Source organism: Strix uralensis, chromosome 14 (assembly GCF_047716275.1).
Source record: "Strix uralensis isolate ZFMK-TIS-50842 chromosome 14, bStrUra1, whole genome shotgun sequence".
NCBI lineage: Eukaryota > Metazoa > Chordata > Aves > Strigiformes > Strigidae > Strix > Strix uralensis.
The window spans coordinates 17,828,163-17,968,775 of NC_133985.1; the positions used below are offsets into that span (position 1 = coordinate 17,828,163).

At 47.2% G+C, this 140,613-nt stretch overlaps 3 protein-coding genes across 15 annotated transcripts in view; all 3 read left to right on the plus strand.

Annotated features, from left to right (window-relative positions):
- The first annotated feature begins 4,165 nt into the window (after positions 1 to 4,165).
- On the plus strand, positions 4,166 to 64,105 carry FLT4 (fms related receptor tyrosine kinase 4). Of its 6 annotated transcripts, none has more exons than XM_074883762.1 (30): positions 4,166 to 4,324; positions 26,262 to 26,358; positions 32,535 to 32,809; positions 36,938 to 37,050; positions 37,915 to 38,077; positions 38,325 to 38,464; positions 39,180 to 39,348; positions 40,104 to 40,221; positions 40,857 to 41,008; positions 41,752 to 41,914; positions 43,711 to 43,855; positions 46,487 to 46,595; positions 47,669 to 48,028; positions 48,278 to 48,424; positions 49,087 to 49,218; positions 49,503 to 49,609; positions 49,909 to 50,044; positions 50,848 to 50,952; positions 52,475 to 52,588; positions 52,827 to 52,915; positions 53,201 to 53,348; positions 53,890 to 53,984; positions 54,299 to 54,421; positions 54,848 to 54,959; positions 55,330 to 55,429; positions 55,914 to 56,019; positions 56,948 to 57,087; positions 57,758 to 57,878; positions 58,652 to 58,737; positions 60,129 to 64,105. In XM_074883762.1, the coding sequence occupies exons 1-30, from the start codon at positions 4,267 to 4,269 to the stop codon at positions 60,346 to 60,348; spliced, it is 4,143 nt and encodes a 1,380-aa protein (XP_074739863.1). In that variant the 5' UTR covers positions 4,166 to 4,266; the 3' UTR covers positions 60,349 to 64,105. The 6 variants fall into 6 exon arrangements, with proteins under 6 accessions (XP_074739863.1, XP_074739864.1, XP_074739866.1 ...); XM_074883763.1 differs by having other exon boundaries at positions 60,132 to 64,105; XM_074883765.1 differs by having other exon boundaries at positions 57,011 to 57,087.
- A 2,972-nt stretch (positions 64,106 to 67,077) lies between these two features.
- Positions 67,078 to 121,443, plus strand: RNF130 (ring finger protein 130). 5 transcript variants are annotated; one of them, XM_074883282.1, is made up of 9 exons: positions 67,078 to 67,663; positions 67,738 to 68,028; positions 77,250 to 77,444; positions 90,522 to 90,772; positions 94,242 to 94,313; positions 96,151 to 96,233; positions 102,688 to 102,784; positions 103,823 to 104,027; positions 114,730 to 121,443. In XM_074883282.1, the coding sequence occupies exons 1-9, from the start codon at positions 67,591 to 67,593 to the stop codon at positions 114,837 to 114,839; spliced, it is 1,377 nt and encodes a 458-aa protein (XP_074739383.1). In that variant the 5' UTR covers positions 67,078 to 67,590; the 3' UTR covers positions 114,840 to 121,443. The 5 variants fall into 5 exon arrangements, with proteins under 5 accessions (XP_074739383.1, XP_074739380.1, XP_074739381.1 ...); XM_074883279.1 differs by lacking the exon at positions 114,730 to 121,443 and adding exons at positions 106,033 to 106,126; positions 109,092 to 109,288 and having other exon boundaries at positions 67,630 to 68,028; XM_074883280.1 differs by having other exon boundaries at positions 67,630 to 68,028.
- Positions 121,444 to 122,955: 1,512 nt separating this feature from the next.
- Positions 122,956 to 140,613, plus strand: part of TBC1D9B (TBC1 domain family member 9B) — a 22,613-nt gene continuing 4,955 nt past the window's right edge. Inside the window, exons 1-19 of one of the 4 annotated variants that reach the window (XM_074884181.1) lie at positions 122,956 to 123,167; positions 125,719 to 125,829; positions 128,734 to 128,852; positions 129,897 to 130,125; positions 130,708 to 130,966; positions 131,508 to 131,715; positions 131,848 to 132,060; positions 132,200 to 132,361; positions 132,980 to 133,130; positions 133,534 to 133,748; positions 134,484 to 134,601; positions 135,328 to 135,613; positions 136,283 to 136,412; positions 137,582 to 137,680; positions 138,321 to 138,389; positions 139,164 to 139,404; positions 139,771 to 139,836; positions 139,991 to 140,062; positions 140,483 to 140,533. In XM_074884181.1, coding sequence (XP_074740282.1) covers positions 123,050 to 123,167; positions 125,719 to 125,829; positions 128,734 to 128,852; positions 129,897 to 130,125; positions 130,708 to 130,966; positions 131,508 to 131,715; positions 131,848 to 132,060; positions 132,200 to 132,361; positions 132,980 to 133,130; positions 133,534 to 133,748; positions 134,484 to 134,601; positions 135,328 to 135,613; positions 136,283 to 136,412; positions 137,582 to 137,680; positions 138,321 to 138,389; positions 139,164 to 139,404; positions 139,771 to 139,836; positions 139,991 to 140,062; positions 140,483 to 140,533 — 2,917 coding nt within the window. In that variant the 5' untranslated portion in view covers positions 122,956 to 123,049. Of the gene's footprint in view, positions 123,168 to 125,718; positions 125,830 to 128,733; positions 128,853 to 129,896; positions 130,126 to 130,707; positions 130,967 to 131,507; positions 131,716 to 131,847; positions 132,061 to 132,199; positions 132,362 to 132,979; positions 133,131 to 133,533; positions 133,749 to 134,483; positions 134,602 to 135,327; positions 135,614 to 136,282; positions 136,413 to 137,581; positions 137,681 to 138,320; positions 138,390 to 139,163; positions 139,405 to 139,770; positions 139,837 to 139,990; positions 140,063 to 140,482; positions 140,534 to 140,613 lie in introns of those variants that run through there. The other 3 variants (XM_074884182.1, XM_074884183.1, XM_074884184.1) reach the window with 3 other exon arrangements.

The following is a 140,613-nucleotide window of genomic DNA, read 5'->3' on the forward strand; positions in this document are numbered from 1 at the left end:
CTGGCCTTAGGCTCCGGGGTTTTAAGAGTTGGCCACCTCTGGGTCTTAAGGATTTGTATATGTGAAAAATGCAAAGTCCCATTTCAGGCCAGTTTCATGACAGCCCGGGCGGCCTTTCCTGTTGGGAGCAGACGGTCCCAGTGCTGCTCCTTGCCCGTTGGCCCCCCTGGCAGCACCATCCCTGCGGCAGGGTGGCCTGGGGATCCCGGGAGGGCAAGTCAAGTGGATTTGGCAGCTGCGGTTTGTTCCTGGGGGGGTGCTGGCCACGTCCCCACCTTGTTTACATGTCAGCAGGGTCAACTTGAGGCTGGGGTGGGTCCAAGCCTGGCTGGTGGGGGGGAGGGTGGCAGTGCCTGGGGTGGGTGGAATTGTCATGCTTACCCCACTCAAGTCCACTCCAGGGTGAAAGCAAAGGCCAGAGCTGTCCCAATCCTGCATAGCCCCTGGCTGCCGGCTGGAGCCTGCGAATTCCTGCTCTTCAGAGGCTCAACTTTCTGTGCTGTGGGAAGGGCCAGGCACAAGGGCTTTCCAGCTCCCACAGCTGGGCACAGGGACACTTGTCAAAGTGAGTCCTCCACTGGTCATCCCCTGCCCAGCGGGGACGGGACAGGGGGCCCTGTCCTCCCACAGTGCCACGTTCCCCCTTTCCGTGCACCACTGCTGCAGCGTGCTGGGGCTGGGCTCTGCTGTAGCACCTGGTTCTGGGGTTGCCTAATGCCTGTGCTGAGGCAGGGAAAGACTGTGGTCAGCGGGAGGGGAGGATGACCCCGGTGAGATGCAGGCAGACGTGCCCTCCAGTGCAGGAGCACTGAGCAGCCCAGGGCTCTGGAGGCGTGGGGTGGAGGTGGGTGTAGGGGAGACCCTGTTATTGGGAAGCTGCTGCTCGGGGAGTCGGGTGTGCTTGGAGGGGATGTCAGGCGTTTCTGCTCCCTCCCAGTCCCCAGCTGGGCTTTAGCTGGTGAGTCTGCTCCCTCCCTGCTGAGCCCCTGGGGTGGACTCAGCCTCCTCTCCCAGCTCCTGCCTCGTCCTCTTGCTGCCCCCCAGCCTCAGCTGAAATAAGAGTGGAGAAGAAAGAGCTTGTTGGCTTGGAAATGCTGCTGCGAGCAGGGCTGTCATCCCCCCCCCCCGCAAGGGCTGGGAGTCTCTGCGGGAAGGTGAGGCTGGTTTGATCGCAGCAGGGAGCTGCAGCTGGAGGGGGGGCGGGGGCTGAAACCCATCGCCTCCCTGACCTGCCCCAAAACCGCAGGCAAGTAAGGCTGGGCAGGAGCAGGCAGCAGCCCCCGAAGCACGAGGGGGAGCAGATCCCCCAGGCGCTGGCAGGCAGCGAGCACAGCCGGGCTTCGGCGGCTGCCAGCAGGGAGGAGGGCGGCCAGCAGCCCCCGCTGCCCACCGCTGCCGTGTGCCGCGTGGGCCGATGTGGCGGCACGGGCTGCGAGCAGCTCGCTGCGACGTGTGCCAGTGCCATCGCTGTCACCTCCTACACCTTCCCCTTGCCAAAGGCAGAGTTGGAGAGCAGCAAAAACTGCTTGTCCCAAATCCCTGGGCTGAGCAGGCTCCCGATGAAGCACATCCTTCCTCTTCCTCCTCCTCTTGCCGGGCTGCGTGTGGTGGCCGTGGTGTGCTACTCCTAGGCAGAGCCATGTTTCGGGGTATAATGTCTTCACCTGGCCTTGCTGCTGGAGAAGGGCTCTGGCAGGAAGGTTGGGGCAGGCAGAGCCCCTGCCCTGCCCGCAGCACGTACGGCGGCTCCTACGTGCAGGGAAAACGCTGCTCTGAGCTGCCGTACGTGCAGCGTTAGCCCGGCAAGGAAATACTGCCTGTCGTTAAATCCTGTCTGAGAAATGCATTTCACTGATAAACCGTAGCACCGTGGAGTAGAAACCACAGGCGTGGTGTGAATGCAGTGACCGGCTGGGCCTGGGTTCAGGCAGGAGGGGACAGGGTTGGCACAGTGGGCGCCATGGGGGCGAAACACCCTTCTCTGCTCCAGCATCCAGACTCTGTGCCTGCTCTTGCCATCTGCCCCCAGGACCAGGCTGTATTTTCTTCCCAGGTTACCTTGTCATTTTATCGCCGGGTGTCCTCAGAGCCACCCCAGTGTGCTTTTCCCACAGCCACGCCTGGGCTGGGCAGTGTCTGGCAGCTCCTGCGCCAACCCCCCGCTGCAACGTGTCTTTACCCTGTGCTTTGGGGAAGCCTTTGCTTCCTCGGGTCCCCCCACGTGCTGGAAGGGGGACAAGATTTTAAAATAAGATCATTTTGTTTCCCAGGGCAGCAACAATGGAAAGGTCCCATCGGTCCCACAGTCACCCTGTGTTTGTGATGGAAAATTCCTGTCGCGACGGGGTGAGCCCTCCCCGGCGTCCTGCCATTAGATGGCAGCATGGACGGGCTGGTCCTGGCCACCACCGCCCGCTCAGTGCCACATTTGGACTGCAATGGATGGAGGATGCCAAAATCCCTTGATTTTTGGGGTGCCAGAGTATCCCCTGCCCCCCCAACTCTAGGTCAGACCCTCTGCTCTTCTCGCATGCAGCCCTTCCATTGTGCATTTCCTCCGGCATCTCAGCAGGGCAATGTGAATCATCCCCCCATCACTGTCCACACCTCACCACCTCGCTGCTCAGCTCTCAGGTGCACGATGACCCGCCGATGCTCACAGGGGCCCCCAGCGTGGGTACACTGCTGTGGCAGGGAGCCCCGTGGCTGCCCCATCTCTGGCCACAGCCCCTGGCACCGGGGAAGGGTCTGATCCCGCAATCTCAGCTCTTTTCCCTGGGACAGTGGGCAGCTCTGCCCCTCTGTGCAGTCCCCAGCTCTGCCTCGTCACCCCGTCATCATGGCGAGTGTTAAAAATCTCTCTCCAGAAACTTGCAGGGGTTTGGGTGCCCACCTGGGACTTTGGGATCAAGGAGGGAGGTGGTCCAAGGTGAGTGCACTGAAGAGCGATGCTGTCGGTCCTCTCAGGGTTAAAAATCGGGCTAATTGGGCTGGGGGGAGTTGGGTAAAATAAACTCTGTGGCTTGGAGTCAATCTGAGGGCTCTGGGAGAGGGACAGGGTGATTTCTTCCACGGGTTTGGCACTGAGAGCAGTTGAGCGCACGAGAAGTTTTCATGCCTTTTCGAAGCCGTGAGCACATGGTTCTCATTCAGGCTCTTTCTTCGCCGTCTGCGAGCGCGCGTAATTAATAACCCTCCGAGGCGCCGCGTGGGGCTGTGTGAATTTCCCCATTCAGCGCTTGTTGGGTGCACAGGCAGCTGGCCAGGGCTGTGCCAACTGTGCCACCGCGCTGCCAAAGCTCTGCCACCGCCGCCGTCTGCAGCCGCTTCGCACCGAGCCGGAGCCTTGTCGCTGACGGTGGTGGCAGCGACGCGGGGGCAGCGGCACCGTCCTGCTGCCAACGTCACGGTGGTGCACGTGGGTTTCGGTGTCACCTGCCAGAGAGGGGTGCGTGTGCCACACATAAGGGTGCTGGGGGGGCAACGTGGCTGCCCCACGCTCCCGGCAGCGTGCACAGCTGGGCAGCATGAGTGGGGGACCCCTTGCGCACCCCCAAATGTGTGCACACAGGTGCGAGAGAGCGCGTGGGCATCTTTGTGTGCACCCCGGGCGTGCAGGGGAGGGGTGCAGGACTCTGTGCCTGGGGGTGACCGTGTGAGCTTCGGGGGGTGATGGAGGTGCGTGTGCAAGCAGCTGTGAGGTGTGTCTGTTCACGTGGGGCATGCGCACGCAGGTGGGAGGGGGTATTTGTGTGCACCCCCTCTGGTCCGAGAGGTCGGGGTGTGCACCCAGGCGCAGACAAGAAAGGCGACGGCGTGGGCATTTGGGGTGACACACGGACACGGGTGGGATCTACAGGGGTGCACAGCCGGGGCGTGTGTTTCGCGTGAATCTGCACACGGCGGGGGGGGGGAGGGTGTGCGCTCACGTGTACGCGGGGCAGGGGGATGCACACCCCCACCCCCCACGCACCCACCTGCGGGGGGCGAGACACGCACCCACGCAGGTGCGGGGGGTGCAGACACCCCGCCGGTGCCCGCAACCGCCCCGCCCCGCCCCGCGGGCTCGGCGGAGGGCGGCGGGCGGCCCGGGCGGGCGGAGGAAAAGGAAGCGGCACCGGTGCTCCCCCTCCACCCCACGCCCCCCCCCCCCCCCTTCGCCGCCGCGCGTTGCCGCAGCTGGGGCGCGGCGGGAGCAGAGCTCGGGCGCGGGGCGCTCCGCACCGCTCCGCACCGCTCCGCACGGACCTGCCCGCAGCCCCGGAGATGAAGAGAGTTTGCACGCTGCCCCTCTGGCTCTGGCTCGGCATTGTCTCGGAGGCAGGTGAGCGATGCGGGGCTGCCCGCCTGCCCTGTCCCGCACCTGCGGCCGCGCTGGGGATGGCGGGGGGGGGGGGGTGGGGGCTGTCCCGGTGGGACGGGACCTGGTGGTGCCCTCCGCATGTCCTCCAGACCCCGCATGGACCCGCGCTGCCTGCCGCGGTGTTCCTCATTCCGGACGGGGATGTGCCGTGACCCGGCGCTCTCCACCCCAGGGTCCCCCAGCCTCGACAGAGCCCGCCCTGGGGTCCCCCAGTCCCGACGGGGACCGACACAGCCTGCCCCGGGGTCACCTAGACCCGACACAGCCCGTCGTGGGTTCCCCCCCGCCCCTACACAGCCCGCTCGGAGGTCCCGAGGTCCCGACAGGGACCGACACAGCCCGCCCCGGGGTCCCTCAGCCCTGACACAGCCCGTCGTGGGTCCCCCAGCTCCGACGGGGACCAACACAGCCCGCCCCGAGGTCCCCCATCCCCGACGGGGACAGACACAGCCCGTCGTGGGGTCCCCCGGCCCCGACACAGCCCGCCCCAGGGTCCCCTAGCCCCAATGGGGATGTGCTGCGGTGCCCACCCCGGTGTCCCCGACGGCTGTGACAGCGTCCCCTTAGCAAGAGGAGGGGACGGGAGGACCCTGCTGCCGTCCCTGCGGGGTCTGGGGCCACGGAGTGAGCCCACGGGTGTGCTCGCTGCAAGCCCCGAGAAACCGCATCGGACTCTTGCGGGAGGGATTTCTCTGTGCGGGGAAGTGCCCGGTCGGGAGGGCAGACTGGAGGCCAGCTCCCTGCTCTGTTTATTTATTTTTTCATGCACAGAGTCATTAATTAGTGAGTGCTGGGCAGTACATTGGGGAGGAAGGCGCGAGGAGGCGGTGGTCCACGCGATGCCGTCCAGCCGGCCTCTCCCAGCCGACCGCTGGCAGCTCTGGTCTGCCTGGGAAGTCACCCAAGGCAGATCCTGGTGAAATGCTTTTCCTTTGCACAGCGCTTCTGGGGCAAAAGGCTGTTGGGCAGCGAGTCAAACCCCCTGGCTGTGGTTTGGGTCAGGTGGATGCGGGACCGTGTCAGAGATGGGGCTGCATCACCCTTCCAGAGAGCAGAGGCTGTGGGGCAGAGCCGGGTTGGGTGGGCACTGCCAGGGCAGCGGGGACGGGGCACCAGCCCCGCCAGCTTCCCCCAAGGAAGCTCCTGCTAGCACAGGTAAAGCATTTACAACCCGGATCAGAGCAAAACCAACAGAAAGTTAGTAATGCTGGAAGCTTGCAATGTGGGGAGGTGAATTTTGGGAGCATAAATAGAATTTTCTGTAGCCTCATCTCAGTGACTCACTGTCACCGGTGGCGTTTGCTGCCGTCAAAGTGAGCTCACGGGAGGGCTGCAGGTCTGGCCACAGAGGTGTGGTACGGACAGCGTCACCGGCAGCGGCACTGTCAACCTGCTCTGCCGAAAATCCTGCGATGGCTCTGGCGCCACGGGGCCAGAGGACCCACCGGGCTGCTGGAGCTCACGGGGGAGCTCCGGGACTCAGGGCAGAAAGGGACCTGCTGCTGGTGGCATCGCGGCAGGAGCTGCAGCTGTTCAAAGCTCTCTTGTTAGCAATTTGTAAAGCATCGTGTAGCTGCTCTCAGGTTCTTTCATCTCCTGGAGGTGCGGGGAGCGGTGCCTGGGAGGCTCTGGCCAGCACAGCTGCGTGATGTGTGGGCCTCGTCAGCACAGGGCTGTGCAGAGCTTTGAAGCTCTCCAGCACTGCCTGATTAGTGCAGCGACGAAGGGCGATGTGGAGCTCACCTGGGGGGTCGTACCCTGGGGATTTGCTTCCTCTTCTTCCCTTCTACCTGAGACCAATTTGTCAGCGCGTAAAGGACCCACAAATTCCTCATTAACTGTAGTCTCAACTGGGTGCGAATATTTGCTCCACTTGGAAGCAGGGATGGGGGTGTGAGACTGTTCCACCCGGGAAGAGTGAAATATTCATCTCAGGATCATGGAAGGTCTGTTCTGGCTCTGGATCCAGCTTGTCCCTGTGCCCCAGTACCTGGTTAAATGGGCCAGCGCTAGGAGTGGATGCCGTGTGTAAGAGCACACGGGCTCTCCCTCACATCCCAGCTCTGCAGTGCTCCCAGGATGGAGTGGAGTTGGGGAGCTGCCCTTTGCAGACAATGAGATGGCGGGGAGCAGGCAGAAGTTCAGCCCCCACATCCCAGGGCAACTCGGGGTAACCCTTTGTGGATGGCAATGACAGCATGGGCTCCCTGAGCCACCGTGCTCTGGGCGCAGAGCAGCACTGACCACCCCACAGCAAATAATCCCACTGGGGACTCTGGCTCGCTGCTTTCAAGAGCGTATGCCCTTTGCGTGAGGGAAGGGCCTGTGCTTGTGTAGGACCAGAGCCGATTTCGTTGGCTGTCACTGCCTGCCCTCCTCCAAGATCACGCAGACCTCCCCAGCCGGGTGCTCGGACAGCCCCGCACTGACCGTGCCAGCAGCAACATTCGCCTTCGCAGCTGGGATTTGAAGCAGTTGCTTTATTGTGAGTAATAAACATGGGCTGTTTCAGCAACACCCTTTCATGCAAAAACCCACGAGTGCACAACAAATCCCGCTCTGGCTTAACCCAGGCACTTGTTAGTGATGAAGCAGAGCCAGGGCCTCCAAGGAGGAGGTGGGTGATGGGAGGGGTGCAGCCCCTGGTCCCCGGGGGATGCCAGGGAGGAGGCAGCCACAGCCCCCGTGCCCCGCCGTCTGCTTAGGGACGATTTCGGATGAATGGGCTGTAACTACCACCCTGTGATTTGGCTTGGGCACGCCAGCCAGTGGCTCACTGCCTGCATAAACAGCCGCGAGGGTGTTTGCTGCTGAGCTCAATTTGATGTCTGGTCAGGGGGGACGCTCCCCCGGCAGCACAATGTCCCCAGCCAGTGCACATGGAGCAGGAGGGGGCTTCCTCCGGTGTGTCCCACCCCACCCCGGTCCACGCAGGATCGCTGTCCCCAGGGTGTCTCTTGGCCCTGCGTTGGTGCGGTGTTTTCCAGAGCAGGCGTGGGAAGGGCAGGTGCTCCTGGCCAGCCAGGAGGGAACAGGCTGTTCCCAGTGTCCCGGGGCAGTTCCTGGGGAGGGAAAGGGAGAGCGGGATCCCACGGGAACGGCAGCAGGATGGGGCAGCGGTTTCTCCAATGCTGTATGGGCCATCCACAGCGCTGGGGAGGTTGCTTTGCAGAGTGACTGCTGAGCAGGTGGGGGCTCTTCATGGGTCCCCAGGTCTCGGCAGCTTTGGGGAGCAACGTGAGCCCTGGAAATAGCACCCATTTCACCCACGTTCTCCCCAGTCGCTCAAGCTGGCGCAGCAGAGGCATTTCCAAATAAACATGGTGTCTTTGCATTCAGCCTGCTGGACTGAAACAGCCCCAAGCAATGGGGGCAAGGTGGGGGGGCTCCCTCCCCCCCAGTTGGGGGGGGGCTGTTTATTTAAACCCAGTGCGGGGTGGAAGGTGCAGTAAGCCTCGGGTGACAGGATCCTGCGGAGTCCTGCAGGTGTGGGGAGAAACAGAAAGCCCTGAGATGTCTGGACCCCCCAGGCTGCACTGCCCATGGAGGGTGGGGAGCCAGAGCGGAGCAGCAGCAGTCATGGTAGTTCTCGTGTGAGGAATGACGAAACATCACAAGGCTCTTCCGCTGGGAAATATGGGCTGGGCATTGTGATGGAGGGCTGCAAAATCACGGCTTGCCTGGAGAAGGCAGCTCCTGGCGGGTTCCTGTGCTGGGAGGATGTGGAGCATGGTGGGGGGCCGGTGGCTTGCTGCACACCGCTGTGCAGCAGCGGAGCTCATTGCCACAGGGCCTTGTGGGTGCTAGACATTTGCCTGGGTCCACGGGCAGTTGTGCATGGAAAAATACATGGGTTTGCAAGGAAAAAATCCACAGGTGGTTAGTTAAAGCTGAAAGCCCCCTTCCCGCCCCAGACTGTGAGCCAGAGGTGCCCAGTGCTGTGTTTTGCCTTGACCTGCCCCAGCTACCCCTGCGCAGGCAGCTGCTGCGAACCTCTACCTGGGCGAGGGGCAGCAGGGAGTTGGGCACACAGCCCCCAGAGGGTCCCACCCCGGCTGGGTGCCATGGGGGGGACCACGACATGCCAGTGTCTGTGGAGGGACCAGAGCTGAGCCTTGCCCTGGGCCAGGGCTGGAATTATCTTTTGTCCTTCATTAGGAAAAGAAATACTGCTGCAGCTGCACTGGCATCTAGTGACTGGTTAAATTAATTCCAGGGTTTTTATTGCCTCTGGCTATCCCAGACCTTTGTTTCTTGTTTCACGTTGTTAAAAGAGAGGGTTAGCTGGGTCTCAGGGGGGCTTTTTCTCTCTGGTCAAAATAGTTCTGATGTTTTCGGCACACGGTATTATTGCCCATCTGCGGTGCCTCATTGTTAACGCAAAATAGTGGAAGCGGAGATGGCTTATGGTCAAGTCGGCAAGGAGGCACGAGCCCTTGAGCCCAGCGTGAGCACTCGTTTTGTTGAGCGGCTGCAGGCAAATCGCTCCATCTCTAGGTGCAAGTTCAGCAGAAGGAGGGTGAAAACCTGGCCCTGCGGCAGCCAGTGGTAAAACTCCCACTAAGTTTTATAAGCTGAGGATATTAAGCGGGGAGTCTCTCCTGGAGTCATTTCCCTGCTGAGGTAGCAGAAACAGGTTTCAGCCAGTGACTTGTATTTCACCTTACAACTTCTCCCACGTGTGAATTGTTTTTCTTGCTGCATTTCTGCCCCCTCCTTCCAGGGCGAGGCTCTCCAGTGCAGGCTTTGCGGGCCAAACCTGGAGGTGCCATGGGACAGCCGTCATGTGCTAATGAGGGAGGATCGGTTTAGGGGGTCAGGAAAAGACTGCAAACTGGGGAAACACAGAGAACGGGGTGGTGGGGAAAGGCAAGAAATACTCTGAGCAAGTGCTGTGGTCTCCCCTTCTCTGAGCGTGTAATAACCAGGCAACTGCTGCTCCCCTGCCCTGCTTCTGTGCAGCAAGGACCCCAGGGCTATCCCCAGGAAGAACCAGGGCTGATGGATTGCAGGCCGTCCTGGTCCCCGTTACCGATGGGCAGAGCCCTCGAGTGAGCAGAAAGAGGAGATGAGATTTTTACCTGTCTGCAGCAGCCAGTCCAGAGCTGGTTACAACTCTCATCAGAGCCTGGAAAACCCGAGTTTGGTTGCAGAGGGATAAGCAAGAGAATAAGCTCAACCCTGCTCCCGGTCTCAGTGCATGCAAAGACAGAAGCGATCAGAGTAGCTCAATGATGCTTTCGGGACCCATTGCTGCCATACGAGGTGTAGCCACCCACCCGTGTGCAGGCGCAGAGGGGTTAAGCCTTCTCCCGGCTGTGGCTCCAGTTGGCTGGGCAAACGCCAGCCGGTGCACCGGGTCCGCCCGCCTCTGTCTGCAGTGTGAGCGCCAGTGACGCAGCGCCCATGCACCATCCCACCATGGCCACCCTGCACAGCGTGGCCAGGCCACCCGCCTGGGCAGGCTCCGGGGACCGGGGCATCCCCCCGGGGAAGGGTTAAGAGAAGACGAGCGGTGCCGATGCCAGGCTGGGTGTCCAGCTTCTCCCTTGGTGGAGGTCAGCGGTGGTTCATGGGAAAGGAAAAATTGGCAGCTGGGCCGGATGTCCCTGCATTTCCCCTCTTCCTGCAGCCGCCTGAACGACGTTCCTTATTTAGCTTTCCTGACGGACAGGAGGAATCTGATGGCGGAAACTGTCACTGCCTGATAACAGCTCAGGGACCCCTTTATGATGGGCGGCACGGCAGGGAACAGGGCAGCGCTCCTCCTCGCCGGGAGGGGAGAGCTGGGCAGCCGGGGCTGCCCTTTGCACCGGCTTTTCGGGGGCGGCTGCGGGTAGGGAGGGAAGGGCACTCACAGCCCTTCCCTTTGTGCTGGTTTGTGTACAACCCCCCCTCCGTGCTATTTAAAAGACTCTCAAGGCCAAAAAGTGATGGCGTATATATATTATATTGGCAGTTTTTTCTTCTTTTTGGTGAGGCCTGGTGGAAAGGGCCATGGATGGGGGAAAGGGGAGGCATTCAGCAAACTACCCTGCTAAGGGCTGAGAGCAGGTGAGGCTCTCTGCTCACTGGCAATGAGGATGTGAAGGGCAGCCAGGGCTGGGATGCTTCAGCAGGAGCTGGGAGTGATGACCAGTGCCGAGAGTTGAGCACACAAATCGGCACTGGGACCGCCTCGATACAAGGGTGCTCTGATCGAGCAGATAAACACTGCAAAGGAGATGTTCCTGCATGTTTTATTGTCCACAGCTTTCTCTCCATAGAAGATGGCATCTTGCTAGTGTCTGAGCTGTTCTCTCATATGTGCCCATGGTGACCAGCCCCAAAACCACAAAAGGTCCTGAAATGCAGCCTGTATTTCAATGTATCCATTGATTTTTATCTTGCATCTGTGGAGGCCACCAGCCTGCTCCCATACCAATAAGAACATTGTTTCCATGGCAATTAATGTATTTAAAAAGGGCAGAATGTACAGCGAGACTGAATGTTTTTAAGAGAGCAAGCCCTAAGCCAGGCAGCCCTTGCCGCTGGACTGCACGTTGGACTCTTAGGCTGTGCAGTGCACAGATTGGCGTCGCTGTGCTCTGCGTTGGGATCCAGGGCACAGTGAGCCAGCTCAGCTGGGCTGGGTAGCACAGGGCTCACACAGACCTTTGTAAAGGCCACGCTACATCCTTGCAGCCCTGAGATCACCGGTCCTCTGCTGCTCAGAGTTTTATGTTCCCTGGGGTGGACAGAACCGCGTGCTCCAAGGTGCGTGTCTGACCGTTTCAGTTTTAGCTGAGCACTATTAAAAATCTCCCTGCGGGACTGAAGACCTCAGCAGGAACTCACAGGATTTGTTTCTGTGCTCTCTGAGCAATCCGCTATATGACCAGGTCACCTGCCTGAGCATCCGTGAGTTGCAGGATTGAGGTTGGGTCATCAAATTGTGCTGGTACCTCAAGACCAAATGCTTCTCACTTCAGCTAAGCTCAGCTTCCTTTTGTGTTTGCTTTCTGTTCATCAGACAGGGACATTGGTGCGAAGGGAATTGCTGTATCAGTCCATCTGTGTTCATATATTGCTCTGTCAGTGCCACAGGTGTGTGCAAGGCTGGTAGACGTGGGAAGGAAGCAGGAGCTCCTGCCCCAAACCCCAGTGCGCGTTTTGGATGGCCATGCTGGGGGTGTGGTACCCATGGGGATAACAGGGCTTTGCATGCTCCAGGCTATTCAGAGGCAGAAAAAGCAGCAAAATTCATATTGCAAGTTATTTGTTTAAAATTACACATGTTTCTTATGGTGTCACTTCCTAGCGTGATGCATAGTTGCCATTGCAGTGAGATGAGTTAACTTCCTGCTATACCTTCCTGGGCAGGAGTCATCTCTCCCAGTCCCTGACACATAAAGGTTTAGTGTATAGCCTAAGACACTTGCTCCACAGTCAGTGGGGGGGAGAAAGGCTTTTTTGGAGGCACTCCATCCCATCCTCAAAGAGATGTTGAAGGAATTGCCTTTGGGGAGGTGATGACTGAGACTGCTCCCACCCTGCGTGGTGTCTGCACACATGCGTGTCCCCAGGACTGGCACTGCCACTCTGCCAGGTCGCATTTCACCCCACAATCCACTCTCTTCCTCGCCGACCACCCTGGCTCCCTGCACTTCAGCAGCTTGCAGCTGCACGAGGGGACAGGCACAGTCCAGCGGAGGGTAAAACGAAAGAGCAGCATCAACCAAAACAACTGATGGCCCCAGCCTCGGGAGACGTGGCCAGGAGGAGGCTGCGAGGTAGTGGGATCATGTGGAGAGAGCAGTAGACAAAGGAAGGAAGTTTTTATTACTGGGCCAAATCCTGAAGTCCTTCAGTTGTATTTAGGCCAATGCCTCAATGACTTCAGTGGAGTCTGATCTGAGTAAAGAGAGAAGAAAGGGCTTCAGGATCCGGCCCACGGGTAATTGTGTCATATGGGAAGCTTATAAAGAATTTGCAAGCTCATGATGGCTTTCCTGAGCGGCCAGCACTAGCCAGCAAGCAGAGCCTGGGGCAGCCAGGTCTCCCACCTGGGTTACCGTCCCCTCCCTCTCTGAGGATGCAAAGCAACCCAGCCAGGTTCCCCAAGTTGGGTAGTGGCTCCACAGGTTTGTGAAGGTCTGCCTGCATATTCACAAGACCCTGGAAACCCACAGAGGGTTTTGGGATTCTCCATCACCTTTGGGTTATGGAGGCACATGGGCTCTTCATGCAGCAGGAAAGCCTGTAAAAGGTTTACTGGTTTCATGTGTTGCCCCCCCCAAAAAGCTACAAAAAATGCAGGGCTGTGTAGCAGAGCCTGGAAAACCTTCCATTGGTTTCCCCACATGTGGAAGGTCCCGTGGTGGCTGGGGGAAGCATGGACGTGTCTACACAGACACATGCATGTGTGCTGACAGTGAGGTTTGGCTCTGGGCTTGGCTCCGTCTGTGACTTGTTTTCCCCATTTCTGAAATACTGGTGTCTGCTGAGATATATGTTAGATATAGTGACCTGAAAAAACAAATACTGACAAAAGTGAGGGTCAAGTCAGTAGTTGCCATGGACAACAGTAAATCTTGATATTTACTAAGGCAAGAAGGTCGGTCACGAATTGTGGTTTATACTCGGATTTGGGAACTGCCAGCTCAGAGTGATGGCAGCAAGCAAAATGGCATCCAGCAGAGGTGACGGCATTCAGTGCCCACAGAAATCCATCACTCACGCAGTGGGCTGTCCCAGCCCGAGCAGAGTCCCCAGTGAGGCGTTATTTGGTCTAAGTGGCCATCATCCCTTTACCACGCTGCAGTGCTTGGCCCTCGGGAAGCAAAGGGCAGAAGTTTAACGGCACATCCTGAAAGCGTGGCAGCCGGCTGTGGTGTGGGCTGCTCCCACGGGAGATGCACGCATTCACACCAAGAAAATCCCCGCGCCGCTGGGCAGGCAGTGGGATGGGATGAAACACGGGGGAAGCAACTACCTCGCCTGCAAAGCAATTTAGCTAATGTAGCGTGCATCTGGGCCTGATGACTCCTCATTTGGTTTGTTGGCTGTTGTCAAACTATCAGACTCAGCAGGTCCTGGGCTGCTGTCTGTAAGTGCTGGCTCTGGCAGTACCGCCGGTGCTGGAATGGGATCAGGGCATGCCCTGGTCTTCATCTCCTCTCTGGGCTGTGACATCTCAGTGCATAAGCGAAGGGGAGCCACAGCATATCCCATACTGCCCCGTTCTGGACAGACAGGCTCAGACCCAGTATGTGTCCCCTTAGGTGGGATTTTCCCACTTGGTCAGGTAGATCCACCACATTTGCTTGCTCATGTGCTATAAGGACTAACGGAGGCAACCAGAAGGCATGGGTGGTGGCAGTTTGAACACGAGGGTGGGTTTTGATGTTCCCCAAACCTCCTGTGTTGTAGGGAGGCAGGAACCTTTCCAGTGACATCAGTCCCACCAGAACTGCACCCAGCCCAAGATGCGATCCCCTCTGCGATGGTGCCTGTTTGCCCAACGTTGCCCCTCCACAACACTCGGCATTTCACAATATTTATGACTGCCTCTCACCCTTGGCTGCTTAGACAAATAAAGCCTTAATGCAGCCTGAGGCAGTTAATCCCTGGCTCTCCAACCTCCCAGCAATAACAAGGCCTGGGTGGCATTTCAAAGAATGCACTGGGGGAGAGGGGGAGCGCCAGGATCTATTTTTTATAAGGCAGTGGAAATACAAGCCTGCCTTCATTGAAGATAAGCGATGTTGGCCAGGCTGAGCTCCTGCTCAAAGGTTATAGCAGTGATGGAAGGCAGGAGACTCCGCACGGCGTTGGCCCTGCAGTAACCTTTGCCAAAAGAAAAACACTTCTTAATACAATAGTAGATTTAAAAAAAAAAAAAAAAAAAAGAAAAGAAAAATAAACAGGGCCCCATGTGAACTTGGGAAACCTGTGCTGGTGTGAAGAGAGGTGCGTGTGGTGAAATGGCCTCAATAGGTCCTGGAAGGGCTCTGGCCCCAAGACCCACACTGCTAGGAATAGGAAAGGGCCCGTGTCTATCCTTGGCCCCTTGGTCCAGTGTGGTACCAAAACGGCCTCGCTGCCAAACAGCTTCTCCTGCCTTTGTGGTCCAAGGCAACGTGTCTTCCTTCGTTCACGCCTTGGCTTTCCCATGGGGCTGGGAAGGCCATCCCCAGCCTCGCCTCAAGGCTCTGAGCACCAAGTACTTTGTGGTGACCAAATAGGGACAGCCGAGGAAGTGGCGTGTTGTCTCTTTAGCACAATTTCCCTGTTAGTACTTGTGCTCCTTTGCTGGAAGTCATTAGCATGTGTAAACGCTTCCTTCCCATTGCGTCGGCTTGCATGCTCTCCCCGCTGAGCTGCGTGGCAAGGGAAGCACCTTTGAACGGGAAAACAACAGCCAACCTCTGAGTATTAACAAGAGAGTAACTGGGTGTTTGTGAAACTTGGTAACCCTCTTGTAAGTTATTTTTAAAAAGCATCATAGGGTGTTTCAGCTTACTGGCCTTCAAATAGCACCAGAGTCCAATACTGCCATTTAGGCTGGGTGTTTCATCGTAAGAATTGTACTATGATATACAAAGTGTGACATTTCCAACTCAGCCTTTCTTGGAAGGGAATTAAATGAGTTTCAAAGCTGCGTGAGGGGTGTTATGTGGAGGTGGAGAGAGAAATCTGTGCAGATGTTAAACAGCCAGCTAATCTCAAGTGACGCGAATGCCCTGATACATTATCATCTCCTGCTGCAGCGGGTCCTGGCTTGTGGTCACAGCTCTGTGCCAAGAGAAACCAAGAGCTTGTGCATTTGTAACTTGCCATCGATGCCCCAGACGGCGCCGTGGGGCCAGCTTTCCTCCCAGTGCCCCACGTCTCTCCATCTTCAAGTCTCTTTGCCCGGCAGGGAGCAGATGGGATCACTGACCTGGGGGTGAGGAGCAACCCAGCAGAGCCCTAGGTGTGGGGAGAGCTTTGCTGCGCTCTCTGGAGCCCATCCCTCTTGGGGATCCTGCAGAGAGCAGAGTAAGATTTTTATTAACCACATCAGGGAAGGTTTGGCCAGCCCCAGCTGCTCTCAAGGATGGCAGAAAGCCAAGCTGTGCAGTGTTTTCCAGGAGGATTGAAATTTCTTATCTCCTACGTTGCTGTAGGTGCATTTACCTCAGGGAATTGCACCTCCTGTCCCGCTCATGCGGACACCAGGAGGGCTCTTAGATCTGCAGCGAGCGCTCAGAGCTCTTCAGCTCTCTCTGCTTGTGCACATCTGACCTCATACCTGAGGCTTCCTTCCTCTGCCGCTACCTCTGATGACTAATTCTCCTTTGAAGAGCTTGTGTCTGTGATCTTCCTGCCTCCCCTCATGCCCACCCCGTCGGTGGCGGCAGAAGGGGTCGCGCAGATGCGCGTGTGCGCACGTGCGGGTGTGCATGCGAGAAGCTGCGCCGTGGAGGAGGGTTCGTGCTCTCCCGCTCCCCAGGCAGCAGCTCTCCCTCATGCCCATGACCACGCTTCCCTTTGCTTTTTTATTATTATTATTATTTTTAGATTATGCTTGGTGCTTGAAATCCCTGTGTTGATAATCAGGAAGTTTAAATTCCTCCTGCACTTTGCTCTTGCTTCCTACTTTCTGGACCCATCCACATATAATGTAGCTTTTTGATGTTGCATTGGCTCTGGGATAAATCCATTTTCTTTGTTCCCTGTTATCTTTCACTAGAAGGAATAAGGATTCCTCCTTTCTTGCTTGAGTATCTTTTTTTCCAAGCCAAAGCAGCCCAGTTCCTGCTGCCCTACCCTCGGCGGCTCAAGCAGGGATAGAGGTACAAAGAAACTGCATGACAGGCTTGCAGGGAGCCTAGAGCAGATGGAGAATTGAATCCAGGTTTTCCAAGGCCAAGATAATCATCTAATTACAAAACTGGTTTTTTCCCACTTACCCTGTTCATCAGCTTCTCCCGCATTCAGCAACTGGAGACCAGCTTGAGGATGGGTTGTGCTGCAGAGGAGAACAGGCACTGCCAGCTCCAGGGCAGCTGTTTCGTTGGAGGGCTCCAAGTTGATTTCAGTTCACAGCTAAGTAGCAAACAACTGGATGCAAACTCCAGGGACACGAAGATGGAGGAGCAGGTCTTTTCTGCTTGACACAGTGCCTACCAGTCCAGCTGCGTGGCTTGCAGACTCCTGAAAAAGCCCAGCATGGTCAGCCTGGGTGCTGCAGCCTGGGTGGGAGGCAGGCAGGGTCCACAGGTTCTGCTCACATGCGGGAAACCTGCTCTGAGTGGGGTACAGGGGTTTCTTCAGTGTCCTGCTTGGCCTGTCCATAAGCCAACAGTCTTGGGAAGAGCTAAACTTCAAAGGCCAGTAATTAAGCCCACACACATTAAGGAAAAAGCAAACCTGCGACTTGCTTTTTTCTTTCCAAATGCTGCTGCCCTTTTCTTTCCATGCTCAGTGCCGACCCTCAGGCTCTGTCTGGCTTCCCGGTCAGCTGCCTCTGCCTCCTCATCTCCCAACAAGAGTCAGATACCAAGGCCTCACTTAGCTTGAACTCTACCTTTCCCCAACGGCACATCTGCGGCTTGCTTCAATGGGAACGTCACCTGAGCCTCTGGGAATGGCTCATGATGGAGCTGTAGTTAATGATGTTCAAACTGAGGGTCTCTTCTCTGCTGCTTCTCGGGGGTTTCCCTTCCTCTGTGTCCATGCACTGAAGCCCCTGCCCAGGCACTGGAGCTGGTCCTGGCTCTGCCCGAGCTGTCACCAGCCTCAGCATGGGCAGCTGGGTCTCCAGGAGAGGGGATGGTATCCTGGCGTGCCCTGATGCACTGCTCTGTTTTGGCAATGGGCAGTTTAGAGACTCCTAGACCTGGATCACTGTGTGAGAGCTGGTGGTGACTTTTCTCTGGGAGCTTATCCCTCTCTTTGTGAATCTCTCTGTGGGTATCCCACAGTGGCAAAATCCACAGTTTAGCCGAGTTGCATGAAAAGGTAGTTGGTCATCTGCCTCATAACTTCATCAGGTACAGCGTGAGAAGCAGTGGATAATAATTTCCTTTAGTCATTTGCCCTTTGTCACTGTATAGACTATCATTTCTTCTCAGTGGCCAAAGATGTCTCTTTAGTGGCCCATGGGAACCCACTGCTGCCAGAGGTACTTCAGCCCAGTAAAGCCCACGGGGCCCGTGGTGGGATGTCCCTGGCCCATCCTGGCCATCCATTTGTGCTTGCAATGCCTGTCTGCCAGGTACCAGATTTGGACCAACGCTCATTTCACATGAGCTGTGGACCATCCATTGTGTCTCTTTAGGTTAGAGAAGTAATGAATGATGCTAATTTCTGTTACCGGTCCCCTAAAGCTATCCGATCCCTTTGCTCTTTCTACGCCACGTTAATCACATCCTGCAGGGCCAGAGAATGTGAGCAGGGCAAGATTTTGAAAGAAGTAAATTAAAACAGGAAGAGAAGCAACCTGACAGTCCTTAAGATGTGGGAGGATAATTTTAATTGAGTTTTGCAAGGGTTTAGCCATGCAGTTAATAGGGGCCACTGGAAGAGGGGTGGCTATGTATGCTAAGCAGGGTGGCTTGCCTTGGGCTCCTGCAGATCTGTGACACAGAGTGGGAGCTGCCACAGGCATTTTGGCAGGTCTGAGGATTTCTGCCCCTTGGGGAGTGAATCCTGTGGACAGAATAGGTCCTGTTCCTGTCTGAAGATGCTGGGCTCCCCCTCCCCGTGTGTCCCGCTGAGCCAGAGCTGCCCTCCAAAATGTCAGGGAGAGGAAGCAATCCTTGGCTCGTTAGTTTCTACAAGGAAATAAAATGCACAGATGGCTCGAGCATCCTCTATCTCAAAGGCAGGAAAAGGATTCTCCGGGCAGGAGGAGGCAGCCAACAAACCTGGAGCGATTCAGGGAATGGGGGACGAAACAAAGCGGCGTCTGGCCAGCCCCTGGCCAGCCGCAGAAAGGGTGGGCCGGCAGCCCGCCGAGGGGAAACGAGCTCTCTGATGTGCGGGAGCATCCCTCGCCCGAGCGAGAGCAGCAAACAGCCGGCTCCCCTGGGGCCCGGGGAGGCTGCTGACAGCAGAGATCCTGGAGGAGATCTGCAGGGTGGCCTCGGCTGACCCGCTGCCCCAGGCCGGACATGTGGCTACCTGACAGAGGCTAACTTTGGCTCAGGACGTAGCCTCTCGGGGAGGATGGAGTAGGGAGCGAGTGCGGGGCGGGGGGGGGGGGGTAGGGAGAGGAAAGACGGCAGGAGACAGAAATGCAAACATGGCCTGACAGCCATGGGGCAGGGGGAGGGGAGGAGGAAAAAGCAGGGTAAACCTGGCAGGATGGAGCAGGAAACCGGCCGGAGTGAGGCAGGGCGATGGTGAGATAGTGCTTCCTGCGGAGGGAGAAAGGCAGACAGATAAACACTCCCAGACAGGCGCTTGCTGACCCCTCTTTGGGATGCTTTGGGATGAGGTGGCAGCAGGTCCCTAGGGCATGGGTGGCTGTGCCCCTGCAGACCTGAGTCCCGAAAGCAGGTGACAGCAGGGTGGGGCATTGGGTGTAGCTGTGCTCTGCTGCCTCAGCACAGCTGGCTTGTGAAATACTCTGATTTAAGTCCTTGCCTGGAGGCACCAAGGGACAAGGACTGAACCACACAAGAGTAACTGCTCCTCAGGACAGCCCAGCTCTCTTGAAAGTGGCTTCTGCTTTTGAGCTCCTCTGTTTCTGTCCCCTGATGTGTCTGCCAGACTGAAAGTCCCAAAGCTGAAGGAGCCCAGAGAGCTTGTGACGTTCTTTGCCTCGTTCCCCAGCAGTGCAGGTGGTTATGAGATTTTTGTGCCTTGCCAGAAAAGAACCAGTTAATTAAAGTTTATGAGCAATGAGAAGCTAAACAGACCTGTTGAGGTGCATGCATTGAGGCCAAAGAAGCTTTTTGGACTGAGGCCGCGGGGCTGTTTGGCCGGAGCCGCAGGCGCTTGCTGTGCGGCCCTGGTGCCGTGGAGTGCCAGGGGAGCAGAGCAGAATGCCCAGCTTTGCAGTGCTGCTGGTCTGGCTGTGACTTTTTCTGCTTGTGTCGGGCCCATGCTGCCATCACGTGATGCGCTGTTTGCGTCTCTGCCCACCCCATCCCTCTCCCTGCTTGGCCGGCAGGCAGGGAGATGCTTTGGCTGGGATCTCTCCTGGCTGCAGGTGCTGAGGCTGGAGGAGAGCCCTGATTTTTGAACTCCCCATATGCCCTGTCCATTTGGACACATGTCCTTCCTCCTCACCTGGCAGCACTGCAGACCTGTGATGCTTGGGGTGTCTCTGAGGCTGGTGCCAAAAATTTCCACCAGCTCTGGTGGCCCCTTCCTCAGGCCTCATGTAGGTCTGAGCGTGGGGGGCTCCTGCCTCCATACACCAACTTACCCACAGGTGTCTCAGGGCAAAGTTAACGTCTTGTTATGCTTTTGGTGTTGGACAGGAAGGATCAGACCTCAATAATGATCACCTCTGTGTTTGTGAGTATTGACTGAGTTCCTATAATTATTAGGACCTTGTGTCCCCTGAAAGAACACAGCCTGCGCCGGCTGGAGGAAAGGAACATCTGATGCTTTGGAAATATCCTCACAAAATGGTGAGGACACAGATCCACCACACTTTGATTTGGTGACATTTCAGGGCTTTGAGGTCCATGGATGAAAATCTCTAGACCAGAGTAGTGTTGTCTCACCACTGGCATTGCCCACCATGAGAAGGGGAAAAGTGTTGCCCCAGGCCTGAATGAGCTTTTGGTACATGGGGCTCAGCTGTGTGGCCCTGACGGTGGTGCTGCTGTAACACAACACAGGGCATAGAGAGCCTGATCCTGCACAGAGGAGCACAGCCCCTGTGTTTAACCACTTCTGGGACAGCTCTGAAATGATGGTCAACCCTGGATTGCAGAAAAAGGAACATCTTTCATGAACCCCCTAAAAGAAGGGACCTTCTTCCTTTGCCCTTCTGCAAAGATAGAGTTGGGAGGGATTTCCAGTTTTCTATCATTTTTGGGTTTAATTTATTCATTGTTTACACGTCAGCCTGTTTCCATCTTGCCCACAGAGCCCTTTAGCACGCCACCTCTCCGTTTTTCCTCCAGCCTCACCGTGGGCATGGGTGGCTGTCACCCTGCCCTCACAGCCCCTGGGCACAGGCTGCTGGGCAGAACCTTCTCCATTTTGGTGTGAATTCCCACCGTGGTTTGGGGCTCACCCTGCCCGCTGTGAGGCTGGAGAGAAAACACCTGGTGTTTCATCCCCACGTTGGCTGGAGCCTGCCATTCATTTCTCAGCATTGTGCGATATCTCACCTCTCTGTAAAACAAGCCTTCCTCTATGCTGACGAGCACCAGGAGGAGGAAGAGGAGGAGCTGACAGCCCTACGTCCAAATTCCCCCTGTTGCTCTGCCAGCTGCCTGCTCCTTGTATGACGTGACACTCATGCTTTGCCGCTCCAGCCCACAGCTGGATGTTTGCCCCATGCATGAGGAGGAGTTGCTCCGTGGGGGAACTTCAGCCCCGTAGGTGGGAAGTTGGCCCAGCTCTGCCTCCAGCACGTGGACTTCCCGTGTGTCTGTGGGCAGCCATGGGTCCTCCAGCACGGGGCAGGTGGGGCAGAGGTTACTGGAGCAGGGGGGGAAGATGGCACCTGCGCTGTGCTGGGGTTAGTTCCTGCGGGGCAAGGGGAAATGGTGCACATGCAGTTTCACCAGCAAATGCTGCTAATTCAGACAAGCCCAGCCTGGAAAGCTGGAGGAGAGGTCTGCAAAAAGGGTAGAGCAGGGTTTCTCCTCCCTCTCTCCCAGTGCCAGCTATTGCTGCTCTTCTGCATCAGAAAGGGTCGCTCAGTCCTGGTTTCCCCAGTTGCCAGCAAGGTACCAGAACTTTATTATTGACTGTCCAGAAGCAGGTCTTTGCTCACATATTAACTATGGTGTGTGATTGCACGTCTAAGTGCATACATTGCCCTGCTTGCAGGGGAAGAGCCCCACCACTGGCTTTGCAGCCTGCGGGGACAGCTCAGGGTATCCAAAGGTTTGGGCTGGGGGTGAAACCCAAGGGAAATGGGAGATGCTTTGCAAGATGAGCCACATCGGGCTATATGGTAGCACTGGGCCCTGAGCGATCCCAGGGCATTCAGGGTGCTGTTGAGCCCCAGCCAGGGACAGGCCAGAGCAGCTGCCTGAGCCCAGCGAGTTGGAAGAGGTTCATCCATGGTGCTTTGTGTTGCAGACGCAGGATGTGGGTAAATGCAGGGGCTCCATCCTGGAGCCTCAATCTGGGGATTCAGTTACCTCGTACAAATCTGCCAGAAATCCTTTTTCTAGAAAGTGTCCAAATCTCAAGTTCCTGCCTTGCTTTGTCGAAATGCTTATTGACTGAGAATTTTTGCCTGAATACAGCAAAGTAGAGATGGAGCAGTAGCAGGGTCAGGGTAGCTTTGCTGGGAGAAGGGACACTCTTCCCTTCCAGCCTATCTTTTGCCCCACTACAGCACTGGGGTGGGCAGGCTGGGTTGGGCTGGGTATGTGAGGTGCTGGGAGACAAGCAGGAGCACGCAGCCTCATCTGGACCAGCTTTGCTCCATGTATGCTTTTTTGCAGCTCTGGTCACAAAACCCCAAAGCAGTAAGCTTGGTGGTGGGAGCATGAGCTGTGCCGGTTAGCTGGGGACATGCAGTGGCTGTGGCCAGAGCGATCCAGTCCAGTGCTGGGGAAGGAAGTCAGCGAGAAGGACAGAGTGTGAACAAAATCCCTCTCCGGAAAGGCGCCCCGTTAATCAGTCAGCAGGGCCAGCTCAGCAGAGAGGGAGGGAAGGGGAAGCAGAGAGGGGCTGAGGTAGTGTGCAGGGGCTCAGAGGGAGGTGCCAGGCTTCCTGCAAGTGGAAGCAGACAGAGAGCGGGAGCCACGCTGTGCCATACCATGCCGTGCCATACCATGCCATGCTACGCCTGCACTTTCACCCATGTGCAGCCTTTGCACGGGTTTCCAAAGCCATCGCTCGCTGCGGTGGTGCTGGCTCCAGCACAGACACTGCTCTGCAGTGATTTAGCCATCCACAGCCATCGTAAGGGAAAACCAGGCCCCATGCGAGGCTTTCCCACAATATGCTCAAGGGTGGAGAGATGAAGCTGGGCACAAGGCTGGAGCCTGCGGGCTGCTCGATCTCTGCGAGACGCCCTAGGGTGGGTAGCGCTTCCCAGGGTGAGCGTGGCTTCCCCACCAGACAGGGAGAGTGCTGGGATGCAGGACCCCAGTGGGCAGCTCTGCTGCCATTCTGAGAGCAGCAGTGATTTCGGGGAGCAGAAAGAGACAGAGGAGGGGGCTGGAGAAAATGAAGGAGCCACCAGCGATAAGAAGGCGGCACTCGGTGCAGCCTGGCCTCTTTCAGAGCCGCAGGCTGAGAGATCAAGGCTAGGAAAACCGCTGGGAAACGCACTTCTCAGAAAATAGACAAGGTGTGAGTGGCTGTGGGATCCTGCTTCCTCTCCCCGCATCCCATCAATCCCCCTCTGTTTATTTTAATATCCTGCTGCCAACTTGCTTGGAAACCATCTTGAAAAAACAAAGCTCGCTGGGGCTGCTGCATGCCTTTTTAATTACATTAATGCTCTCCCCGTGCAAGGGCACGATTTGGTGTGCATAAGAGATCAGGATCTGCTCAGAGGGCTGAGGAGATAAAGCATTGCCGGGGTTGGAGGTGGGGAAGGAGGGACTCAGAGGAGAGGAGACACTCCATGCTCCGGAGACATCTCCCTTGCACCCTGGGATTTGCCTGAGACACAAACCATCTGTATGGTGGTTAGCAGAGATTTAATGGCCAAACGCAGCACCAAGTTCGGTGCTGGGGAGAGTGAGACACAGGAGAGAGACATATCAGGGAACACGCTCCCCTGGGGAAGGAAAGGGCAGCAATGGGGTGGATCTGTCTGGTAAGCACAGAGACGGATGGAGAATTTTTTGGGGGAAAACTGATGGCCTTGAAGACGCTTTTTCAGGCTGGGAATGGCTCTGTGCATCGCTTTGCCTGTCCTGGATACCATGGGTGGCTGTGGGCATTGGCATCCCAAGATGCCAGCCCCAGTGTGGGGCGTTGGGGTGAGTAGTGGGTCCCCAGCGTGAGCCAGTGCCTGATGAGGGGAGTCCCCGAAGCTCCCGGCAGTCCGGGACCAGTGAAGAGGCTGGACGGCCACGAGAGCCAGCCCAGCACTGGCTGCCAGCAGCAGGAGTGTCCCCAGCCCCGCGCCGCGGTGCTTTCAGAGGGAGCAGTGGTTCCTTTTCCTGTTGTACTCGCGGAGGGCCATGGACAGGATGCATCTGCAGGAATCCCACAGCCTCAACCTGCACAGATCGTACTTTTTCTTTCTTCCCCTCCACCCCCCGGCGTTGTTTGCTAACAGGTCACCAGGCGGCACGTGAAGGGAGGCAGGGGGTTATTTCTGCAGCCGTCCTGCTCCCCGCCCCGAGCTCGGCAGTGGGGCAGATGCAGAGCACGGCATCAGCCGAGAAGCTCCTGCCACCTTGAACTGCTTATTTAGCGGTTCAAGCAAGGAGGACCGCTCTGGTTTTGAGACCCAATTTGGCGCCTGTCGCAGCCAGCCCTGGGGATTGCTGTGCCTGGGTTTTGGGGATTAGCTTTCTGCTCCCTGCCCCAGAGCACTGACAGGGTGAGAGGGTCTGCTGTCCCCCGCCGGCCCCGTGGTAAGCCATATCTTTTGCATTTTGGGCTGCGTGCCATGGGGGTGGCAGGCACCCCCAGCCGCTTGCTGGGGCAATGGACTGGCAGGCTGTGGCCATCTGGAGAGTGGTGTTTGCACTGGGATAAGCATGTCCAGCATTAATAGGAAATGCAGCTTAGCAGACAGATTCCTTCCCCTCCCCCCTTTTTTTTAATAAACCTTGTTACATTTTGAAGGGATTTTACCAAAAATGCGGTCATTTATTTTCACAGCCCCAGGGCACATTTTTGTGTGTGACATCTGACGTCAGCCCCCTCCCGCAGGGAAAGGGAGGTTGGAGGCGTGAGGCAGGGTGTCTGTTCTCCACGGGGGCCAAGTGCCACCCGGTCCCAGGGGCTGCGGTGACGCTGACCCAACCCACGTGTTGAGTGACAAACGATGGCTGTTGTTGTTGTTGTTGAGAGAGGGGTGTCTGTAGGATGGGCCATGGGGAGTGGGACACCCATGCAGGCGGAGGTGGGCCGGGGCGGCCCCTGGGCTGACACCACCTCACACAGGCGAGGGAAGAGGAGGCGGGAGATGGCGGGGGGGCGAGATGGCCGGCACCCCGCCGTTGCCATGGGGGCAGCCGCGGGAACACCACCTCGGAGCCCTGCGCAGGCGGGAAGGAAGTGGAGAACAATCGGGGAGAACAAGGCCGGCGGCCCTGGCCTGGCCGTGCGGACGGTGCCGCTCAGCACGTCCCTGCACCGCCGGGTCCCCCTCAGCGGCCTCTCCTGGTGGCAGTGGACTCTGGGCACCCTGGGTTCTCCACAGGCCTGGCTCCTCACGCCACACCTCAGAGGCCTTGTGTCGGAGGGGCTGGCGGCCATTTGGTGTCTCCTGGGACAGGTTTCTCCATAGAGGAACATTGATCACATGGCTCTACCACAAGGCTTCCAAGGACCACGGTCCTCAGGCCACAGTTTTGGAGGAGAGGCGTCATGGCATGTTCCTGCTGCTTGTGAAACCCGTGGAAACACCACGTCCTTGAGACCTCTTCCTCCCTGCAGATATCTCTGATAGATGGTGTTGAATGTTACAAGGAAGGAGACAAACATGCACAGAACATGGTTGCAAAAACCTCACGTTTCTGTATAAAATCGAGCTAGCAACATATTTTTGAATTCTTTTCTTCCTTAGCATTTAGCATCTACCTGAGTCACAGCTTCACATTTCGCAACTTTTTTTTTTTTTCCTTCTATTTCTGGTTAGTTTGCTTGCTTGTTTTTGCAGTCACCGAGACCTTTCTTTTGAATTATCTCACGTCTCCAGAAGCTGGAGTTTTAAGATAAAGATCATGAAGTAATGACAGTCAGCAACACTGTGCTAATGAAAATCAATGGGTACGTCTCTGAGGGTAACCGGTACTTCGAGATGTTTTGTCCATGAGGAGCTCACTTAGGGTGCGTGCCTAGCATGCCGGAGATGCAAGTGCACGAGAAGTGGGACTCTCCCAGAGAAAAGCTGGGAGAAGTGCGTGATAATGTTTAACTGCCCGTCCTTGAGCCTGGATAATTTCACTCCTGGAATGCCTGTCTGGCTGTGGTGCAGGGAAGGGGGCTGCTGTAATCCCCAAAGGTTGGGTCCTGTTCAGGTGACTGCCTGTACCCGAGAGTGCCCGGCAGGAGAAGGGCATTCAGTGAATGCCTGCTGACTCCTGAGAGCATCTCTGTACAAATGCAAGAGTTTTGCATTTGTGGTTCCTGGGCACCCCTGGTTTGTCTCCCTGATTACAGAAAACTACATGTGTATAGAAAAATCCCCTGCCAGACTCCCTCCAGTTAGCAAATAAGATCAATTCAGAGCCCTAGTCCAAGTGACCTCAATCTCAGTCACCTGGTGAGGAATGGCCACACCTGGATCCCCTGATTTCTGGTCTTCCATTCTTCTTCTGGCTCTCGTCTGTGCTAGTCTGGCTGTCTGAACTCAGGGGCTGTCTGGACCTAGAGCTGTTGCCGAAGAGCTGCTCACTGGAGCCAGGAGGGCTGCAGATGAACCACTTGTGTCCCTGTGAGCCAGCATTAAACTATCTTGTAGGAGCAGACTCCTACGAGATGTTTCCTTCAAGAGGCTTTGTCCCTCTCTGGGCCAGGCTAGCTGCTGCCCACAGCGGTGGGTCTAGACTAGCAGATGTCTGCATCATCCCCCTCTCCTTTCCATCCACAGATTTGGTGAGCAGCTATTCTATGACCCCCCCTACTCTTAGCATCACCGAGGAGGAACACGTCATCAACGCCAAGGATATGCTGACCATCACCTGCAGGTAAGGTGCAAGCAAGCGTGTCTCTGCCTAGACTGCTCTTACCTGTAAGTGTTGGAGGACAAGGGACACCTTGGCTGCAGTACACCTGCAAATTAGCACAGCTGACTAGAAATATTCCACATTCACCAAGTGTGAATTCAGCTAATTAATTAATTGAAAAAAAGCTGAAGATGTCTCAGAGGAGATGGTGATAACCTCTGCTGTAGTCTTGCAGGCAGAAGCAAGATAGAGAAACATTTGTGTGATCTGATAGCTTCCTTGTAAGCTCTTTAGGGAAACTGGTCTTCCTAACTCTCCTTGTCTTTCTCTGACACTTCTTATTCTCACCTCATCAGGGGCTGCTAGGGTTGTAGTTCTGGTTTCTAAATCTGGCAGGTCATTTTGGGTGACGTTGAGAACTATCCATGGGAGAAGGCAACACTGCACTTAGTGGTGGCTGTGAGAGGCTTCCAGCTTTTCTAGGAAGTTGGGATTTAATGCGCTGCCTTGTACACATTGGGGTGAAGAGGAGCCCCAGCCAGGCCAGGTGAATAACTCTGTGAGAGGAGCTGAAGAATCTCTGTTTGTTTTGGAGGCTGTGGCTCTGAGGTGATGTGTCTGAACTGATTTATCCCATGCTGGGACATGTTTTCAGCACTACTCCCTATCTTGGAAAAATAATAAAAAAAAAACCTAAGCTGGAGTTTCCCTTCAGCAGCTGAAAGCAGATCCATGCTTGGGATCTGAGTGATTGGGCCCAATGGGGGTATAAATTCAGCGTGGGCCTCAAATGGGTGTTTCTCAGTGTTATATATAACCATGGAGCAATTACTGCAAACACTTGGCTGGCATTGTGTTCATGTCTTGTCACAAACATATTTAACTTTTCCTGGAACAGATGGCATTGCTTTCACTTTGTGAATCAGTTCATAGCCAGGAGAGAGGGACGGAGGGAGGAAAGGTTGTTGATGGCCATACTGAACTGATTTCACTCAGTCTGGGAAGCGAAGCAGTTGTGGGCTTGTTCATATTGTGACCTGAGGAGCCAAGGCGTGTGCTTGGTTGTAGGAAATGCGTGAGTTGGAGGACTGTGGTCAGCCATCAGCTGCTGGGAGGGTGCACAGAGGAAGAGGAGGGAGTCTGGGGACTCCAGTGCTCTGATGTGGTGGTTCTCTCCACAGAGGGATGTGGGAGCTGACACTCTGTTAAAACCTTGAAAGAGGGGAGATTCAGTAAGATTTTTCTGAGTGAGCTTATAATCAGTCCACACCCTTTCTCAGCAGTGGCCCAGAGCGGGACACAGAAAGTGGTTTCAAGATTGTGTTGCTTGCAGATGGAGCCAAAGCTAAAGGACTTACTGAAGTTAGAGCTGTGGTTAAAGAAAGTGTCTTCTGCAGTCACGCATGAACATACCTGCTTAGCACCATGAAGAGGAGAGACTTTCTTTTTGGATAACCCTCCTGGACTGCAGACACGATTGCCCTTTCCTTGTGCACTTGTTAGGTATACATTAATATGAAGGAAAATCACATGAAGTGGAAAAAAAGAAAAATTATTTCCAGTGCAGACTCAGCATGGCCTGTCCTTTCAGGGAGCATTGTACAAGCTACAGAGTCTCTCCAAGCGGCAGTAAGCTCCCCATTTCCTGCTGCAGTGCCAAGGCTCATCTTTCAGGCTCACTAGGCGCCATCCATACAGTGCACTGGCATGGACACAGCTGAGATAAGGAACATGCCTAGCCCTGGCTCCCAGGTGCTGTGCAGGACTGAACTGGCCAGCCAAAGAGCAGCAGGGCCATCTGCAAACAGTACTAAAACCCATGCACCCTCTGCTCGTGTTGCTCCCTGGCTGACCCCCACCTCTGCATTCTGCTGTCCCAGATGTGCTCCTCGGGGGATGTGCAGTGTCCTTCATACCACCCACAGGTAGATAAGTCTCAGCATCTCCTGCATGTCTCAGTGGATCCCCTTCTCCCTCTGCCTCAAGTCTGTGTTTGTCTAATGTCTTGAGGAGAGGATTTTGACTGTTGGACACTATTACTTCATTTGAATGAAAAGTAAATCTTTCCTGGTCCCTGGAATCTCTAATTACACCCAGCTGCTTCTCCAACCTCTTCTCTGGACCATGGCCCACCCTGGGAAGACCTGGCTTGTGTTAATGGGAGCTGAAGGGAAAAAAATGCAGACCACCAAGAGAACAGGCAAAGGAGAGGGTGGTGGGGCAGGGTAGGGCAGAAACAAATACGAAATGAAATCCAGGATCCAGGGATTTCCTGCTGAGCATCATGTTGGAGGTGGCTTCAGTTTGACCCTGGTCTTCCCTTGAGAACAATGTCCTCTGGCTGCTCCTTGAGCTGCCCTGGAGCCAGGACTACGGGCCTGCTTGAAGCAGTGCTACACCAGAAAGCTGAGCTCAAACCCCCCTGAATGAGACTCCCTGGAGACCTTTCAAACTTCACCCACCGAGCGTGAGAGTCCCGCAGCCAACTGTGCTCTCAGGCTCCCTTGCAGCAGCCTGGATCTCACAGACCCGCAGCTCTGCAGCCCCTCTCCTGCTGCGCAGCCTGCCTAGCCTCATCGGTGACCAGAGTGCATGCCAGGCCATGGGATAAGCAATGCCTCTGGAGCTGGGCATGCTTAACAGAGACCCAAAGACACAGCACACCCACAAGGAGCCACCAGATGCTGGGGCTCTGCTTTTGCAGATGGCGTTACACACAGGCACATTCCCTTGTCACCCAGCACAATGCACCCTTGAAAGGTCCAGACAGAGCTGGGGACCAGTGTAGGAGCATTCCCCAAAATACAGATCATGCCAGGGCTGGCTGAGAGCCCCAGTGATGTTTTGATCTAAGCATGTAGCAGAGCAGAGCAAAGGGGCTGATGCCCACATGGACAGTGCATCTTTTATTAGCTCACATCCCGAGAAGGCAGGAAAGAATATTGTGAATCTCTACATTCATGCCCTTGGCAGCCTGCGCTGGGGGAAAGTGGAGAGCTTGTGCTGTTCCGATGCATGAATATTGGAGCAGAGCCCACAGGAGCCGGCTGCACAACAGCAGAAACCTCTGGAGGGACCAGCTTGGTCTTGGCTGTGCCATCCCATCCCATCCCATCCCATCCCATCCCATCCCATCCCATCCCATCCCATCCCATCCTGCAGATGCTGGGCACTCAGGTGGAGTGGGAGCATCACCCAGCCATGGTATTTAGAAAAAGAAGGGCAAGATTGTCCTTTGCTGCCCAGCGATTTGTTAATAGAGCTGACTCGCAGATGCACAAACCCTTCTCTGGCAGAGAGGAAGTATTTGACCCCGCAGCCCTCTTGGCTCCCGTGGAGGAAATGAGCGCTGTCGCAGGGCTGAAGGAGCCTGAGGATAAGGCAGTACCCCACCATGACTGCTCCGGAGCAGTGTCTGGGGACACACAACACCTGTTGCTCTTTCCTACATGTGTGTGACTGCTGTGAACATCCTCTGTGGTGCTGAGAGGGGATCTGTCTTATCCCAGCTAAACCACAAAGCCACAGCCAGCTTTGCTCATCATACCACGCTTGGGAGCTTCAAAGAGGATTGAAGAAAAGTGGTGCCAATTGCAACGTCTCCCTTGAAGAGCATCTGTCCTGAAAAGATTTAGGAAAACAGCTGTGGAGAAGCCTACAGTGCATCTGTTTCCAGCTGGCATCAGCAGGCTCCATCACCCAGAGGCACATTATCACAGAGCTGAAAGAAAACAACTTGGGAACAAATCTTTGAAGGTGACAGGAGGGAGGGAACCATCCAAAACTGCTGCCTGGACCTGTCCCCAAATACAGAGGGTAGATGTAGAAATAAGTTCAAGTGAGCCTGACCTGCCCTCATCCCTGCCTTCTTCTGGTCCTCTTAACACACCAGTGACACTAACTTGGACACACACTAATGCCTATACCTTCTGTGTCCCCACTGAATCTGGTCAAGCAGCACATGATGCAAGGAATGCCATAGTTTAGAGCTGCCCGCGGGCTGGTCGGCAGGTCTGTTTGTACTGGCCCATCCGTGTTTATATAAATACATGTCACTCAGCTACTGCTAGCCTTGATGGTTATAAAACAAGTGGATCTGATAATGAGTGAAAATCCCAGTGGGTAAACAAACAGAAAGAGGAAACGCTGGAGACTTGTACAATTACCCTGTTCCACAAGGAGCGCCAAAAATGCCTGAGCAAATGCAGAGGGCTTTGGGGCTCCTTTTCACAGTTGGGATCTGATGCTCTCGGCTTCGGGTTGAGAGCAGGGCCAGCCCCACGGTCTGCGCCCAGTGCAGCGAGCCCATGGATGCAGCAGCAATGGGCATGGCAGAGGCCACTGTGTGTTACTGGTTTGGTGATCAGATTTACTATTGTTCTCCCTGTGCATGCATAGGATGGGAAAAACTCAAAATTCAAGAGTCTTATTTTAATTGAAGTGTTCACGAGAGTGATACTTTGGAAAAGCCTGCCCGTGGTTCATGGACACAAGCCACCGGAGCTGTACTTCCAGTCCTGCCTCAGGCACTGATGGCCTTTTTAGTGAATGCAGAAGTTTCAGCTGGGTCAGAGGGGCTGCGTGGCTGTCCCCAAGGGCACGTCACTGCCTCCAGAGCCCTTGCGCCTGGTGACACAGGCAGTGCAGCACACTGTCTCCGAACTCATCCATGGCAGGCTAGGCAGCGGGAGCTGGAAGAGAGCAAAGTCTGCAGGAAGATAAATCAGCTGTTGAAGACAAATACAAAGGGGCAGGTCTTTCCCCCACACTTGGACAGAAATCCTGTCCTCATTGCGTCTGAGCCATTGTACCCTCTGATGGCACCTTATCTCGCTTCCTCCTTGCTGTCCCTTGCTGTCTGGATCCAGCTATTGGTGACGGTCACGGTCTGGCTGCGCTTAAAAGCATCTGCCCGCAGAGCTGCCCTGGCAGGGCCCTGGCAGAGCAGCTGCGTGTGCCAACATGCCTATTCCCAACTTGCATAATAGATGAACCCGGTTTCCCCTAATAGAGCAAACAGTGCTGACAAAAAGCCATTTTTACCCCCACAGCTGTCTCTTGCGATGTCTTCTTTTTTCCGATTTCTTTTTTTTTTTTGCACATTCTTCAGTGACTTTCGGCCACACTGGCAAACTTTCAAGTGGGGACTAGGCCTTCCTCTGAAAGGGGCTCTGATTTCACAGAAGGAAACTTCCAGCATGTAATAAAAGCTTGTTTTGTTTGTAGTAAACAAGTGCAGTTATAGCAAGCTATGGTGGCGCGCGTGTGTGCGTACATGTGCACATGGAAGCCTCCCGCTCTGGAGATCCTTGGCTATATATAAATACACACGTGCACACTCTGTCTGGGGGTTTCTTGCAGTTCCTGGACTTTTCCGTTTGTCTTTGGGCCGGTGGTGAACAGGCTCTGTGGTCGTGCCCTCGGAGAGGTGACTGTAGCTCAGTGTGTCTGCAGAGGTGGGAGGGGGCAACAGCCCCAGGCCAGCCAGGGGAGCATGCTGGGGGGCTGTGGGGGGTGCAGGACCAGGACACTGTGCAGAGCAAGGGAACCCCCTCCCACAGCAGCAGGGAAGGAAACAGCTGGCAGCTGGACAGAAGGCAGTCAGCTGAGCCTCCCCTTGTTTTCTCCTTGCTGTCTTTTATCCCTGACTCCCTCCTGCTTTTCTCTTTCTCGTTTTCTTTCCAGTCTGCTCTCCTTCCCTCATTCTCCTTCCCACTCCATTCATCACACCACAAGCCCCAGCCAGCAGCTACACTGAGCCAAGGGAACTCATCACATCCGTGTGTTTTCTTAATAGCTCTGGACCCTTTTAATAATGAGAGGGAATAGAAAATAAATGGAGCCCTTCCCTCAGGGCGCTGTGTGGCTCCCTGTCCTGGCATCAATATGAGTAGGACAAAGTCATGGGACGGGGAGACCTGCTTGTCAGTGGGGTGATATCTTACAGCTTAGCATGGCTGGAGAGGTGGCCTGGGGAAGGGGACGAGTCTCTGCTTGCTCAGTGATTAGTGAAGCTGCTTACTGTTTCCTCGTGCCTGGTTTTTTCCTTGGAGGATGGCTATTCCTCCATGCCACAGCCCGAGAGCAGTGAGTGGCTGGGCCACATGCAGATGTGTGCAGTCACACAGGGCAGGTAAATCCCCATCGCATTCACCCTGCTCAGCCCAAAGCTAATTCTCCTCTTTGCCCATGTCTAGAGGCCAGCACCCCTTGGAGTGGTCATGGCCCGGGGGCAAGGTGGACCCTGCCGGGAAGGAGAAGGAGACTGAGTTGGTGGCCTCAGCAGCCCCCAGCAGTGGCCGGGCAATCCAAGAAGAAGATTGCGAGGGGACCGGCACGAAGCCATACTGCAAAGTCCTGGTGCTGACAGAGACCCAGGCGAATGACACAGGTTACTACCGCTGCTACTACAAGTACATTGATGCCAAAATCGAGGGCACCACAGCGGTCAGCACCTACGTGTTTGTGAGAGGTAAGAGCCATCCGGCAGTGTGCACCGTCAGGCTGGGGGAGCTCAGGGGCAGCCTATGCACTGGCATAATATCAGAAAGATTAAAGAGCCCAACATGGGCTCCCAGGGCAGAGCGTGGCTGCTGCAGGCTCAGGGAGGGGGCCAAAGGCTGGCTTCCTGCACTTCGAAGGAACCAATATCCGTCCATTTTTGAGGGATGGCGGCAGCGCCTGGGATTCAATTACAGCCCGGCCTGGGGGCATCACTGCAGCCAGGCTGGAATGCAGGAATTTAAGGAGTGAGAGCCAGGCCTCAGAGACACTCCACTGCTAAAAAAAGCACAAGAGTTAGCTTCTGGGCAGCTGGGGGCTCTCCGAGATGCTAGCGGCTAGGGATGGTAATGTTCCATAAAGCTGAGACTGAGAGAGGGAGCGGAGGAGTGGTACAAACACACCATGCACAGCCTCCTTCTGTCCCTGGGCTTGATGGCCCTGGAGCCACTCCACTCCTGCTCCTCTCTACACTGCGCAGCGCTGCCAGCACAGGCAGGGTTACGAGACGTGTTTTGGAGGAGGAGGGCTGTGGGGCCAATACTCGGCTTCTCCGTGCCCCAGGGGCTCCTCCTCTGCCATCTCCCCCACTGCTCACAGCACACTCCAGCAAGATAAACGAGTGCTGTCCCCTGGAAACAGTTGGCTGAGCTATTTCTCTTTCCGCCCCCATTTATTAGTTGGTGCAGTTGTCATGAGCCAGGCAGGTCATGACACAGAAGATGCATTTTTCAGAAGTCCCAGGGCAAAGCCAAATTTGCCTCTGCAACTATGCAAAGAAAAATGCAGGGGCAAATCAGAAAAGCTGGGCAGCTGCTGGAGAGGAATTGAGGTCTGTTTGGGCAATTGCCTCCTCTTCCTGTGGGCTCTGCTGCCCATTCTAAAACAGGACAGAGCTTCCCTGGATCCCAGACATGTTGTGAGGAGACATCTGTGAGTTGGACAGGGGTGTTCAGACACTCTAGAGTGTTGTATCAGGATGGAGGCAGAGAGCTTCTTACATGTGCTGAAAATAAGTACAACCTAACTAACAAGCTTACATGCAGGGAGTGCTTTTGCCTGATTTTCTTTGTGATCCAGCAAATGCCACTTTGCCCCCTTGTCCACCTTCTCTCACCTCCAGACTCATCTGCAGCTCAGTAATGGCTCTCGTGTTTACCAGAAAGCAGCAAGTGTGCACGTGCAGTGTAGCTTAGGGGCAATAAATCCCACACTGTCAGGGCCCGTGGGACTCACAGTGCCTGTGGACAGCGTGTGTGCAACAGATTCAGCCAACACCTCGCAGCGTTGCTGTGCACACAGCTACACAGCACATGTTCATACTCATTCCAATCAGGCTGTGCCCTGTTATGGCTATCAAGCATCCAGGAAACCTCAGAATCCGCCTTTCCAGACAGGACAGGCTTTCAGGCAGGAGAAGGGACATGTCAGGAAAACCCAGGCATACGGTAACCATAGCCATTGCAGAGCATCCAGATAAAGCCCTGCTTATTCCTGCTGAACTGGGCTGCAATGTGAAACTGTCCCAGGAGAGCTTGGAAGGGCTGATGTAAGTGTCGGGGATGTTTGGAGACAGCATGATCAGACCACAGGTTTATCCATCAACCTCATTTCTCATGTTAAGAGCTTGGTGGAATTGCCAGGAACAAAATATCTGTGCTTGGCTGGAAAAATGGGTTCTTCTGTATTTTACCTGCAGCTCAGTTCTCAAATGAACTCTCCACGTATATGTCTCGTTTCCCCTGTGTCTGGTTAGGTGTGTATTTTGTTACAGCTACAGATAGCACTGTAAACATACAGAATGCCTCATCAGGGTAGAATAGGCTATGTACAGCCCCCATCTCATAAAGCTTAGCATATATTAATGAAGAAGATGCTAAATTATTCCCATCTGACCCATTAAGACAGCCTTATAGAAATATGTGATGTAGTCAGAGAGGGGAGTTAGTGCATGAATCACAAGCTCATTGGCAGCCGGGCCAGCCCAGTAAATCAGTTAGTTCTTGGCTGCCATCTGAGCTTGGAGGGGACTTCATAGTCTCTCACCCCTGGCAGTTGTGCACAGTTGTGCACCTCCTCCCTCTCACATGCCCAGGGCTCGGGAGAGAAATGAGGAACGTGTTCACACTCGGAAACAAGTCTGTGATTTCAGAAGACAGCAATCCTGTGGCAGCACAAAACCCCAGGAAATAAAGATAAGAATTCTCTGGGCAATCCGTATTTTCATAAGTGCTGACCAACACGTTTCCTGTGCATGGCTTGTTTCACCTAAGCTGTAGAAAAAAAGCACTTCAGCCAGAGTAGGTCTTTGCAGCATGACTATCACTGAAGCAACAGCTTTATAGATCAAAAATTACAGGAACTCCCTTATGCACTTAACAGTGGGAGCACTGGGTTGGATTGGGTTGGGCTCAATGGGATTTGAACAGCAGGATCCCCAGATGAGGATCATTACCAAATTCATCTTTGACTTGTCATTTTAGACAGGCAGCTTCAGGGGTTGGGTAGCAGATGGAAAGAGTCTCAGGTTGGACAAACAGATGTTCTCATGCTACAGTCCTTTCAAATCAAAGGTTTAGCTGCAATTCAGGTGAATAAAGAGTAACTTTTAAGGCCATTGGGATCATTTGATCTGATTCCAGCATACCAGAAGCCATAAAATCTCCCTTAGTAGGTCTCCGGGGCAGCCCCATGTCTCCCAGATGGCGACCCACCACCTCCAACCCAAACCATTCTATGATTTTATGAACACCAGGCATTGGAGACATGAGGGACCAGTCTCTATTCAGAGCATCCTGTAAGGTGTGTGTCCCTGTGGAAATGGGCAGGTGGAGGCTGATATTACAGAAGAAATTATCCATCAGTGAGGCACTGCCAGAGGACACCAAGCAGCCTTGCAATTTGTTGTCTCTTCCAATTTTGTCTTCATCCCATTTAGTCACCCTGCGTGGCTGCTGATTCTGTGGCCTTTTTGGGAGAGTCCAAAGAGTAGAAAAACCCTCAAACCAAAAGCGCTGCCAAGCAGACAGGTGAGCAGGTGCCTCAGCAGCAGCTGGCATGAGGCACTACAAGAAACCTCACCCTTCCTACACTCTGGCTGGCTGTTGCTTGGGATTCAAGTGTATTTTGCATCTTGGCCTCACCAGCTCTTTCCAGTGTATCTGAGAAAGAACTAGAAATGGGGCATGTTAGCATGCCATCTCTTTGAGATCAGGTTGGTCTTTGCACTCTGTGTCTGGATGGTGCCTGGCACGGTGGGTCAGGGCCACGACATATCTCCTTTATATCCTGCCATCAATTCTTTCCACCATGGAGCCCTGCTTGGGCTTTTCTCATTTGACACAGGAGAGAAAAAACACAGAATAGGGCAGCCCCTTCTACAGACACTCTGCTTCTTGGTGCTAGCTCCGCACAGAGTTTAGTGTAACATCTCTGGCTTTGCTAAGTCATTTCACTGATTAATTCTGTGTGGTTTTGTTCTTCCTGTCAATATTTGTGCTTGCAGCAGTTGGGAGGCATTGGGGTGGCAGCCCTGGAAAGCTCAGCTCATCTGTTTATCTGCCGGCCAGGATGGCTGCAGGATGACATCTGCATACCATTCCACTGCAGATCACTTCCTCGCCCTGGAAGGTCGCGCTGCCTGCCGCTGCACCAGGGCGGCACAGCCCCGCACCATCCCTGCCATGGGGCCACGCACAGTCACCAGCTGGGCAGGCGCTGAGCCCAGGACGAGACCCACCGCTTTCACAACGGGTCAAACCCAGGCAGAGACCTTGAAGGGGCCAGGAAAGGGGAGGTCATTTCCAGCACTGCCCAAATGTCACACAAGTGCTGCTCCACCAGTACAGTGTTCGGTGCGGAGGAGCTGGCTGGCCCAGGCGCTCACCTCGGCTGCTCCCTTTGCATTCCCAAGCTCCAGGTGTCTCCTCTGAGCGTTGCCTGTTGCAAATGGGGCCATCCAGCTCAACACCACTCCCTCTGGCAAGCTCGTGCTGTGTTAAAGAAAGCCAAAAAGCCTCCTTTTCTTCTGGTTGGTCTCTCTTCCCAGTTCTTTTCTTGTCCTTGTTTAGTTGTTCTTCTCCTTATATCTCTTCTTCAGATTTTGAACAGCCGTTTATCAACAAGCCGGAGACCCTCCTCATCAGCAAGAAGGAGAACACTTGGGTACCATGCCTCGTGTCCATCCCAGATCTTAACGTCACACTGATCTCGGTGAGAGCTCAGCCAGTGGGAGACTCTGGACCAAGATGTATTGCATTTGTTCTGCATTTGTAATTGCCTGAGTGGAAGCAGGACAGGCACTGCCAGGAATGGAAAATGCATGGGATACATTTTCCATGGAAAGTACAAGCCACCGGCTTCCTCGTTTTATTTGCTGGTGCTGTCCAGTTCCCTTGGGCAGACCCCACAGGTTTCCTGCCAAACCTGCTTCTCTTCCCTGGAGCTCTATGAAAGAAAACAAGACTTTGTTTTAATCCCATTTCCCCACAGCATCCCCTGTTTGCTCTGGTCTCTGTGATCTACAAACCCTCTAGGTGGTCGACATCCCCACAAGGGAGGAGGCCACAGCCCTGGGGCTGATGACTAAAAACAACTCTGTTATCAGTTTGCTTGTGCCTTTTTTTTTTCTTTTTTTTTTTTTTACAATGCAAATACATCCTTCCAGGATGAGTGTTACTATTGTACAAAGGCCTCCAGGGACACTCTGGGGGCCAGGGGCCTTTCCCTTGCCCGGGAAGGACACTACCCAAGGTCAGCACTCATCCCCGTGGGGCTGATGTTTGGGACATGAGCATCAGCTTCCTTAGCTATCACTAGAAGTTTCCATTCCTGGAAGTCTCTGGCCCACTCTGCAGATGGAGAGGCTCGTAGTGCAGGATACGGCTGCTAGGGGTGTAAAGGAGGCCGCAATTCCTAGATGACAAACCCTCAGAGGGAGCAGGAGGCCAGCACAGCATGATGCTGCATCGTTTCATCCCACAAAAGGGATGTGTTAGCCAGCGTAAAGCCTGGAAGGGGTGGGGTGGGAATGTTGTTACCTTCTTATTTCAGTTGGCAAAATGTTGATTTTTCCAGCAAAATTCCCTCATCCACCCTGACGGGAAAAGCACTTTCTGGGACAACAAGAAGGGAGTGCAGGTACCCACACACTTGATCAGGGACTCCTTGTTTGTCCAGTGTGAGGCTGTCATCGACAAGAAGATCTTCAAATCCAATTTCTTCATCATCCATATAGCAGGTGAATATTTGGGAAGGTGCAGGCGAGCAGTTTGGATGACTCTGAAGTCCGTCAGTGTGGCTCATGGGGTTGTTATGGTCCTCTCTAGCTACATAGACTCTGCATGGTGCTTATAGCTCCTCTCCTGTGTGCCAGACAGAGATACACCAAACAGCAGGAGGTCACACCCAGGCCTCCTCTAACTGCATAATCTGAGTCAAAGAGTTAATAGATCAGAAATGTCTTTTTGTTGCCTCTTCTGCTTCAGGGAGCGAGCTGTACGATATCCAGCTGTATCCCAAGAAAGCCATGGAGCTGCTAGTGGGAGAGAAGCTGGTCTTGAACTGCACAGTGTGGGCCGAGTTCAACTCTGGTGTCCGCTTCCAGTGGACCTACCCTGGCAAACAGGTACCAGCAAACAGAGCCGCTCCCCGCGCACTGAACCACTTCCCTCTGAGTTGTCCTCTCCAGCCCCTTCATTGTTCCTTTTCACATCATTGGCAGGGCTCTGCTTCATGATCCTTAACCATGCCGTGCTCTGGAAATCTTGATCAGAGTGCTTTCCCATTTTCCTCTCCTGCAGCAGAAGGCAGACAGAGGGAACACCCCTTTTCCTGGCAAAAAGCACCCTCCTTGCTGAGGTGTTGTTGCTCTGGGGCTCTCCTGGGCAAGCACTGGCTTCAATTCCACCAAGTGCAAATCCAGAGCAAACATCGTTGGCTTAAAAGGAGCTATTTCAGCCATGCAGCCCTGGTTACCAAAAGCCTGTGAGGGGATCCTTTCCCCTCTGTGTTTTCCCCCTGTTGTAGCCTCTGGCTCTTGTGAACAGTGAAACAGGGGAGTCCCTGAGGGCATCACTCTGTTCACATACCTATAGGGCTCCCAGCCTGGTTAATGTGCAGCAGATCAGAGCAAAACATGTGCTAAACTCGGACCCCAGCCTCAGGCAGCCAGTCACGCAGGGCTTGTTGCCTTACCATCCCTGAGGATGGCAGTCAGTGGTGAAGACGCCTGTCCAGGGAGAGGCAAGCACTGGGCAGCAAGAAGCGCAGACATGAGGAGCCCATCTGCACAGCCCCGTCTCATCGATGTCTTTCATCCCCTCCTCTGTCATCTCCCGCAGACGCAGCGGGCAGTGACGGAGCCTGAGCGCCGGTCCCTGCAGACACACACGGAGCTCTCCAGTATCCTGACCCTCCACAACGTCAGCCAGCAGGACCTGGGCAAGTACACGTGCACCGCCAGCAACGGTGCCCAGATGCTGGAAGAGAGCACCGACGTCATCGTGCACGGTACGGCACCTTCCACTCCCTCGCAGAGCCACAGCCAGAGCCGAGCTGCAAGCAGAGCAATCCCCAGACTGCTTAGGCAGAGGGGCTCCTGCACCTGCATCCCACTCTGCTTTAGTAAGACTCAGCCTTCCTCCAGTCCCTCAGCCCTTCTGCGCCCCAGCACCACACTGGGAGCACAATCACATTCATCGGGGTGCCGAGATGACAAGAGAGAGAGAGATATGCAAAAACCAAATTGGCCCAAATGCCAGTGGGATGGCAGGACACAGAGGTCTGATGGCGCTGCGGCAGAGGCAGTGCCCCTGTGGCACGGCTGGCCTGGGAGGCACCCGGCTGTGGGTGCACAAGGTGCCATCAGCACTTGGGCAGCTGTGTCCTGGCAGCGGAAAGTCAAGGGCAGCACAGCCTCCCTGCGTCCCCATGGCTCCCCACAGCAAGGCAGAGGCAGCTCTTCAACTGCTGGAGTGGCAGCACTGTGCTGGCCTGCCCAGTCCTGCCTGACACCCAATCCCTTCTGCTCCAGGGAGGGGGCCCTGCTGGGATCAGGGATGTGGAAGAGGGGTTGGGGGTCATATGGGCAGATGAGACAATAGCATATTTTGGTTATTTTGACTTCATCGTTGTAGAGAGTATCATTTTCAACTGTACTGCCACAACGCCCCACCTGTCCTTGGTCCTGTGGAGAGCAGCAGATCTTGGTGACAGCCTGTCCCTTTGTGCTCTCCTCTCCTCCATGCTGACCTTTTTTTTTGCAGAAAAGCCCTTCATCAATGTAGAGTGGAGGAAGGGCCCAGTGATAGAAGCCACTGCAGGAGACGAAGCCGTGAAGCTGCCAGTGAAAGTCGTGGCATATCCCCCACCAGACTTCCAGTGGTAACGCACCTTTCTTAGCCTGAGCCACCTTCTCCTCTCCTCCTTCCCTCTGCCAAGTAGGGAAGCCTAGGCTGGCCTCCTTGCTAGGTCCTTCTGTGGCCAAGATTGTCCCAAATGTCACTTTTTTCCATGGTCATTTCTCCCACCTACCCTGGCTCTCAGCTGCACAGCTTGGGACAGGAGGAGGTGAGGTCTGGGGGAGAAGTACCAAAGGTCCTGGCCTGGCTTGGCAGCTCTGCACTGTTTGGAAGGGCCAAGTGGAGCTCCCACAGGAGCTGCCCCTCTCGTGCCCCTGCAGCAGGGATCATGGCTGCCCAGAAGGCGCAAGAGAATGAGCCAGGTTGTGCACCGCATCGTGCTGCACTGCCACCTGAGCTGGCTGGGACCTGGGAGCTTTGCACCTGCACACTGCTCAGGGCAGAGCTACAACATCCCTGACCCACACACATCCATATGAGACAATGCACAGACCCATAACTCAGGTCCAGGGAACGCTCAGGGCTCTCTCCAGAGAGGTCCCCAGTGCTAGCAAGGAGCACCCTGACTGTGCTCTCGTGGCGACCAGCAAACCCCTGCCCAGCTGCCAGTGGGACACTTCCTCCCCATGGCTGCATTTTCTCTCTGCCTCCCCGCAGGTACAAGGACGGGAAGCTAATTCCCAAGCAATCTCAATCTTCAATGCAGATCAAGGATGTGTCAGAGCAGCACGCTGGGACATACACACTGGTTCTGCGGAACAGGCTGGCGGGGCTGGAGAAGCACATCAGCCTCCAGTTAATCGTCAATGGTAAGAGAGGGGGCAAGGGCTGGGGCCGGGGGGAGAGTGCTGAGCCCATGCCCCCAGCCTTCGGGCTGCTCCGAGACCAAGTCCCCATTGCAGTCCTAAAGCAGTTGGGACCTACATCATCTCCTCCCCCATTGCTGAGGGATGCTCTAGTTACAGGGAGCCTGTTTCCCTGTGGCCAGGGCAATACAGCACGGTTTTGTTCCTGACTCTATCACTCTGGGCAGGATATGTCCTTGCTCAGGGGCTGTTTCCCAACTGCAGTTGGAGACGCTGCTGAGGGTAACCCTGACTGTTGCGAACTTGAGGGCAGGGCAGCTGCAACACACATGAAGCCTGGAGCTGGAGCATTTCCTCTGGGTGGAAGCTCCTAGGGAGTTTTCCACCTGGCAGAAACTGGTCCCTGTCATGTAGGAACAAGATGCCAGCACAAAAAGTGCTGGAAGGGCACTGCTGCCTGGAGATTTGTCTCCAGCAGGCTCTGTAGCCCCGTGCTGGGGGCTGCCAGACAGTGCTTTGAGCCCTGCAGCATCCAGACAGTCACACTCTGCAGAGGAAGGAGAAATGACATCACTTGAATCTGCCTAAGTATAACCTGCTCTGCCTTGCAGGCCTGAGCTGCGCTGAGGGCCATAGTGCTTTAGTGCTCAGTCTCTCTATAGACGGGCCTGGGAAGGGCTGTGCCTGCCCTGGGGATGCAGCGGCTGAGCCTGTGGCTGCTCACAGTGTCACTCTGATCCTTGCAGTTCCTCCACGCATCCATGAGAAGGAAGCCTCTTCCCCCAGCATCTACTCCCGGAGGAGCCCCCAGGCCCTCACCTGCACAGTCTACGGCATCCCAGCACCGGAGGTGATCCAGTGGCAGTGGAGGCCGTGGATGCCCTGTCGGATGTTCTCCCGCCGCAGCCTGTAAGTGACATTTCTTCCAACACCCGTGTCCTACCAGGCCAACCAGCATGGCGTTACGGGCTCCTTGTGACCGTGGCTGTGTCCCAGACCCCGTCTTGCTTTTGCTCTCCCAGCCACAACATGGCAAGAGGAGGAGAGCACTGACTGATAGCTCGGAGCACCGTACAACCCCTCACCCTCGGTGGGGAGCCGAGTGGAACCCACCAGAGACACTTATGCTCCGTGTCAGGATTTTGCCCAGCCTGGCTGGTCCCAAACACCAAGGGCTTCCACATCTGCATCTGTCAGAGGATGTTCATGGCACAGCCACTCCTCACAGCACCTGCAATAAAACCACCGACTGCTGTGCTAATGGGGAAACTGAGGCAGACTGCAGAACACATTGTCACATCCCCTTGGTGAGACCCTGAGACAGCAGCTGGGGCTCACCCCATTCCTGCCCTGAGGTCCCTGTGGTATTTCTGGTCCTTCACCTTCTGCTGGGTAATGATGGAAGCAAAAGTGCTCATAGGCAGGGGAACAGAGCTGCTGCATGTGGGGAAGAGTTGCTGAATCCGGGGGAAGCGCCAGATCTCTGCCCGTTGCCGTGAGGGTTTGCCAGGAGGGTGTTGGTGCAGGCAGCACCAGTAGGTAGGCAGGAAGGATGCGTGCCCATTGCCTGTGCCCTGGGAAGTTGGGGCAGCACCAGGCAGGGCTGCAGTGGCATTTTTTAGCAGCAGCCTCGCAGGAAGAAGGAAAAGGGATGCGGGGAGTTGTAGCCAGAGCAGTCAGGGTGGAGGACATCAGAGTGCCTGGAGGAAGCCAGGTCCCGCAGCCCTGTGCAGGCTGTTGCCGAGCCAGGGACACCAGAGCACTCTCCACCTCATGCAAGTGCACTGTGGCCCTGTCAGGAAGCAGAGGGGCCCATGAATTATGAACACTGTCTCCCAAGGCCACCATATTTCTGCCTAGTATAGTTCCAGAGGATGCAGGAGGCTTCTTTTGAGTTTCCTGTTGTTTACACAGCTCACTGATGTGATCGCCCCGCTGAGCGCTCTGCCCCGCACTGCCAGCACGCACCCGTGCTGCTGCTCTTGGGCACTCAGCTCCCCACTGCTTCCCTGTCGCCATAAGCCCTCTCCCTCCACTCCTCCCATCCTGGATTTTGGGCAGACCCTCCCATCTTCCTGCTCCTCCTGCATTTCAGCAGCACGCTGCAGGCTGCAGCATCCTGGCTCCCTGACAGATTTGGGCACTTGTCCCCACTCGCCTGTCTCAGCCCAGAGGGGTACCACCATGCTGCTGTGAGACACCAGCAGGATCTCTACTTGGGATGTTTCCCTCCTGGTATTTGTTGAATCAGGGGTGGCAGGAACACCCTTGGGTGCTGCAGCCTCTGCTCTCCAGGCCAGCATCCAGCCAGGCTGTGACGTCCCTGACTCACAGTCCCAGCAGGGCTTTAAGGCCTTGTTGCTGAGCAAAGTGGCATCAAGGACTGCCCCAGGCACACATGAATGGATTTCACCCCTGCCTTTCTCCACCCCTAGCATGGAAGGATGAAACTGCCTGGGACACCAGTATCCATTCCCTGCCTCAATTTTCACATCCATAGATAACGTTTGCCTCACTTGTGATTGCAGAGCACCCTTACAGAACACATTAGAACTATGTAACCAAGAGACCCAGGAAATTTAGCACAGTCAGAGGACAGGGGCATCAATTCTCAGGCACAATGCTATTTTTGCAGCATTTTTCCCAGCTGACCCTCTCTCCATCTCTCTTCTCTTTTTCCTGCTCCTCCACGGCTGCTGGATTAGCAATAGCAGGCACCGGGCAGCAAGGCGGCATCAGCGTGACCGGATGCCTGAGTGCAAGGACTGGAAAGATGTGTCGCAGCAGGATGCGGTGAACCCCATTGAGAGCATTGACACCTGGGTGGAGTTCGTGGAGGGACGCAACAAGGTGAGGCTGTAGCCCCAAACCCATCCTGGAGAGGGAAGCTGGAGACAGGCACCTTCCGAGGGGTCCTTTGCAATCAGCCAGCAAAAGTGGCCTGGAAACGAGCCTGGCAGAGACAGATTTGGGGAGGGCTTCACACCTCTGCTTCTAAAGTAAACCATGAGCAGCCTTCCCAGCTCTGGGGCTCGGCAGTACCAGGCAGCCCCAGGGCGAGGGAGAGCTGTCATCTTTGAGAAATTACCCTGCGTCCAGAGAGGCTCCCACTGGGGCTGACTGCGCAGGAGGGTTTACACTGATCGCTGTTGAACACAGGGCACCCAGCTGGGGAGGGCACGGGGGATGTGTGCTGTGGGGGCTCCTGTGGTCATTTTTGGTCATTTTTGAGCATTCCTGCTTGAGCTGCTTTCAGAGAGCCAAACCCTGCAGAGCAGGCTGGGCAGCTGGGAAGGGAGAGCAGGAGTCACAGACCGACCAGGAAATCTCTGACCTCGGGAACATGCGTGTGTGTGTGGTGGGGCATTTCATCCAGCTGCCCCCATCCCGGTGGGATGAGGGTGGTATGGAGATGCTGGTGTCCATCCGCTACAGGTCTGTGAGTGAGAGCTTGTGTGCCCCACAGAGCCCACTTCTCCATCACAGCGTTTTCTCTCTGGAAGGAACATCCTCACTGCAGTGTGTGACCTGCAAACAGCCAGACACTGCTTGCTGCTTGTTTCTTTCTGTCTCTCTGGTCGCTGTGAGTGTCAGGTCTGCACCATGACGGGGTTCCTGTTCCCGCTGGTGTCGGGCACCAGCCGCTCGCAGAGGGATGCAGAACAAACAAACGGGCCCCCGTTTCCGAAAGTCACTTCCTGTTTTCCTACACACCTCCAAAGGCACTTCCCGTCTCCTGGCCCGGCCGGGAGTTCATCACTCTGCCAGAAGGGTGGCAGGGGCAGATGCTGCTCCTCCCAGAGCAGCCGATGGGAGAGGCAGGGATTGGTGTTCCCCCGGGAGGCGAGCAGGGGTGGAGGGAGCTCCTGGGTGAGAAGCCCTTGTGTCCCCCTCCAAATGTGACTCTTGTCTTGGTCCCTTTTGATCTTTCCCTTTTTTCCTCATTCTTTTCCTCCTATTCCTCAGCTGTGTCCCTCTCATTCCATCTATTTGGTTGTAACTGTCCTGGAGGTCCAACTTTGGTTGTGCAGCCCAGGGACATGCAAGAGCTCTGGGAGGAGAGAGCTTTCCCACTCGCGGTGGGATGCTATGTTCATAAATCTGCTTTCTCTCCCTCTCCTCCTTTCTGCCTGTCCTTTCTTACCATCCTCCTCTGTTTTTTATTCTGTCCAGTAAGGCCAGAATGAGCCACAGGGTGTGCAGTGCACAGCCATGCACTGCAGACAGCAGGATGATGTCAAATCCAGAAACCCTAACTCAAACGTAACGGTGCAGATTAGAAGGAAAATCCCCAAGAAACAGGAAAGGCAGCATACAAAAGTGCCAGCAATAGGGTCACTTCAGCTGTATTGAATAACCCCAAGAAACGGAAAAGGCAATGCACAAAAGTACTAGTAATAAGGTCACTTCAGCTGTATTGAATATGCACTGAATGAATGACTGTTCCTTCTAATTAACACAAGCTAATACATTGCCACTTAGAACGGAAATGCTTCCCAAAGTCTATGGGATGAATAGTAAAAAGTAGTAGCAAAGTAGTTTCCCTGTAGGAACACAATTTCTTTTCATTTTAAACATTGTCTCATCAGAGGGATTTTTGCATGTGATTAACTTGTCATTTAAATGAGGAGGGAGGAGAAACCTGTGCTTCAAACTGCAGATCTCCTCTAAGGGGAGTGCTTGTAACACATTTGGCAGCTGAGCTGGGAGGAGGCGAGCAGCTTTACTCCCCAGCTGCCTTTCCTGGCTTATTTGGAGGCAGCATCTCCTGGGTCTGTGCTCCCAGACAGCAGCCTGGCTGTTTGCCCAATCTTAGTCATGTCTTGCTGGAAGGAGGGAGGAGGAAGCTTTTAGGACCATGTCTATGTACGCTTGGAATTCAAAGGGAGAGTGTGACAGCTCTTCCTGAACTGGTGACAGCTGGGATGCTTTCACAGGTTTGATTTCTCCTTATGGATAAAAGGAGTGCTTGTCAGTCTGTAAGTACTGGTAAACTCCACTGAACTCTGTGGGACACTAAGCAGTCACTTCATGGCAGAGGGCTCAGGGAATCAAAGCCTCAGTGTCCTTTCCCTTTCTCCCTACTGTTACAAAGCTTGGCAGGAGCTTGGCCATGTCCTCAGCCCTGCATCGTGTTTGTGCCCCCCTTGCTAGGCACAGGCCTGGCCCTGTGGTGACCTGAGTGGCTTAGCAAGAAGTTTGCTCCCATGGAGAGGCATCTGTGCTGGCTGGGCTCTGTAAAAAGGAGCAGAGATCAAGAATAAAACCATGTCGCTGTTGCTAGAGCCAGCAGATGACGCTTGAAATGCACAAGGCTCTATTGAATAAGGGACTATTTTTGCATAACCCTTTCCCAGGTACAGGTGCCGCCTGGAGCCAGGCTTGCTGTGTGCTTTACTGTGTGCCAGAGAGCAGCACCAATCCTACTGCTCTTCCCTCTTGCTCTTCCTAACTCCTTCTTATGCTCTCTTCCCCCATCAGACAGTCAGCAAACTGGCCATCCAGGAGGCCAACGTCTCAGTCATGTACAAGTGTATCGCCTCTAATAAAGTGGGTCGAGACGAGCGGCTGATTTACTTCTACGTGACCAGTGAGTACTGCGGACATCCCCTCCACCTGCATCAGCCGAGCTCTCTGCTTGAAATAGGCAGGTCCCTAGACCTGCCGGGTCCTGTCATTCACAGTTAACACCTTGAACAATGGCCGGGAAGCCAGCAGGAAAGCAGGGCTACCCCCAGAGCTCTGCTGAGTGGCAAAAGTCTGGAGCCCTGGCAGCAGATAGCACAGGCAGAGTTTGGCAGGCAGACCGGGGAACGAGCCGGCGCTGCCTGGGCCTCGGCCCTGGAGCAGCCCTGTCAGGTCCCTGGGCTTGGGCCGTCCTGCTGGCTCTGGCCCAGGCGGCTCCCTGGGCTGGGATGTCCCTGGTCCACGAGCATCCTCTAGTGGCACTGCCCGACCGGCTCCCAGCAGGGTCCTGCTGGCCCAGGCCCCACGGCAGGGGCCCCAAGGGATTTTGGGGGTGGAGGAAGCGGAGAGCCCAGCAGCGTGGGCTGGAGTCCTGGCCCATATGGGGCCGCACACCCTTCCTGCCAGCGGGACCCCGTGCCGGCAGGAGTCTGTCCCTGTCCGCTGGGGCCAGCGAGCCCAGCAAGGACACAGCAGAGGCTTATCTTCACGCCTCTCCGGACAGTCCCCAGAAGCCTGGGCTCGTGGCCCTCACAGGTAGCACCTGTGCTGTCAGGGCCACCAGCTTCTGAGGAGGCAGGTGAACATCTTCAGTCGCTGCTCCAGTAACGCTCTGCGTGTGCGGTGGTCGAGCCTGGCTGTGTAACTGCCTGCACGTGCAAAAGCAGGCACGTGTGCAATCCAGAATGCTGCAGCTGAGCTGAGAGCAGTAACAGCCTAATTCAGACCTCCCAGGCTTGTTTCATTTGTGACCCCTTCTTAATATGATCCTGGGACTTCAGCACATCCCTTAGCACTTGCTGGGCTTAAGCTGTTGGTCGCTGGCAGTTTGCATGTCACAGTTCTGTCTAGATGGGTTTCCTTTACCCTGGCTGAGGACAGGGCGGTCTCGGAGAGCTGAGCCCAAGGAGACAGTTTCATTGTGTCTGGCAGCTCAGCCATGAAAACTCATTCACATGTTCGTTTCCTTCCTGAAAGCCATTCCAGACGGGTTTGAGATTGAGTCCCAGCCCTCGGAAGAGCCCATAGAGGGGCAGGACCTACAGCTGAGCTGCAATGCAGACAACTACACCTACGAGAACCTGCAGTGGTATCGGCTGAACCTCTCCAAGCTCCATGACGAGGAGGGCAACCCCCTCGTGCTGGACTGCAAGAACGTCCACCACTATGCCACCAAGATGCAGGGGGAGCTGCGCTTCCAGCCCGACTCCAACGACGCGACCTTGCTGCTCACCATCCCCAACATCTCCCTGGGCGAGGAGGGAGACTATGTGTGCGAGGTGCAGAACAGGAAGACCCGGGAGAAGCACTGCCACAAGAAATACATCTCTGTGCAGGGTGAGGGTCCACAGGGCAGGCGGGAGTGACAGAGGAGAGCTGGTGGTCTTGCTGCCATCAGCTTCCCGGTCCATTCCCAGGGGAAGCCATGCAAGCAAGCTAAACTCAAGGTGGCAAAGGCAGGGCACCTGGGTTCTCAAGACACCCTTCAGCAGGGGTCAGAGACCCAAAGCCCCCCAGGAACACAGATATTCTTTTGATCAATCAGTTTCCTGTTTTCCCCTCCTCCTCTTTGTGCTGCTCCTCCAGCCCTGGAGATCCCCCGCCTCAAGCAGAACCTGACAGACATTTGGGTGAACATCAGCGACTCCATAGAGATGCGCTGTAAGGTGGACGGCAACCACATTCCTGAAATCAGCTGGTACAAAGACGAGAAACTGGTGGAAGAAGTGTCAGGTACAGTGGGCTGGGGGTGAATCAAAGGCAGGGCATCATGTCTGGTGGCTGGAGAGCTGAACATTGCTGGGTTCTGGGAGTCGCTGTGCCCAGGCAAAGGCTCCCATTCTCTGAATTGGCTGAACTCTGGTTTTAATCACGTTCTATCCCAGTTTGATGCAGTCTCACTGGGCAAGTCTATGCCCTAAGGCCTGGCTCAGCACTGTCTGTGCATGTGCACATTCAGCTGGAGAGCAGAGAGAGAGAAATCATTCATCTTCTTACTCCCAGCCCAGTGCCTGGCATCTCTGCTCAGGCAGGAACCAACCCAGATCCCATGGAAGGAACATGGGAAGGATCCAGGCACGTTGCAGAGGGAAAAGAACAGGTCCTGGGGCTGAAGCAGAGCTTGACACACCAGCTGGACTGCCTGGGCACTGTCCCCACCCCGCACTGTCTGCAAGGGTTTCGTCCCCTCCATACACTGCTGGGGGAAGGCCCCTCCAGGGTATTTCTGGGGACATCAGGCCACAGAAGAGAGCCTCTAACAGCTGATGCCATTTCATTCTGCCATCTAAAATGAACCAGCCAAAAAATAGGAGCCTTATTTTGAGCCTGAATGAGTCCGGTATACTAATTCCCCCTCCCTGTGAGTGACCACCGCAACTCTCCATGCCTTACAGGGATTGATCTGGCGGACTTCAACCAGAGGCTGAGCATTCAGAGGGTGAGGGAGGAGGATGCTGGGCTCTACCTGTGCAGCGTCTGCAACGCTAAGGGCTGTGTGAACTCCTCGGCCAGCGTCTCTGTGGAAGGTACCAGCAGCCACAACACCCCTGGGGATGAAGCGGGGCAGTAGGAGTGTGGCCAAGGTCCCATGCCTCTTCCCTGTGACACCAGGCAGTGGGAGCAGTGAAAGCCCTGAGGCCTTGGTGGTGGCATGGTGCTCTCACAGGAGGATCTGTAGTCCAGAGCACGTTTAGCTCAGGCAAACTCACCTCCCCAGTCTCCCCACATCCTGAAGCAAGGCACAAGGGACAGCTGAGCTGGGGCATGGAATGGGAATCTCTGAAGCTACGATTTCCTTCTTATCCCACAGGCTCTGATGACAGGACCAATGTGGAGATTGTCATCCTGATTGGGACTGGGATTATCGCTGTTTTCTTCTGGATCCTCCTTATCCTTATCTTCTGTAACATCAAAAGGGTATGTGACTGTGTCTGTCCCAGGGCAGGGGAGGTGGCTTAGCGGGGCTTGGGGCAACACCATTGCTGTGATGTGGGGCTGTATGATAGCACCCACTGAAAGGAGGTCACTGAGTGTTGCTTCAGGCACTCTCACTGCCAAGGACAGGGTGAACAAGGGCTGTGGTAAAGGACATGACAGGGAATGGCCTTTGCCAGGGGGAAGGAGGTCAAGGCAGGCAAAGGAACAAATCCCCACCGGGAGTCAACACCCAGTGCAGGGAGGACATCTCCTCACCCTGTGTTGGCTGATTTCTGCAGCCTGCCCACGCAGACATCAAGACAGGCTACCTCTCCATCATCATGGACCCTGGCGAGGTGCCCTTGGAGGAGCAGTGCGAGTACCTGCCCTATGATTCCAGCAAGTGGGAGTTCCCACGAGACCGCCTGCGCCTAGGTGAGCCAGACCCCCTCCCTGCCATGGCACGCTGCAGCCAGGGCTTCCCACCTGCCCTTCAAACTCACCCTCCAGGTTTTTACACACCTCTGCATTTAATGCCTTCTCTCTGCCTCAGGCTTCCCATCTTCTTCCCCAGACTGTCCCTGAAGCCCAGATGTGCCTGGGAAATTTCTTTGGGTCTGACTATGGACAGATCTGAGCCAACTGTAAGCCCAGACTCTCCCAGTGTACCCACACGGGCATCACTGAGACCAGAAGACCTCTGGGCATGCTTTAAAACACATCCCCATATTCTCCAAGTGGCAATCTGGACAGAACAGCCCAGTCCACAGCAGGTACCCCAAGCTCAGGACCAGGACCGCATGCATTATCCTCTTCATGCAGAGACACCCACCTGCACTCTCTTCTCTCCAGGAGAGTTAAAAGGGCTGCAGACTACCTTTGAGGCACAGAGCAGTGACATTAGTCCTGGCTGCTCAGCTGCAAGGTGTCACATTTATACCTTTCCCACACGCTCTGCTCGAGGGCAACAAACAGCCCCTCACTTCTGCAGGGCCATTTCCTTCCTTTGCTTTGTCCATGCCAGCTCTGTCTCAGTTCCTCCCATCGTCCCTTCTCTTATTCTCACCAACAGAGCAAGCAGCCACCTGGGAAGGGCACACGTTCCACTCCTTCCTTTTCCTTTATGATGTTTTTTCATTCTTCTTCCCATGGTTTCCTGTTTGGATTTTTGTTTTTTCATTCCATTCTGCCTGTGGTGCACCTGCCTTCCTTCACACTGCCTCTCTCCTTGCCCATAGGTAAAGTCCTGGGTCACGGTGCCTTTGGGAAGGTGGTGGAAGCATCAGCATTTGGGATCAATAAAAGTAACAGCTGTGAGACCGTAGCAGTCAAAATGCTGAAAGGTATGTGGACAGCACAGCAGAATATGCAGTCTGTGTAGACAGCAAAGAATGAGGCACCCACCAGGGAATGTCTGCCCTGTAAATGCCTGTCTTTTGCATAAGGCATTTGCTAAGGCCCTGGAAAATGTTTTATCTCCTTCAAGCACTCATGGGTGCTTCTACTTGAGCCAGCCCTGAACTAGGGGAGAGGAGCTGGAGACAGCCTTTTAATTTATGGCTTCTTGGCCTCAACACAGTTGATCCTCTTGGCCTCCCCTCGTGGATGCTTTAGCCCCATTCAGCTGCACTGGGAGGCACATGGCAGAACAGACAGCAGGGACTTGGGGAACTCGGCTTCCAAGGAAATTTAGCTATCTGCAAAGGCAGAGAATGAAATATGTCTCAAAGGACAAACAAAAACCCAGAGCCCCTCTCTTTGGCAGGTCACTGAAAGAAGTGTTGCTCCCAGTTGCCTTCTTCCAAATACGCCTGTATTTTGTGTTTATTGGCCAGGTTCAGAGCTGGGTAAGGAGGCAGGTTGCAGCTCTTACCCAGCTCTGAGGGCTAAATTGGCTTTGCACCCAAAGCCTGGTCAATTCAGAGTGAGATTTTAAGCTTTTATAGCCACGTTTGAAAACAGGCATCCAAAACATTATTTTGTAATTTGGCACCCAGCAAAATGCCAAGGCAGTCTCTGGCCAGCGATGGCCTGTATGTGGAAACAGAGTCACAGCTCATCTCAGCAGTGCTTACCACTGCAAGTGTACAGATGATCTGCACAGCAATTGCAGGAGGTCTGGCCGTGCAAGGTTGCTTTACAGTCCTTTCAGGTATGGCTCTCACCTGGCCCATCAGCTGCAGAGGATGCTTCTGTCCCTCAGACTAAATTTACAAACTCTCAAGTAAGGCAAAATGCATATGGAGAAGTATGAAAAAGGCACACAAAACCAGAGAACACACCCTGAGGGTAAAAAGGATCAAGAGTTGATGTGAATTAGACACTCGCAGAGAAGATGCAGTACAGAGAGCTGGCAGGGGCACAACACTGTGTTTGCTATTGGAGAGGAATCATAAAAAGATATTCTGGGTTTGAGCTGAGACAGCTCCTGTCTTCAGTCATGATCAAAAGACTCGGATGCCTTTTGTTTCTAATTTTCCTTCAAATTGTTTTATAGCTTGTTATCTCTGTTTGGAGGCCAAAAGGGCAGAGATTCAAACATGTGCATCTGTATGTAAGCTGCAAGTGATCTTTTTCCCTGCACAACTATCACAAGGAAAAATCTGTTGGGCACAGGTTGTGTTGTCCTTTTCTCTGTGTCCCTGCACCTGCAGGGAGCACCCTACATGTTACAGCAGAGATCCTGGGATCTCCAGACAAGGCTCTGACATTTCATATGGAAACATAACAATAACAAAATGTACTAAGGCTTTGGGGTCACAGCCTCCTCAGAAAGACTCACATTAACACTCTGCTAAGAAAAAGGTGGTGAGGGGGAGTGAAAAGCTGTGAGGAGGTGTCATGACATGGTCTGTGTGTTTCCAGAGGGAGCTACCGCAAGCGAGCACAAGGCACTGATGTCAGAGCTGAAGATCCTCATTCACATCGGGAATCATCTCAATGTGGTGAATTTGCTGGGTGCCTGTACCAAACCCAATGGTAAATATTCCAGGGCAACAAGTTGTGTCTGCTCCCAGAGATCACTGTGTGTCCCCTGTGTCCTTTCTGCTGTCCACGTTTGTGATGCCAGTGACATGGGGGGATGTTATCGGTGTGTCTGTGTGCACTTAGGGCGGGTACCACAGCTCAGCGGGGCTGCACATAACATGAGTCGAGGCAAATTCTGACCATCCCAAGCCCTTACCTCTTCCCCTGATCTTTGGTGTCTTCTCGCCAGGTCCACTCATGGTTATTGTTGAGTTCTGCAAGTATGGAAACCTCTCCAACTATCTGCGGACCAAGCGGGAAGGATTCAGTCCTTACAGGGTAAGTAGCTTCTTTTGCCTCTAGGGACCTAGGGAAGGAAGAGGTGTAGCCTGAAACATGATCTGCCACTGAGACAAAGCCACCCTCTGTCTAGCAGCGGGGCAACTTTACACAGTGATCTTGGTTCATGTGCACATCAGGGAAGTAATTTCTTTCTGCAATGGAAGATAAGTGCTTCCAGGCCAGAATTACAGTCTAAGAACAGGAAAAGACTGTGCAGCTCGTGGGTGCAGGGGTTACAGTGTGTGTTGCCTGCTGAGTTTTTTGGTTTGGTCTCCTTGCCAGGAGAAGTCTCCCAGGCTGCGTATTCAGGTCCAGTCCATTGTGGAGGCAGTGAGGGCAGACAGGAGGAGTCGTTCCGGGACTAGCGACAGCGCTATCTTCAACCGCTTTCTGATGCACAAGAGCCAGCCCGCGCAGCCGATCCAGGAAGGTAATGCTCCGGCCTTGGCAGCGGCTCCTCACCTGGTCCACCAAAGAAATGCCAGGCTTGGCTAAACTGGGGAATGGGCAGGGCATGACCGTGGGGAGCTGGGACCCAGCCTTGGAGCTGATCGCTCTGCTCTTGCAAGGCAGTTCCCTGAACAGGGCTGTTACAGTCACCTGTTGTCTCTTGTAATAGACTCTCAAAATCCAGAAGGGAGGATTAAATCCCTTTGGATTTTTTTAGCCTAGAGAAAGGAGAATTGAGGGGGATTTCAGTGGGTCCTGCCTAGGACAGGAATGATGAGCTGACCTTCAAAGTCCCTTCCAGCCCTGTTCCCCACAACTCTGTCTGATGTGCTGGAGGCTCATTCTCCTCACACTTGAGCAGGTTCCTGCCATGTGCTTTCTGCCACCTAAAATCCTAGAGGGGAGCTGGTTATTCCCATCAGCACTGAGGACTAGGCTGGTTGTATCCCGCAGTCCTGGAGAGAGGCAAGGAGGACAGGAGACTGCTCACTGTCTAATTGTTTTCTTGTACTCCTGGGCAGTGGATGACTTGTGGCAAAGTCCCTTGACAATGGAAGACCTGATCTGCTACAGCTTCCAGGTAGCACGTGGCATGGAGTTTCTGGCATCCCGGAAGGTGAGTTCACCCTTTCCTTCGCTCCTCTTCTTTTGTGCATGCCTGACCAGAGAAGACCTGCCTACAGCCACTTTACAGGTGACACACAGAGAGATTCTCAGGAAGTCTGATGTAGCCCTGTGTACACAAAGATGGGAAGTTAGTCCTCTTGCATTTTGTCCTCTCCTTAACCATCTTTTTAAATGTTTATCTCATTTTCACTTCCACCATTCCCTATTACAGCTCAGGTTCGCAAGGGGAGGGGGATGCTCTTCACTTTCTGATGGTGGCTCCTGTCCCTCTGATTTTGCCCCTTCCTCTTTGTGTGCCCTCAGTGCATCCACAGAGACCTGGCAGCTCGCAATATCCTGCTGTCAGAGAACAATGTGGTAAAGATCTGTGACTTCGGCCTGGCCCGGGATATCTACAAGGACCCCGACTATGTCAGGAAAGGCAGTGTGAGTACCATCTTCTCAAACCCTATACAGATAAGGCCCTTTTGAGATGTTCATAAACCACTCTGGGGATGGAATAAACTGAGGAAAAGATGAAAAAAGAGTGGAACCACTTGTGTGGCTGGGACCAGGAACCATTGGCCTAATGATGTATGCACTGTCCTTCCTCCACCAGCAGACCGCTGCCTCCTTCCTTCTTCCCCTCAGCCTGTCATTAAATTACTCTTTTTTCTTTATACTCTTTTTTTCCCCTTTCCATGTCTCCATCCCTCCCTCTGGCCTAACCAAACCTCCATTCCTCTCATGGAGAGAGGAGCAGGGCTATCGGCTCTGGTTTACTTGCATCCTTTTTATGCCATTGCTGCAAGAAGGGCTGTCCTGGGATGTGTCCCTGACTGAATGCTTGTGCCTTGCCTCTCCCTCCTGCAGGCCCGTCTCCCACTGAAGTGGATGGCTCCAGAGAGCATCTTCGACAAGGTCTACACTACCCAGAGTGATGTCTGGTCCTTTGGGGTCCTCCTCTGGGAAATCTTCTCACTAGGTGAGTGCTAATGAGGGTGACATGCTGCTGAGGGAGACCTCTCTTCCCACGTAGCAGCTTGGTGGGTGAGCCTGTGGGAGGCCCTGACGCTCTGAAGCATGTCTAAAGAGTGATGGGAAGAGACATTGGTGTAGGCAAAAACAATATGGAGGCCATATCCACCCACAAAGAGGGTGATGGGGAGACAGGCATCCAGAAGTGGCCTCCAGCTCACTGAGGAAGAGGGGCTTGTCTCAGGCAACACTGAGGACTTGGGCTGTGTATGAGAAGTGACCACATCTCTCGGTGTTTTGGGAGGAAGGTCAGTCTCAGAAGGACTGCTTTCTGATGGCACATTTCATGTTCCCACCTCTCTTCAAACCTCCTTTAGGGGCATCTCCGTACCCTGGAGTCCAGATCAACGAGGAGTTCTGTCAGAGGCTCAAAGATGGTACCAGGATGAGAGCCCCAGAGTATGCCACATCAGAAATGTGAGTCAGAAACCCTACGGATCCCAGCACTGGCTAGAGCAGAGCCCTCTGAGGGATGGTAGGAACCTCCCAGATGCCAGCACTGGGCAGGACAGGCCCCTCTGTGGGATGTAAAGACCTTTCGTCCAGGGTGGGAGATAAGCCAACACATCCTTCACTCCAGGAAGCTGCCTGAGGGCAAGCCAGATGGGTTCGAATCAGAGCTATCTAGGTACCCTTGCGTACCCACACTGGGATGGGTCTGTAAGTGGGCAAATGTGCTTTCCCGCTCCGAAGGGTATCAGGGGTGTCTGAATTAGCTCCTTGTGTGCTCTTACATTCAGTGCATAATGAACCAACCCCCTTCCAGTAGGTCCACATGGCCAGTGTGCTGGGGGGTGCCGAGCTTTCCTTCCCAGTGCAGGCACCACCTGGGTGGGAGCTGCAGAGTGGGGTAGGAGGGGGTTTAAAGCCATGGCATGAAACCTGCATCTCTTCTTGGCAGTTACCGTATAATGCTGAGCTGCTGGCACGGCGATCCCAAGGAGAGACCAACCTTCTCCGACCTGGTGGAGATACTGGGGAACCTTCTTCAGGAAAACGTCCAGCAGGTGAAAACCTCTCTGTGTCTGTGCTCAGCTCCAGACAGCTCTTTCTTCTCGCACTGCTAGTTCCCTTGCTGTGCCCTCCTCTGACTCCCTGGCCAATGCAATACCTTTGCGTAGGCCAAGGGATAACACAGGGTTTCCTGGATCAGAGAGGTCTGTTTCCCAGAGCTACCAAAGAGCTCATTTCTGCAGTATCCCTCTTGCTTCATCCTAATATAGCTCCACTCCTTGCAGGGTGGGTGCCCTCTCAGTCGTCATTCCAGTATTTCCATCCTAATCCCCAGATGATTATTTGAAATTTTTTAGCTGAGTCAAGGCCCTGGCGCTCCTGCCTCCCACACCCCCGCATAATGAAAACCAGGAGTTCACCAGGGTTTCTGAAACTCTGTCCTCAGAGCTAAATGTCAGGGCCATGTGAACCAAACAACTGTTCCATTACAGCAGTCAGATATACAAATTTCTGTGAAACTATTACTAATCACTGCCATGCAGTAACTCACCAGGACTTTTAACTGCAGTGAGCGTGCAGCTCTGATTTTAACATTTACTTGATGTTCCATTTCATAAGACGATGGCTAAATGCTTAAATACGAGTACTGTCATCCTAACATCCCTGATTTTAACCTTTCAGCACTGGATCCCAGCACAGGCATGACTAAGCCACAGTGATGTGCCCCCAGAACACAGTGCTCTGTCCATGTAGGCTAGAGAACTCTAGGTGCTGTAGGACACACACCTCCATGCACCTGCAACACTTGCAGCTGCTTAACACAGAGGGCGTAGAAATCCTCAGCCAGATATTTTGTCCCAGAGAAACAAAAGACAAACCAGAAACCTTCCTCCCCAGCAATGACAGGTTCTGCTTGTAGCACTCTTTCTTGTGGGAAAGCCCTCCCCTTCTTGTAAGGCCACTCACTGTTCTTCCTACCAGGAAGGGAAGGATTACATCCCGCTGAATGACTCTCACAGCTCAGAAGATGATGGTTTCTCCCAGGTGCCTTCCTCTGCCCAGCAAAACTCAGATGAAGAGGACTTTGACATGAGGATACGCTGCCACAGCCTAGCAGCAAGGTGAATCCCCTCTGAAAAGGGCAGAGAGCACCCAGCAGGCAGCCAGGAGCCTGAGGGATATGGGGTGAACCCAGTAGCAAGAGGCTGGAAAAATCCCAGGTGATCAAGTGTGATCCAATCATTTAGGCCATAGCATCTTGCTTATAAAAGCAAAATCACTTTCTTTTGCTGATGAGAAAGACCCCTTGATGTGTAAGCCTATGACGTTCCTTCTCCTGCCCCCACCTACACTGCCAGAGCATCATGTTCCACTAAAGGTGTCGTGGCCCATCAGGTAGATGAGGAAAGAACGTGTCAGCTGGGTCTCTGCCCCTCTGCTAGTGCAGGAGCTTCATTCTGTCTGTTCCTAACTAACCCAAACAATTAGGCCTAGGCTTCTTGTCTCCGGGGAGCTGTGATAGTGTGATATCTGGGATCTAGATGACATTACTATGCTGCTCCAAAGTGGAGAGGTAGTCAGGGCCTGATGCAATCAGGAATTCTGGGTGCTCCCCACTGCAGAAGTAGTATGGGGCTAAGGTGACCCCATTCCCCTTCCAGAATCCACCGTTTGGGTCATCCGCCTCTCTGCATACTTTGGTTGCATGGAGAGGACGTTGGGTTCAGGTCCTGTTTATTCAGGACATTGACTCTGTTGGTTTTACTGAATACAGTATGCTTCTGTCAGCAGATACTACAACTGTGTCTCGTTCCCTGGTTGTTTGACGGGAGGAAATCAGATCAGGTGTCCATCCAGGATAAAGACATTTGAAGAGTTTCCCATGACACATACAATGTACAAGGCACACCCGGTGAGTAGCATCTGAGTGGGGTTGAGCAGGGGGCAAAGAAATGTTCAGCTGTTTCCTGACACCTTTGCTGTTAAGATCATGGAAGGAAGATCACTCCTATCTAATGTCAGTCTGTCTGTGTCATTCCTGTTCAATCCGTCCAGTCCTATGCACATTCATTTCTCCACTTGGCACATAGGGGTTTCTCTACAGTACAGCTCATACTGCCTGTGTGTGAAACAGGGAGGTTAGACCTACAAGCAAGGACTATGAAGGACCTCAGAGAAGAGCCTGCTCTTAACCCTTCTCAAATCTGTAAACATGGCCCGGTTAAGCATACTGAAATCCAGCCAGGACTAGGTAAATCCAGAGTGTTTGTCTGCACCTCCCCTGTCTTGACTCACGTGGCAGTGTGCAGTAGGAGCCCTCCTGGTGTCTCTGAACTGGGCTGGTACTTATATATTCTATAGTGGCAAAACTTAAGTCATCCCCTTAGTCTCAGAGGAAAATCTCACCTCTCACAGATTTGATTGTCCAGGCAGGGAGCACTCTTTTTCCCCAACTGAACTGCACTGAACTGCACACACAAATCCTACCTTTGTACATACTGCTTTTAAGAAGGCACCTAAGAAAATCAGTTCCAGCAAGACCAGGGAGCATGCTGGTAAAATGTCCCTACTCCTTTCTTCCCATCACAGATACACATGATCTCATCTCCTGAATGATTCCTCCTCCCTCCCCACTCTGATCAGTCGGCAGGGATGTTACTGATAACTCCTGTTGCTTCCTTCCAGGACAATCAGACAGACAGTGGGATGGTTCTGGCATCTGAGGAATTTGAGAGGATAGAAAACCGACACAGAAAAGAAGGTGGATTCAGGTACTCCTTAAGTCTAGCCACTCAGACCTTCCTGCTGTCAAATGCAGTGAGACCAGGAGGCAGCTTTTGGTGTCTCCCTGTAGTGTATACCCCTTGGGGCTCTCAGCAGCAGCAGGGCTGTGGGCCCTGAGCCAGAAAAGATCATGCACACATTCACGAGAGGCAAAATGCACAAAGAACAGACCTGCCTGTTGCTTCCTAGGGTTTAAAACTATAATATAAACTGTGCACATTCAATGAGAATGTGTCCGTTAAGATAATGAGGCACAGTGGAGTGATGGTGTTAATAAGACTCTTAATGCTTATTGCCATTTTCTGGTGAAATGTGTCAGGGCTTGTTCAAGCAGTGGCAGGTGGGATGGACGGAAACTCTGTGGCTGCCACGTCCCTCCCCCAGCCCTGACCCATGTGGTCCAGGGCCCAGATGTGGCATTGCGGGGATGGTGCAGGCCTTAGGACTCCCCACATGCTGGTACTGAGCCTGGCAGGTTGAGCTGGCACTCTCGGGGCTGGTAATGTTATGGATGGTTACATCCTTGCCCCAGGCTTGAAAACTGGGCAAGAATTTGTCCAGCTCATCTCTGCTTGGTCATCAGAGCAGGCTGGGACCTTGTCTCCGTGACAGTGTGTTGAGTGAGCCTTGTCAGCTCATGTGTAGACAAGGCCAGTCCCAAGCCTCTTCCTCACCTCCTCTGCCTCCCAACATCCAATCAGACTGGTCATTGTCTCTTCCCTTGGCTATAGCCCTGTGGCCTCTCTGCTGTTGTATCAGACTGTCTCAGACTGTCTCCTGCTTCTTGTCCTTGTCCTCTCTTCCCTAAGGCATGTTCCCATTGTCTCCTACACCATGGGCTACCAGGTGTCCCGTCTCCTGGAAAACACTGCCCTTAAACCTCTCCTTGAATGTGTCCCTGACCTCACTCTTGTGACTTCTTGCCAGTCTCCTGGTACTGGCAAGCACTGAGATGGAGTTGCTGATTTCCTCCCACGTCTTCTTCATCATCTTCGTTTCCTTCCCCCCATCCTGGCTGTTGGTTTCTATCAGTTTCTGTTACTCCTGCCAGGTCTAGGAGCAACTGAGGCAATGTCTCTTGTCTCTCCCCACTCATTGGGGTCCCAACCCTTCACTGGGCTTCCCAAAGGTATCTAGAAAAGCTGAAATTACTCCATCATCAGGTTATGTGCAGATTTTTCACAAAACATACAGGCTGTGCTTCGGTTTAGAGCAAGGCCTGGTGTTGTGCCTTGAAATGGAGGTATAGGTCTATTCCTGATCCCGCTTCTGCCCCGTGCTTTAGCAGATGAAGTTTCTGAAGCTGGGATCTATCTAAGCAGGACAGAGGCTTTCCAGGAGTGCTCAGATTGATATTCTGTCTCTCTCTCCCTCACAGCAGTAAAGGGCCCAGCCGAACTGCGGAGCTGCCAGGGGAACAGTCAGACCTGCGGGGCAGATGTCGGCCGTTGTACGTGTCCCAAGTCGGAGGCCAGACTTTTTACAACAGTGAATACGGGGAGCTGTCAGAACACTCTGAGGACGGCAGCTGCACCCCGCCTGGAGAGGGGGCCAGTCCCCCCACTCTCCACGCTTCCTTCTTCTCTGAGCAGTACTAATGGCATCAGGCCCTGGAGGTGCCTGCTGAGGCATCCCCTCTCACCCTCCAGGCATGTCATCAGGGTCACTCAGCTTCTCCTTCAACCTATGCCCAACCCCAGCAAGGAACCTACCCCGAACGGATGGGGCACACCAATGTCCCTGGAACCGCAGCACGATGGCCCACGCAGCACCTCCAGCTGTGGCTTCCCCGTGCCAGGACTGGAGAGAGCACCTCGCTGATTCCTCACGTTTCTTTTCTTCCTGCGGCTCAGACAGATGCATTCTGCCGGCAAGCGGGTGCCTGTGTTCAGCACTACAGCACCTTCTGCCTAGCATCCAGCCTCCACTCAGATCAGCTTCCCATTCAGAAAGCCCATTTCAGGTCAGATATAAATAGATCTGTCTTAGTCTCAAGTTTCTTCCTGGTGTGCAGCCTGAATGTTTTTCCTTGGATTGCTTCCTCCTCCTCTCCTCATGATGTCAGCTGCTGAGCTGTGGAGCAGAATCAAAGGGAAGAAATCCCTAGTGGTATTAGCAGCAAGAGCAGGACATTTTAAAGAGGTGTATGAAGAGATCCCAAGGGATCTTTGTAAATGTTCATGCACACTGTTCATTCTGGGTAGGTGCCAGCCTCTCCATCTCCTCTGCAAGCAACACCCACACCCCTCTCATCTCTGCTGGGGGGAAACTTGTCAATCTGCCTTATCACCAGGATTATTTTAGCCATCTCAACACAGCTAGTGCTGAGTGTGTCATCAGCTGATGGCTAGAGCCCTCCCAGTGAGATAAATAGCAACTCTTTTTGCAGGCCCTGTGCAAAACGGGGTTTTATATGATCCGTGCTGGGAGCAGGTTCTCACAGGTCTGCTGCTCTCACCTTCCCCTTCTCCCAGAGCAGTGCTGACATCATTTGTTGCTCGAGTGAGAAATTAAAGCAAAGCTGTGTTAATTTCAGCTGGCTTCTAAACATAGAGCAAAAATGGGTTGTTTGCTGAGAGGAAAAGGATCAAAGTGGTAGGGAGCGAAGTGTTTATTTTCAAGTGGCTGCAAGGGTTTTCGGAAACAATGGAAGGAACAGAGCTCCAGCAATGAGGTGCCCTAGGTTGCATCCCTTCGTGTGTTGGCATCACTGAGCCCATGGAGGGCAGCACCTGGCCGGGGCTCAAGCCCCAGTTCTCCCGGATGGACAGTTCTGCACCATGACCTCTCCTGTCACCCTAGTTCCCTGGCTCTAAGGAGGCACTCTCTGCCCAACGGGCTCCTCTGCAGTTTCTGTTGCAGAGCCACCAGCACAGTGTACCTGTCTCTGGAGGATTGAGGAACATTTATTTGCTGAGGAAACATCTCATCACTTGGGCCTTTTGTTTCTAAAAGATACCACGTGAATTCAGAGCTCTGGGGAACCTCCGCGGCCCCTCTCTACAGATTTCTGTGCTGCTGCCTCACCACTTCCCACCTACTTCTTTCCATCCTGCTCACTACCAGAGTCATCTGGGTGAAGAGGCTCATCTGAACAGCTTGTCATCATCTCTTCTCCCACCTGCCCATGGCTGGCAGAGCTCCTTGCACCAGGGCATCTCAGCACCGGGGAGTTTCTGCCTGCAGGCCACACGGTGCACAGAGCCAAGGGTTTGGTTTGGACTTTTGAAATTGTGTTTCCTGTCAGACGTACTGCTTTCCCAAACTGTAGTTCTTTTCCAGCAGATGGTTTTATGCGTTTCCTGACGTGAGCCTGTGAGTCCTCACGGATGACTTTCCCAAGTCTTAATTATAGTTCTCTGCACAAGTGTAATGGGGAGATTTATTTAGCACATGGGAAAAGCATGCCTGTCATTCAGATTCTCTAAGCCTGTGCAGAGCGCTCAACGTTCCCCTCCCTTTTCATGTCAGCAGGATGACATGGCTGCGATTTCCATGGCAAAAAGAGGCACAAAACCGGACCAGCTTGAGCCAAACTGGCTCAGGATGTGGAATTGGAAACTGCATGTAACAATGAATTCCCTGACTTCTACTGGTGTCCCCTGAAGTTGCCAGGAATTTAAGCATCTTTAAGTAATTGTTCTGACTCAGTAAGAATCCTCTGGCAGGAGATGCTGGAGAGCCAGGCCAGGGAAGTAGGACAGCCAACAGGGTGTAGGCCAGACCAAATTCTCTTGCCCTCATCTTGCCCTGGTTTTGAACTGGTGGTTCCCTTGACAGAAGGAAGGCTGCACATGCCCCATGCTGCTGGGGGTCTCCACTGGCATTCACATGGGTGGAAGGAGACAGACAGCTGAGCTAAATGCAGGCTGCTTGCTGGGTGATGTGCATCCACAGGACCCAGGCTCTCTTGTTTCCAGTGTTTCACAAACAGTTTCTGCCTGGAAACACGGCCCCGTCTGAGAGAGGGTCCAAGAAAGAGTCCTATAAATAAAAGTTGAAAACCAGAATTCCAACGTAGCTGCAAGTCCTTGTCCATATGTGAGGGATAGAAACGTACTAGCAAAGTCCAACACTTGCAGGGCACTGGCAGGATTCCTCAGCAGAAAGGGGACAGAGGCGTCTGAGCGCCCTGGCTGACTGTCAGCACTCCCAACCAGCCAGGACAGCTGCATTTTGCCTCTAGGTTCAGCTGTAAATTGCTCACAAGCATCCTTGTGGAGAAGGGTTACTTCATTAGAGCCATTGTTAACGATCCCCTGCTTCGCTCTGGGGAAAGCACTGGTGTGACACCTGATTTTTGAACATTCAAATCATTCAACTCCACAGAAGTTTATTTTCTCTCTTTTGCACCATCTTGATGGGGGGGGTGGAATCAGATCCTATTCTATCTGCATCAACAGCATTGCATGAACAATGTAGCCATGATACGAGCAAATGCTGGCTCCTCTTCAGACACTCTGCTGATGAAGAACGATTGTAGTGTGGGGTACTGAAGAGCTGTTGAGACAATTGTACTTTTGCTCTCTTAAAAGTACACTAAAATTAGAGTGTACAAACCTCATGCCCTTCCCCACACTCTTGCATTATTTCTGGCTTTTTTTTTACAGTCTCCAGATGAGCATGAGCATGAAATGAAGCTGGTCTGTTTTGGTTTTAAGATGTGAGGCAACGGTGTTGTCTGTCTTTCCACAGTGACAAGGGAGTATTTCAACTTTTAAAACCCAGGGTTCAATAACTGTGCCTGCTCCATTCACAATGCACTGTTTTGTTTTGTTTGGGCTTTTTACTGGAACTCGACATTGAAGCTAAGCTATTTATCCTTTAAAATGACTGTTGCCAGTTGACGCGCAGTCTCATTTTTCCTTACAAAGTGTTGGTGTCGAGAGGACATTCCTCCCTCGTGAAAACAAAGCGTTGGATCCCCTACTTGCAAATACACGTGCGTGTCTGAAGAAAAACCTGTGTATCAAGTAACACTTCATTTATATTGCAATATTTTATCCTGGTACCTGTTGTTGCTACAGCAGCATTCAATGTTTCAGTGGGCTGCCTTCGAAGCAAGTAAGTTACAATATGGGTTATGTGCGAGTACAGAAGTGTGGTCTGTGTGTGTGAGTGAGTATTTTGTGGGTGAGCGTGTGGGTGTTTGCACGTGTGAAGTTTTCCTACCAGTGAGCATATGTGAGTGTTTATAACTCACGTTGAGTCTTGTCTCTGGAAGTTCACGGTTATATATCAAACCAGTTAGAACACTGCTTTCTTTCCTCTCCTCCTATAGTACTTGTTATCCTTTGTCATTAAGAGTTTTGTTGTAATATCTAAATGTGAAAATGAATAAAGTCATAACTGGCAGCTGCCCTCTGGTTCCTGGAGGCCACCGCTGCCCGCGGGTGCCACGGCACTCCGCTCCCGGCTCCCCGCGCAGCTCCGCGCAGCCTGACTCTGGCCAAAGCAATTACCACATTTTGGGTTTATTATTTTTACTTTCGTCTCCCTTTGCATTTCCCCGCAGCCTCTGGGAAACAGATGGCCTTTGTGGCATTTCCATCCAGGATGAAACTCGGTCTTTTCTCATGATGAAGCCGGATACGCTTTGGTTAACTTGCTGACAGGAGCCGGCAGCCCAGCACCCAGCCCTTCGCCCCGCCGCCATCGCCCCCAGACGCGCGCCCCTTCCTCACCGCCTCGGCCCCGCAGTCTGGGACCCCGCGGCCCCTCTCTGCCCTCCTTTCCCCACACAGCCGCGACGGGCGCCGGGAGGGACGCAGGGCGGCGGAGCCCCGGGACTCCCCCCCTGCTCCTCAGCGCACGGAGCCCGCCCCGAGGCCGTGGCGACCCCCTCAGCGGGCGGAGGGAGGCGCGGCGGCGGCGGCGGCGCCCCGCAGGTGGCGCCCTCACCCCGGCGGCGGCCGCGGGCCCCGGGGCAGAGCGCGGGCGGGAAGATGGCGGCGGGTCTTTGGCAGTGTGAAACCTGACAGGAAAGCCAAGGGCGGGTGTGAGTCGCCGGCGGGATCTGGGTGGAAGGAAATGTGGCGTGCCCAGGGAGTGCTGAAAATGGAGCATAAATGGATTTGTGACCATTCCCCCCCAAAAAATCAACGGGAGCTGGGGTGAAACCAGAGGCGTGGCTTCCTCCTCACACCTGTGGTGACCTGCGAAGACCTCAGTGCCATTTGTCTGCCCAAAAAAAGGCCTCCTGAGGAGCAGCCACTGGCAGAGGCACTGCTGCCCAGTGCAGAGTGGAGAGACCTGGGGACATCCCCTCCGCTCCAGCCCCTCCACCACCATCCCTTCATCCAGCTCCACCAATGAATGCAGCCAAATGGACCTCTTCACTCTGCTCTCCCCATCCAGGGACCTGCCCATCTGGGCAATGTGGAGACTGAAGTTGCTCTGCTCATGAAATACCCCATTTTTGTGCACCCTGGAGCAGCACTCCGCAGCTCCTCTCCTGAAGCCACGAGCGCTCGGCCGTTCCTCATCCATACAGATGGGCTGGGAGGCAGGAGAGGAGTGGCCGAGCGCTCGTGGCCCCACATGTGGCACAGAGCGACCTCCCGGCTCTTGCTCCATGAGGACGGACAGGACCAAGCAGGCTCACACTGGGACTCAAGCTCAGCAGACCACTTATCTCCAGCAGAAACGCAGCCCATGGGAAGCTGGACAGGGCAAAATGAAAAGCAGCCTTTTCTTGTGGTTAGAAAAGGGAACTGGGAAGTTGCTGCCTGGGCCCTTTGGCTTGTTTCACTTCTAACGTGGCCAGCAAATGTTTTCTCAATGCTTTTCAGAAGTGCTTTGAGATCTTCTGAAGGTCAATGTAGTAACAGCAAGGAATCCTTCAGGATTCCCTGGCCCCTTCTGAGGACATTTCAGTAATAAAACACATGACTTGGCATTAAAATGATGCAGAGCTCTTAGTGCTGAAAAATCAAACTACTCTCTGCGCTGCAAGAAGAACGGCTCTGAAACATGTTCTGCATGGTGCAGTCTCACTGTGTTTGCCACGACTCTCACCCTCTGGTTGGAGTGAAAGGCTGGGTGAAATGCTGTGAGGAGACATTAATGGCACGGGGTTCCTCACCCAGCATTTACCAAGAAGGGCAAAACTAAATGAAAAAAAAGTGGAAGCAGAACATTCAGCTGCTGCTTCAGAAACATTTCCTGGATTGTACTGACATTTCTATAGAGCTTTTCATAAACAGCTTCTCACAGGATTTTACACGGCCACACACTACGTGCCTTTAGCAGAGTCCATTCTGCTCCGAGATGCAGTTTTGCAAGCCTGCTGCTTTCCTTGGGATTGGCATGGGTCTCTTCAAGGGCAGGGTTAGACCCACCACTTGCATCTCAACGAAATAAAAGACTGTGCGTTGGTGGTGTTATCTTACACGCATATGTGACCAGGTGCATCACAAATGGATAAACTACAAAACCTTCCAAAGAGAACAGTTTAATAAGATGCTTAGGTTAAACACCAAGGCTTATCAGAGGGCGTTCCTAAGCAGCTGAGGAAGTCACCAAGGAGACCGTATCTCAAAAGAACAGCAGTATAGCTATTTGTTCAGAAATTTAGAAAATATCCTCACAGCCTTGCCGTACTTGTTTTCTTTGCCTTAAGTAATTTACAGGTAGTTTGCCTTTCAAAATCTGAGGCCGCTACATTATTTTGTTACATCTCTGAAGAGGCCGAAATCCTTAGAACTATGATGTTAGTTAAAGAGAGTAATTCATCAAGTCCTGTTTTACAGTATTTCATGGGATTAATATCTATTAACAACATTTAAGGATTTGTAAGATTTCCCATTTTTGTACGCCAGAACTAACTCCACATTAGGTAGGAGTGACCAAACTCTGACAGAGGCTGTGCTGTTCTGGCCCCAGCAGCCCTTGTGGCATTAACTGCACAGACTGAACACACCCCACCTCTTTTTCACACATCCAGCCCTTTGTCCCCTCGGTTCAGACACGCTTTTAAACCATCTCTTGTATCTTTTTGATGGTCGGCGCTCCTGATCTGGAAATTAAAGACGCTGAGGGTCTACGTGTCTTTAGATAGAATTCCTTGAAGACCTGCGGGTCACTAGAGCCACGCGCTCCCCATAGACGTCGGTAAAGCTCCAGGAGCGGAGCGCACCCCGGCGCCACCACCACCATGACCGCCCTCCTCCACACCGCCCCGCCCCGCGATGACGTCATAACCACGGGCCCGCCCCCCACTAGCCCCGCCTCCCCGCGGGTGTGGCTGTCGCCCGCAGCCCCGCCTCTCGCCCTCGTGGCGCTGGGCGGGGCGTGACGCGCCTGCGCAGTGTGCGGAGCGCCGGGCTGCAGTCGAGGCGCCGGTTGCGGAGCCGGCGGTTGAAGGCGAGGGGGGCCCCGCTGTCCCTGGGACGCAGCGGAGCATGGAGCGGCGGCCACCGGCTGCGGCCGCCGGGCTGGGCAGCGGGGTGCGCCGCCCGCCGCACTAAGGCGGCGGCGAGCCCCGGGGTGAAGGGAGGCAGCGCGCCGAGCCGAGCCTGAGGCGAGCTCCGCGGCCGTGTGTGAGCGCGACTGAGGCGGCGGCTGCTCCCGGCGGCCTCCTCGGGGCCGGCGCCGGGCTGTGCGGGGCTGTGCGGGGAGGGGGCCGCGGCGCCGCCCCCGCCTCCTCCCCTCCCCTCGCCCGGCACGGGTAGAGGCGGGCGGCCGGGGCTCCCCCCGCGGCGGCGGGCGGGCGGCATGAGCGCGGCGCCCTGAGGGGCCGGCGGAGCGGGGCGAGCCCGGAGCAGCCTCCCCCGGGGCCGCGGCCGTACGGATCGGACTCGGCTGGGACCTGCCATGACTCCCCTGGCTCCTCCCATGGCATGAGCCCGTGCTCTCCTCCCCCCTCCGCCTGCTTTCGGTCTTTCTCCGCTCCTGGGCTGTCAGATGGGATAAAACACACCCGGGCGTGTGGGGCTCGGCGCTGCCGCGAGAGAAAGTGGGGAGCGGCGGAGGCAACCGGTGACGGCCGTCGGCTCGCCAGGAGTCGAAGATGAGCTGGCGGTGGGCTCGCCAGCACCGGAACGGCGGCTCCTCCGTCCTGCTGCTGCTACTGCTGCTGCTCTGGCACTGCCGGGTCCGGCCGGCCGGTGCCGACAACGCCAGCCAGGCGTACTACACCGCCCTCATCAACGTGACGGTGCTGAGCCCCGAGCGGGGCGGCCCCACGCTGCTGAGGATCGACCGCGGCCGCTACGGGCAGGATTCCCCCAAAGTGGATGTCAAGGGCCTGCTGGTGGCTCCCGTCCCCATCAACGGAGGTAACGCGTCCTTTGCAGCCGTCGGGTGCCTCCTTTACAGGGTGGTTGGCCTTTGTCTGAGCTTTCGGACTTTCCTAGAGAGCTCTGACAAAAGAGGAGGGAGAACTTGCCCAGAGGAAAATAAAAAAAAAAAAAAAATCCATGCTCTCAGAGTTCTGGCTTTCATAACGACTCTGCAAAGCATAATGTGTTTTCCAGCATGGATCCCAGTAGGCTGGTCGTATTGAGCGATGAAAGTGTTATTTCTAAACTAATGACAGAGAGTCGGTGGCGAGAGTTAACAGTATTTGGTTACAGCGTTGCCATGAATCTCAGAACAGCTGCATCGCTATCTGGCTGTGATAGGCATCTGGATGGCTTTTGCTGCTGCATGAAATCATGATCGCTCAGTGTACGTTTCTTAAAAATGCTGTTTAAGCTGTCCGTCAAGGCTTGGAAGGACTGAAGCCATCGAGCATCTCATGGCTAGTCCAAAATGTGCTTGTTTGAGGGGTACTGAACACTGCTTTCAAATAAGTTTTTGTATTATTAATTGAAGCTGTTGTGACAGATTGCTTTCGACAAATGTTGGGGTTTATAGAGAATGCTAATTTAAACAAGTGAGAGTATTATCTTGTCTATTGCCTGAAATGAAACCAATAGCTTCAGTCATAATGGTGTGGTTTTAGTAGTATCTTATTTTGAAAACCCTTGACATTATCTAAACTGCCATCTTTAAGAAATGGACCACTTGATGGATCACAGTGGTCCCAACCTGTCTCCTGGACAGTAAACCTCTGAATAATGCATTGAGGGAAATAATGTAGTCAGTTAAAACTAGATTCCAAGTGATGAGTATTAAGAGTTTTTTAAAAGAATGAGAACGCAGAACTACTGTATTATTAAAAGCTTTTGAGAATTTACTAAATGTTAAGATCAGGAAAATACTTTGCTGCTGCGGAACAAAATGCAGCCTGCTGTAAGCTTCTGTGAACCAGACTGTGCATCAGCACGTGCTTGCCAGTTTCATTGAAGCTTGGTTTCATTAGCTTTACAAAGTATTAACTAGCATATATTAATACAACATATTTTTGGGTGGAAGGGTGAGGAAACAGGAAGTCTACTGTAAAATGATTACCATTTGTACTTCAGATCCTACCTTCACTATGCTCTGAGTCAGCTATCGTCAAATATGCTCAGTCTTCCTTTCTTCTGCTTCCTGGTATTCCGCACTTAAATGCACACACCCCAATGCCATATGAAATCAGGAGGCTGTCCTGAAAGTGTTAGGCACATTAACAGTGTTACTGCAAGTAGTATTTTTAGGGTTTTTAAAATTTTAATATATGCAAGGTATCAAAGCACTTGATTTTTTTAGTAGCTGTATTATTTGTCAAGCAAAACTTCTGATACTACTTTCTAACCTGCTTCTGTAACTTTCTCTGCTTTCTTCTGTTATGGTCTTTACTAAAGTGAGATTAAAACGTTGAGGGAGGCTGACAGCATTTTCACAGGAAGCTAATAATGAGAGAAGAGCTAAATAAAATTCTGAGCAGTCCATAAACAGCATTTTCATACCTTACTGCTAAGTATTATGATTAATAACTTCAGTGAAGAAGCACAGCAGGAATCGTGAAATTGCAGACCTCGATTTCTGCAGTTTTGACATGCTGCCATCAATAAAGCTTTGCCATCAGTTGTTGGAGAGATTCAGTTTTGTCCTTCTGTTTGTCGACAGAAGACTGCTAAAGCAAACATGCAGCAGTTGTCTTCTTTTAAAGTTCTGAATTGTTCTATGTAGGTTGTTATATAGTATACATTTTATTTTAATTTTGCTGAGGTGTGCTTCATGTGGCTTAAAAATATTTCATGCAGTAGGAAAGATTGGAATATTTAATGCTTTTAGTTAAGATGCTCTTGAACACTTAAGGGTCTTATGTTTATATTCTGCTTTTTTATATCTAGATTTGGTAAAAGATGATGCTGTCTTGCGCAGAGTAATTGCTCTAATGCCTTTTTATCAGCCTGTTAATATTGCTGTAGAACTTTCTTGCAAAATATTTTTTTCTAACAACTCTGAACGTGAGTAGCTAGTACCAGCCTCAGCTGTTAGAGCAGTAAATGCTCTACCCCGGTTCTCATGTATCATAAGAGGAAAAGGACTCTACAACTGTTAACAACTGTGTTTGAAGATACCTTGACTTTGAAACTGCTTTGATGTCAGGCATTCACCCATTCATGGGGTATCTCTTGAAATTTCCACGTGGGTGATCCATTAGCACCTTGATGGTGTTGACAGGGGCATCCATGTTTTATAGCTGAAATGTCCTTAATGTCAAGTTTTTTGAATGCTGTGTTAAGATGCTTTATTCGTTGCCTGCAGGGAAATAAATTCATTTACTAATTCAAGATTTGGGGTCAGTGATCTGCTGCTGAGGATACACCATTTGTAATAGCACAGCCTGTGATTTTAAGTGTTGTGCTCTGCAGTGTTTTTTGTTAACTTGTGTTCTTGAATATGCCCAGTATTTTATATACTACTTTTTGAAGTTGCCAGTCCCATGTGATTACCCATCCTTTAAATCTCAGTGCAGAATGAAATATTCAATCACTTCTCCTGTCTCTTTAGCAGAATTTCTTTAATTGAATTCAACCCTGTCATGTTAATACATGTATTAAAACTCTTTCCCTGTTCTTTTTATAGACCCTTGTATGAAATTGATACTGGCTTTCAAAAGCAATGTTCCCCTGGAAGTGATATGGCAGTAATTTGTGTGACCGCTTGTGAATGTGACTTCTGAAAGCATAGCTCCAGCGAGCTGTGGGTCACAGTTGGCTGCTGGATGTAAATACAGCACCTGTGTATGCGGATCTTTCCAAGCGCGTTAAATGCACAGTAGCAGCAGAGTTTCTCTTTTAATCTCTCTTCCGTTCTTACGCTTCAGGTTCCTTTTCTTTCTTCCTCTAACTTGTTAATCTTTTGTGATGACTTAAATAATTTCTTACTAGAAGAGCGTTTTAAACAGCTTCTGGATATTAATGCTTGCAGATAATCAAAAAATATTCTTGTGCATGGAAGGATGATAGCAAAATGCATCTTCACAGCCTGCTGCAGCTTTTCTGATAGTTTAGTTCAGGTTTATATCATCTTTTCAGTGAGGTTACTGAGCACTTCTCATTCAGTCTCGTCCTCAGTTATTTGTGACTTTCTGGAACCATGCATTTCAGCCCAAACATCTCACAGTAGCTGCCTAGGTACTCATGGCAGTGCCTGTACATCACCGTGTAAGTGTTCAGCCCTGTGCCACTTCAGTGACCTCTGCTTTTAAGCTTCTTTGGTATTAGGTGCCTGACATCAGTCGTGGGGCTGACCTTTACATGTCAGCTTTGACAAGCCAAGCTAGAAGCCATTGAAAACTTGGTCCTTGGTAGAAACTGCTTTGTGGCTTAGTTTCCTCAAAAATGTTCTCCATGGTGAACAGGGCTCTTCTGCAACTGATGAGCCTGGGTTATTGCATGTCATTCTGGGTTTGGACACACAGTTGAGGACTGGAAACATCAGTTCTGTGTGCTCTCTAAGTCCCTCATAGATGGTTGGACCTTGCCAGGAGGTGAGGTGCTGTGCACCTGGCTTGGGTAGCAGGGAAGTGGGTAGGGTGATGAGGACTGGAGATGGGACTGATAGGAAGTGAAGTAGCATCACACTCAAAGCCAAACTTGAAAACATTAAGACTCACTGAGCCAATAGGTCAGGAACAAGGGGGTGAGGTGGGGTATGGAAAGGGACCAGAGTCCAGAGGTCATGTTGGGAGGATGATGGTTGTGTGAAAGCTGAGCTGGAGAAAGAACCTGTAGAAAGGGGAGATCTCAGCTGATGGGGTAGTAGGGTTGTGGCTGGGCAAGGAGACTGAGAATTTGAGGAAAAATGTATGTTAGAAAGAGGTGGAAGTGGGGAAGAAACAATATTGGCACAGTGTTAGGAATGGAGGTATATCTTGGCATGGTACTGTAACTGTAGGATTCTGTAGCATCTGACACTTCATAAACATGTTGTGTGAACAAGTTTTGGCTGCAGAAGGTTTAAAATGCCGGTTTCCTGGTAACTGCAGAGCTTTAGGTAACATTCAGACAGAATCTTGTGTTCCTTTCTGGCCCAGAATCCAAAACGGTAAGCTTTAGGAAAAGGCAACAAAGCAAATACATCAGTAGAGTAGCAGAAGAAAAATCTTGTGCCATGCATCCATCTTTTACCATTGGTCTCAGTATCCAGCTTAATTAGTAGTCCTTAATTGATAACAAAAGTGAAGGTTATATATTGGAGTTTACAGCCATAATTGTAGTATACTTACTGAACTAACAAGATTAAATCTGGACTATTACAGTATTCTTCTAAGCTTCAGTGATTTTTCTTTTGTTTAACTTCTTCCCTGAAACAGGATTACGTCTTGTTCAAAGAGTTTTTTTCAGTGTTAAAGCCAGCTTTAGTCAAAGCAATTACCTGAAATAGCTCTTGAAAGTAAAATATCACTGTACATAACTCACTGACACAACTTTTTAAAAGTGGAAATTGTAAGTGGCTTGAAAAAGGACTATATTGATAGTAACACAAGTAGTAATATGTTGAAAGAAAAGATATATATAGCATGTATTGAACCCTAATGGGATAGCAAATAACTAGTACCCTTCCTTGAAATAAGAATCAATCAGTGCTGCTGTGTTGCTTCTGTGAATTTCCCAGCTTAATTGTTTTTCTGTAAATTTTATCACAGGATTATAATTAATACATTGCACAAGGCTGGCTGTTCTGCCAGTCAGGTGTGCTACATAGCACCTGCCTGGGCAGTGGCTGCTGGAGGGAGGGAAAGCTTTGGGACCCAGGCTGCATGGGACTGCATCTTCCCATGTGCTGTTTTCTTTTCCAACAAGTCTCTCCAGATCTGCTGGTGGTGTCTCTCCACCTATTATATTACAGTGATTGAAAGCCAGACTTTAAAATGATTTCTGTACATGTAGCTGAGACAGAGCAGCTCTGGCAACTGGTGCTGGCCGCAGAGTAGAGTATTAGCTAAGATGCAATCAATATCAAGATATCTGACCTTTAAAAAAAAAAAAAAAAAAAAAGGAATCAAATAGTTAATGCCCAGGGTGTGGGATCATGACACTGGCCTTTTTCTGTGAAAAGGGGACAAAGTCAATGTAGCAACCTTGGCTGAAGTGGGACGTCACAGCTGCATTCTAAGCAATTCAAGAGCAACATAAACGCACGGTATATAAGAGAAAGCAAACCCAGTTGCAGCTCAGAAGTAGGAGACAGTGCATTCAGGCAGGTGCGTACTTCTGACAAAGCCTCTGACAGTTGACCTATTAATTTCATTTTTGCTCCCACAGAATGGCTATCCCTCTCATAGAGGGAAGGCTAAAGGCCCTGGTCAAGCAATTGAAAAAGATGAGGAGGAAAGTACTGTCGTGGTGCCAACGTGAGCTCGCCAGTACTTCTGCAGTAGTTGAGGAAGCCTGATTGGATCTATTGCATTATTAACCATTTCTTTCACATGAATCCCTAAAATGCTGTCACAAACGTTAGTCCTTCAGCAGGAAGGGCTCTTGAATTTAAAAAAATGCTTAAGGAGAAACAGTTATATGTAAGTTGAGCAGTCCTGTGTCTTATGCAAGGGGGAACTGAAGCTCTCCTAAAGTTGAAAACAAATGTGCAGCCTAATGGTAGATACTTAAATCGCAGCTGATCCTTCTGTAAAGAGGAAGGTAGGAAGGGAGATATTTAGAACGATATTGTACATAGCTCTTTAACCCAGCAGGCTGCCACTTCTACCAGAAAATTGTTTTTTTGCCAACATATCCATGGTGCATAGGTAGACATGGAGAAAGGAAAGGTGGAGTAAATAACTTGTCGTTCAAGTAAGCCAGAAGAGTAGCACACCTGTAGCAAAACACGTATATGGCTTTCTGTATGCTTATATCTTCTGAAATGATGAAATTACATGAGTGACTTCTGATCGTATCTCTTTATGTGTAAGTGATTTGTTTTAGAATAACTTTAATTAAATGTGAAGTTGCTTTTCATTCTGGCGTGGACATCATCCAGGTAATATTTGCAAGCCCTAGTCTTTTAGATCCTAATTGCACAACGGAGCATAGATGGCATGATAATGGAGAGCTATCAATGATGATTCTTGCTGATGCTGTTTATCTGTGTCCCTTACAATGCCAACTGATGTGCTTGGCACGTTAGGTGTACAGCAGATGTTTTATTTTAGCCAGCTTGTTAGAAAGGTGACTGTGATTATAAGACTTCCACTCTTTTCAGAGTATATTAAGTCTGTTGAAAAGATCAGCAGAAAAACTCAGACTTTCCCATATTGTTCCTGAATTTTGTTTAGTTAAAAGTGAAAAGATTACTTAACATTTTTGTAGTGTAATAGGATGCTAATGTAAAGAAAAGTGGGTTGTGACTTTTCATTAAATCTAAAGTGACTTGCAGTTACTCTGTTCAGGTTTATCTAAACCAACCAGATTTTCCTTAATGTTTTTCTATTACTTAAATAGTGCTAAAATAATATTGTCAGCTGTTAAATTTTCATCAGGACATACTGAATCCACCTGGTCAGGAATAACGTGCTGTATGCGTTTGAGTGGTGTTTGTTGGTCTATATCTGGAAAGCTTTTATCTCTTAATATCTTATTTCCTAATCCTGTTGCTCTATCCAGTAACATTTCATAGCTCTGTCCACAGCTGAGAGGGACTTTGATCTCAGCCATGGTAGAAAATTTTGTACTACTTTTCCCACAGATGAGGTTTCTGTTATCTCTTACTACTTTCTCTGTCAGTTTTTAAGCTAAAAATTTCAAGCCATACAAATTCAAAGGTGCCTACATAAATTTTTGTAAAACTGAACTATATAACAGACTTCTGAGAGTGCTGCCTCCCTTTTCAAGGTGCCTTTTGCCTTTATTGCTTTTGTTTTTCATTCTAATAGCCCATTAACTTATTTTTGTGTCCTTTTTTGTTTTCACTTGGTATTTTAGTTTTGAGCATGATTGTACTGAAGCAAACTGTACATAATCTGCTCTTCATCCATCCCATATTATTTTAAGTAAACTTATGTTGGCCATAGTGTCTACTTTCAGAGTTCTTTTTGGCAGTTTGAGGAGATTCTGTGGAATTATGGCCATGGTGTTTTCTAAAGGATGTATCACACCTGAGATTCTTGAATATGATTTCACTGGAGAAGGATGGGATTTTTAGCTTTCAGGTCTTGAGAAACTTCCTATCATAGTCTGCTAGTGCTTTTCCCCTCCCGCATTTTTAAGTGTAAAACAAACAAGGGGGGAGGTGTGCTTTTGTCTTAACAGAGGACATGGAGGTGGGTTGCACACGTGCCATATTATGGTTCTATCACGTTTTCAAAAAGGAGTATAATTCCTCTTAAAAAAATGTACTGTTCTCTTAAATTTAGGACTACAAAGACAAGCTACAAAAGTGCAGTTGATGTGAAAGTGCATTCCTGTGATCATTGCTGTTCATGACAGCCGGCACCGGTGCTCCAAAACATGTGTGGATCAGTGCTAGCAAGCAATTTCCAAAGGGATTTGAGTAATAATGTTAGGGTAATGGAGGAAAATGCTCTATAAAATTCAGCTTTGGGCATCTATATTTCATATTTTCCCGGATCCCTGTATAAAACAAAAGCACAAATACAAAAATACAGTAAATAGGCCTACATGTCTGAAATGTCTTAATACAACCTTGAAAAACAATTGTGAAAAGGATGTGCTTATATCTGGCTCCCCACCCTTCTTCCAGGGGAACAGGGAGAGGCATTTCTTGTCCAAATTAAAGAGATGCAACAACTTCCTGTAAGACTGCCACAATATAGATTCATCTGCACTAGTTTTCTTTAGGCAAGCAAAAGATTTTCTTTCTTGTTTCAGAAAAGATCCTTTAGCTATTTGAATGTCCTTTGTTAGAGGTTTTAACCTGAGCTATGTTAAGCCCAGACTGCTTAAAAACATCTTTTGTTTTGTTTCCAGCTGATGTTAAACTGGATATTTTTTGTGGTAGACCTTGTGCTGAAATCCCATAGTCTGTGCTGAAAAACTCCCTGCTTTAAAAGCAGAGTTTTATGGGACACTTCATTTCAATTGCTCTTATGAACTGTAATGTTGTCAGAGCTATTATGCAAATAAATTGTTTGTTCATGTCTTGAAGAATCGCTGTTTATCCTAACTATTTTTAGTAGCCAAAGATTCTTATACTCTTGGCATTTGAAAGGGTAAATATATTTGTATTGTAAGTTGCTGTTGGCTCTACATTTCTAAAATCCTTTAATGATATGACCAATGTATCAGACTAAAACTCTGTTTCCAGTTGTGTAAACAGAAATGTCTTTCATCCATTTCAGCCGCTGTACTGTGAAGTTATCTTCTGCGTTGCATTTTGTGCCTTTTGTACAAAGCTCTGTGTGGGTTTGGGCTGTTCCAGGATACATTACGGCATCAGAAAGGACAAAAGAGCTTTTGCGTACTGTTGAATTCAGACACCTGGCATTTGCCATTTCTGTTACTCTTCGTTTATACTATCAATACCTGTTTAGCTGACAACTTGAGTGTCATGTTTGCAAAACCATTTGTTTTTCTATGAATTTGAATGCACTTCCTTGTAGACAAAATGTACATACATAAAAAGCTGATGGGGTTTTACAAGATCAGCTTTTAATATTGTCCTTTTTTGCAGTAGCCTGCATGTGGCAGATAACTTTGAAATCTCTTTTTCACAACCTCCTTTGTTCAGTTATACTTCCCACTGCAGTGATATTTATGACTGTATTAGAAAGGAAGAAAAAGTTATACTCCCCAGAATGGTTGATAAACAGCTGTTTTGTAAATGCCTATAAGCATATGAACCATATTCCAGTGTTTTTCAGCCTCTAGGCAGGTATTGATTCAAATGTGAATTCATTGTTCTAGCTGCACTAGAGTTAAAAATAGCTTGTGTTAGTGAGCCTGATTCTTGGATGTATAGTCACAGCTTTCAGTGTGCAAGACTTGGGGTTTTTTTAGACTTTTTTTCATAAGAATGCAGTTAGCTTTAGGCTTTATTAACAAGAGGATAGTGGCTTCTTAGTGCATAACAGCTAAGTAATTCAGCAAAACTTGGAGTTAGATTTTTTTTTTTCCCCTGTTTGAACAAATTGCCATCTGTGTAAATGTATTTCCCATTCCAGTTGCAGATCGCCTGGGCTGTGACCCTCGAACACGTTTCCAAGTTCCACCAAACACCAAGCAGTGGATTGCTTTACTACAGCGAGGAAACTGTACATTTAGAGAGAAAATACTGCGAGCAGCTTCACATAATGCCACAGCTGTGGTCATTTACAACAATATATCCAGTGAAGAACCTGTCACAATGACTCATCAAGGTAAATAAAATGTAATCTCTTTCACTATAATTCTTTTTTGTCCAAGTACTCTTTTACCATATAAACTATTGCTAAAGAGCTCTTGGCAGTGCACGGATGCTATTTGAAACAGCCCGTTCTCTAATGATGTTTACAGGTATGTAATAGAGTGAAATAAGCCAATCATTCTGAAAAGTTATTTTCCTTTAGCATACATTTTATGCAACGAGGAACACTTTTCTCTGCAGTGGGAATATCAGTGTTTTGGAGTGACAAAATCTGCAAGATTTTAGGAGCAATCTGTTTCAAACCTTTCTGAAGAAGAAAAGCTAATGTGTAATGGAAAGTCTAGAATTTTACAAAGCATCTGTACCCGAGGAATTTTTATAGTAGCATGTCTTGAGCTGGCTGTTATGGTGGGGACTTTCAGATGTTAACAGGATCTGAGTTTGCATGCTTTTTTTAATGACGGTTTACAGAGGGTTCTCTTTCTACAATGTGTCAGAGTGCCATACCATTCCATGAGTAATCAACAAAACTCTAGTGATTCGGAGAGCAGTTGCATCTGTAATTTGTCTAGAATAATGCTGAAAATCTGGATTTCTACAGATTTCTACTTTTAGGGCTGTGTAACATTTTGCTGTTACTAGTGAGTTAGTTTAGTCTGTGGGAGCCTCATATGTAAACATTTTCCTTGGTTAAAAATTATTTTCACAATTCTGATGACTACATTTTTTGTTTTCCCAGAAGATTTTCTCAATTTGGAATTACTTAGCTTAATCAGAAAAGGCCTATTTCTATATTTGATGGCTGTACTGCTGGCTGACTTCTTTTTTTTTTTTTTTTTTTTCCCCTAGAACATTTTCAGTCCTTTTTCTTTTAGGCATAGGGGGTTGCTTGGAAACTGGAATTTCCTAATTATTGCTCTGCATATTGTCACACAATTAGAATTGAATTCTTTTACTAAAGAAGTGCTATGGTTGCTTCTTTCTCTCTTTTTTTTTTTACGAAGGAAATGTCTTGTGGCTTCTGGTTTAATGAGGTTTGACCTTCCCAATTCTGTATACCACAGGAATTTTCCAGGGAGATTTTGACCTCTGTGTTGCAATTCAAAGCCTGTTGACAATCTGTTTTTATCTTAGGTACCTTCCTTAGACATTTTTGCAAGTAATCTGCAGGCAAAAAGTCCCATATTCTAGTGAAACACTTTTTGCCACCTCCCTTTTGTGGTTTTTGCCACTTCTCTCTTTGCTGATGTAAACCTTCCTAAACCTTCAGCTTTGGTCTTTCTTTGAAATACCAATATTGAAATACCAATAACAATACAGCTGTAGTGTTGTTTGCTCTATTACATGTTAAATCATGTAATGGGTTTGATTATAACTTTAATACTTTCTTGTAATGCTGTTAGATTTGGCAGCTGCTTTCATAGCAATGGGATGGTGTCTGTTTTTTATTAGGAAATCCTAGTTCACTCAGTGTTTCAGCTCTGAAGGTGAGTGTGTTTGCCTTTGAAATAGTATCAGTAGGTCCAGTGGTTCTGGTAGGTTGAAATAATGTCTCAAATTGTGAAACATGAGAGCTGCCGTGGGTAAAATGGTGCCTTGTAAGCTAGCCAGGCAACTGTTGGGATACTTGATATTTAGCATGGTGACTTCCAAATATTTACTCTTACTCATGGCAAGCTTTAAAAAAATGTAATTACTGGAGATGATGCATATTTTATCTTTGAGTGTTTGAGATACTGTTTTTTAGCTGCATGTACTCAGTCCCTGGTATACTGGAATCTCTGTCACTGACTTGGGCTGTAGGCGCTAACTCAATATTGGGCTTGAAGTGTTCAAACTATGCGACAGACTAAAAGTAATTATCTAGAACTGAAGTACCACCTTAGCACCACACTATAATGAAGAGGAATGTCGCTCCACAGCTTTTGTTTTGATTGCGTTACGGTCATGTAAGGGATCTCCTTAGCAATCTGCACTTTGCAGAGCTTCCTATAAATAACTTCCTGTTTGCTTGATGTAGGAACTGCAAATGTGTGTAACCAAGATGTAGACTAGTCCTTTGGTGTTAGCCTCAGCACAGGGAGGGTTTGGAATCCAGCATTCCCCTCAGAATTATTCCAAGTGGGATATAGATTCATGAACCTATGCTTGCGTGATGAGCCTATTCAAACACGTTGTGTATAAAGCAGCCTTACACACATTCAAGGCACTCTCTGGTCTTCCTTTTTCTGCCTTTTCAACCAGTTCACGGCTCACATGCTTTAGGTGGTGAACAACCACATCATCCACTACTTAAATATTGCGGTGTGCTACATCTCTTTTCTTTAGTATTTTCTGTCCCTAAAGGTCAGGAGGAGTTGACCCTGTATATTTGATAGCTGTTCTGCTGCTGATTCAGTTAAATATGTGTTAAATTGAGTTGATATAAAGTGAAAATGAAGGTGAGCCACCAAGTTGGTTCTTCTTCCATATGATGTCTAGCGCTGTGCAGTATTCCTCTTTTGAAAATGTGTTCTTCACAAGACAATTTTGCAACTGTATTATGATCAGGTTCATGCCTCTAAGTTTTCTTTCCATAGACAGGTGAAAATAGATGTATCATTTTTATATCACTGTAACATAATTTTTATACTGCTGTGTACCAAGCCTTAGGAATATTCTGCCTTCCTGGTGAAGCGGAGAGGAAAGCAGCAACTGCTGATAATGCACTCTGTGAACTGAATGCTTTCCTACTTTGATATTTGCATGAATTCCAGTCACCCACTTAGGCAATGTCTATGCTAAAAAGAAGTAAAATATATGGATTTATGTATATTGCCCACCTGAAGAGAGGTGATTCTGTATGAAGAGAGCACAGTAAGCAGTTCTCACCTATTGGATTAATATTTTATCCAAGTTATTATATGCTTGAACACACATTTGAAAATTTTAATCTTAATGGAAATTTGTTCATACTCAACACGTTACTTAGCAGAATATAAATTCTTTCTGGTGGCTAGATAACAACTGTCACTTTTGAATCAGTCTATCATAACAATGTCAAATGAACAGTTTCTATTGCTAATATCAGAATTTGCTTTTTCTTGTGTGATAGTCCACTAAGTGTCTGCCCCTTCGACTTCAAGTAAGTTTTAAAGTAGGTATCAACCTTAAGGAGTTGGTGAAGTTTTTTTTTTTTTAAAATTCTGTTAATGTTATTGGCAACATTATTTTCTTTTCTCTGTGTATATCCTTATATGTATTACTGTGTGCATGTAAAATAAACTTATTTTACACATTTTTATAGGTGTCCTCTATCAAAGTAAGTGAAGGACATCTTTCCTAGCATAGATTATGTTAAACTATGATTTCACTGGCAGGAAGGCAGTTTTATGAGTGGTTTTGCTTGCTACTTCTCTTGAAGCAGAACAAAGATTGTCTAATGTAAAAAAGAGCCTGAGTGGTAGAGAAAATATCTGGTAGCTGTCTCCTTTATAATCAATTATGGAATAGGAAGGAAATGCAGGCAAAATAGCATTTTAATTCTTTTTTTGTTTGTGTGTGGTGGAGACGGTTCTGTCAAGTACAAAAGAGTTAAATTTGATACTGAACTTCTTTATTAAAATCTAGACCTTCATTTGGATTTATAGAAAAAAGTATAAGCCAAGGAAGGCTCTGAAGTTAAAATTTCATACTCAATTTATGGAACAAATATAGACACAAAAAGATAAATATAGAAGTTGTTGCTGGATTCCAATAACTATTGTTTATCAGTGCTGAAGAAATTTCCTGAAGTATTTAAACAACTTCTAATATAATACCTTTGTCAGAGACGATTTATCTGATACAGGTAAATCTTGTAAAGTCTTTAGAACAAGCTGCAGGCATCTCATCAGGATCAATCTTCACTGCACTTCTAAAGAAATGATGCATTCATTTTCTGCAAGAATGTTTCTGTTCTGTGATGTGCACAGAAGGCGATGTTCTCCTGCTGTAGTACTGCCGGAGAGCTGCCCAACACTGGCTCCCAGAAACGGTTTCCTTTCAAGGGGAGGATTTCTGGCCCTGTATTCACCTAAAAAGCACACTAGCACAGGAAGCGAGGTCTGTGCTTCCTTTGAACTGTGATAAAACTGAATGTATTTTATGTGGATTATTTTAGGTCACTGGGTCAGAGGCAGGAAGGACAGGAAGTAATTTGGAGTTGTTGCCATCTAATGGCTATTCCATGGTCTTGCCCTCGTTCTGAGTGGGCAGGGTAGACTGCAGAGATCCGGCAGTCGAGATGCTGCTCTCCTCTGTTGTGGCACTCTCGTTGCGTGCCGCACATCTTTTCCGCTGCTGCTTGCCTTTTTCTCACAAATGTCTCTTCACGTAACTGTAAACTGAACTGATGTGTGAAAGCTGTGGCAGGGTGCATTGCAGATTATTTTGCACAGATATGCGCTGACGACTATTTCAGCCCTGTACCAAATCCACTGCAAAACTTTCCCTGGGTTAGAGACCTACTTTTAATCTACAGCTCAACATGCATTTTATTGTATATTACCATATTATTATAATTTTTATTATTATTAATTTACCCTAGAGAGATGGGTCAGTAAAGTTGAAGCTTTAAAAAAGGCAAAACAATAGTCTAACCATAGCTTGCATATCTTTGATAATTTTATACTGTTTATTGTTTATATTTGCTAACTGAAACTGTGGGGCGCAAGTGTCAACACTATTATAGTTAATCCTTTTTCCCCACTGCATTTCTTTGGATGTGTATCCATCAGGAAAATCTGTCACACAGTAGATGGAGGTGTCTGACACTTAACGAGACGTGGAGAGGAGTGTTTGAAGCACAGATTTTGGACCATAAGGAAGCACTAGTCTCTTCAAGACAAGCCAGGGAAACCCCTTTACAAAGCTAACATAGCCTCAGTGCGTTGCAGAACTTCTTACCAGTGTTTCTGTGTGGTATATGCTGCTGTTTCAGTTGTGGATGAGGCAGTTAGGCTTATTTTTTCTTAGCCAACTGAAAGGGTAATTAGTTCTGTGACTGTGAAAAGGCCCATGGGACTATTAGTGACTGTTAAGTAATTACATTCTTTTTCTTATCCAAAGTCTGAGCTCCAGCAGCAAAGTAATTCCCAAAATCTATGGATTTGGTGGAATCAAATTTATTATATTAATCTGTGAATATTCTAGTAATGAAGCTCTAAAAATATTTGGTAGTGTCTGTTGGTAAGGCTCTTGCCATTGCTTTGCTGAATTTGTTTCGCATGACTGTCCAGATTGATGGATCTGTATGGAAGTTGTCTGTAGATAGAAGAAAATACATGAGCATGACAGATTGCCCTTCTTAAAAATCCCTGGGTTTTTTTACCTTCAGCTTCTATTAGAGGGAATACAAACTGCTATCCAGAAATAGCAAAATGGAAGCCACCTGCTAGCACCTGGTCATACTACAGAATGCAAGGTTATGGATACTTTTAGTTATCAAAATCCAAGTGTGTCTTAAACTGATGAATGAACCAGTAAGATCTACATTATATTAATATTATTTATTAATCAAGAATGTGACACTAATGTGCTTGGATGTTAAATCCAGATCTAACGGGTTTTGGACATTGTTCAGAAGTATACTTGATGAAAGGTTGCTTTCAAATAAGCAGAAATATCTTCTGAAGATAGAAAGACTTAGTATTTCAGAAATATGTGAAATTGTGATGTAAGGAGCCCTTTCTCAGTAGCGTGTCCTGTGTTGGGGTTACACCATGTCCCTAGTTAAAACTTAATGTGACACTTCTGCTTTTTATTAATTTGCATTTGTTCAAGGTTTGAATATAAAATTTGGTCTACTTTGTTAGCATACTAATACCTTAACAATAAAAGAATTCATTAAATAGGACTGTGAATGCAGTTTACTCTTCATAATACATGGTTAAATGCTTTGTAAAACTATGTGAATGTGCACAGATTGTGGAAAGGGGATGATAAAATAATAAATTCCTTTGTACCACGTTTCTTTATTCTTCTGGCATTATTTAAGTGGAATGTCCATTTCCTTTTCAAAAAAATTGTAGTGCAAGTAGATGCGAAGAAGCATTGCTAAAAGAGAAAAAAGTTTTGTGAAATGTCTTTAAAATCATTGCAACATCTGTCTGCTTTTCCCTTATCTAGGCTTGGTTTTCCCTAGTGTAAAGAACCCAAAAGGTCACATGCATTAAAAAATACATATAAATGTAATTCCCAGAAGATAAAAGTCCTTCTACAGAAAGGGAATATGTGATATAAGTAAAATGATCAAGGCAATCAAAAGTGGGGGAACCCACAAACCCAGTGTCCTTACCATTTTAAGTGATCTCTGCTGCAGTTCTGGTTCCAGAGGTGTATAAATTTTCCCTCTGGGTGCTCCCCACTTTTCAGCCCAACCGTGAATCTGTCCTCCTGATGCCTATCAGAAGTGTTGAAATAGCATATTTTTGCTTTCAAAAATCAAAACGGGGCAGAAATTCAGGAACCTGTGGGACACTTAGAGGAGAGGTGGGTGCATCTTCTAGCTTAATAGAAGGCTCTTAATTTTTCTAACAGTGCTTAGTGTCATATGACTTATGATAGAAGATGAAAAGGAGCTCTCTGGGTGAGGTTGGTGGAGAGGAAATGATCTGCAGTGAAGCCAAAGCCTGACACCCCTGTCCTACATACTGGTATTGTATTGTATCTTTGAGAGATTCTAGGTGTTGGTTTTCTTGAGTGGGGTACAGTGGGTGTGGCAGAAACAGCTGGACCTTGTCAAGCTTGAGGACATCCAGCAGCTCCACCATCTCACATGTATCAGCATGATTTGGACTTGTGAATGAAGCAGGAGGATTGAGCTCTGACTACCTGTTTTGATCTTACGCAGATTTCTACTTAAGAAACATCTCCCTGAGAAATGAGCAATTGGGTTATGAAATAATGTGTCAGCAATTGTAATCCAAATATGGCCCAACAGTTTCCTCAACTGATTTTGCTATTTAGTTGCTCTTTTAGGAACTCTCGGTCATAGTAGATTATAAAACTGATCGAAAATATGGCAAGAACATTATACAGAGGCATTGTTTCTGGTTAATGAAGGCAGGCATTGGAAAGATCACTTCTGCTTATAGGATTATTATTTATCATGTATGGACTTAATGTGTTACAGACTAGCACAACAAGAATCTGATTAGGCTTTAATATTTATTTTGAATTGTCACGCCCATCTTTGGAAAGCTACTCTTGCTGTTTCTGGTTTTCTAATCATATGCCTCAATCATATGCCTGCTTTTCTTCAAGGAGCAGAACTTTATGAACATCTATCACATGTCTGTTAGCAGTACAGTAATGCGTGGTACATTGCAAAATACTAAAATGTATGTAGTCATATTTAGAGGGCATAGTGCAGTGCTCTTTCTTAGCCTGGAAAAGTAAAATCTTTTGAAGCTCTTTTTGCTGTAGAGTTTCGAGTGTTCTTCAGGCATAAATTGACTGTATTTTGGTTGTAATTCATAGAAGCCTGTTCCTTACTAAACTTGAATATCTACTTCTTTGTCCTCTTAAGTAGACAGTGAGAATTCGAGTTTTAACCTCAGAAGATTTCCTTTTTTTTTTTTTTCCAGGTTCTTTTGCGTAGGTTTGTGTAGCAGAGAGACTCGTGATTTTTGCAAATATCTGCTCAGTGTTTTGGGATAGCTAATGGTTCCACTGGTTATATTTAACTGATTCATCCCGTGACAGCCTAGCTTTTAGGTAACAGTTTCATATACGGCTGTCCTTTACGATTTTCTCATGTAACATCTGTTCTAGTGTCTGACACTACATAAAATAGGCATCCTAAAGTAAATGTATACATACAAACGAGAATTCAATCTTTTCATTATTAGAAAGGCAACAGGAAGACAAATGTTTTAAAACACTATTCAGTCTCATTTTAAAATTGATGTATATTCTTGGCATTAAATTCTTGCCTTCCTTAGAACTAAATAACTGACAGATATTACAGGTTTTTTCTGTTTTCAGAAGTATTAGATTTGGAACATCTCAACATATTTTACTCTTGAGATTGCACTCGTGTGTTGACAACTTGGATGTGCTCTTGTTTACTTTGATTAGATCAAAATAAAAATATGTGCAGCTAGAGCTGTTTTAATCACTCTGAAGACATGCCAAGGCTCTTCCTCTTGGTGTCTGCTTTTCCAAAAGCCTGTTTTATATTCTTCATGACAAATTTCTTTATTTTAGATTAAAATCATAAGGTATCTGAATAATTTGTGTATTTTTCACCAGTGTTGTTATGTACTATGGAATTTATATTTAAGAGCTGTGCTCCCCAAGCCCACCTCTTCTAGCAGTGCAGCTCTGCATACAGCTCAGTATGCCTTTTCCCTTTCCCTCACCTCACCTTGTGGGTTCCTTGGTTTATATCCTCTGTGGCTAAATTACCTTGTAGGGGTAATTCTTGCTTCTGCCTCTGCTCCCTTGGAGCTCCGATATCTTCTGGTGTTTTCACAGAACTTGTGATCGGTCTCTCAAAACTTCATATATAACCATAGCACTTCATTTGTGATTTCCTGTTTTCTTTGCTGACGTTTTGTGGGCTCCCAAATTCTGTTGGAGTGGTTTCACTGTTACTTAATGTTATTCCAAGAAATCTGTCACTCACAGTAATAGGACTGATCCCTTTCCTCAGTGCTGAATAGTGTGGTGCTGTATTTTTATTTGTGATATACAGTGTTCAGAAATGCTTAGCATACAGTTACAAGATTTTAATAGAAGAACAGGGAGGTCTGGTTTGCGAAGATGGGCAGTTGTATTTCCAATTACATTAGCACTATGCTGTTCCGATTGTTGCAGTCAAATAGGTAGTGGCATTTCAATGTCTGAATCGTTCCCTGACTCCAGCCTACAAGTGACTGCACCATTCTTTACCTTTATTAGGAAGGTGGGGATTTTGTTTGGGTTTTTTTTAAGTACTCTGAAATTTCCACTGGAATTATTCAGATAAATGTATGTTAAGTTTCAGTTTTTCAGAATGAAGTCATTAAAGGATTCCATTACAATTAAATATTGTCTGCTTTTTAAAGAGAGAATTACGTTCTTTCCCAAGACTGAGATGAGTGCAGTCTATCTGCTCCATGCTGTGTCTGCAGCATCAGCAGGCACTCTCAAAGACCTAGGAAATTACAAGGGCTTTAGCCAAAAATATCAGCCATTAGAAAAGTACTAACCTTTCTTATGAGTATCTGACTTAGTTCTCGGCAAACCTTGCCTCATCAAATCAAAATAGTTCAGTGCCTCTTACAAGTGGTCCAGCATTTGCTGCACTTGAGATGGGATCTCAGTTTTTTCCCTCCCCATCTACAAGAAGGTGGTTGAAACATTGCAGCAGTAGCAGCACTTCAGTGCCAGGTTGCTCATACGCCCAGGACGAATTCTCTCACCTGTCCTTCTGCCCGAATATTGACCAAACAGCTGCTTGGGCTGTTCACAAACCCAAGAAAAAAAAAAAAAATCAGCAGTTCGGCAGGCTGCCGTTCCTTGCATCCTCCAAGGGAGGGTGGTTGGATGGAAGGTGTCTGAACTCTGGTGTTTGAACCATACCTGTCTTTAGCTTGGTATTGTGGCCATAGTTGTCCATATTTTGAGCTTTAGACAAACATTTGGTAGTCAAGAATCAACATAACAAACACAAAAGGAAACAATTATTTGCTTGCAATGAGCCTAGTAATTTTTCTTTGATTACTTTCTACTGACTTTCAAAACCTGCTCTTTTAGAATTGCTAGGAGGTATAGATAGATTAGTGAGAGAGCAAAGCAGTTTCCTTAGGAGCTCTACAGGAAACTTCCTGGATGTTGCTGTTTTTCCAATCTTTAGTGTCTTCTCAGCTTTTAAGTCTTCCTTTCTTCTCTTTTTCCAATGTAATATTGCACAGATTTAATGATTAATTGCAACTTCATCCCTTTTCATACATAGAGTTGTATAACTATCCTAATAAACATGCACATGGTAAAATTGCAAGCTAGAAAGAGCTCTCTGGGCTTGGATGATAGCAATTAAGTGATTTATATTTACAGGCATCAATATTTATCTTTTGCCTACTGTCTGTCCCAGCTTGTCATCTATGGTTGACTTTGTAGTTCATTGACTTTAGTATTCCAGCTTCTTTTCTCTGGACACTGTGTTCTTGGCTGAGGAGAGTATTGCTTTTCATAAGATTATGTAGTAAGACCATATTCTAACTTTTACAAACACTGTTACTCTTTCTGTGTTCACCTGAGGATTTTTTTCTGCTTAAGTTTCAGAAATGCAGGGTTTCAAGGTGCTTAAAATAAATCAGTCAGTGTCTCCTCCTGCCCCCAATTGTTCTCAAACAGGGAGCTCTTGCTAAAATTATTTAGGGTGATGCCACTGACAAAAATATGGATGAACCAAGTCCCAGTTTCCACTGAGCTTCAGTATGTTAAACAGGCACAATTTATTTTTCTTTTCTGCAGTTCTCCTTGGCTCTCACAGGGTCAGAAGCAGCAGTAGCACTTTGGCTGTTCCCAGTTGAGTCATTTGGAATGCAAATCGCTTTGCAGTGATGCCAGAGGTTCCCTTTGTGCTGGGCTTTATATAAAACACATGACAGATTGTCAGCTTTGTCACATTCCGTGGGCAGCAGGGAATAGGTAGAGGCTTCAGCTTTTGATTCAGACAGAACTGGACTACTATCAGATTTTAGTCAGCTTGGCTTTGCAGATAACTGTAAATCATGTTAGAATGCTACATTGAGTGCATCTGACTGATATTTTAATACTAACATAATTCCTCAGTGCAAATAAATACCTGCTGGGGAGCTTAGCAGAACATGTGCTCTGGGGAGTACAGTCCCCCTGCACCCTTCCCCGCCTTTCCTCACTATCCAAGCTAGATAGGGAGAACAGAAGTGAATCCTAGGGAGAATATCAAGCAGTTTAAATTATCTGTTCTTGATTGATCGTGCACCATCTGAGCTGCAGGGTTTTCAGGTTGCCAGAGCATGTGCTGCATCTACGTACAGAATCTTGCAGGAAAGGTGGCTCTTGTCCTGTAATTAAGTGCAGCATGTCTGGGCAGGGACTGTCTTCCCAACTGGACAAATAGGAATCTGAGTAGATTTCCTCTGAAAATAAAGCAAGCAGTGGATTTTTAATATGTTCCTGAGATTTCCTGCCTATGAAGTATCTTGGTTAGTTTGCATGAAACCAAACTCGATACGTCTTGAACTGAAGTGTCTCTGGAGAGCTGGACTAAAATGGACCTTGTATGAATCTGTGGTATATTAGTGATTAAATAAGTTGTATCCATAAATTGGGTTGGATTTTGGTTGCTATTCAAAGGTTTTGAATTACTGTGACACTTGTTTCAGAAATATTCAGAAGGAAACACTGAACATTCTTTTCCTACTTAGACCCCTTTTACTAGGACAAGGCATGAATATCATTTCAATTTTAAATAAAAAAGTTGAAATTTCTTGGGGAAAACAATCTTGGAGCTGTAGAATATTTTTTTTAAATTACTATGCAAATCTTAATTTCTGAGATTATCAGCTTTGATTCTTCTGAGCAGTTTTGTCAGCACAATTCACAACACCAGTGTTAGGGAATTTGCTCTGAAGACCAAGGATAGGGACTGTAAAAGTTATTATTTGGCATGGTGAGTGGAAAGAGTAATGAGATAACATGTTAAAATGTTACACAGCTCTATTAAATCCCCCATGTTGGAAAATGAGTCTGTCACCCTGACTTATTTGCCCTGGGTTTCAAAGTTACTGCTCTTTTGGGTCTTCTACATAATTTTGTGGATAAAATAACTTATTAAAAATCAGATTTTGATTAAAAGACTTTGAACAAATTACTTGTGTTAAAATAGGTTCTCTCTTCACTGTTGCGCTAGGTTCTCTGTAACTTAAATCCACTCTAAATCCAGAATGTCGGTGCTGAAGTTACTTGCATTATACAGTTCCTCTCTGAGGGAATGTGAATTGGAGCAAGCAGATGGAGCAAACAGATGAGCAGACTTTGTAAGCATTTTGAAAATAGGTCTTGAAAGGGGTTTTAGTATAGGAAGCAAATAGATCTGGATGAGTAAGAATGGCACTCATAAGGCTTTTTTCCTGGCTTGGGTTTTCCTATAAACTTTGCTTTCTTTGAACTTAGATCAGAATTGCCCTGAGTTCAAGATCTGCTTTTTTTTTTTTTTTTAATGGGGCCTCTGCTTTTAAAAGATTGCTGCTCTCTGCTCTGCAGATGATTTTATTCTTTTTCAGCAAGCCTTGTGGTTTGATTCTCTTATTATCCTTGTACCAATAATTTTCCCTTTGGGACAGGAGGTAATCTAGAGGCAAGACACTACAGAAACCAGATGGGCTACACATTCAAAATGGAGCTGATGGAGCTGACAGCCTCTTTGCAATCTTATCAAGCGTGTCTTTGTATGGGTGATAAAATCAGCACTCAAACTTCTGCCAAGTGTTTTTCATTTCTCTTCTACTTTGCAGCCAGACTTACTCGCTTTACTTTCACTTCTCTCTGAAGTGATGTAGGTAGAAGTTTGACTTTGTTGCTGCTGTGCTGGAACTGTGATTTACAGGTCCTTGACAAGCTTGGTGGCATATGGAAGCCACATAACCACGCAGGGGAACTTGCATAACTCTCCAGAGCAACTTGTACACAGCAGTGTGTATACTAAGACCGCTCTAGCAGTATCACTGAACTCATCTTCTAAATGTTTTTCTGTGCATTACCTATTTAGGTGTTCACAGCTTCAAATCTGGAACAAATGTAGCTTTAAAGCTAGTTCAGACTGGACACAGTAATTACAATGTGGGAAGTACTGAATAACCACCAGTAGAGGCTGTTACTATGTGTGGAGCTGCAGACAGTTTGCTTGTTAATGCCCTAATTTGAAAATATGGGTTTGAAGGACAAGCCATGAGTTGAGTGCCCAGTAGCATGTTCCACGTACTATAGATGGCTTAGATTAAAATCTCTAAATCGTCAAATGGCTTTGCATTTGGAAAATCTTTTTAAGCAGCATGCCATGTTAATTCTAAATGTAAATATTTTTTTCTTTTTATAGGAACTGGAGACATCGTTGCTGTCATGATTACAGAATCAAAGGTTAAGGAGATCCTGAATTACTTGGAAAAGAATATCTCTGTCCTGATGGCAATAGCAGTGGGGTCCCGTGTTCCTCCAAAAAACTTCAGTCGGGGCTCTCTAGTCTTTGTGTCAATATCATTCATTGTTTTGATGATAATTTCTTCAGCATGGTTAATATTTTACTTCATCCAGAAGATCAGGTACACAAGTGCTCGTGACAGGAATCAGGTAAGGAGACTCCTTTTTTTTTCTCCAAGTTCTGGAGTTGATATTTCTGTATACAGTAGGCAATAGAGAACAAATAATTTCTAAGGAATGTCCATCAAACTGCTGTTCAGAACATCTTTGTTGCAAGGCAGAGCATGTTGCCAGACAAGGATTTTTATATACCAGTGTTTCATCCTGAGCAGGACCAGTATAAGGTCTTATTACATGACATGAAAGAATAAACTGAAGCAAAATATTTGGGTTTTGATGAGTATAAATCCAAGAGGAAGATAGATTCTGTGTTGGCTGAATAATACATTCTGTATGTACATTGGGAATGGGGAGGAAAGTTAATTTGTGAATGAACTTGATAGAAATTCTATCCATGTTCTTAAGGATAGCTTCAGTAATAGTTAAGGTAATTCAGAAGTTGTATAAAGGTATTTCCAAACTATAATCTGTCATGGATGTTAGGGTAGGAAAACTAAGGTATAGAGCTGCTTAGTGATCTGTGTTAACTTTCAGCTTTAGTCAAGATGACACTTGGTATGGACTGCCTAATTCTCCTGGTCATATATTTTAAGTAAAATTTTGTCCAGTATGCCTGTTTTATATTCTTTTTTTAAGTCTTAAATTAAGAACTGAATTAAGTGTGGCCATACTCAGAGATCTTGACTAAATCAAGTCATCAACTCAAATATGGATTAAACTTTAGAAGTAAATGTTTTACTAGTGTGGACTTAATGACCCACTGCTTCTATAGTGTGCCTTGACTTTTATTGAGAAGGGTCAGTAAACCTCAGGAAATCCACTGTGCTCTCTTTGCCTTTATATCTCTGTCAAGGCTAACTTACAAAGCTGCTGACCTCTAGTCCCTGTCCCCCCTTTCCCGCTGAATTACGGCTAATACACAGGAGCTCACGGTGAGGCAGTGCTTTGGTGTTTTGTCAAACCTAAAACAAATGCAAACTTACAAAGCCTCAGTTGTGACAAAGGATTTCCTTTTCAGTTTCTATAAATAGTGTCTGATGCTGCAGGTCCCATGGGCATCCTGTAGATTTTCCTAAGGATGTCATTCTTAAATGACCACGCTGTAACCGGTACTTAGTGTGGTCCCCTGGGATGATGAAAGTTTAAATATAACTGTTACTCAATGAATATCTGTGGAATACTAAATTGTGCCTTCTGCATCCCCTACATGGTTCTAGGCTTCTTCCAAATGTCTTATGTTTCAAAACAGTTGCTCCATGGGGAAAGGGCTCTTATGACCTTTTTTCTTTCTTTAGATTTTTACAAAGGTCAGGAGAAACTTGATGAAAATTTTATGTGGTTTAAAAAGCTGAGCTTATTAAACTTTAATAAGAAGGTGGCGACAGCTATGGCTTATTTTTAAAGAGCTCTGAGAGCTTTCACAGAGAGAAGACTGTACTGGTAGTGATGAAATAACTTGTTTTAGGCTATGATCTTGTTTTTAAGTTATGTCGAGGCACACTGTATGAAAAGAAATCAAAAACATGCTGTGTTTTGTAGATAGTGCAAGTAGATACTGGTATTTCACATCGTTACTGTTGTGCACTTCCGCCAGAGATATGAAACTCTTTTTGCATGTGGTGGTGGCCTTTTTCATCAAGACAGTTCTGGGTTTTAAAAGCAAGCATATGCTGTATGCCTGTGCCCTAATTTACCAAAACAGCAAATCCTGAGCATTTCCAATGTTAACATTAAAAAGTATTTGTTAAAATTAGAAAATGAAAGAGATGGATGTCTTAAATGGAAGAGATGAAAGTTGTTGTTTAGCAAATTTATTTACATAAGAGAACGTGTATACATTTTGGAAGAGTGTTGCTGAAGTACTATGCTTCCAATAGGAAAATAATATTTAAGATTTCTTGTAGCGCATATACAATCATATGCAGTACAACTAAATACAAATACTACCCACAATTAGTTAGTCTCTAGTGTTGAGCATTTAAGTTAAATGCCTTCTCAGCCTTGTTCCTCTCTTAGTAATCACACTTTTGGTTATGCAATGATTATCTACTCCAGCAGTGTGGTAGTGTGTTCTGTGTTCTTAAGTACTCAGGCTAATAAGCTTGTTCCAGGTCATGTAATTTAGATTTGCATAAATTGACCAGTTTCTCACATGTTGAAGTTAGGATGAGATTTCTGACTTCAGGAAGCGTATAATTTCCCTATCCCAGCTCTGTTTCTGATGCTGCATTTCCTATGTCGGTGTACTTCAGTAGTTGCGACAGAGTACCTGATACTTTTTTTTTTTCAAATCTGTGCTCTAAAAAATATAAAATAAGAGCTGCTGTTCTGTGGAAACCACGAAAGAAGTGCTTATGTAATTCTAGGATAACGTTGGTACAGTTGGTTGTGGTGGACTTGTGAGCTCTTTGTGTGTCTCAAATAAAAGCAGCCTTGGTATGCAGATGAAGTGTATGGTACAGGGGGGTACACCTTCTGAAGGATTTGATTTTTTTCAACTGTACAGAAAGTGGGCACAAAACCCACAAATTTGTTTCAAGCTATACGGGAGGTTTTGGTAGGTGCAGGTTACATTCTCAGAAACAGCCCATCTCTTTCAAAGGCAGAGTACTTAGTACAAGATGGAGGTGAAGGATGAACTCCCCTTTTTCCAGTCAATGTAAACAAAATCTGATGTCTCAGGTTCCTGAAATAAGGAGACGTGCACTTTGTTCCGCTTGGTGCCTTGTCTCTGGGATTCCACAGACAGCTGGCAAACAGCCATTCTCCGCTGGCTGGGAACTGAGCATTGCAGTAGAATCAGGACTTGAATTGCAGAAATGGCTCCTTCCATCCAACAGTGGTCGTCATAAAAACAGCCTAAACAACAAAAAAATAGCTTGGCCTCTGCATTCAGATTGAGGTTCATCTTCAAACCAATATTCATTTCCGTTTTATTTAAGTCTGTATTGGCTTATTTAGATTTCGTGACCCATAATTTTCCTCTTTGAGATCCTGGTGTTTTCAGGTAATAGCAAGAGAGAAACTAGGTTACACTGAGAGGATCTCTTACATCTCAGAATAAGATCAGCCTGTGGGGGGGGGGGGGGGGGGGAGTGGAATTCAAGCTTAAGAAGAGCTTAAGAAGCAGCATACTGAATAAAAAGCAATATGAACAGAATATAATGGAAATCATGGGGAGGGCATGTTGCTTCAGCTTTTATTCTGTGGGCTGAGTTTGATTAGTTTTATCACATAAATGTGGATCACTTCTGTGGATTTTTATATGGTCCATGACGTTTACGCCCATGCTTATAGAGCGCATTTTGGGCTCAACTGTTGGGTATTTTTCTTACTGACAAATCTGTGCGCTTTGTGTATGCTTTTTGTCTTGTGTTGGCCTACTGCCATAGTGTGTGTTGCAATGTTAGTATTGAGCCCAAATAAGTCATTATAAAGAACAGTAATGAAGCTTCATTATCAGGGTTAATTTGTATTCCTTTCTTTGTCACTTCATTAGCGTCGTCTTGGAGATGCTGCCAAGAAAGCCATTGGTAAATTGACAACCAGGACAGTAAAGAAGGGTGATAAGGTATAATAATATTATTTCAGTGTGGTAAATTTGGGCATGATGTTCAATTTTTGCTGGGGGAAACAATCGCAGTTTTTCCTTTCTGCTTCTGATTTATGACCTTGTCTTCCTTGTTGGAGACTTACTTTGTCCTATGGCACAGTATTTTGTGTAATTTTTAGTATTGTTGTGTACTGTAAGTATGTACATTTCAAAGAAGTTTTTCTTGTTTAAATACTACTTGCACTCCATCTGGCAACTATGACTGAGAGAGGTTTTGTGTGCTAGCTGGCTGGGGGTGGGTTTTTGCTGGTAGGAGTACGTAGGGCTAACATTGTTTATGTGGAATTCTGTAAGCTTAGAATCATTGCATATGTAAGTTGTGTAAAGTAAAAATAAATTTAAAAGGCAATAAAGGACAATCTCTTATGTAAAATACAAATATCCAATAACCTGAGGGGGAGTATAAGCAGGTATTTCATTAAAGATAGTAAATGTTACTCCAAGACTATTTCTTGCCAGTATACAAACTAAAATATATGGTGTTTTGTCCTAAACTTTTTCCACTTTTATGAGCAGTACTGCTTTGTCTTTGATTCTGAAAGGAAAAAACAGTCACTTAATCTTGCTTAATTTTTGCTCTTTAATTTGCAGAAGGCAAGGGAATTCTGGCTATGATTTGATTTTTAAGAGATTATTTCCTTGGGCCTTTTTAGTGTGATTCCTTTTTATCTTTCTTATCAGCACTATCAGCAATGGAAGATTAGTAAGTGATGGAAAAATTTGCTTTCAGAGAGAAGGCAGAAAAAATGTCTTTCTGCTTTTTCTCCCTCCCTATGTAGTTTTATTTCAAGACAGCCCGCTGTACTAAATCTTTTGTGGGTATGGGAGTATATATAGATAATGGGAACTTTTCCATATTAAGAGAAAAGATGCCATCATTTTGACAGCATAAATTCAAAACTGGCATGTGACATGTAGGTTGCAGTACAGACAGCAAGAGGTGCAGATGCAGGTGACCAGAGTAGAAAACCTGTCCTTCATCAGAGTAGCTCGTGGGGATTCTCTGCATGCAGCACTGACTGGTGCTGACCAGGAGTGGCTGTTGTCTTGCTGTGGTTCCTGTCTCGGTGTCTTCCTAGTAGCTTGCTGGCATCAAAAAGAATCATGAACTTGAGCTAAGAGAAGGCACCTGTTCTGCATCACAGGCCCAAACATTTTAAATGTATATTGCTGATGCCATATCTACATCCAAATGAAGTCAGCCCGTCTTCATTAGAAATTTTTAATTCTCGTGTTTAAAAAAATAAAATAATTTTTTAAAAAATCATAACTTCTGGAAGACAGAGAAGAAGGGAGCCAGTCAGTCAGTGATCCTCATCTTCATGTCTGGATAAGAATGATGATAATTCTGCAGGTAAGCAGCAGACAAAAGTATGGGACTACTCCTAAATAAGTAAAATTTGCTAGTTCCAGTTATAAAAGGGAATCACAGGATTCTTATCCTGCCAAAAAAACCCCAAACCTGTATAAAATAGAAGTTTTAGCTCCAAGCTGAAGTGAAGCCTCTAGGAAAACAGTCACTATATTTTATAGTGATTCAGCTTGAATATTAGAATCATCTTAGGCCTTAGCTTATGTTTCATATGATCATTTATCAGCTCCAAATGAAGGGAGAGTTTTGTATGGATGAGGTGCTTTTCTCAAGTCAGGTTGGAATATAATAACCTAGTCATTGGTTTTGTATCTTTTTAGTAACAGCCACTCGGCACGATGCAGTTCATGTACTAGTCAAAACTACTTTTACATTTGTCATAGCCTCAACTCTTGACTTCAATTTTCATTCTATTCATTTTAGGAAACAGACCCAGACTTTGATCATTGTGCTGTCTGCATTGAGAGTTACAAGCAGAACGATGTTGTTCGCATTTTACCATGCAAGTAAGCTAGTAAAGTTGCTTTGTTTGGAAACTATTCTTTCTTTGTGCTCCTTTGCTTCATTTCATGTAATATGTGCATCGTAATTTACAGACACATTTGTTAGATGTTTCCAGTCCTAATAATGGCCACTTTATTTTAGACTATGATGCCAGGAGGTGTAAAGGTGGGTGCTGTGGCTGTTATGCTGATAGAGATGAAACAAAAGATTATGATCTTGAAGATGGGCAGTTTGGACCTATCAGCAGTGGAGCTGATAAGGGTGAGGGTGGTACAGATTTAAGGACTGAGCTGTAGGCAGACACAAACTTAAGTATAATGCACCAGGTACAGCTGCAGCATTCTGCACTATAGATGTGCAACATTGGCTGCTAGTTTCTGAAGCAGTGTAGGAAACAGAAATGCAGCCTTTCCAACCTTCATACCTCCTCTGACATCAATCAGCCACAGTGCTATCATCTGTCTTTGGTCTCTCTAGTGCAGTGTGTTCTTGGCTTGTGCCTGAAGGTTCGTACCTGCTGGATATTCTGCATTGGTGCTTAAAATGTAACAACTTCTCCTTTTATGCCATTCTCTTGACATTTACAGGTTTTCAGTTTGTTTCCATTCCATTTCCATTCTTGAGTTGTTTTGGGCTATTTACTCTGAGAGATACTTTTAAGTACTTTTCTACCCAGTGATTGATTTTGATGAATCAGTATGTTTTGGTAGACTTAAGCATTACCAAGGACATCTTTCCCTTGTATTCTGAAATGCAAAGCTTTCTCCTTAACTCCAGACACAAAAAACACATGTAAGTTATGTTGTATATATGCGGCCAAGATCCAGTAATTTGGTCTGTGCTTGGTGTATAAATAGTGTTCTGCATGGTACTCTAGAAGCAACACAGTCATGGTGTTGGAGTCAATCTTCAGTCATGCAGCAGCAGAACATAAGAGCTCATTATTGGTCTTCTAAATCCTCCTGCAGGCTGTTCTGAATAGCAGGGATATTTTTCTTCTAATGCATAATGAATTTCTATCATCATAAAAGGAAAACAGTATTTTATATCTTATGATCAAAATATGTGTGCATTCTACTTCTGAAGCCAGAAGTTAATTGAGTTTACTTTTCTCTATGTTCTTTACCTCTTGGACTGTGGAAAACAATGACCTGGTTTAGATTCTCAGTGTTGTTGCTTAGTTAATATACCCTGCAAATGTTTGTTTAGAAACTTCTGTTAAAATACTTGGGAATAGAAGAGCTTGGTCTTAGATCTGTACAATTTGGGACCTTTCGGTCATGTGGGGAAGGTCCTTGCCAATGAAGAGAGGATGAGTCTTCATCTGGTAGGAAGGCATCTTCTCCCACTAAGCACAAGGCAGAGTTGGGACTAAAAGTCAACTTCCTTAAACAACTGCCACTGTCCAAGCAATGGATATGTTGCTAGTATCAGCAGATACAATACAAACCATTTAACCAAGATGATAATTATTTTTTTTTAATTTGAAAAAAACTATTTAAAGTTCATTTCCTTCAGACACCTTTGGTGAGCCACAGTCCTGCAGACAGGCAGCTCCCTGCTCTCAGGGATAGTTACAGCTGCTTCAGGGAGATGGGTGAAGGTGCACCTGGCTGCCGTCCCAGCACAACCTCCCCCAGTGCAATCTCCCATGTAAAGGAGATATCAGGGCTCTTGTGTAGGTCCTTTTCTGTTCTGTTTTTCACAAGAATGTAAGGTCAGTGAAGGCTCAGATTACATTCCTGCTGAAGACTGTATGACAACTTTTATGTTCACTTTCTACTTTTTTTAAATCTCACTTTTTGTCTGCTGCAGCTCAGCTTTGAGTTGAGTGCAAAAACATCTTGGCTAGATGGAAACATTGAGATGGATACTTTCCACAAGACATTTTTATATTTGTAGATGAAGAGCCAACCAGTACCTGCAGAGACGAGCCCAATAGATTTCAGATGGCATATAAGACCTTTCATTCTTCAGCATCTGAGATGCTTCTCCCCAAATCTTGTTTTGGAGATTTAATCCCTTTCTACTTCATCATACTTCAACCTCTCATTCTAGTGCAAGATGCAAAGTTAGTTTAAAAAAAAAAAGCACATACACAAAAAAAAACCCTACAAGAGAATCTCTAAGCCAGATGAGAAAATAAATTGCAAGAAAACCATGGAGAAAATGGCTCAACCAAGAGGAAGTAAATGAAAGGCTAAAAGTTTTTCTTACTGTGCTTGTTGAGGAAGCTATAATCATTAGACACTAGGAATCACTGACATATGACATCCTTGCTGCTTTCATCAATTTAAAAGTAACATTTCACTTTGGTACCACAGTTGTTCTCTGCAGTTAAGTATGGTCTGTCACTGTGCCTCAGCAGAGAGGAGTCTAGTCTGGGCAGACACACAGCAGGCAAAACCTACCAGCAGCTGAGCAAGTTGCACCTAAAATTCTCTAGTGAAACACCATTTGTGATGTTAGGGTTTGTGGCGGGTGGGAAATTGTGGCCAATTTAAAAATAAAGTGAGAATGATTGCAAACAGTGCAGTTGAATTTCTACCATTAATTTTGTGCTTCAGAGAGAAATATGTTCAGTACCAGCAGCCTATGGACATACCTATAGCTTTTGGTGCACACAGGGATAAGGCAGCCATCTGTCTTAGGCTCACAAGCCTGAGGAACGTCTCTGTCTTTGTGAATATCATTATGTAAGTTAAAAATAAGTAGAGTAAGCAAATGTCAGAAGGATTCTCATGGACAATTTTCTTTATTCAGATAGTTTTACTCTACCATCCCACTGTTACATCTGGGAGATGAACGGGCACTAGGTGAAAAGTGATCAGGAGAGGGTAGTGTGAAGGACTAGTGAGAGATAAGGGAAGGAGAGAGCAAAGTGACAGGTTAGAGAAAAGCAGAGAGAGTGATGTTGGAAAGGGCAGAAGGATGGCCTGGGAAGGAAGGAATTTACAAGGTAGGAAAAGAATTAGAGCAGTGAATATGTTAAGATAAATGGCTTTTGAGCCAAAATCTTAATTCCTGTACTGGGCAAGAAAGTAGAAGTGACAGAAGTGACTAAGCCAGATTTTCATCTGTTTGATTCTGTGTGGCTGCAAATAGCTGCCTTTTTTTTTTTTTAAGAGCAAATTAACATCATCTCTCAATGCCACCCTTTCTGCTTACGGCAATGTCTCTGCACAACCCCCACTTTCTCTGCTACCTGCTTGCAAGGGCAGTCTCTTTTCCCCCAGCAATACTATGTATTTATGCAAAGCACTGAGGCTGCTCTCCCCTGGCATTGCCTGCTATGGGGGACATGTGGTGCCTTCCTTCTCGCTGCAGCAGGCCAGACATCTCCTCAGCTGTGCTAGCTGTAATGGGCTGCCTGCGGCAGGGCAGGAAGGACCTGTGTGCTGCTCGCCAGCCAGGGAGGTTTGTACCCCAGGGCAAGGGGAGCAGCTACCTCCAGCAGTAGCCAAAGATACTACTTCGCAGCAGCAGGTTGATCAGATCCCTTTGGTGGGATGCTGCATTGAGCAGGGAAGTGTAGTAAGCTCTTGGGAAATAGCACTTATAAACTTGTTCAAACCCTTCTCCTTGTGTGACATGCAAATTCAGAGACATTACACCACCAAAAGAGATTTCTAACTCACTTTTTCTCTGAAATGCTGCAAAGAAGCTGTGTTGTACAACAGAGTCGGTGTTACGGTGTTTATTACAAGCTGGAGGGCAACTGGCTTGGGTATGCTGACAGAGTGGAAAAATACCTGCAGGTTACCTGTTTGGAGTTATGCCTGCATGGGAGACTCCTTCAGTGCTACCAGCCTGGCTGCCAGCCACGCTTCTTACAGCCCCAAGGCTGGAGAAGCAGCAAAAGCTGTGTCACGCTTGACTCCCCAGTGTGTGGCTCCTGGAGGAACGTCATCAGCCACCATGACCTAGAGCAACTCACTAGGAACTCTTCATATTTATGGTCTTGGAAAACAAGTGACAGAAATATGAAGATGGAGACGGTTTATGATAGCAGAAAATGCAAGGGCTGGCTTTGTCAGACTGAGTTTTTAAAATAATTCATGTGTTTATTATTTTCATCGCTGTATAACTGCCTTTTAACTCTTGCAAGCAGAGAAATCCAGACAGAGCTGAGCCATGGCGATGGTATCAGCAAGCTTTTAAAGGAGTAGATAAACTGCATAAGTAGTAGGCAAAGCCATGCTGATCTAAATCAATAAATAACCTTTGGAGAATTGCACTTTTTTGAAACACATTAATAAACATCCTTGAAGGTTTAGGAACTAAAAGCAAAGAATTAAGAGGTCACAAAAATAGTTGAGCTGTTTGGTGCCTTCAAACTATATCAAACTGCTAATGACTCTCTAACTCATAATATTTAGCGGATTGGCATCCATATCAGTTGCCTGCTTCACTTGATCTGAGTGCTTCTATAGCACTGATTAGCCGATAACAGTATATTAGAGCTGTTTTCATACTTCTGTGGAGTCTTGATGTCTGCTGTTTTCCAAAATATTAGATTTTCAGGTTTGTCCTACTCTAAAAAAAAAAAAAAAAAACAGCCAGACTTCAGACACTAAAAAGGAAACATAAGCAACTAAAAGCCATGATTTGCCTAACATAGAAAAATACATCTTCTGAAACAGATAGAGATGCTAAAACCATTTTCTACCATCCAGGATTTCTAAACATTGTTTCCTGTACTTTTGTGAGTAATAAAGGGAATAAGTTAAGACCTAATAACAATAGAAGTGAGTCTGTATTTTGTGCAATTATTTGAACAGTAAGCAATGTATATATCCTGTTTTTCATGATCACTGTATTGCTAAAGGACACATGCCAGCAAAGTGACTAGCTGAGATGCTGTAAGTTTCTGTTCCTGCAATATCTGGGATATAGATAAGCAAAGTTCTTCTGCTCCCTGTCCATCTTCTGTTGACTACATTATACTTTGTAAGTCTATGCATCTATAGTACAGGTAGGATATATAGTTGTAGCTGACTTGGAACCTAATTATGTTCATATATTTCAGTCTATCCATCAATCTTAGTAGCCATAGACAAAGCATAATTATATACTGTCTTTTTCCATGTTTATTAACAATTTCAGGAGGTCTTCTGTGTCACTTTCCAGAGATTTAAAAGAGTATTATCTGGTAACATGCCTCATTTGGTGTCTGTTTTTAAAAAAAAACCAAACCCAAGGGATAGGGAGCACAGAAGTCCCAGACCCCACAGTGAGCTTACTGAGGCATAGAGCACCAAGTATAACCTGAGAAAGGAGAGGACAGAGAGTATCTCAACTTTATGCTGCCTTGGGGTCATGCGTGACCTCTTACAGACCGTGCGGATGCCTCAAATAGATCCAAGAACTCCTTGTACTGCCACTGCCCCTTTGCCTGCTGGTTTCAGAGCACAGCTCTTCGCTGGCTAAGCAGCCCTTGTAATTGCTGATCTTTGTCATGATCACCAGTCTGTCGTGTTCGGGTGTGCCTGTTCTTACTGGCTTCTTGCTCTGCAGTCAGTGCCACTGGAAATGGACAATCTGGCTTCTTATCACAGGCAGTTATTCAGACTTGGTTATTACGAGTTTTTGCTAAAGCTGTATTGTGTAGAAAATCTAGTGATACCCCTTTCTGCCATGACTATGCTCTGAAAAGTTCTTTGCCTTTTGAAAAGCCAAGAGGATGTTTCTTTTAATTCCTTTAATTTAGATATGTTGTTTTGATCTCTGCATAGTCTATCCTTGTTATAATGGTTTATATCAATCCTAACACTGTTACATTTATATTCATGTACGTGACTAAGATTTTTGTATGAAATGTAGGTGGCAATTCAGACTGTTCTCTATTGCAGAGAGAACCCCGATTTGCTTTTTCATCTTTAAAAGATTATTCTTTTTTTTTCTATGACCATCATATGATGATGGACATGTTTTCCTTCCTGATATCAAGAAATACTGATTGTAGGGAAAGCCTTCTTTTTCCTTAGATGTGATAGTTATAAAAGCCCTTTCAAAATCAGACATAAGTGTGTTTGGGTTGGTTGCACGGACTTTTGAATAAAATCAGCTGCTGGTGGACCTGTTCTTCCTAACCAATTTATGGCCAGGTTCTACATAGAAATTGAGACAAGACTTTACGCAAAGTTGTGGTGGGGACTTTGTTGCCATAGCTATTTTGCCTGTGTGCATACTCATATCCACAATAAAAGGGGGGAAAGAAAAGTCTTCTTTTTAAGTGTTTCTTTCTAGTTGAACTATTAGTAAAAGGTGGCAACAATGAGCAAGAGTTACTGTTTTTTTTTTTTTCTTACTGCAGTCAGCACAGAATACTGGCAATTCTAGAAGTTGTTCTGCTGGCTTAATTAAAAAAGAAACTATCTAAAAGTTTGTGAAAGTAGTTCTTGTGGTATAAAATAGAATTGTTTACAAATTATTTATGTGCTTTGTCTGTTCTAGGCATGTTTTTCACAAAGCCTGTGTGGATCCATGGCTTAGCGAGCACTGTACATGTCCAATGTGTAAACTGAACATTTTGAAGGCACTGGGGATTGTGGTAAGTTGCTCTGTTGTGAGCTGCTCTTCCTCTCGTGTCTGAGACACAGAACAGGAGGCATAACTGTAGGCAAGAAAGGGGGAAGGGTGTTCCAGTACCCTTATTCTGAAAGTGTTTGGGTTTTTTTACCAATTTCTTTGCTGCTGATAAAGCTGATTTGGTGGTGGTGTTCCTTTCCCTGGTTAGTCATTGAGAATATATTATTATATTTGCATTTATTCCAGTTTCTTACCTACTGGAAGTCTAGTAGGTTCTGTATAATCTTCCCTTTTCTTAACTTCTTTCAACCCCTTTTTGTTAAATTTACTCTGTAAATCTCTTGTTGTGGTCTCCCACAGACACTCTTAAAATCATTTACACGTTAAAAGTCATGCCCTAGCCAAGGGCAGCAAGTTTTCCTCAAGCAGCTCATAGTTTATGGGATCCCTGAGGACTGCTTTTGTTGACCAGTTCACAAAGGGATAGAAGTCAAGAACCTCAGAGAGGATTTTTTTTATCTTTCCCTTATGAGGAAAAAATTATAAAGTGTGAGCAATGCTCTTTTCAGAAGAAAGAAATGAAGAAGAAAGAGAAGAGCATATGAAGATACTGTCTAAAGCAGCTTTTGAATCAAGCCAGTGAGAATAATCAGGCCTCCATTTTTAGCTGTGTCAGTTGCAAATTTGCACATTTTATAAGAAATAGTTGCAGATATGTTGTGGATGACCTGTTTTTGCAATTAATAGCATACCTGGATTTTTAGAGGAGGATACAGTAGAGTTCAGTGCATATTGTCATTGCTCACAGTGGTAAGCCATATATAGGCATAGGTGTATACGAGCACATTTGAGTCCCTTTCTTGACTCTTGATGCTTTTTCCTACACCTTTTTAAGGTGGATTGAAGGACTGACTTTGAATAGAACTTGGTAATTCGTGTGTTTCTCTTCTGTGTGATCTGAGGAGAGCCGTAGCAGTGTGTATGTGTGGTTTTACTCAATTTATAGGTTTCTACATGTAGAATATTCACCTTTGCAATGTGGAATTGCTTCTTTTTCCAGCCAAACGTGCCATGTACAGATAATGTAGCCTTTGACATGGAAAGGCTCACCAGAGGCCAGCCAGCTAGCAGGCGGTCAGCACTCGGTGATTTTGCCAATGACAGCTCTCTCAGCCTGGAGCCCCTGCGCACCTCTGGGATGTCACAGCTTCCACAGGATGGAGAGCTAACGCCAAGGTCAGGAGAGATCAACATTGCTGTGACAAGTAAGTTTTCTTTGGCTTCCATACCGTTCTATGGTTTTCCTGCTCTGTGGCACTCACTCTTCTGTAGCTCTGTGCTGCAGGGCCATGGTGAAAGATTTCCCTGCAGGGACAAAGGTGACCTCAGTGTCTCTGCAAGAGGAATACGCTCCATATTCAAACCAATAACTCTAGGTACGACAGTGCCAACATTTTCATTATTAATGGTACATCCATTTCGATCTGCATGCAAAGAACACTGGATGAACTGAAATGGCAACAAAATAACCCTCCTCAGTTTGGTAACCAGTAGGAGAAGCTGGATTGCCAAAACCATTATTTACCCTTTCAGAATACTTTACATGCAATAATTTATACAAATATAAATATTTTAACTGATTACTATTTCTGCAGACATTTTTTCCCCTGAGAACATTACTACTGGAGTTCTGATGTCTCTTAGCAGATGGTTTTTCTTGCAAAATTTTGAATTAAAAAAATGTGTACCAACATTTGATTATTGTTCAAGTGTTTTATGACATCAGAAAACTGTTTCTGCACTGCTTGCAAGCTCTTATCCGTAAGAACAGCATGGGAAATTTCCACTCACTGGATTTTACCTAGGGTTTTTAATGTATAATAGCACTGTAATGAATACAAAATGTGTGGAATTGCATCATTTTTTCCATATGCTGTACAGTCTCAATTTGATGCATGAATGGTTGTTTATCTGGCTGAATTGCAAAAATAGAATCTATGCGGTACAACAGTCAAATTTTCTCCTTGTATCTAGATTTTGAACTTACTGTTTGCCACTGATATAAGAGGCAGTGTAACTGATGCAGTCCATTAGAGTGTTTCTTTAGATACTGTAGCAAAGTAAATGTCTTATTAAAAAAAATCTTATCTTCTGAAACACATAGTCTGTATCCAGAATTCCTGAGAAGGAAAAATCCACATCCAAAATCTAGATTCTTTACAAAGCCAGCAAGTCACTTTGCCATGCAGTGTTCGACGTCTGATTCATCTTACATTCAGCTCTATTGAACAGAGGGCAAATCTGTCGGTGTGCTGCTTTCCTTGTCATGGGTGGGAAAACTCTGTAGTTCGACTGAAACTTTTCACTACTTTGTTTTACAGAAGGTATTTTTACTGTCTGTTCCCAACTGTAGTACTGCTCTGGCACAGATGGGATGCCAGGGTAAAACAAGAAATAATAAGCAACAGTTCATTCTGACAGTGTTTATAAAATAAAGCTTTAGAAAAGGCTGTTCAAATGTTTGGATTTTATGGATGACACATGCATTCTTTGATGCATGAGAGTTAAACCAAAAGCCATATTCAACAAAAGTGTTTGTATTCTGAACTATTACTATGTGCCAGATTGATCTTGAGGAGGGAGAACTTTGAACAGTGGACATTCTTTAATAGCCTTCTTTATACTACTTTTTAAATTGTGTCTGTATGTATATACTAATGTTGAAATCATTTTCCCATGTTTTATTCCTGTCTATTGAATGGAAAAGTTATGTTTTACTGTTGAACAAGCTATCCTATTTTTGTTGTTTTTTTAAAGTAACACTAGCATTTATTCAGGAGGGAGGGGGCGAAGACACAAGTTAAGTGTGAAAGTATATTGGGTATGCTTATGTGAAGAGCTGCATCTCAGCAAATGTAAACCAACCCTGACAATCTTTTTTCTGACTTGGGGGCGGACAGAGTTTTCATTACATTTTTCCCTTGTTCCTGCATCTCACTTTACATTAAGTAATCTTTCCTTATCACTAACCCTTGGGCTCAGCCAGGAAATATTGTTGTGCCATGCTTTTTTCCACACCTCTCTCCACTTCTTCTTTGCTAGCCTTCTCCAGTCAGTAACTCTGTGGCTAACCTTCTGCTTCACCTCCTGGTGCCAGTCATGGCTTAGAAGCCTCTTGCCTTCCGTCAGTGGTGTTTGAGGGAAATATTGGCATCGCTTTGAAATAAGCCTTCTCCCACGAGTGATTTCCTCCCTTTCCTTTGTCAACAGAAGAATGGTTTATTATTGCCAGTTTTGGCCTCCTCAGTGCCCTTACACTCTGCTACATGATCATCAAAGCCACAGCTAGCTTGAATGCTAATGAGTAAGTAAATGTTTGGATGTTTCTATATATTGCTGGTGAGTGTGTGGTGTGGACAACATTGGGAACAAATACCAAGAGAACAGAGAAGGGGGAAAATGCAGATTTCAAAGAATCAAATGCCTTTTCTGCTTTTCTCAAATGTTAAGTCTCTGTTAACAGTAGGTTCCAGGGTAACATCTAAACTCCCTCTTAATTTATATTTAGCTAGATTGTCCAAGGAAATCTCCTTGCTAAGTGGAGACATGGAATGGAGAAAAGAGAGGATATTTATGTTCAGTTTTTGATCAATGGTCTAGGTAAACATTAGATTTCTGCCATTAAAGCCACATGTTCAAAATTTGCCTGACAGAGCCAAAAATTGCTGCAATCCTTTACCTTTTACAGTTTTCACCTCAATTTATAGTCAAATTTCAAATTTAAAAAAAAAAAAAATGTATTCCTAGTTGGCACACTTTCAGCTAGGAAGAAAGGTATTTTAAATAGAAAACTACCTTTTTGCTCTTAGGAGAGGGAGAGACGAAAGCAATGAATAACACTACTGTTTCTTCTCTCACAAGTGAAGAGAGCAGACCAGCCTTCTAACCTCTCACTTTAGGATGCTTAAGAATTGCAGTGAAAGGAGTGCTTAAAGACATCCACGCTTTCTTAATTTTTAGACACCCCCAGTGCCTCCCTCCAGGCAGGCTGGACAAGAAATGGCTCTAGCATGTGACTTTCAGTCTTTTTTTATAGCTCTGTGTGTGGGCAAGTATAAATCTGTTCTGCAGATATATTAACTAGGTACATCTAGCTATTTTCATTTAGGAGTACAGAACATCTGGGCTCTTGGTATATATTTAATCATAATTTATTTATTTGGGAAGGGAAAGTGGCAACATCTTTCTTTGTCTCTGAATGTCTTGATGCAGCTGAGTTTCCACTAATATGTTGATCTCTTACCACAAGTGGGGTGAGAATCAGAGGTAGTCAGTCTCCTGTGCAGCCTGGAAATGTAGCTTTATAAACATGATTTCCTTTTTTCCTTTTTTTTTCCTTTTTTTGAGAGAGAGAGGAGAAAGAAGTGCTTTTTTTTTTACTTCTGTTGCTGTCTGGAAGGTATAAGGTGTCCTTCTCAGTAAGATGGAAACATGTCTAATAGTCTCCAGTGTAAAATTATAGGCAGTCTGAAGCTGATCTTCTTCAGGAGGGGCCATAATAAGTTCTTAGAGGTTTTGACCACCAGGGACCTTTGATTTACCACTAATTTGCAAATCTTCCTTTCCTCCTCTTTTCAGATGCTAATTCCAAAAGGGCTTAATGAAGAGAAGTTTTAGAACTTCAAATAGCCCTATCGAACTTACTGATTTTTTTTTTTTTTCATTTGTCAGAACTTTGAAATTGCAACTATCAATCGGCAACTTGGCAGCATAGCTGTAGCTGAACATAGTTAATCTGCACTGAAAAATAGCTTGGGAGAGCATGAAGGAAGATGAGTTGTGAAACAGGAATGTCTGCATTTCTGGGTATTTCCACATCATTAGGAAGAAGACAAAGGAACTGTAGCCCATGTAGTGTCATCCAGATGTGGGCACTGATAGCAGTTGCATTTCTGCCTTGCCTTGCAACTCTTCATTTTGTTGTCTTTTGCTCTGTCAGATCTGAGTCTATTTTTACTGAAAGGGCAAGCTTCTTCACATTGGCAGAGTTAGGGCCTCCAGCGAAGTGTTTTCACAGTGATGTTCCCTTAGTACAAACAAAGGGCATGCTAATGTAGGGAGAGCTCCTTTCCCCAGTGATAGGAATGAAAATGCAAGCATATACAAGTGTATACTTCGAGGCAGACTTAAAACTAGCAACCACAGAAACCAGAGCTGTCAAAAATCACTTATTTGGGTAACTGAGGTATCTACCTGTAGCCTTTAACCTCAGCAGCTTTTTGACTGAATCCTTTGGGATCTAAGCAGCCTCCACAAGTGCTGCTAGGTTGGGCTACTCATTTCAGACAGTTTAAAAATGTCTGTGTATGAGACTAATACTTAGATTTAGTGTTTCATTGACACCTTATGTTCCCCAGTGCCAGACAAAGCATTTCCTGTGCTGAATATCACGCCAAATGTATGGCAGCTTCCTCTCACTGCAATTTCCAATAAATGTCAACAGCATACCTGCTTTTTATGCTGTTCTCCGTGTAAAAAGCCATGCTGGCACACCCTACGTTTGTTACGGTAGTGTTTCAAGAGGAAGCTGAGGGGTTTTTCTTATCAGAAAACAACAGTAGCAAGAATGAGGCCATGTAATAGGCTGATGCAAATAAAAGTTGCCAAATATTCTACATTAAAACTCACCTTAAAACATGTCCTGTTCTCTTTTTTTTTTTCATGTTCTTCCCACAGCTTAAACATATTTTAGAGCAGTAGTTCTGGAGTTATGTGTATCTACATATCTAACTGTGTATATATATGTTTGTGTGTATGTGCATATATATATATACACACACATATATATATTTTTAAATAGTTCCTGATAAAAGTAAACACTGTCTAAGAGATAAGGAACCAAGCTGCTTTCTTTTGGTCTTATAATATTCGTGCACTATTACTATTAAATGATTTAGGTAGTGAGTTAAAGGAACTAAAGAAAGCACATCTTGCTTTGCTTCTTAGGGAACGGTCAGAAATTACTGTATAACTGTGTTCTAAAGTCCAGAAAGCCCAGATGTTGGATAGCACCACTTAGAGAAAGTTTTCAGTAGCAGATGGAGTTTCCTCAAAAGTTTAGAAGTGTTCAAACCTCTGACTGTCCTCTCTGTTTTACTGGTCCTGTAAGAATGACGTAAGGAATACAGACCTCTTTCAATGCTCTGGTGTTGTATAATTAGTCATTTCTTGCTAACTTACTTTCACAGGATTGGTTTTTTTTTTTTCTGGTATTGGCAGTATTAACTCTAATATAAATATTTTGTTTCTTTTTTTTTTCTGCCCCACAGAGCAGAATGGTATTGAAGAAGCGCTTTTTGGCCAATTGCCTTGGAGAGAGACACCTATTTTTATGCATCATTTATCGATCATGCAGCACAAGCAATTATTTAGTACATTCTATTTTTTCATAAAATCTGCTGATGCCAAAGCTTTGTATTAAGGAAAAAGTGAAGAAATAAAAAAAACTTTAATTATGAAATCTTAATTTGTGATAATTTTATTTTCTTGGACTTTCTGTGTTAGTACTTAAGTCTGACAGCGTTTCGTAAATTTTAGAAGATGCTTTATTTCCTTTGAATGATTTCATCTTTGCAGATCTGTATTCTTCCATTTTGAGACACGCAAGCTAACAAGTGGAAACCTCACACAGTTCTGTTCTTATGATGCCACCCAGCACTGGAACAACTAACAAGAGTATTATTAGCAATTGCTCCATACCAACTTGTTGGGGGGAAAAAACCTGGGTGAAGTGTTCTAGTATATAACAGGCTAATCTTGACTCCAGCTGAGAATTAATTTGAAATAAGAACATTTTCTCCATTTCTTCTCCCGTAACGCTTCTGTGTCACACTGGGATGATTGCAGTATGATTTTTGTCTTCAGGTCAGGCATTGCTGAAGGTTTGCAACACTGTGTTCTCCACATGCAAATCATAAACCTTTTCTGTCTTTTGCTTTCACCCCACCCTTCTTTCTGATAAAAATGAAACTACTCTAAACCACTTCTTTCTTCCCTACACCAAGTGAAAAGGTAGCATTTTTCCCCGCTGTCATCTGTGACTTCCTTTCGTATTAGTGACAGGTTAGTTTTTGTTCAAATTCAGATCATGAAAGATTGATAATGGTCTTCACTGTAACGTGGAAACTCTATGGAAACATGTCCCTTCTTGCCATGGCGTTTTTACTGGTGAGGAGGCAGAGGGAAAACATCTCTCATTGCTGTCCTCACTCAGGCTGTTTCATGCAAGTTTACTTATGCAAGCAGTGTATGAGTAATTTCACAACAGTCAGTTAAAACATGCGGATCTGATTTGCAGCCAAATGCTAATGCTTGGGCTAATGAGATGGGTAGAAGAGGGTAACAAATTGGTAAGGAAAACATAATTGATAGAAGTTTAAACCTACTCTGTGCTTGGTTGTTTTTGTTTTGTTGTTCTCATATCAAGATGTAGACATTTGAAACTTAATGCTTTCTAATTTAATTAAATGAACAGAAAGAACCAATTTTACTGTAAGATTCAATTTTTTTATGTACTGGGAAATAGAGGATTTAATTTAATTTTATTTTTATGTATAGGCACTTTTAGAACTTAGGAACACAGCCAGAGTCTACATTAAAATAGTTTCTTAATTCTTATCTGTCCAGCAGGCTTCAGCTGAGAAGGCAGCTTTTAAAATAATAAATGAAGTATGTGATATCTTCAGTACATCTAATAGAATTATCTTTCAGTGTGCCCTTGTGAAATTTTGAAAGAAACATGAAAACAATCAATAGAGCAGTAAGTGTATTTTGAAAAACTGGAAAACCCCATTGGACTTTCTCATGAAGAGAAAAAAACCTCAAACATACTGTTTCCTTGTAAAATGCAGTGTTTGTCAACTGAACGTTGTTGGCAAAAATGGAGGAATGTGGTTAGAGTGTGATTTAGGGTACAGGCAGTGAAACAAAAAGGTGGTTTTCTTTTTTTTTCCACCCATCTCTCAACAGCAGTAGTAAAATTGATAAGTTTGTGCTTGTCTCCTGAAACAAAAATCCCTAAGTGCTTTTTAATGTTGTCAGGAGGGATGCGCAGGGACAGCCTGAGCAGCGTGGTGACCCAGATGCAAAAGGCACCACAAACAGTTCCAGTTCATGTTTCTTCTACAGAACAGCAGCAGAAGGAGAAGTTGAGTGATATTGGGAACAAAATGGTTGACAGGGCTTCTAGTACATTTCTCTGCAGAGGATTTAAATAACCCGGGGCCATCTTTTTTAATCTTTCTTTTAAGCCTCTAGCAATTGTCTCAGTAAAATGTTAATAAAAATACAGACAGTATCTGCTAGGTTAATTACAGGTCAGGCTACTAATGTTAAGTTTATCCTGTTAATGAAATAAATGTATTTAAAGATGGACTCTGCACCATCCTGGAAATTCAATTTTTTTACTTTGGATAGACACAAGAAGGAAATTCCGCAAGTGTTTTTGCTTGCTGTGCTTTTAGATATCCACACATAAAAGATGAGTAATGTTACTCTCAAATGTATAATTATAATAGTGAGAGGAAAGAGGAGCTGGTCCCTCTTTCCAGATGTTGCAAAGATGGCAGGACTGGGCTGACAGAAGGGTATAATAAGATGTAGTTCAAGAGGGAGTAGCAGTGCCCTGCTAAACAGCTGGCTTCGAGGAAAGGATGCTTTATGAAATAATCCTGCTCTGTTGTCCCTTAACTGAGAGGGTGTCTAAAACAGATTGTCTGAGGTAGGGAGTGCTCTGATTGGATTTCCACGTTAGGTCGTTGTGCTGGGGGAGCTATGGAGGGACTGCAGCTTCTGGCAGAAGATGGCCCTGAGCAGCGACTGAGGGTGTGAAAATACTTTCAGATAGGAAGGGAACACCAGGTGGTACTTACTCCTGATGCACCTGCAATGCTGTGTCTCTTGAATTTTTGGCCTTGGTGTTGTGCCCACTTCTGTAGCATCCTATGGTAGGTATAAAGATCAATTCCAGGGTAGTATGTTTTATTTTCAGACTCAATACAAGTTATCTGAGAAGTTCTTTGTGAGTATATAATGAAGAATAGTGGCAGAGAGCACTGAAGGATTCGTTGCCATGTATTAACACTAAATGCAGACTTCCCATTTGTTTTCCATACCTAAGGGATAAATCTTGCTCTTTCTTGGTAAGTGCAAAATAGGAAGAACAGATTCATAAGATGAATTGAAACTGTGGATGTTTCTACTTGTCCTTAAAATACATGTATTCAGTAAATTTATCAACTGGACTGATGCCACATTTGTAAACAAACACTAGCAATTTTCTGCATTAAGATGAGCGTAGCTGGGTTACTGCGCCCTTCTGACTCTGTTTCTCTAGCCATAAGTAGTGGGCAATGATACCAACCTGGTTATTACAGCACCTGGAGATCAAGGGTTGAAAAGCACTGAGCAGCAGCCTGTCAGCACTGGGCGGGCTGTGCTGAATGGTAGAGGAGAGAGACATTTAGGAAAAGAATGAATGATGTGTCCCAAAAGTGGTATGAAAGCCAAGAGATTTGTATCTTTATGGAAACATTCAGCCTCCCTGGAAGTGGGTGGCTTAAATTTCTTTTGCCAAGAAACAAGAAAACATCACAGTAAAGAATTTTAGAGGTGTTAGATATACAGTGCCTTTTTCCAGATTAATTTAAAATATTTGTTGTCAGATGACCTGTCTGCCTGTTGATTAAATCTCTCCCTTGAATCTGCTAGAGTGGAAGTCTGGGTGCACACAGAGGAAATGACGGCCTGGGCTGTCTGCTTCCTAATCCCTTGTTTGATTTTTGTGTAATAAAAACAAAAGCAACACCAAGCTTTTAGAATCCCCTTTGTTTCGTTTCAGCATTGGCTGTTCAGTATGTAACATTTCAGTGGGTGAAGGAAAGGGAGATGAAACCTCCAATATCCATGGCTTATTTCAACTGCAAGCTGAGACTCAGTCATCAAAAATTAATGAACCTGACCTGTAACACATTTCAAGAAGAATCTTGAAATCAGTTTTATCTGGTATAATTTCAAAGTAGGTTCAGGGTTTTTTTGTTTGAAGACTGACTCTGATCAGCTGGAAGTCATAGTTGCAAGTTTATGTTCCCTCAAAAACTCAACCTTCTTAAAATTTTTTTTTCATTTTTTATTTTAAGCATTGCCCAGTTTTAGAAACCTGTGACTTTGGGAGAGGATTCAGATGTCTAAAGGATGTTCATCATCCCCTACTGACTGCTTCTGCAAAGTATATTCCAACACAGTACGCTTCTTCCACATACCTGGATATGTGCTCCTGGCATAATGAGCAATTCACTCCTGTGCAATGTATTAAATTCACTCATGTTTCAGTTAACCACAAGATCAAAAATAAATCAATTTGCTTATGAGAACTTCCCCTTCTCGGTGCGAACGGTGGAGTGAGCGTGTGTACTGGCTTTTGGTGATAAAGGAGGGGTTTAGGGAACGGGCAGCAGATACATTGCCCAGCTTCAGTCTGCTGCTGTTCTTAACAAGGATTCAACCCGGGCACACAATTGCTGTGCAGTTTGTTGCAAATCAGGATGACAGCTTGCTGTCACAGCTTGCAAAATGAGTTTGCATGGAGCCTGTTTACAGTGTCCCTGGCTCTTCCAGCCAGTGCTGTTACGAGGCCTCTGCTCCGAGAAGTGCAGAATTCATCTTTGCTTTTCCTCTTCAACAACTCTATGCATTTGATTATAACTCTAGCTTTTTCTTTTTAATCCTAATAAGGACTTCTTTGGTTTTCATTTCTGAGTCTCTGTCTTTTGGGTGAGTAGAGAAGGAGAAAAGGTGTTTTGGACAATAGCAGCCCAATTCTTTTTCCCTCATATCTTTTGTAAGCTCTTTATTTCAGAAGGGCATAGGCTGGAATCAAAATTTGGCAAAGAAAAGGGAATTTAAGCACCTAAATTCTTCCAGGGCTAAAACTGCAATCCCCTAAGCATCTTGCTCTACTGATGCCTGAAACTGGAGGCACCTTGGTTTGCTGAGTGCCTTCTTGATGAACTTGGAAGCTTTTCAGTTGCCTCTGATTTGGCTCACATAGCTGCCTGGCATATTGTAATCTAAGCAGCCTTGCTCCCAGCTAATCCCCCCTGGGATCGATAAACCCAGTAATGAAACGTTTTGGCAAAGGGCCTGATCTGATAGATGCTTTCAGAGAGAACCGTTTGTACAGCAGTAGGGCTGGGCTCCTTGCAAAACACATCTGTGGGTTTGGAGAGCCACGGAAACGCCAGGCCACAGAAGAAAAAAATTAACTTCCATTCCCTGTTCTGTCAACAGCCACTTGGTGCTTGTTTCAGGTATCACCAGTGTTGGAGAAGAGGGTTGGATCTCCTTTGGTTCTGTGTAAAGAAATACATAGGTGCCTGCTTCTAGAAGGTGACTGGGTAGATGGTGGTTGCTGAGCTCTGGAGAAGGTCAGGCTTTCAGCAGCATCAGTCGGATGATCCTTGGTGACCTTCTTGCTCAGTCTTCTCATTCCTTCACCTCTGTGCCGGAGTGCTTTGTGCTGGTGCACGGCATGGGGAACTGGGCACCAACCAAAGGTTTCTGGGTTTCTCAAGGAAGCACATGCCTGCTGTACAAGGCTGTAAATCAACAGCGAGCGCTGAGTGCGAAACTCCAGCCTGCCCCAGCCTTGCTGAGACTTGACCTGTTTTATCTGAAAGAACCATTTGAGGTGGGATTGTTCATGCATATGGAAAGCAGTTGCTTTGAACTGGCAGGGGAACACACAAATGGAGGTGAACTGTTTCATATGGCTGTTACTGGTTTGCGTTAAAGGGTGGCTACTGACATGCATGCTGTGTTTGTGGTCAACACCTGTGTACAAGGATGCTTTACTCAGCTCTTACGTTGTTCGCATGTGTTCTTAATGAGGTTTTGTTCTACCTCTTGTAGGCAGTCACTTCTTTCATCGTAACTCTCTGTCCCCTCGAAGCCTGGTCTACGAGAGCGAGTTCTCAACCATCGAGCCTGCCTTGGACATGTATGACGAGAACAAAACCTGAAAGGAATCCATGCTCCTTCCTGGCCCTTTTTCTGTTTTTTTCATTTCTCATTCCTATTGTTGTGTACTCTTTCCATGGATCTCCTTTGTCTGAAGAAGAGCTGCTTTTTCCAGAACACGAACCCGCCTTCTCGATTGCAAAGACGAAGACCAGCTGTGGTGGTTTCTGAGGGTGGCATCTTTGAGCTGACAAAGAGTTGCGTGCAAGCAAGATTGTCTGATGGAAATTGCTGAGTAACAGCATGGGGAGCTGTGTCGGTCCAGCCGTGGCGATGCAGAAGAGGTTTTACGGTGGTCCTAAGAGTTTGTGTTGTACTGCAAATGCGTCTCTTACGTAGGCGTCTGCTGTTTCCATTTTTTTAATTGTCCAGGTGGTTGGGCAATGTCAGAAAGGGAACTGGTTGTAGAGGAGATGGCCAGTGACTGGTAAAAGCACTCGTATATCTCGGTCAATCCATAACCTTACTGTGAAATAGCCCCTTCTGAAAGGGACCTTTATAAGTGCATTGAGTTTCCTACAACCCACGTAACCCTGGACAATAGCAAACCAGTCTGACGTTAAAGCTGCAGTGAGAACCTGCATTTGCAGAAAGATTTCAAGGAACTTGATGCTTGGTTTTTTTCTCCAGTGTGATTGAAGCAGGAGAAAAATGGTCTACACAGAATATACTTTCGGTCCTTCCGTGTGCTCAAGTCAAGTGAGTCTCTTTCTATAGAGAAGACATTCACGGAACCAGCACTTGATCTACCTGAAAACCATTAGACTTTTTGAAATATGCAGGAATCTAATTAGCTTTCTTTCTCACTTAATTTTTTCTTTGGGGGGTGGGGGGGTGGGGGGTGTGTGTTTAAAAAATCCACTGAATTTTTCACTGAGGTTTTTTAAAAGCCAGCATGATGGCATTACACAGAGAAGAAAAGAGGTAAGCTTTTTATCCCATTCTCCCATTGAGATCTGCAACAGTTAAATAACAAACATGTTCTCTAAGCTGCGCCCTTTCCCATTGACATCAATAACGGGAACGTAGAAGGCAGAAGAAGAAAGGAAAGCAGCAACCGCTTTGACACGCTGCAGGAAGAATCAGTTTTTACCGGCATGTGACAAAAGCGGTGGAGAAATGAATATTGTTCGCAAGCTTCTGGAAGAGCAATGCAGAAATGGAGAGTGAGAGAGGAACCTCTGGAGTTAAGTTGTCCACAGCGTTCCTCAGATGAGCAGACGTGGAGGAGCGAGTGCTTCTGCTCCACCTTTTCCTACCGGACAATGAATAGCTGTTTAATGAATGTTTGGATTTTTTTCCATTGCAGTCTAAGTTACTGTAGGTGTAGAAACACATTTGTGTCCTTGTAATGTGAAACAAACCTTCACCCTCTGTATAGGAATCTTGAGAAATCAGTTAAGCCAAAAAGAAAGGTAAGACATACCCTGCCACGCTTTAATTTCATCTGCTTTTGCTACAAATGGGGGAATTTCCCCTCCTTTATTATGTTTTTTAATTGTGTAGCAGTCTGCTTGACATATATTCTTACCTGAAGTGTGGTTCAGCTGTGTCTTTAACACGGATGTTTAAGAGAAAAAGAAAAACCCAGCTCTGTAAAATGAGGAAATGATCCTCCTTGCTGAGCGTGCTTTGACTTTTGTTGCTGTGCGTCAGCTTTATTTAATCTGATAATTCAAGAGTGGGTGGTGTGAAGTGTAGGGAGGTTTTTTCTCATAATACCCACATTTATATTTACCAAATGCACTTTTATTGTCATTCAGCTCACTCTAGAAATAGGCTTAAACCCCAAACTTTTTAAGAGCACAATTTTAACACCCACTTTCTCCTACAAAGCAGAAGTGAAGGTCACAGAAAATGCCAGCCGGTGGCTTGAGCGGCAGCAGGTCATGGTCAGCATCCTTCATCTCCTTGCAGATGTACAAAGTGGGGCAGCTCCTGGGAGCACCGACAAGCCCAGGCAGAGCTCCCAACCCCAGCCTGGCTGAGCTGCGCTCAGGCCCATCCAGGGCTCGGGGGCAGCAGAAGGGTGGCTGATTGAGCAACCCCTGTTTTCGTAATTACATCTGCTGGATCACAGCAGGCAGACACGTGAGAGTGGGGGCCTTCCGAAAACAAATGCCTGAGAGAAAAATCACCATCTCTCAAGGATATTGTAGGGCTTGTTTTTATCCGTAGTGGGCAGTCAGGTTACAATAAACTGACAAACACGTGGGTGTTCGTGGTTAAATACAAAAATGTCAGGGTGTCTCCAACAAGCCGGCGACAGCCTACCCTGTGCCGCAAGCCCCGGCCACTGGCACCACGGCGAAAGCGTGAGCTCGGTGCACCCCGCCAGCAGGGTTTGGGGTAGGAGAACCCATTGTAGTGCTGTGTGGGGCATGGATGCCCCTTCTTGTAGGGGCTGTCTCAGCCCGACGCAGGGATTTGCCCCAGGGCCAGTGGGAACGTCACAGGGGCACGGTTTTGGCACAAAACCAAAATTGATGGTTTCTCAGCTCCAGCTGAGACCATTTGCGCCAGCTGTGTACCAGAGTGTACAGAAAAGCTAGAAAAGGCGTGGAAATTAAAAGAAACACTAGAAAGTACAAAGTCCCCAAAGACAAAAGAATAAATACTGTCAACTGTATTTTGTTAAATCTCCTTATTTCTAATTACCATCTTGGTTTTAAGCAGGGGAAGGGAAGATTTGCCTCTGTGGAGATCAGGGTCTTGGCATAGTGATATAAAAATGGATTTCTGCTGTAGCATCTTGGATGAGGGAGCTGACGATTATAATTGATATCCTGGATTTGGAAAATCTTGCAACACTGGAAAAGCTAAAAGCTAGTTCAAAGAATTGATCCCTACATGCGTGCTGGGACGTGCTGTAGCAGGCGTTCTTCTACTTAGTCATACTTAGGATGGGGAGGAGGCACCACAGCAACATGGGTGATTTTTCTGGGCTGTGCTGGTAAGTTTGAGGTTTTCCTTTTAGTATTAATCAGTATACAAAAAAAAAGCTTGATGAGCATCGTTGTTCTTGTTCTGCTGCAGTGGTGCTGTGTATGGTTGAGTCATTTCATAGAAGTAAAATATACTGCAATCTACCAAGAACTGTAATGCCAGTAACTTGGAAAATCATTTTTAAGGTTAAAAAAAAAAGTGCTTTTTAACAGGTTCATTAATTTTATGACTTCTACATATAAAAAAAGCTTTTACCTCCAAGTGTTTCCCTAAACTATTTTAAACCTTAGCACTTCATCTTCTCTTTCCCAGCCTCCTGTTGTATGAAGGTTTTGCATGTTCCCGTAAGACATTTGTAAAATCAAGGTTTGCTTGTGTTCTTAGAGGATAATTGCCAGTTAAAAAAACATACTGTAAGTGTGCTTTTTACCTATAATACTAACATAAAGTATTAAATTTGAAGCATGTTAATTTACTTAACAACACTCATGATCACTCCCTCCAGTGAGCTCATGTGTTGGTATCTGTTTGCACTGTCCCCTTGCTTCTAGGATGCTTGCCTTGGCACCTGAGGATGCTATAGGAATAGCCAGATATCTGACATAAGCCAAAGAAAGACCAAAAATAGTTATTTAAATGTGTTTAGGACTATGTTATGAGACTTTTACACATCTTCTGTTTTCTTTAAACGCACTCACATAAAACAGTGCAAAGGCTTGGGAGAGCCAAGAGCTTTACCAGCTACTGAAAAGCTGAGGGAGGTCTGCAGGAGGCAAGAGTCATGATGAGACTCTGGGACTTGTTTAGCCCAATTTAGCTTTGAGATAATGCCACAGTCATAGGTCATGAGCTGAAGGATGAAGGCACCAGGGTTGAGCTGAAGTTCAGGAAGCTCTGCAGCCTGATTAGTGGGGAGTGAGTTGACTTAATTGTTAAAAATATGTAATTTTTTGCTTAGCTAATAGTCATCTGTTTTTTACAAAAGACAGTAGCACAGCAGTGCACAAACCAAGGCACGGCGGGGCAAATACAAGAGCAACGAGGCTGCTGCCAGCCCTGCGGGGTGAGGAGAGAAGGGCAGGAAGGCTCAGGGCAGGGACCCCAGGAAACACCTTGAACTTCACAAGTGAAGCTTTCACTCCTTTTTCACCCCTTGTTACACATTCATATGTGACCTAATTTTCCAACCTGAGCTGTGCAGAAGAGTGCATGATGTGCCATGACAGCTTGCATATGTGTTGTTATATTGAAAGATATCTTCACTTTTTCATTTCCTTGCACCGCAGGGTGCTGCCATAAGGGCAGCCTGTGCTCCGGCACGCTGGGTGGAAACCGCTGAGCAGGGAAGGGGGTGAGAGAGGGAAAGATGCTCCAGTTTTGGGGAAAATCAGGAGAAAGGTAGACTGTACATCTGCAGGTTGATGCTCATTTCTGCTTGGTTTCCAATGTCTTTGAAATAATCAAGAAAACAAGTGGCACGCCCCACAACCCTTCCTAGTGGGATGCAGTGACAAGAGCAGGGCTCTGGCTGGTGTTTTGCTCCTAGTGTGGGGCCGTGGAGCTGCATAACCCCCAGTCGGTGATGTCCTGACCTGATGGCCAAAGCCCCAAGCTCGAGGGGCCCGTCAGTTTTACCTGGTGCTTGTGAAGTGCTTTGGTGGAGTGAAAACTGCTCTCATGAGCCTTTGCAAAGCAGCACTAGTAGACATCCATTCATTCACCTACTTTTTTTAAAAGCTCGTAATGTTCCCAAACACTCTTAATTCTCCTCAGTTAATCTCTGCCCTTCCACCCCATCAATTACTACCAGTTTCCTCCTCCTTCCCAGAGCTGAGTGAAGGTCCCCATTGTGCAGGCACTGCCATCCACCCGGCCTCCAGCATCTTTTTCATCACTGTGCCGTCACCATGCTGGCCAGCCCCTCGAAGGGGATTCATTGCTCCAAACCAGCATCGTGGTCCATGGGAGGGTGGAGGTTCTCAGCCAAATCAGGCTGTGTGGGACGTGGGCTGTTACTGTGGGATGCTTGTTCTGTGGATCCCTACATGGAGCATCCTTTCGCTCCTCGGCCCTCGAGCCTCATGGAGATGCCCAGATGTAGAGAGATGGATGTGTAGGTTGTGCAATAATGTCTGAATATTCATTCTTTTTATGGCAATAACGTCCAGGGTTTCTAAAGTAAAAAGTTAAATAATTATTGATATTCCTGTGAAGTAAGAAGTACATAGGGTTTTACTGAAAGTTGAAGCTATTTAGAGCGATTTCATTGCAAGGCTGAGCTAGTAACATGTAACATGAGCTAGTGTCATACAGCTGGGACTGGGGTTTTGCAGCCCAAAAATCTGCTGGACATGCAAGTGAAGGCTCCCTCGTTCCTGCCAGGCACGGGCTATTCCCTCCTCCACTTGCATCCACCCGCAGCTCACTGCGGCCGAGCCGCTCAGGAGCAAGAAGCTTTTTAATCTTTCCCTGAGCTCAGCTGTGTGTGTTTGCTGTGTCATTTGCTTTTTTTTTTGCTGCTTCCCGCCCAACGTGCTCCGGGGTTCCCCTTTGCTTGGCTCTGACTTGGTCTTCAGCTGCCCAAACCCCTCGGGGGGACCAAGAGCTGTTAATTCCCAACAGAGCGTTTCTGCTGGGTTGTGGTAACAGTGTCGGATCGCTAGATTTGCTCTCGATCTACCGTGCTTGTGTCTGTAACACCCTCTGGCTGTCTCGGGCAGTAAAGGCTGATCCACTGGGAGGATCTTACAGAAAACAGCTCAGCAAACCCTCCCGTGCTCCAGGACAGGAAAGTTTGGGCTTGAAAATAAAGTTGACGCTCTTTGCTGCTTTCAATCCAGGGATGTTTAATAGGGTGTTTGGGGCTCTTAAAGCAAAGCTCCTGTTTGCAGATCGTGCAGTTCGTGACAGGGCTCGCTTTGTGTTAGCACTGGAAGGTGCTACGTGAAGCCTTCTCGGCTGCCACCACATCAGCAGGTAGACTTTTTCCACCCTGTTAAGTCTAGACTTAACTCCCAGCACCAGTAAGATTTGTCACACTAGTCCTATAAAGGGGAATAACCTTTCTGAGCAAACTGATTGATAGCATCGCTCCTCTGCTTATCCAGTCAGCCCTGCTGCAGTTTGCAAGTAGATGTTAAATACTAAAAGCTTCTCTGTACGACCGTGCCTATTCGGGATCACCTGCTTGAGGCCATGGATAACTATGCACAGAATCCACCAAAACGGGATCATTTTATCCCAGCAGAGAGGGGACGCTCCAGCCTTTGGGCTTGGGAAACTGCGGCAAACAAAAAAAAAAAAAAGAAATTTGTGTGCGTGTAAAATGAAAAGTCTGTTTCAGCTGTCTTGCTGCAAGGTGGACCACACCGGTGTGACCACATAACCTAAAAACTCCAGCAAGTCCCAGGGGTCTGGCCGAGCGACGGGGATGCTGCGGGGACACAGGCGCGGCGGGCGGTGCGGTGCCCTCCCAACAATCAGATCTTTCCAGCCCTTGTGAAATTGTAGCTTGACAGCAGCAGAACTTCTTGACATGTTTTGATGTAAGTATAACACTGTATTGTAGTTACGTGGTATATGCCAATATGTTAATAGTGTATACCGATTAGTTAGGGTTTGCTAATGTACTACATTTCAATAAAAAGCAATTTAAAAATACAGAGTTTGTGAGCTTGGTGTCTCTCAAACTACGGGAGGATGAGAGCATCGCCCGGTGACTCCAGTCCCTCCAGTATTTCTTATATATATATATATGAGGACAGTGTGGAACAACATTGTCAAAAGATCCATTTTCAGGGAATATTTTTTCCAACTCTGCAATAGATGTTGTTTTATTTTGCTATACTAGTGCCTAGAATTCTCAAGCCATTAAAGGCCGCATGGTTCAAAGTGGCTTATAGAATATACAGGAGACACTAATCCACCTTCCCACAGCGTTTGCCCCCTGAAAGATGGCACAGAGTGAGCAGGAACAGAGAGTAACACAGAGAAGGATCCTTCAGCATCTTCTCCCAGTGCTCAAACCCTTCCTGCAGCACATCCAGCCTTCAGAAACCACCGTGCTGCTCCCAAACAAAGCCATGCCATCAGGATGAAGGCAGAGCCTTTGAAAGCTCAGCCAGCTAACAAATATTTATATAACAGTAGTGTACAAAGGCTCCGGCTGGGATTAGGGCACTGCACTGACACCGAAGATAGATCATGCCAGGGTTAAAGGATTTATAGCCTAAAGACAACACGGCATTCCCGCCTTTCTGGGAGCTGAGCAATAAGCACAGAGGTGGTAGATGTCAATGTTTTCTGTTGCTGTAACACTTTTAGAGTTTGCAGGGAGACTCTCTAATGGTTATTAAAGGAAGACTAGCAGTTCACTGAATTACTGGGAAGCTGTTCTGCAGCCAAGACATGAGAAGGAACTGCATATCCCACTCTCCTGTTTGCTGCAAAGACTGTCCTTGGACTTCATCACAAGCCCCTTGTGGGCTCCAGAGCTGCAAAACAAGGACCAAAATGATGCTGGCACCCCATCCCGGCAGGGCGTGAGCTGGCTCGCCGAGGCTGAGAGGCTGGTGGTGGCCTGGCAACGCGTGTTCTTCACAGCAAAAAGGGGTAATGAATTCCTGTGTCCCCAAAGGGGAGGTGAAAGCATCCCCAGCCCAGGTAGGAGAGCTGGATGTGTCCACACTGTGCAGGGGGCTGGAGGCTGCAGATGATGGCAGCAGTTTGAAGGAGGCAGCAAAGCTGCTCTGGGAGCTCCCTGCCAATAAATCACTGTGTGTACGATGGGAGGGAGCATTTAAATAATCTGGTTTAGTTAATGGCAGCTTCAATGGGTCGCACGGAAGATTTTTCATTTGTCTGATGTTTTACTTTATAAGCACCTTACTCTCATCAAATTGGAGCTGCTCTGGCAAAGGTCTTTTCAGTGCAGGGTGCCACCGAGAGGCAGAGGAGGGGACCCGCTCTGCAGAGCGCGGAGGACGGTCCAGAGAGGTGGGCACTAGCCGCCCTCCGGGGAGCGGGGCTCGAACCTGCCACCTCGCCGCTGCGGAGCCGCGTCCCTCCCTCCCGCGCTACGGCGGCGGGCTGGCACCGCCCCGCTGCAGGGAGGGGGCCGCGCCGCTAGAGGGCGCCCTGACCGCCGGCGCGGCCCCGTGACCCGCCGGCGCGGCCCGGCCGCTCCCTCCGCGCCGCCTCCCCGCTCCGGCCGGGCCCAGCCCAGCCCCGCCGGGCCCCGCCGTTCCGCCGCCGCGCCCCCGCCACGATGTGGCTGGGGCCCGAGGAGGTGCTGCTGGCCGGCGCGCTGTGGGTCACGGAGCGGGCCAACCCCTTCTTCTTGCTCCAGCGCCGGCGGGGACACGGCAAAGGGGGCGGCCTCACGGGTGAGGCGCGGCGGGGCTGAGGGGAGGCCCCTCGGGGCCGGCGCTGCGCGGGCGGGAGGGGGGTTGTGGGGGGTGTCGCCGCCGTGTCTCCGCCGCGCCGCCGTGTCCCCGCAGGGCCCGGCTTGGGGCGGGAGGGGGCTGAGGGGCCGCCCCAGGTCCGGGGTCCCGCGTCAGGGCGGGGCGGGAGCTGCCCGCCTCGGTACGGCGGCGGCTGCGGGGCTGGAGCTGGCGGGGGGGCCCCGGCGAGGGGACACAGGCCCCGCCGGCTGGGCTCAGCCCGTTCTGCCTCTTCCCCTCGCTTCTCCTCGCGGCGTGTAACCCCCCCGGAGAGCCGCCGGGGTGCCCTCGGTCCGCTGTGGCCGCGCCGTGCCCCGTCCCCCCGCCCTCCCGGCTGGAGCCCGGTTTCCCCCGCAGCCCGCGGGAGCTCGGGGTCGCGCCTGCTGCCGCCCGGCTGGGTCTGTGCAGCGCCGAGCACTGCGGGGGGGGGGGGGGGGGGGGGTGGTCGAGCCTCCCCAGCGGCGGTGCAGGGGAGGACAAATAACTGTAACAGGAGTGGCTGGGATAATCTTCCCTTGTCAAAAATGGCTTCTTTGGCAGACTCGTGTTGCCTTGAATTATTGGGGTGTTTCTATCTTTTTTTGTTGGTTTGGTTTTTCAAGATTTAGAGGGTGAAAGACGTTGGTTTTAATTAGTATCTGTATGAAAATTGTGCTGTGCTTGGGCTGGGAGTGAAGTTGTGTAAAAATGTATGTCTGATAGCCATGTTTGGTGACACAAACTGTTAAAATAACGTAACTGTGACCAAGGCACAATGTTAACAGCAACAAAATTCCCCTCACTTTTCAAACACCCCGTTTGTGTGCAAAATGCTTACACGGTTATGTAAATAACAAAAACGTGCTTTTTTACAATTATGCACAACGTTTCATGTGTTAGCCCTGTTAACCACATACACTAACTACAGAAACGATGCAGCTGATAAACATCGTATTTCATCTTTTCACAATGTTCAAAATTATTTTAAATTACTCTTTGATGTGACATAACTTACTTGTGTAATTTTGCATGTAGACATGTCATTGTACTCTGGAATTTCCCAGGGTTTTACAAAAAGAAATGATACTTGGTGCTATTCTGGAAACATTTAAAACAGATCTATTCTTAAATGGTTGAGGCTTTGAGCCAGTTTATTTCTTGAGCCTAGTTTAGGTTAGTGAGAGAGTCTTCTTCAGAGCTCCTACATGTTGAAAGCCACGTGTTCTCCTTAAGGAGCTGTACAACTGCAAGTTGACATTTTAGAGTTAGAATGTAGATATTCAGCCAAGCTGGAAAGGGGTTTAAGTTGCTGCTGTACTCACGTTCTTAAACATGTCTTGTTACTGGTCCATATGTCACATTCATTCACTGTTGTTATAGGAAGTATTCAAAATGACTTTTTAATCCGTATTCTGCCTAAAACTGTACACAAGAAACCTGGAGCCAAACCCAAGATCCTGCTGTGCTGGATACATACGTGTTTGTTTTAAGGCTTACCAGGTGCGCTTGCTATGGATGGTGTTTCTCTTAAACTACAATCAGTGGTATATTCCTAATCTATTACTTGCTTTTGGATAGCCAAGAGAGAGGGGAGGAAGCAGCATGTTTCATGATAATGAATGCGATACGGATGAGTATGGTTTGCTCAGACTTACCCAAACCATAGGGAGGAGAGTAGGGAATTGAGCCTGGACCTCCCGAATAGCGATCCAGAGGCGCAACCGTGCTCCCTCTCCAAGTTCTAGAAAACTTATTGATCATGAGGATGTTGCAAAATTAATTTGCATTACAGATACTCGTAGTGCATTATCTAGAATAACAAAGCAAAGTATCATCTTAGATATTTATCTAGTAAATAGACTTAATTGAAATAAATTGATTTGCTTTACAAAGTTTGGTGGCTGTCAGCATTTATTCTGGAAGTGTCTTCTTTTTTATTTAATAGCATGAAAAATATTTTAGCTTCTGTATTACTAAATTTTGATTCTCTGCCTTCTTTTTTTGTTTAATCAAAGTACTTCTAGAAACGTCACTGAAACCTGTGAGTACCAGATTTTCAAGAGCTATTTGATTCCAATTCGGGTTAGTTCTCTTGCCTACTGTTTGCATAGGTGATGCTGAAAGGTACAGCATTGAAAACTCTTCTGTGTTTTAGTTGAGTAGGCTTAAAAATCACTATTAGCAACAGAAACCCCACAGAGGAAAATACATTTCATTCTTATTAGAAAACTCTCCTAGGAAGGCGGAGGATTATAATGAGGTTTAGTAGGCATTTAATTGCCATCTAAACTTTATCCATTACCAGTGGGATTGGCTGTAGTTGGTTTATAAGCAATTTGCTTGAAGTGACTGGATGTATGTCTCCATTTTCTCAGCCAGGTGCTGTTGCTCTTCCATCACAGCATACACAACATGAACATCGGCTTTTTTCTGTAGCGTTGATCCTGTATTTCTACTTAACCCAATTTTTCGTTTGGAATTACATTGTTTTAATTTCTCTCTCTTTGCCTCCCAGGTCTTCTTGTGGGAACGTTAGATGTGGTTTTAGATTCCAGTGCCAGAGTTGCCCCATACCGTATTCTGCACCAGACTCAGGACTCTCAAGTGTATTGGGCAGTGGCATGTGGTATGTATTGATGTGACTCTTGTCGGGGGCTGGATTTGTGTTACTCTATTGTCTTTTTGGTTCAGATGATCAGTTATCCCGCATAGGAGTATTCTGTGACTGCTCAGGAAACTTTCTAGAGCTTCTGGTGGGGTAGTGGAAGATGCCAGAAATGACAAAACTTCTCAGTGTTGTTTAAACTGTAGTTTAGGAACCTAAGGGTCTGTAAAAACTTCTGTTTCTGCAGATGTTATGAATTTTCTTTCTTCTAAGGTGTATCTGTTTGCAAGGTCATAGTGAGATTGTTCAGAGAAAAAAACATGATGATAAGATTGCTGTGGGATGATGGTGTCAAAACCTGCTTACCAGGAACACGGTACAAGATGGGCACATGTAAGGTCATTCAAGGTGCCAAACACTCTTTGGGGAATCTCTTTACTGGCTTGATCCAATTTACTTTTCTTCTGCTATTTGTGGCCTGTAATAGATGTATAGATACACTATATCTGTAAAATATATTAGAATAATTTTTTTAAAAAAACATCAAGAATCCTTGGCCTCTTTTAGTTGAGAAAGGTAACTGCTGTATTAGAATATCATGGTACAACCTTCTAATAGCTGGTGGTGAACTTTGATTAAGGCTTTAGGTCCTACTGGTTGCTAAAGAGAAAATATCTTCAGACGTATTTGTTAGACCAACTCTGTTTGTAATAAGACTTTTCACTTCTCACTTTTTGGTTGAGACATAAAATCTGAGCATGAAGTAATTGTTAAGCCCACAGACGTTGATGTCTTGTTTTCCCTGTTCCCATTTTCTCCCCAGGCAACCAACACAGTATTCTCCCTTGCAGAGCTACTTAAATTCTGCACAGGAGAGGTTTAGAAGTTGCTGTGTTTCACAAAAACTCAGTTGCCCTTTTAAGGAAGGCAGAGGCAGAGAGGAAGAAAGAAAACAAAATGGCAGGCTAGAAACTGCATAGGAAAAAGCAGAATATTTAGTGGCCACATACAGTGCATATATGAAATTTTATAGTGTCTTGACACTAAATGAGTGTGTTATTTTTTGTACCATTTCAAGAGTGTTTTAGTTGATATCCTTGATGTCTCAGTTATTTTAAAGTAATGCAGCATGGGAAAATGGAATGGGCTCTATAACAACCAAATGGTGTTGGATAAATTATTAGACTGGAGTAATATATTGTCTTCACCCATAGTGTTTTTTTAAATCATGTCTGGCTCTCATTTTACTGTCAAAGTAAGAGTACTGGCATTCACTTAAAGTTACAAAATACATATGGCTCTCTAGTTGAAAAATGTGTATCTTTTATTTATGATTTACCATGTGTAAATACTAGTGGGCAGTATTTGGGTCATGCATGCAGCTTCAGCGTTTCTGCTTTGTTCTTACATCTCTCTTTGGAGGAGTTGCAGAATTTTACTCCTTCATGTATGTCATTCTAACGTTGTTCTAAGAAAGACGTCAGTTATTGGGGCCTGGCTTATTTTAGCAATTTGTCTGCTGTCATTTGATGAGAGATGCACCTCATGAAACAAAACAGAATGCTGTTCCCCTGCCGTTGTTGCTGGACCTGTGGGTTTTTTCCACAACTAAAGCATCCTATAATTGATAATTCTGTGCCCTTAAAATAAGCCATTTTGTATTACTCAAAATTATTTATGCTGTAAAAACATTGTCCAATGGCTAGGATAGATGTCAAGTAAACTTACACACACAAACTCAAATTCATAGCCCTGCACTCCTTTGAGACAAGACAGCTTATTTGCTTCTAGTTTTTTGTTTCAGGTCCTGGAGATATTTTTGTTATGAAACCACAGATTAGCTGGCATTGGGTTTTGTGGTTAGGTGTCCAGCTACAAGCTACAAATACATGAAGACTATTTCATTGCTGAAGCTGCCTCTTAAAAAAAAAAAAAAAAAAAAAGGTAGAGCAATAGCTTCTTTTCAATCATTACCCACATGGAGGGGTCTAATGTACTCGCAGAGAAATCGAGTAGTGGGAGGCATGCTGTTAACATTTTTAGATATCCCACTGCTTTTGTATGAAACTTCAGAAGATAAATTTATCAGAATTTGGCAAAGAGAAACTTAAAAATGTCTTTGACTTGCATTTAAACAGATTTCTTTTTGTCTGCATTTAACAATGTTTCTTGTTAAAAAAATTGTATTGCTTTTTTTTATTTCTTCTGCATTTTTTTTCTGTCTACAAGAGAATATAGTGATAGCTACCAATAGAGAGGAAGAAATCTTTTAGTAAACATAAATCTTTGAGATAGTTAATGGCAACTAACTAAAGCAACTTTCTACAGAAAAGTTCTTTAAATTAGTTACCCAGTGAAGCTTATCCTTTGTGAACTGTTGTAGACTGCATGGTTAAAGACAACTGTTTGATAAAGTTTGCTGAGAAGTTTTTACTGAAGAAAGCAAAGAACTTTCTGACGTGAATATTTTAGTTGCTTTTTGTTTTGGAATTGCATGCTCTCTGCTGACCATAGCCCATGGAAAATGGAACCTCTTTGTAGGTGTAAAAACTTCAGTTGTTCTGAAATGTCAAGGTTCTTCTGAAAGTTAGCGATTTTTGTTCAAGAATACCAGGAAGTAAGAGAGTACTTCTTGTCTGGAACATAAGAATGCTTTCTGTCTGGGGAAAAAAGCTGTTTGGTGTGCACTGGCAAATAGAGTGATCTGTTGGTAGCGTGCTGATTGTCCTTGGTGGCACATTTCATTAGAAACATAATGTTGGTGTACATAAAATATTCTTGACATGTTTGACAGTTGGTGTGTTTGATTGTCATCATCACTGCTTGGTAAGTATTAGTTTCCTGCCGTGAACTTGGAGGAGAAAAGGCCTTGTTCTAATTTCTTTTTTCTTTGCTCTTTCCATCATCTTTCACCCCTTCAATTAGGATCATCTCGTAAGGAGATCACAAAGCATTGGGAATGGCTGGAGAATAACTTACTGCAGACTCTATCCATCTTTGATAATGAAGAAGACATCACTACCTTTGTCAAGGGCAAGATACATGTAAGCAACATGTTTCCCTGAAGCACTTCCAGATCCTGAGAAAGAATGGGGAGGTGGTTTGAAGAATTTCTTACCCTTGGAGGGACGGAGCAAGAGCTCCGTTGCAAAACTTCTCTCTGCTCCCTCTTCAGACATACATACATTTGGAATTGCCATGGGCTGCATCATGTTACAGTCACAACACTAGACAAATGTATTTGGGAGGGGGAAGGTTATGAGCAGTCGATCTCAAGGAACAACCTGCTTAGGATGCTTCTACTAATTAAAATATAATACCTCTTTAAAATCCTTGCCAATTATACCTTTGATGCAGAGAGAATGTTTAATGAGGGTTCATCCAGCAACAAATACAGGAGAGAGAATTCTAGTTTGTGAGCAATGTACTGCCCTGCCACGGTGGCCTAAAAGGCATCTAGGTTGTGAAGGAACTGCACCCCACTTCTACTGACTTCTGAGTCAGACGAGTGTCTCTGCTTGTTGTACAGTTAACACGCTTCAGATTCCCAGCCCACAAATCCTCCAGAGTAGAAACTTATAAATACAGTTTTTTACTGAACAGCAACAATTTGAGTCTTTTCCGGTACTTCTGTCAGATTCTTTGTATTTTCTTTGTGCGTGTCTGTGTGAGAGAGATTGTGGTCATTTTTTTTCCTTCTGGCCAGTCAAGATCTGACAGACTGCAGAGTTCTGCCCTTCCTGGCAGATGATCTTCTTCCTGTTGAAGAAGCAAGTTTGCAAGTGAAAATAGACTTCCATTCTCCTGCAGGGTGTTCAAAGTGTTACCAGGCCAGCTGTGAGAAATGCAGTCAAACGTTAAACATGAACGCTTGCTGCATGCTTTCGGGGGTAGATCCCAGACTATCCGACTGCTCTTTCTGCATGTCTTTACTATTTCTCTAATATGACAGGAGAAATGATAACTGCTGTGTCGTGTTTCTTCTTTCTGTCTTCCGGATTGCCGCTGTGACCTTGTGCTGTGTATTACGTCTGTCAGCAGGCATGTTCCCTTCCATTTCTTCTCTCTCTCCTCCCATGCCCTTTCAGGGAATTATTGCTGAAGAGAATAAGAATGAGCAGCCCCAGAGTGAAGAGGATCCAGGTAAATTCAAAGAGGCTGAACTGAAGATGCGGAAGCAGTTTGGGATGCCCGAGGTGGAGAAGTTGGTCAATTACTATTCCTGCAGCTACTGGAAGGGCCGTGTACCCAGGCAGGGTTGGCTGTACCTCACCGTCAATCACCTCTGTTTCTATTCCTTCCTGCTGGGCAAAGAGGGTGAGTTATAAGCCTGCTAGTTGTTTCTCTGTCATTTCCCATGATCTTTTTGATGCAATTGATCTTTTGTGTGAACTTTTTTTAAGCTGACAGGTTTTTCCCTTTTAGGAATCCTCTGAGCACTAGCTCAACACGTAGATCGCTCCTTGCTCTCATAGGCACTGCAGTGATGTTTAGACTGAATGCCTGCGTCATTTTGCAAAACATTTCCTAAGTTGTACAAGTACACCTGAAGTTTTACTTCAGCTGGATTACAGAACCAAGCAATACTTTTACCTTGGTGAGGTTTATTTGGAACCACCGCCAGGACCCAGTATTTACCAGGCTTGACTAACTGTAGTTGAAAGCGTTTACTGAATGGGAGATAGTCTTTTTGGAGCTGCTTACTTTTGGAGCTGCTTATTTCTAATCTAGTTAATCCCAAAGATTAAGTATTTTTGGAGAACCCAGTAAAAGTATGAAGAAGTAAGAGGGGAAAAGTGCTGTTACACTGAGAGCTTACTGGCTGCTTGAGCTTCATTTTTGATTGTTTGTTGTTTTGCCTTGACTTGTGATAGTATTTTTTTAAATTTTTTTTCCCAGTTACACTGGTGATCCAGTGGGTAGATGTAACCCAACTAGAAAAAAATGCTACACTGCTGTTCCCTGAGTGCATTAAAGTAAGCACAAGGGACAGTGAACTGTATTTTTCCATGTTTCTCAACATCAACGAGACGTTCAAGCTGATGGAGCAGTTAGCTAACATTGCTATGCGACAGCTGTTGGATAATGAGAGCTTCCTACAGGACAAGTCCCTCCCGAAGCCCAGGAAGCCTCTTAAGAACATCTCTGCATTAAAAAGGTATATGTTCCCAGCAGTGAGAAGACAGATGACAGGGGATTGTAATAATAAATCTGCGCTACTGGGGTTTTCTCACTCTAGGGGCTGCATCACTTATTTCAGTAATTAGATCTCTGCCTATTCTTTTTTTTCCATCTCAAATTGGTACTGAATTCACACACACCCTCATGTCTTTCTCATGCATGACTAGGCACTGTCAGAAAGAATTTTCAACTAGAAACTTTTGAAAATCCTGTTCAAAAAAGTGAAAGAAAATTACATCAGCCCCTTTTTCTGAAGTTGAAGATTTATAAAAATTAATATATATTTGTAACATTTCGGTTTTGCAGATGCACTTGCATATTTTATCTTGTATTGCAGGACATACGTTGTCAGTGAAGCATGTCTGAAGGGTGAAAGAGGAGTCAGATAAGGGGTGGCATCTCAGTTAGACAAATGAATGCTAAGAATACACAGCACAGTCTGAAGGTTGTGATTGGAATGAACACTTAACATCTAGTGTAGAAAAAACCTCTGGGGACTACTCTTTACTTTTCCCCAGAGACCTGGATGCTCGAGCCAAGAATGAGTGCTACCGTGCCACTTTCCGGTTGCCCAAGGATGAATGCCTGGATGGACATACAGACTGTACCTTGTGGACACCATTCAACAAAATGCATATTCCTGGCCAGATGTTTGTTTCCAACAATTACATCTGTTTTGCCAGCAAGGCAGAGGAGGCCTGTCATCTCATCATTCCTCTCAGGGAGGTGGGGATTTCTTAGCTGTATATTAAGACTACAGGCCTTTCTTGTCTTCTATGTGTTTCTATCTTCTGTGCAGTGCTTTATAGATAATGGAGAATCTGCTAGATCCAAATGGCCCTTGTCTTTGTCTTCTAGGTGACAATAGTTGAGAAAGCAGATAGTTCCAGTGTCTTGCCCAGCCCTCTGTCTATCAGCACTAAAAGTAAAATGACCTTCTTCTTTGCCAATCTGAAAGACCGAGATTTCTTGGTACAGAGAATCTCTGACTTCTTGCAGAGAACGCCATCCAAGAAACCGTGCAGCAGCGACAGGGAATGGAAGTGGAACTTGGCTGATCCTGGCTGCGAGGTACTAAGGAAATAGCTGGGAGAAGCATTTGTCATTTTTCAGAGTAATGCTCCTTACCAACAAATGCTGTCTCTTTGTTAGACAATTAGCAGAGGAGGGAGGCTGCCTGAGCTTAGATGCTTTATGTTCTATTGTTCAGGAGGTTCCAGAGTTGCCTTCCAGCAGCCCACTTGCAGTGAGCCCCACGTCTGCTCTCAGCAATCAACCTGGCAACTTTTGTGCTGGGGAAGTGCCAACAGCCTCGCAGGGACTGCTCAAACTCTTCAGAAGAAATTCCGAGGAGCTCTTGGGATCCAAAGGGGTAAATAATATTTTAAATTAAAACAATTAACTCTAAATAGTTTGTAGTAGGTTGCAGGTTTCCTGTCCTGCTCTAAGAATGAAAATGGATTTTATCCCTGGTCAGTCCTGCAGTATCGCTGCTGTGTCTGTCACAGTGGTAGTGCTGGACAGATGTAACCTGAGCATCAGTTTAATTTATCAGTACTGAGATACCTGAGATACTTGACTAGAGGCTGAGAAATAGTGTTTCTGTGCTTCTGGGATGTAAATTCATGTCTGTGAAGAACTACTTTTCTTCAGATCAAGAAAGCAGAGCATTGGTATCTCTGCTTGCTAGTTAATTGTCTTAGACCATGGTTCTTCCTGCATTTATGTAGAGATTTTTTCAAGGTGTAATGCCACTGCACAGCCCATGTCAGTGTTGTAAAGACTTGACTTTAGGCAAGGTCAGAACTGATTCAGAACAGTGTAGATTAGCATACACCCTTTTATTCAGCAGGAGGAAGAAAGGCTTTAAATGTCAAATTGCATTTCTCTTGTGAAGTGTAGGCCTGAGTATACCCAAAAATCACCTGTCCTACAAACATAAAAATGGATTAATTTCCTAAAATAAATGGCCGTATTTGTTCCTGTGAAGGCAAAGGAGAAGATGAAGGAAGAGTCTTGGAACATTCATTTCTTTGAATATGGGCGAGGGATGTGTATGTATCGCACTGCCAAGACTAGGGAGCTGGTGCAAAAAGGAATCCCGGAGAATCTTCGTGGAGAGCTGTGGCTCCTTTTTTCAGGTATGATGTTGTGCTAGATACTTTGACAGCTAGCAGGAATAAGCATTCTGCACATCTCAAAGGAAAAGGTGTAAATCTTAGCTCATTTCAGAAGCCGTTAATCACAAGTTGATTCCACCTGCATGATACTTCATGGTGTTTTTGCCAAAAAATGCAGTGATTGCATTCCTGACGTTACTTTCTTTATGAGCATAGTAGCTCTTTGGCCTCCTTCATCTGCGTTTCAGTGTTGGGACCTAGACTGTAACATGATGATTTAACACTGAGTTGATTAATATACTTTCATATTTGTTTGTAGTTGATGAGTACACGTAGTGCTTCCTGGCTGCCTCATCTCTGATACTGTGGGCATAAAATCTGTCTTTCACTCAAGAGGTGGAGCAGTATTTGTTTGTTGTTACAGGGGCTTGGAACGAGATGGTGACTCATCCTGGTTACTACGCAGACCTTGTGGAAAAGTCAATGGGAAAGTACAACCTTGCTACAGAGGAAATAGAGAGAGATCTGCACCGTTCTATGCCAGAACATCCTGCCTTCCAGAATGAGCTGGGAATTGCTGCCCTCCGGAGAGTCCTAACAGCTTATGCATTCAGAAATCCAACAATTGGGTACTGTCAGGTAAGAAAGAAGTCTTAGACTTGTTAGTCCTACACAGTGACCGTGATTGACTTGGATTTTTTCTGCGGTTTTTTGTTCAGTTTCAAGCTTTTCCTTCATGCTGTCCATGTGGTAGTGTGAGAGTAGGAAAAAAGTGGTTAAGTTGCAAGATCTCTTAACTATCCTTTGGATACAGCATTTAAATAGACTTTGCACATTTCTGTTAGGTGCAGTGACAGAGTCTTTTACTAGTTTTCCTGCTAGAGCTTTCCCTAGTTCAGCAAAAACATCTTCTGGTTTCATTAAAAAGAGCAATTAAATTGAATAAGTGATGATGCACATGAGCAGTATATTGAAAATGAAGCCAGTTGCTTGTTTGTGAAACAATTCAGCGGTAATTCAGATTCATTTCGTATATTGCTCTGGTATTAGAGGTTCTCATTATGTTGCTCCGTTACAACCAAATTGTTACAAAGCTTTTTATGAAAACTTTGAAAATTATACTTAATCACATCGACTAATGAAAGTGCTTGACAAAAAGTAGTTTTATTATTTGCTGCCCCACAGAGAAACTGAAACAGGAAGGTAAATTGGCTTAAAGTCCCCTATTGACTCAGATACCAGTTAAAGCTGGAAATAGATGTGACTCTTAGTGACAGTTTTGTTGTAGTCATGCTTTTTAAGTTTAGATGGCCTGTAATGACAGGGTTTTCATGAACATCTTCATGTTTTTCTCCTCTGTTTGCTGGCTCGTAGGCCATGAACATTGTTACGTCAGTACTGTTGCTGTACTGCAATGAGGAAGAGGCTTTCTGGCTCCTGGTGGCTTTATGTGAGCGGATGTTGCCAGATTACTACAACACAAGAGTAGTGGGTGAGTTTTTGTCAAATTCCTCCTGGAGCCTGGATTTTCAGCTACCAGCATCTCAGTTCCACCAGCATCTCTCAGGAACAATTTGTTGTTCAGAATGAATGAAATGTGATGCCTTTTAAAGATGATGAAGCACAACCCTATTCCCTTTAAAGTTGCAGGTGTGTGATGGAGACGTAGGAAGAGACACTACAGGCTACCAAGGTAGTAGTACTACCTTGTAGTAACAAGGAAGATGAAGTCACTAAAAATTGGTAGCAGGAGGGACCATTAGCAGTAAGGAGGCATATCTAGAAGAAAATGATTGGGTTATTTTTTACCCAGTCTGAATGATGTATTAAATCTTTGGAATAGGCTTCCAGGAAAGGTTAGTGAAAGCACTGTTTCATGGGCTTTTAAAGTTGGTCTGTATAAAAGAGTAAATTTTGATGTAAATACCATAATATCAGTAATCCTCCACCCCTCTTTTCAGGGAAAATGCATAGATCAATGAGAGATTCTGTTTCTGCATGCTCTGCGATGTAGGAATAGTCTCTGTCTTAATATGTTGTTTTTACTGAGAACAGGGAACAAATCTAAATAAATGTGTTGATTTTAGTTCTGATGTTAAGAGGCTTCTATGAAATTCAAGTGAACTCACACCATTTTGTTTAATAATTGATTAGCTTGGGTATAGGACTGTGATACCACCAATTTGAGTTCTACCATTGGTTTTGTTTGTTTTCCCAGGTGCGTTGGTGGACCAAGGCATCTTTGAAGAACTTACACGAGAGTATCTTCCACAGCTGTCAGAAAAGATGCAGGACCTAGGAGTGATTTCCACCATATCCCTTTCCTGGTTTCTCACTCTCTTTCTCAGTGTCATGCCCTTTGAGAGTGCTGTGGTCATTGTCGACTGTTTTTTCTATGAGGGAATCAAGTTTATCTTGCAGGTGTCATTGGCCATACTTGATGCCAACATGGAGAAGTTGTTACAGTGCTGTGATGAAGGCGAAGCCATGACTATTCTGGGCAGGTACCATTCATTGCTCTTATCTATAACTGAATAATAATGGTACTCTTCTAGTCATCATCTCTTTCTATGTAATTCCATTACATTGCAGGTCACAGATAACACTCTAGGACAAAACATGAGCTCCAGAGAGGTTTCCTATTGCTTTCTACAACAGCTGAAATTAATTTTTGGCTCAAGTATGGAGGAATCCCATATTTCTGCAATTGTTTGCTTTGCAGCATAATACATGCCTGCATCTCAGTTTGAATACAAACTCCAAAGGGTTGTTTATCCAAAATCCACAGAAAAATTATAATTTAGTATTAAGAACGCATCCTGGCAGGAATCGCCTTCTAGAAACATAAAACTATCATGCAAGTATCTCCCAAGTCTAATAAATGTTAGATTTTCTTGTTTGAAATATGAATCTCTTCTATGTGCAGCAAGATCTTCAGCTTACGATTAAAAGCCCACTTTAAAAAAGAGTAGATACCCCCAAAACAGGGTGAAAATCAACTTTACTTCAGATACATTGAGGGGTAGCATTGCAGGTTAGATGGGGAAAATTAAATCTTCCTGCGTGTTTAGATTAATGGTACAAAGAAATTGGGAATGATGCATTTAGGATATTACTTCTTTTCCTGGACACTAATCCTGAAGTCTTGCATCTGTTCTGTTATTTCCCCACAGATATTTGGACAATGTAGTTAACAGACAGAGTGTCTCTCCCCCTATCCCCCACTTGCACGCCTTATTGACGAGTGGAGATGACCCACCACTTGAAATCGACATCTTTGAACTCATCAAAACATCCTATGAGGTAAGGTTCTGGCTTAGTTTTTGCCAAGGAGATTTTTCTCTACTAACATCCAGTTTTATACTTTGTGCAGCCAGAATTTGAACAGTTTTCATAGCTTGAGGTGCTTAAGGAGTGCAGGCTCAAGCCGTTAATCCACCTGTTTGGTATGAGTAGAGCCTAACACTGTTGGCTATTGCAGAGAGTCTCTCCAACACCAGTGGAGACTGAAATGAAGACTGCAAATAAGTAATAATTACAAACCAGAGATTCTTTCCTGCTTTGCCAAAACAGTCTCCACTCTTACTTGTATTTGAGGATTGTTAGTGCTAGGGAGTTGGGGAGGGAAATTCAGGGTAAAAATTGAGGTGTACTGCAGAAACACGGAAGCATCCCAGTTCATGTGCACAGGAATCCTGTTCTATGATCCACATTGCAGTAACAGGAAGGTGACCCGAGAATGGTGCCAGTGCTGTTGAAATACCTCTGCACTGGTGGAGGTGTACCTCATTATTCATATTGAGAACAAACTCATAAGAAATGGGTACCTGAATGATGAAAAAAAACACAGGCAAGAGAACTGGTGTTTGACAGTTCTTCTCTGCTCCGCTGTGGTGAATGTGGATTCATTTCACTTTTTATCTCCTGTTTTTCATCCTGTCCCCCTCCAGGTACTTACAGTCAGGCAGCTATCATTGTGCTGGGTATTTTGTTTGTTTCTTCAAATCTGCCATCGCTGTTCCTGGTTTCTTCTACAAAAGAATGTCACCAAATTCATCTTGCTTGTCTGACTTAGAAGAAAAGCCTCTTAACTTTGGTGTTTCTAGCTGAATCTCATACAGGTCCTAGAGAAAAACAGGGCTGGAAGGAATGGCAACCTGTCTATTCGCTTATCTCTGCCACAGTACAGGATCTGTATTTCTGTCAGTCCTGACAGATGCTTTTTCAGCTGTTCTTTAGAAACCTCTGATGTTGGGTTTCTCATGAATTCTGCATGACTTGTCTTGCAGGACAGGAGTGAATTGGGAATAGAGCTCAAGTTTTTTCTCATCTTCATGCTGCTGGTAAAAGGCTTCTAGGGGTTTTAGATCATCTCCGAGGGGATAGTACCCTTGTTAAAGAACATGTAATTGAACAGGGGTTGTTCTGTCTTTAGGAGATGATGTTGACCTGGTCTGCTTCCTTTCTTGTAGAAATTTAGCAATCTGAAGGCAGATGACATTGAACAAATGCGTTTTAAACAAAGGCTGAAAGTGATCCAGTCTCTGGAGGATACAGCCAAGAAGAGTGTGGTATGTGACTCCCAGATGGAATGAGCCACCAAATGGCGTATTAATGGAATGTGTTTTGCTATGAACATCTAGAAAGGTTGTGCTGTAGCAGACCCAGTTTTAAGTGACTTAAAGAATTGCAGTTCATGTGAAAAATGGATTTACTGACTGGAATAATTATTTTCTTGCTATTTAGGGAGTATGCTAGCGCATTAGGGAATTTTACAGAAAGGTTCATGGCCAAAGGGGAGTATCCATATCTATTGCAGTTATCTCCGATGTCCTAGGTAGAGAACCTCATCCACATGTTTCTTTCACTGTCGTTTTTCAATGCATCTGAGTCAAACATCTGAAGATAAAAACAAGAGGGAGGGACAACAGTCTGCACAGTCAGGTCTGCACAAACAGGACATAAGTGCCATAGTTTTTTCTAGCTGATCAAGATGTCCAACTGTTCACAGTTGACCAGAAGCTGTTCCTCTGACCTGTAATCCATAGCAATGGGAAGTATTAGAACAGTTGTGTTTTCCCTCCCATCCTGTGTCATATCTCCTTGCACTTGTTTTCTTCTCTTCCATGTTACATAGATTTTTCAGTGAGTCATACTTAATTTTTCTAGCTTTGAAATAAATTTTTCACTCTATTTTCTCCCTAACTGTAGGTCCGAGCTGTGTCTGGTGACATTGGTTTCTCTATTGAAGAACTAGAAGAGCTGTACGTAGTGTTCAAGGTAAGAAGCTAGAGCAAGGAAGAATGTCTTCTGACACAGAGAGAACAAATATCAAAATAAATTGAAATGGAAGCAATGGCTTTGCTCTGATTCTTAATCCAACCTGTCAGAAACAGATGTGGCATTCTGTTATACATGGTGCCAGTAAGACTGGCCCTATTACTGTCAGATTTATTATTTTAATTTTTCTTCCCCCAAAGTCGGCCAAAACACGTTCACACTATTTGAATGATACTTTTTCAGAAAGAGATTGTTGAGTCAATGGAAAGGAATGTCACATAGCACTTAGAACGGGGACCTAGGGTAGACTGTACCTCAGTTTTTATTCTCAAGTTTGCCACTGACTTGTACTTAAGTGCCTCTGTCAATGTATGTATTTTTAAAAGAGTGATATTACCCAGCTGCATTTACCAGAGTCACTGCAATCTCAGTTGCACTGTGCTGTAGACTCAGAAGGAGAGGCTTAGTTCTAAAACCTGCATGTTCCCTTTGCAGTAAAGCTGAGTGTCATTTCATTCAAACCTGAAATCATGTTTTTTGTATTTTTCACTTGAAATGGTTCTTTGTGCTTTTAGTGAAGTTCCTGTCTCTTCCTTCATTTCATATTATTTTGTAGTGAAGTAATGCTAGGAATAATGGGGGAGGTAAACAGTGTGCCCTGAAATATCTTTTCTTTGCTTATTCAGTGCTGGTTTTGAGCTATAACAAAGTCTCCACTCCCGTGGATTGTTGTAGTGCAGTATAATCTGACCTGTTAATCCTTCCCCTCCAAAGGCAAAGTATCTGATGAGCTGCTACTGGGGAAACAACCGTGCTGCCGCTGCCCGCCGAGATCAGAGTTTACCCTACCTGGAGCAGTACCGCATAGACATGGAGCAGTTCAAAGAGCTGTTCATCAGTCTGACCCCCTGGTCCTGTGGCGCACACACACCTGTGCTAGCAGGGCGTTTGTTCCGGCTTCTGGATGAGAACAGGGATTCTCTCATTAACTTCAAGGAGTTTGTGACAGGGATGAGTAAGTGCTGTTACTGGAGATGGTGGAATATTGCAAAAAAATGTTTCTGTTGTTTTCCGAGCAGAGAACTGAAAGGAGAGAGTGGTGTTTGCACTACCATGAGGGGAGGGTGTCAGCCTTACAGGAAGCCTCAGGCGGAACAGAAGATGCCTTTATGCTGCCAGGCAGTCTCCTGTTGTGGGAAACGATAGGTGGCAAACCAACAAGATGCAGCTTTGCTGTGGATTTCTTTACTGCTTCTGTGTGCAGTTAGCGTTTCCTCATCACATGTGAACTCATTCTGTTTTGAGCCTGTGAGCAGAGGGTGATTCTTTATCCTAAGTGCAATTATTCGTAACCCTTTTTTTTTTTTTTTTTTCTTCCCAGGTGGGATGTACCATGGTGACCTCACTGAAAAACTCAAAGTACTTTACAAACTGCATCTGCCTCCCGGTGAGTGATTGCTTCTGTGTACTGCTACTATTGAGCGTGGTCTGTTCTGACATGCAATTGAAAAGGAATGCCTCATGAATTTTGCTAATGAAGTGGGTGATACTGCTGTTCAGGTAGCTTAGAGATGTTAACACTTGCTTTTCTGTAAATACAGCTCTGAATCCAGAGGAGACAGAGTCTGCTTTGGAGGCCACAAGTTATTTCACAGAGGATGTTACAACAGAAGGTAATGCAACACTGCTGCCTCTACCTCTCAGTTTAGGCAGGAATTGCAGCATAAATCCACGTGCTGTGAACAGTGATTTTGTGCAAGGCATGGTTTCATGCTGGCAGCATGTTAAGATTTCCAGTGTGTTTGAGTTCATGGTTTTTGTTGCATGATGGGAAAGAAGTTTGGAGTTTAAACTCCTCAGTGTCCATTTCATGGAGGACATGGCATGCTCTGAAGCACAGTCACAGACTGCTGAGGAGGAGGAGCAGTGTGCTTTTAACCAGCCCCTGTCTCCCACCATGATTTAGGTTTTTCATCCAAGTCTCATTGTCTCTCTCTTGTTTTTGTTTCCTTCTCTGTGTCTGTCTATGTCTGGCCTTTTCTTCTGTTTTATCTGGGATATTGTCCCCTCAACCCCTTTTTCTGCTGCCCAAGTATCTCCTTTTGTCTCAGAGCTGGATTTCTGCCTGCACTGTGAGTCTCAAGGTCAGTCCATGGATTATGTGCATGCATTGAGCATGGCTATAATGCTGGTATCTGCCAGCACCAGTGTGCTATTTTAAATA

Bases quoted from the DNA above. Each gene is read 5' to 3' on its own strand.
- FLT4 (XM_074883762.1), top strand. From the start codon at position 4,267: ATGAAGAGAGTTTGCACGCTGCCCCTCTGGCTCTGGCTCGGCATTGTC. The intron at 32,810-36,937 runs GTAAGAGCCATC...TCTCTTCTTCAG, and splicing joins CACCTACGTGTTTGTGAGAG to ATTTTGAACAGCCGTTTATC. The intron at 49,610-49,908 runs GTATGTGACTGT...TGATTTCTGCAG, and splicing joins TCTTCTGTAACATCAAAAGG to CCTGCCCACGCAGACATCAA.
- RNF130 (XM_074883282.1), top strand. From the start codon at position 67,591: ATGAGCCCGTGCTCTCCTCCCCCCTCCGCCTGCTTTCGGTCTTTCTCC. The intron at 67,664-67,737 runs AACACACCCGGG...ACCGGTGACGGC, and splicing joins TGGGCTGTCAGATGGGATAA to CGTCGGCTCGCCAGGAGTCG. The intron at 104,028-114,729 runs GTAAGTTTTCTT...TACCTCTTGTAG, and splicing joins GATCAACATTGCTGTGACAA to GCAGTCACTTCTTTCATCGT.